At 39.5% G+C, this 131,647-nt stretch overlaps 2 protein-coding genes and 1 long non-coding RNA gene across 10 annotated transcripts; 2 read left to right on the top strand and 1 right to left on the bottom strand.

Annotated features, from left to right (window-relative positions):
• Nucleotides 1-13,331: 13,331 nt before the first annotated feature.
• Nucleotides 13,332-118,675, bottom strand: sema3h (sema domain, immunoglobulin domain (Ig), short basic domain, secreted, (semaphorin) 3H). 2 transcript variants are annotated; one of them, XM_047369319.1, is made up of 18 exons: nt 118,158-118,675; nt 81,744-81,898; nt 47,544-47,606; nt 46,915-47,034; nt 44,795-44,888; nt 43,777-43,896; nt 41,908-42,053; nt 40,388-40,502; nt 26,208-26,277; nt 18,015-18,159; nt 17,731-17,820; nt 17,323-17,452; nt 17,140-17,228; nt 15,981-16,022; nt 15,262-15,416; nt 14,719-14,780; nt 14,024-14,166; nt 13,332-13,931 (listed from the first exon to the last, which is right to left on the bottom strand). In XM_047369319.1, exons 1-18 carry the CDS (start codon nt 118,270-118,272, stop codon nt 13,485-13,487), a joined length of 2,301 nt encoding a protein of 766 aa, XP_047225275.1. In that variant the 5' UTR covers nt 118,273-118,675; the 3' UTR covers nt 13,332-13,484. The 2 variants fall into 2 exon arrangements, with proteins under 2 accessions (XP_047225275.1, XP_047225281.1); XM_047369325.1 differs by lacking the exon at nt 118,158-118,675 and adding an exon at nt 91,043-91,155.
• Nucleotides 50,761-54,592, top strand: LOC124870593. Its single transcript, XR_007038821.1, has 4 exons — nt 50,761-53,598; nt 53,825-53,981; nt 54,276-54,468; nt 54,553-54,592. It is a non-coding gene; the product is annotated as an uncharacterized LOC124870593 (long non-coding RNA).
• LOC124870571 lies at nt 59,629-76,683 on the top strand. Of its 7 annotated transcripts, none has more exons than XM_047369371.1 (8): nt 59,629-59,647; nt 65,546-65,656; nt 65,787-65,906; nt 71,730-71,765; nt 73,305-73,355; nt 75,102-75,182; nt 75,515-75,613; nt 76,241-76,683. In XM_047369371.1, exons 4-8 carry the CDS (start codon nt 71,741-71,743, stop codon nt 76,456-76,458), a joined length of 474 nt encoding a protein of 157 aa, XP_047225327.1. In that variant the 5' UTR covers nt 59,629-59,647; nt 65,546-65,656; nt 65,787-65,906; nt 71,730-71,740; the 3' UTR covers nt 76,459-76,683. The 7 variants fall into 7 exon arrangements, 6 of the variants coding, with proteins under 6 accessions (XP_047225327.1, XP_047225312.1, XP_047225336.1 ...); XM_047369356.1 differs by lacking the exon at nt 59,629-59,647 and adding an exon at nt 63,166-63,227; XM_047369366.1 differs by lacking the exon at nt 59,629-59,647 and adding an exon at nt 63,905-63,943.
• Nucleotides 118,676-131,647: the final 12,972 nt, after the last annotated feature.

The following is a 131,647-nucleotide window of genomic DNA, read 5'->3' as shown; positions in this document are numbered from 1 at the left end:
CACCATTCCATTCTACACAGTAGGCATGGCTCAAGAATACAAGTGCGGTCAGCAGCTGTATGGATACGGACACTGCACTGCTCCTCCCTTGTCAAACTCCAGGACTACCCACAGTTCCAAGCACAGTTCTTTAATCAATGCCCCTTGGAAACCTAAAGTCGCCATCTCGGGCTAGAAAATTGTATTAAACAGATGCTCTGTTCACACATGGCCATTTTTAAGTGTCCTGTTAGGATTCTCTTTACCACATTGAACTTATTAATGACTATCTACTCATGTAACTGCATACATAGAGATGTATTAATTGTTCTTCATACGGCTCTGGTGTGTAAAATAAGTGTTTTCACATCAATATGAGTTTCCCAGTATATGCTGTACATGTTGCCAATGGTCCAATAACTGAAGAAATGCATGAACACCAGCTATAATGTTGACGTTGGGCAGCACACATTTTCATTTTAGCTCATTGTTAAAATATCTGACGTTTGCCTGGAAATAGGTGAATGCTATGTTTTTGTGCCCCTGGCGATGATAAAATAAGGAAAAAGAAAAAAAACAAGTAGGTGACAGTGCTGCAAAATGTAGCTTGTTCAGTACTTATGTGGTAGCATTGAGTAAATCTTACACCCTTCATCCAAAAATGCATGCACTATAGAAAACAGCTATCTTTGGACAGTCAAGAGAAAACTTTCACAGTTCTTCAGAAAACCATTAAATGTTTCGAAAAACGTCTAGGTTCCTGGGAGCAAAATGTTAAACAGTCCATCCATCCATCCATCCATTGTCTATACTATTCTCTGCTCCCTATTGCCAGCAGTCATTGGGCGATAGGCGGCATACACCTTGGACATTTGCCAACATAGAGACATGGGAGAAGGAACTAGGTACACACACATTCACTCCCAAGGGCAATTTAGAATAACTAATTAACCTATCATGTTTTTGGACAGCTGGAGTAACCAGAGAAAACCCACACATGCACAGGGAAAACATGCAAAAGGATGCAGAAGGACCCCACTTCATCTTGGAGATGTCGGCACATTTTTGTGTTGTCTTGCAAACTAGTAGCATTTGTCATCGAATAATAAATGTCTGCAAACCTATTCCAATTTTTCATGTTTTTGTCGAGATTGTAAGTATAAACTAAAATGTAACAGGAGAATACTTTGGCTTGTCTTTAATATTAGACATAACAGGGTGAGAACCAATGAACTATAGCTGTGCCAGTATTTGTCAATCTTAGAGCCCATAAGAGGAAGGCTCTGGATATATGGAATGACTGGAACGTATTATTTACACACATGATTGCTCAGCAATCCATTTGTTAAACACTGCGTGATAAAATACTGTTGAGGTCAATCTGCTGGTTTAGACAGATAGGGGTTTGGAGTGAACACAGTGATGTAGAGACTGAAAACAGCATGACTGCAAAGGAATGAATCCCGCTGCAGTGTGCCCATACAGGACAACTTCCAACAAAGAAATGTTTCTTGAACATGCTGGTTAGGAGAAAAACAGCTATGGGAGCTGAATTCACACTGGAATCAGGTTAAAATTAGTTCAAATCTGGTTAAATGAAATGATCATTCTTTATCAGTCAAAAGTTCACTCTCCCCTCTGAGTTTGAGAAAGATGACAAAAACGTTATGAGTATGCTTTGTTTGCCACTGAAAATGGGTTTCATGGAGGTTTTATGGCAGTGTTGGATGTTGTATCCACTCCATAAAGTGTGAAATTTAGACATGTTTTTGAAAGGAAAGCCAGTTGCTATGGCTGCTTTGTTGTTGTACTGTTACAAGATGAATCTCTGTCCAAGTTTCATCTTTTGAAGCCACTTACAGATTTTCTTCCAGGATGCATGAATTAAGCTCCATACCTGTTAAAATCTACTGTAAGCACATTACCTGTCACTGCTGTAGAAAAGCATCACTACAGTATAATGCTGCCATGTGTTCAGTATGATGTGCAGTGTTAATTTTTCACCATACGCAGCATGTTGCAAGTTCAATTTTGCTCTCAACTGACCAGAGCACCTTTTTCCACTCGTTGTTGTGTCCTCTGTAACAAAATACTAACTTCTAATGGCATTCTTATTGCCACTATTCCATAAAGATCAGGAGGACTGGAGTGCAGAACTAGTAGTTGTCCTGTCAACAGATTCCCCTAAGCTGTGGATTTCTGCACCTACTCCAGAGTTCATGGGCCTCATGGACCTCTTGGTTCCTCTGATTAATGGTCTCCTTGTCCAGCCTGTCAGTTTAGATCAGGGTTGTCCAAAGTGTGGCCTGGGGGCTATTTGCGACCCTTGGAATAATTTTATGCATCCCCAATCCCAATTCAAGAATGGTACTAAATTGCCAGCACAAGCGACTGATGGAAAAGGACATACATTTTCCATTTTTCAGGGTGAGGTTTTGCCTGACAAATTAATATCTTCTTAAAATGGAATATGTTAGTTAAATATTAAGTGTCTGTCTTTTACTAACTACGTTGTTTTCCTTTTATTCTAATTTCATAGTAAATAGAAGGACCTCAAGTGGAGGAGTTTAAGTATCTCGGGGTCTTGTTCACGAGTGAGGGAAGAATGGAGCGGGAGATCGACAGACGGATCGGTGCGGCTGCTGCAGTAATGGGGGCGCTGTGCCGGTCCGTTGTGGTGAAGAGAGAGCTGAGCCGAAAAGCAAACTTCTCAATTTACCGGTCGGTCTACGTTCCTACCCTCACCTATGGCCATGAACTTTGGGTCATGACCGAAAGAACGAGATCCCAGATACAAGCGGCTGAAATGAGCTTCCTCCGTAGGGTGGCCGGGCACTCCCTTAGAGATAGGGTGAGGAGCTCGGCCATCCGGGAGGGGCTCGGAGTAGAGCCGCTGCTCCTCCACATCGAGAGGAGCCAGTTGAGGTGGCTCGGGCATCTATATTGGATGCCTCCTGGACCACTTTCTCGGGAGGTGTTCCAGGCACGTCCCACCGGGAGGAGGCCCAGGGGACGGCCCAGGACACGCTGGAGGGACTATGTCTCTCGGCTGGCCTGGGAACGCCTTGGGCTCCCCCTGGAGGAGCTGGAGGAGGTGTCTGGAGAGAGGGACGTCTGGGCGTCTCTGCTGAGTCTGCTGCCCCCGCGACCCGGTCCCGGATAAGCGGAAGACGACGAGTACGAGTACGAGTAGAAGGGCAAACATCTAGTAATTTTAACTCATAAGCCAACTTTCATCCCTGTCCCCCATTCATTAAAAGTGGCTAAATACAGCAAGTGTGTTTAAAAAGAAACCCACATTTCATTCTTGTTAAAGTTTTTCCTTTTTATGTTTTGTATGTACAGTACATTCATTTATAGATCCATTTTCTTCAAAGGTCTGGCTACACCGTTTATTCTATTAAAATATTGCTTATTGTTACTTATTGTTGAGGAGGTAATGAAACACACAATAAAATTATGTTTACATTTTTAATTAAAACACAAATTTAGAATTTTTGTGGCCAGTGTGTACGTTCAACTTGTTGATTCTGGCAACTGTTGTAAAACAAATCTCTGAGGCCTTCACAGAACAACTGAATTTACGCTGAGGTTAAATTATATACAGGTTAACTCTTTTTAGAAATCAGGTGGTGTCTGAAATTAGTTGGTTCCCCTGGAATGCATAACAGCATAAAGGAGGCTGAACAAATCAAGCTTAAATCTTTTAACTTATTGTTTTTGGAAAGATTTTGCTAAATTTTAAAAATAATTTCTTTCTATGTTACAAGTATGAGTTGCTTTGTGTTGTTCTATCACATAAAGTCTCAAAAAAAAGATGGAAGATTGTGACTGTAACTTGACAAAATGTGTAAAAGTTCAAAGGAAATTAGTACTTTTGCAAATATCGGAGGAGATGGGTCTGTTTCAGCTGCAGAGAAGCAGTCCTGGAAAATCATATGAGACAAGTACTGGCATGGAGATGTAAATAGACCATAACAGAGTGAAACACACAAGGTCCTTGTGATGATTGAGGACCAGCACTGCAGCATGTCTTCAACAGAAACATTGAATATTTAAAATGAGTGAACATGGGAATGTCATGGAAGCTCCGTGTCTTACTTGAGTGCTGTTTGGATCAGACAAACATTCCCACTACAAGCTAAGACACAGTATTTACAGACCAAGGTCAAGCACAAACGTGTTCATACTTTTAGATTGTTGGATCCGATGCATGTTCCCTTAAGCTGTGTGATGGAGATTAGGGGCTCCATCCCCATAAGTGATTATTGATGTTATTTATTGATACTATTTATTGATATTATATGTGTGTATAGACTAAATGCTGTTTGTTTAGTTCATTTCATTTATAGGGACATTTAGTTAAAACATTCTTTCAACACGCATCAACACCACATTTGAGCTGGCGGAGGCAGGCTTGGGGTCTTTTCACACCCCCGTTCGCTATTTCCCATCTGTGGTCGGAGGCCGGGAGAGGGAATGGGCCCTCTAGTCGGGTTTGAGCTGGGTTCCCTTGGATCTCGGCCCCTGGCTTTGGGCCCTGGTCTGCCGGCTGGGGGGGTGCCGGGCTCCGGCAGGGGGGTCTTAGGCCGGCGTTTATTGGGATGTGGCCCCACTTTGATGGAGGTGCTGGCCAGCTGGACTGCTTCGTGGCCATGCGGGGGTGCCACCCGCACCCCCGCATGGCCGTGGTGCACCATGCGGGGGTGCGAGTGGCCGGCGGGCTGGGGCGCCCCCGGGTTTGGGGGTGGGGTTGGCGGGGTGCCCGGTAACTGGGGCCGCCGTGGCCTTCTTTCCACGGCTTCCTTCTGTGGTCCTGGCCCGGGGTCGGGCGCTGGGCTGCGGTTGGCGGTCGGGTGGGTGGGGCGGCAGAGCATGTCTTGTGACTGCACCGGGACGGCTGGCGGGGTGTGCTTGTGCTGGAGCGGTTGGCCTGCATGGCCCAGGTCCCCGGCCGGTGCTTGTATCCCTCTCGTGGACTGGTGGGCTGGGGCTGCTGGCACTGTCTGGGGGGGTTGGGCGGGCTTGGAGGTGTGCTGCTCTGCTGGCTGTCTTGTCCGAGGGGGGATCGGGGCGGTGGACTGGGGGGTGGCGTGGAGGGACTGCAGCCTGTGGGGTGGAGGGGTTGTGTCCACTTCTAGGGCGTGGGGTCACTGGCGTTTGGATCGGCTGGGCAGCGATGGTGGAGCTGAGCTGGATAGTGTTTCTCCCTGGACGGTCGTTGCAGTGGCAGTGATGTAGTGTTTTTTGTTGCTGAGGGGGGCGTGGTGGGGTCACTGGCCCTGGGTGCCTGCCGCTGGCTGGGGACCTCTTGGTGGTTGAGTTTGTCCCATCATAGTGTGGGGTTGGGGGTCCGGTTGTGGGTGCGGTGCTGGGTGGGGTCTTGTTGGGGTTCACTGGGGGTGGGAGACTCATGGGGTTGGGATCGGAGCTCGTTGGGGGGTCGGGACTGCTCCGTCCTGGGGCGGCTCCGGTTGGCAGGTTGCTTTGGGCCATGTGGACCCCTCTTTTGTACATAGCCCCCTCTCCGGCGGTGGATGGGGGTTGTTGGGGACTGGGTTCGGGGTAGAGGGGCGGGAGCTGGGCCGGGATCACCCGGGTCGGGGCAGTACCGGCGCTGTCTGCCTGCCTCTGCCCCAGGAGGGAACGGGTCCGGGGGCTGGTTGCCCCGAGGGGGTACCGGCGCCTGGACCTGGGAGTATAGAGTATGCATGGGGAGTGTGAGTGAGTGTATGACGTCCATTGTTGTTTATCCTTACGTTGGGTGTGAGTGATTTTATGTGTATGCATGAGGGTGGGAGTGGGTGATTGTGACTGTGTGTGCCTGTTTTTTTTGTTGGTTTTTTTTACCGTGTCCTGTCCGGCAGAGTATCGCTCAGAATTGTTGTCTGAGAGCCAAGAAATTGCCCAACAGATTTACTTTCACAAGCAGAGCATCACAGCTAATACTTTAAAGCTCTGCTTGATATTTAGAGAAGAAACTTTATTATAAACTTCTTTGGGAATATTTCAATTGTTACGGACTGAAATGAAAAATAGAATTTTAAAACATTTACATTACATTTTGTTTCTGAACGTGTGCTGAAATCAGATCTGGGAATGATGCCGCAGATAAAATAGCCATGACACAGTTACAAGTCGGAAAAACGATGGGATTTGTTGATTGTTTGTTGTCAAAAGGACAAAGAAAATCTAAACACATTAGTTACCCCCATCAACAATGAGAAAAAGGCCACCAATTTTCATCTCAATAGAAACAGGTTTTATTTGTGAAAACCTGTACCAGGTTGTTACACAGCCTGCCAAAACATTGTCAATGGTGCACCAGATTGAGTTAGTTAACATTCTAGGGTCAATGATGAACCTCCTTGGTTCCCACACGAATTTTACTAACTCAGTTCCTTACTGATGTTGAACCCTTAAAATCTGATGCAACTATCCTCTCTGCAGCCTCTTGTGGTCCACAACAAGCTCAATGATGTCAGGGCCTTCTTTTAAACTCTTCTCTGTTGAGGACATCTGATATGCAGAAGATGGTTTTTAACTTATGATTTGCTGTACAGTAAATGATGAACTTGTTGTACAGCAGGGACTAAACACACACCCTTGATGGATACCAGTGTTGAGGTGCAGTGTAGATTAGGTGTCATGTATGATCCGTACCGTATGAGGTCTGTCTGTCTAGAAGTCAGAATTCAGTTGGATAAAGAAACATTAATGTGCAAATCTCAGAGAGAAAAAATTGATTTATGGTATTAAAAATGAAGTTATAGTCAATGAACAAAATTCACAAAATTTTCTGGCCCAAGTGTGAGAGGGCAGCCTGTGAGACAAAAGCTTTCTGTGATTCTGTTTGACATGAAAACCATAGAAAGGCAAAAGTCTTAGATAGAGAACATGTTATAAGGGCTTGGACTATGTCCTAAAACACTAGAGGTGAAAACAAAAGGGTGATATTCATTTAAGCACTCTTTGTTTTTCAGTTTTGACTTTATGCCATTTGACCAATTTACTGCTACTAACAACATAGTGTGAAGTTCGTGGATTTCATTTGGATCAAAGTGTCAGATCCACACTCCCAAACACACAGTTTCGTACTTGTGTTTCTATGACTTGGTTTCTTTTCCCTTCTCAAATGTGTTTGTGAGTAACTCACTGCTGGTAGGCTCTTTAATGTAGGTGTAGCTGAGAAGGTTCAAACCAGGAAGCCATAAGCCAAGCCCACATTAGGTTTCTGCCTTGATTTATTTTTCCTAAAGCAACAGAAGTGTCCCCAGTCCTTTGCTAAGTTCCCAATTTGGCAAATTTACTGACTTAGCCTGTGAACTGTTGCTTGAGCTGCTTTCACTCAGAACCCACAAATGTCAAACAGACGCTAAAGCCCACACAGAGACATTCTGTGCAGAAATGCTTCCAGTGGAAAATCGTAAAGGAGTTTTGCATCATTTAAACTGAGATATAATACAGGTTGAGCTCCATGCTTGGTATCATCATGAAGAATAACTTTCAACATGTATACAGTGCTGCTATGTTTGGACTCCATCATGTACAATACCTTGCATAAATATTCCTTTAACTTTTCCACATAGTGTCATGTTACAATTACAATTCTTATAAAATGTCATTGTGGAGAACTTTAAAGCAGCAATATACAACGTTTTGGTCATCTTATGGAGAACAATCTATTATCCAAAAATGGAAAGAGAACAGTACCACTGCAAACCTAGCAACACATGGTTGGATACCTAAACACACTGCTTTTAGTAATTATTGAGGAGCTGCAGAGATCCAGAGCCCAGGTAGGAGAGTCTTTTGACAGGACAACTATTGCATGTGCATGCAACTAATCTGGCCTTTATGGAAGAGTGGCAAGATGAAAGCAATTGTAATAGTTTGCCACAAGCCATGTAGGGGACATAGAAAACATGTTTTAAGAAGGCACTCTGGTCAGAAAAGACTCAACTAATATATCTTTTTACCTACAGGGGTTGGACAATGAAACTGAAACACCTGGTTTTAGACCACAATAATTTATTAGTATGGTATGCCCTATACCATACTCCTTTTGCGGCCAATACAGCATCAATTCATCTTGGGAATGACATATACAAGTCCTGCACAGTGGTCAGAGGGATTTTAAGCCATTCTTCTTGCAGGATAGTGGCCAGGTCACTACGTGATACTGGTGGAGGAAAACGTTTCCTGACTCGCTCCTCCAAAACATCCCAAAGTGGCTCAATAATATTTAGATCTGGTGACTGTGCAGGCCATGGGAGATGTTCAACTTCACTTTCATGTTCATCAAACCAATCTTTCACCAGTCTTGCTGTGTGTATTGGTGCATTGTCATCCTGATACACGGCACCGCCTTCAGGATACAATGTTTGAACCATTGGATGCACATGGTCCTCAAGAATGGTTCAGTAGTCCTTGGCAGTGACGCGCCCATCTAGCACAAGTATTGGGCCAAGGGAATGCCATGATATGGCAGCCCAAACCATCACTGATCCTCCCCCATGCTTCACTCTGGGCATGCAACAGTCTGGGTGGTACGCTTCTTTGGGGCTTCTCCGCACCGTAACTCTCCCGGATGTGGGGAAAACAGTAAAGGTGGACTCATCAGAGAACAATACATGTTTCACATTGTCCACAGCCCAAGATTTGCGCTCCGTGCACCATTGAAACCGATGTTTGGCATTGGCATGAGTGACCAAAGGTTTGGCTATAGCAGCCCGGCCGTGTATATTGACCCTGTGGAGCTCCCGACGGACAGTTCTGGTGGAAACAGGAGAGTTGAGGTGTACATTTAATTCTGCCGTGATTTGGGCAGCCGTGGTTTTATGTTTTTTGGATACAATCCGGGTTAGCACCCGAACATCCCTTTCAGACATCTTCCTCTTGCATCCACAGTTAATCCTGTTGGATGTGGTTTGTCCTTCTTGGTGGTATGCTGCCATTACCCTGGATATTGGGGCTCTTGATACATCACAAAGACTTGCTGTCTTGGTCACAGATGCGCCAGCAAGACGTGCACCAACAATTTGTCCTCTTTTGAACTCTGGTATTTCACCCATAATGTTGTGTGCATTTCAATATTTTGAGCAAAAATTGCTCTTACCCTGCTAGTTGAACCTTCACACTCTGGTCTTACTGGTGCAATGTGCAATCAATGAAAACTGGCTACCAGGCTGGTCCGGTTTAGCCATGAAATCTCCCACACTAAAATGACAGCTGTTTCAGTTTCATTGTCCAACCCCTGTATGTGCAAAATGCTATGTTTGGACAGACTATCCCCACACTGAAACATGGTGATGGTAGCATCATGCTGTGGGGATGCTTTTCTTCAGCAGGGACAGGGAAGCTAGTCAGAGGTGGGGGGAAGATGAATGGAGCTATCAGGAAGAAAACACTGAGGCTGAAAAAAACTGGAAATTGGGGCAGAAGAGCTCCTTCCAGAAGGATAACAACCCTCATCATACAGATCATACTGTGATAGCAACAACTCATTGATTTAGATCAAAGCATATGGATGTATTAAACCGGCCTAGTCAAAGTCCAGTCCTGAAACAATTGAGAGTCTGTTGCAAGACTTGACTGAGTTTGAGCAATTTTGTAAAGAATAATATGTAAAACGTCCATCTTGTAAATGTGCAAAGTTGCAATATGACAAAAAATGGTTCTGAAAAATCTTCAAAGCCATGTATCATTTTATTTTCACCTAACAAATATGCAGTGCTTTGCGTTGGTCAGTCACAAAATCCAATTTAAACACGCTACAGCTTGCAGTTGACAAAATGTGAAAAGTCACTAAAATTAAGGTTTAATGTGATTTTGATCCTGTAGCAACCAATAATGCAATAATGGCGAATAACGTCATACCTGCCCATAATATGGTAATTTTGGCCATTTTAAATGTAATAAAGCCAAGAACCTAACATTTTGCCACTAGTGTAAAAACATTATATTACATTGTGGATGACCGAATGCCATCTGCTACATCTAATTCTGATGAGCAACAAAACCAAAACAGCAGAAAATATTTACATATTATATAAAACTTATGTATTATTATTTTGTCTGTGGTGTTATTGAAGATTTACTGTAATACTACACCAAAAATGTACCAACCGGCTATTAATATAAAAACATATTACATTATTGGCAAATTATGTTGTTGGCCCAAAAGCATTACTGACAAAGTACTACGTCATTGGTCTTTATTACATTATTGATTCCACAGACCTAGTATGTAATAGGTGATTTTTATAGTTACTTCTAACAGAATATTTTTATTTCTGATGCACTTTTTAAATTATGTACATATTAATGAAACAAAGTGTGTTTTAAATACTTCTTTAGTTCTTGCTGCCTCAAAGTGAAACTGAATAACTTTTAAATACCAAGAGGATAGGAATGTTCACCTAAGACGTTATCAAAATAATACAAATAAGGTTCCACAAGAGGGAGTGGGAAGGTGTATTAACAGCAGTAAACTGTAACAACTGGACATTAGATATACATACAGACAAAAGACAGGCAGACAAAGAATCTCACATATAAAACAAGTGTGGACTTTATGACAAGCTTTTACTAACCAAGATGCTTTACTTCAAGTTAGACTGATAAATACCAGGAAGAAAATCAAACAGATGATGGAAGAAGCTGTGTTTAGCATATGCACATTTAAAACAAATCACATTTCACTGTTTTGTAAAGCCACTGAAGTTGCTCCTGTCTGACAAACCAAAGTCCAGCAGACACCATTCCTGCTGTACACTGCCCCCCTCCTTCCAGGTTGCACAACAGAAGCTTATTTATCACACACTGGTCCTTTTCATCACTTGCAGTTAGAAGATTACAAGCAGGAGCTTCAGAACCAGCTGTAGATTTCTCAAACAAAGTCATCTGCAGTCTGTTGTTCGAGAAACATGCATGTTATGTACAAAGTTATCAGCCTGTTGAGGCCTCATCAGCTTGTGTTGTCTTGGGTATTTTTATCAAACACAAGTGGAAAGTCTTTTGAAAGCATATTTTAAGTTCAACATACTGAGTTCAAATTACAGAAAGATTTAATTTGATCTTAAAAAGATATGGAGCTTAAAACAATGTATGTTTCATGTAATCATTTAGACATTATTTTAATAACAAGCGATAAAAATTCTCCAAAAAGTAGGTAGTGAACATTCTAATTGTGACCGATGTTGCATTCATGTCTGAATGGAAAACCTTTCATTTCTTGATTTCTTTGTGACATTTTTTTAAACACACCTTATCATGTTTTCCAGATCTATGGAATATGTGGTCTCCAAACGAACTAAACCAGCCCCCAAAATAGAATTGAACATGTTTTGTTTCGTTCACTTTGTCCCCACATGGCATAAAATTAGCAGCAGCACTGCGCCTGAACCTCCTGAGTTAATGTTACAGTGCCAGACACTGAGGCAAACACAATGGGAACCTCTTTTTGTAGTGGTTGGTACAGCTGCAGCACTCAGCACTGATATCCTGGGAAAGTCAATCATCAAAGGAAATGTTGCACTTTTTCTCTGCTTTTCATCTCCGTGGTCACAAGCAGTAATTTTATGGTGGAACCGCACCTTTCTGAAGAAACTAAAGTTCGAACAGTTCTTGAACGGTTTGTGAGTCTATTGTGGGATATGGTAGTATCTATCCGTGTTTTCTTTTTTTAGAATTAGAAGTCTTATGTTTTGCTACTCACGATCTAATGAAGTTTATTTTGTTTATGGAAGTTATTGTTGTGTAAAGGTTCTGTCTGGATAGGTAACTTTGTATCCTAATTAGCAATCCCTGGTAATTCAACAATTGTTGGTCCGGCATCAAGATTTCACTTTTAACAATTACTCATACACCTAGTGTAATTCAGAGATACTCCTCCCCCACCTGCTGCTGCACATTGCCTGTCAAAGTTGACTGTAAATATTTCAGGTTTTGAAAAATAAAGAGTCTGTGTGGAAACTAAAGCAGCGCCACCTATCATTCTTTTTAAGGTAACACTGTTTCAGAACTACAGTTACTTTTAAGATTAGAACTTTCAAAAATATTGCTTAGTTTAGCATGTGTTTATTCCATATCTTTAAGTCTGTGCATCAAAATCAAAGTAACAATAAATACATTTTATCAATTATATTAGAACCGTAAGAATTATTGCGTAGTATTATTTTAGCAGCAGAAAGAATAGCCGTGGCTTTTCTCTTGTAATTTTATCATGTCATTTTAGTTTGAATGTTTGGTGAACATACAGTGAATCTGTGGTATTTGTAATTATAGGCAGAATGCCGTAACACTGTCACAACGGCCCAATCACCAACCCGCCGCTGATCATTCCTCCTAGCACTTCATACTATGTTTTATGTATTGGTAACTGTTGAACAACATCCAAGTTCTTTTCAGCTCAGTCTGCATATTTGTTTCTTGGTCTTGCTCTGACTCTTTCCGTCAGTAGAGAATAAGTTGCTTTATTCCAAATGATCCCTAATTCTCAAACATCAGAAGAGGGAGAGGCTTCAAACATAAACACAACACATACCAAGGATTAGAAAATTCTTCTTCCCCCCCAATTACTTTCCACTCAGCTGCACTTTTTGCTCTTATAAAAGGTCAGTCAGTCAGTCATTTTCTACCACTTATTCCATAGTGGGTCGCAGGGGAGCTGGTGCCTATCTCCAGCAGTATGGGCGAGAGGCAGGGTACACCCTGGACAGGTCGCCAGTCCATCGCAGGGCAACACACATACAACCATGCACACACTCATTCATACACCTAAGGGAAATTTTAGAGTTACCAATTAACCTAACAGGCATGTCTTTGGACTGTGGGAGGAAGCCGGAGTACCCAGTGAGAACCCACGCATGCACGTGGAGAACATGCAAACTCCATGCAGAAAGTCCCCAGGCCGGGAATTGAACCCAGGACCTTCTTGCTGCAAGGCAACAGTGCTACCAACTGCGCCACTGTGCAGCCCAGGTCTTATAAAAGGCTTTAGGTTAATTACTGCAAATGCAATTGGTAATTAAGAAGGAAAACATATACAGCTCAAAGGTCTTCCCTTAGGATCAACATCATTTCAGTAGGGTTACATGTTTTTAAAATGTTGAATTTTAGCTTGTGGAAAAATACTTTCTCCACTTTTAAAATATCCACTTAAATGTCCTTGTCACAACACACATTGGTCTGGCTGTGCTGTTCGTCCTTCATTAGACATGCTAAGCAACCTAAGCTATTCAACTTTTGGAAGTTTATTCACAAAGTCATTTGTCCAAGCAAACACTGCTTTGCTGTCCAAGCCGTCCTGTACAAAGTCCAAATGATTATGTGGAGTTTGACTTGACTGCTAAAATGAGAGGATGCGGTTTTTATTTTAGATTCGTGCATGCACATGATGTAGTCTCTGTACATATAGTATTGTGTGGGTCCTAAAGTATAAGTTAAGTGTGTGCATGTGTAGGTTACACACAGTGTGTGTTTCTGTCAATGAAGATCTGCGTTCAAGCACTCCTCGGTGCCCTCTGTTGAGGCTTGCTCCTGCTCTTCCTCCCCACAGCACGCCCTCCTCCTCCTCCTCCACCATGCTTGTGCTTCTCAGCCTTGGCTTTCTCCTTGTGTGGTGCAATTATAAAGTCCCCGCGATGACGCTGGTTGCGTGGTGGACGGTATCCCAGGGCCTTGCAGTGTTCGCCCAGGTTTCCAGGGTGAATCAGGGCCATCACATCTTCATACCAGGGCTGGGTTCCTGTGCTCTGATAGGACGAACCAGCCAAGGACGCGAGGACACGATTGGCAGAAGGGCTCCACACTGCAAGACGGACGGAGACTGCGGTCCAGTGATAGCCATGCTCCTCCACCTGACAGTGGTAGACGCCCCCGTGAGAAAGCTCAGCTCGCCGGATCAGGACACCCCGCTCTATCACAACCAGTTGGTCACCTGTCAAAACCTGGAAGGATATTAATTTCATTAGTTAATTAGGTAATTTACACAGCTTTAACTCACAACACATTGACAAGTAGTAAAATGTGTCACATTTACCTGGTTTAGTTCAGCACTATTTTCTCCAGCTTGTTTATACCAGGTAACGGCAGCATGTCTGGATCGAGGCAGACACTCCAGGTAGGTGCTGTTACCCTCTGCAACCATCATGACCCTCTGCTCCGCCTCCACCTGCAGCCCAGCTGAATCAAATGAAGAAAGCAAAGTCACATGTTAAACAGGTCTTTTCTGCTAGTAAATTCAGCTATGCTCTGTTTTTGTGTTTTATTTGCCCTCTTGAAATTAACTAATTTTTTAAACTAATTTACTGGTGGCACGGTCCTTTGTACCTCCTTCATATCAAATTTATCTTTGGAATCTGAGAAATCAAAGAACAATTTTTTATTTATACTTTTTATTGAACTTTTCAAAGCTAATGGGTAGATCTAATTAGAAATCAGTCATCTTGAATCTGGCAATATGGCACCGTCCTGGGGGGAGCCTGTCATAGAAGCTCCGAGTAATACTATACTACCCACTACTACATCCTGCCCCATTAGTTAAGAATAGCAGGTGTCATAGGTCGAGAAATTTTAATAAAACTTGAATTTTGTTACTTTTTCTTAGCCTACATACATTCTGTTGTTACTATTTATTTAGTGCAGAAAAATGTTTCCTGCACAATGTTTCCTGCACAATGATATCTGAACAGCTGGACATTTAAACTTGGTGAAATTATTGGATTTGGTCCTCACCTCCTTGTCGGACACACTGAGTTAGTGGGTCCTCCTCCTCCCCCAAATGACGAGCATTTCTCCTGCAGACAAAACAGAGATAACTGTTAGCTGATGTTCCCAGAAGCTTACCACAGAAAATGATCAGAACGATGATATTGCTTTGCAAATACAGGTCAGTATGTAAATTCCATCCTGATGGTGGCACTAGAGAAAAGGTCATCTAGTGCTTAAATCATCTGGCAGAAGTAAATCAATCTGCTCACAAAATCACTGCAGGAAAAGGTTAGATTAGAATGTCACCACAAACATAAAAACCTGGAAAACACTTTGTAAAATGGGCCACAGTGTTATTCATGTGGAAAAAATGCCTCCAGTTTAAAAAGAGAGACTGGAGTTTAGATGTGATCAACTTTCAAACCATCAACAGATGTGTTCCTAATTTAATTCTAGATGACTGATTATAGATTGCATCTCATGCATTTCAGTTTAGAGGAAAGACATTTGACAACTGTAATCATGTTAGTGTTGTTTAGATTTAAAAATGTGCTTTTTCTTCCCTACCGGCGCACGGTGGGCATATATGGACTGCAGGCATGTCCATCCCAGGTGCAGTAGGGATCCCTGGCCAAGCAGCACTCTGCACAGACCTGACCGTACAGCTCACACTGGTACAGGGCCAGCTGGGACACACCCTCCCTGGAGCCCACAAACAACCACTATGGGGGATGGGTTGGGTCAAAGAAAGAAACAGATTGAGGAGAAAACAAAAGAATGAAGAATTGTTAAGGAAAATGGAGCAAGGGACAAGCATTGAAATTAGACATAAAATCTAATTCAAATGATGACCAACAAAACCATATTCATCTTATTTTAGGATAAGCAACACTTAACTCACATTACTTGTGTACGGGAGCAAGAAACGTGTCACAGCTTTTTTTTAAATCTAGACATCCATATCTGTTGTTGAGAAAACCGTGGGTTTGCCTTTTTGAAGGATCCCAGAGTATTTCAATAATGCAAGGTGAAAATATGTCTGTCTGTGTGTGTGTGTGTGTGTGTGTGTGTGTGTGTTTGTATGGTGTGGTATCAATTCATTATGGCACTCAGTGAGGTGAGGTAACCATAGCAACTGGTGATGAAGATGTCCTTGGAGACACAAGGTGGAGAGATGAGTGATAAGTGTGACACTGTGCATGCAGGGGTGTGTGTATGTGTGTATGTGTGTGAGTCAGGGAGTTTGGAAGTTTGGCAGCGAGTTTCTGTCTCGTTTATTTTGTTACCTTTTTCTTTGACAATGCCATCGTTGTAACGGGTGATTTATGCTGTGAGGAAGGGAGAAAAGAAAAAGGAGAAACATACTTAGTTTTTAAAGAAACAAATAGCAGCATAATGACAGACAGAAATAAATACCACTAATATAACTACCCTTGTCCTTAATTATACCCTTAATGATAGCAATATTCCGCCTATATTGCATAATTCAACTGAATCTTACAATATTTCCTGAAGATCTCTGATTACATCCTATTTTCTCTGCTTGCGGTTCTGACCCAAGTTTGAACCAGTTCACTCCTATGGAATATGACCACTTATGACCCTTGATCAATATAACTATGAGTAGCCTCGAGTAGGGAGATAATATTTAATGTAGCAACACAACAACACTGCATGGCAGGATATAGAAAATTACTTTAAATAATCAGTTGGGTTCGAAATAGTCCCACTAGAGGAGGATTAATTGAGGCATGGTTGGAATGAAATGTCCCTGTGTCCTTTTTGTACCCAAAATCTGGGGTACAAAACAACAAATGGGCGAAGGGTAAAAATTACCGGCACCTTTCTATAAATGATAATTAGTCCGTATTTTTCTTAGACCTCCATGTTGTACATCTGTGTAAAAACAATAACTTTTTTAAAGGTCTGCTGGTTTTCTGGTGTTCAAAGAAAACTGGCTTTTAACCTAACATTAAAATGGGGTTTCAACTTGGATCGTTGAATTATAATTGGCAGACTTTAGTTTAATCCATTGACATTATTAAATGAAATCGCTCATTATGTGAATTTGCATATAAAAATCTAAATAAACTAATATATATTATTATATATATTATAATATTAAAATAAACATTATGAATACTACAATTAGATCTAGGATATTAATTAATATGTGATATTAATAGCAGCAGTAGTACAATCAGTATATTGGTGGTCTTAAATAACAGCTTGGTCATGTTAAACATTTTTAGTTTTTTTTTTCCGTACTGTATTTTATTTGTATTATAGCAGAACATTATCATTTTATCATATTCTCCTATTGACCCATGCCAGGTAGTTGCATTTTGTTTCCTTGGCAATTAACTTCTTGCCCTTTCACCTGGAGACTCTTCTGATAGGCTCCCATTCCTATCAGAAGGGAATGTTTGAAATAGTTTGTTGTACCTGAAAAACCTGTAGCTGCTCCAAAGTGACCTCCTGACTCTGACCGTGCTCTCTGGGCAGATGGATGGCCTTTAGCACAAGCCCTGAATCTGAAGAATTAAAGAACAGTTGATAAACTTCAACATAGAAAGGACAACAGGGTGTAACGTTTAAAATGCTCCAGCTGCTTCCTCTGCTCTCTACCTGTGCCGATGAACAGGACATCATATGTGCCGTCCACAGCCTCCACCCGGTCCACCAGCAGTTTGCTAAACTTATAGTGAACACCCACTCTCACCAAAAGTGGGCGCTCTCCCAGAGGCAGCACATGTTCCTAAAACAAAGTTAATTACATTTTAAAAAACTGGTAACATTAAATGTAAAGTGTTATATTGCCATTTGTTAGCCAACCTTGTAAATCACCCCTAATATGATGGAAAAGTAATGTCAATGATGAGGTGGCGAGAGCCACTCTAATTGAATTTCTTAATGTAATTTAAGGCTTTGGACTAAAATAGAGAGAAAAAAACCATAGTTGACTCTCTGTAAAACAGGGCAGAGTCTAATTACATTAAACGGGAATAATTTAATAACATGATAAAGAGATTGAACCTGGAGCAGCGGATGAGTCCTGCTAAAGAAAATCACGTCGTCAGGATACTCTCTGGTTGAGCTGTAGCTTCCATACGTGCTGCTAGGACACTGAGTAAGGCACAGCAAAAATGCATAATTACTTAAGCACTATATTAGCTTCAAAGCAACTTTTAGATGTCATTTTAAAATGTGACATTTTATTAGTGCAATAAGCAAATGTGTCTTAACTTGTCTTGTATGCTTTCTAAATCAATTTCAAATAAAACCATGCATGAAGAAAACAATTGTGAGTAGTAACTTACGGTTCCTGGCCGTGGATAAGGCACCTTTCCTGTGAACTCGGCCCATTTGTACTGAGGCCCCTCTTTATGCAGAAAGTTGCCCTTAAAAGCTCGGACCACGTCCTCCATTCGATAAACACACACTGCCGAACCATTCAAGATGTCACTGAGGATCAAGCAAGAGGGCAATGTCAGATAATATTTCCACCTATTATTCTCCCACCAGCCGCATGAATGACAGACAGCATCACTTCAGCTGCTGCAGTCAGAAAGTGATGCAATACAGTGCTGCTCCAGTGTACAGGTCCTTCTCAAAATATTAGCATATTGTGATAAAGTTCATTATTTTCCATAATGTAATGATGAAAATTTAACATTCATATATTTTAGATTAATTGCACACTAACTGAAATATTTCAGGTCTTTTATTGTCTTAATACGGATGATTTTGGCATACAGCTCATGAAAACCCAAAATTCCTATCTCACAAAATTAGCATATCATTAAAAGGGTCTCTAAACGAGCTATGAACCTAATCATCTGAATCAACGAGTTAACTCTAAACACCTGCAAAAGATTCCTGAGGCCTTTAAAACTCCCAGCCTGGTTCATCACTCAAAACCCCAATCATGGGTAAGACTGCCGACCTGACTGCTGTCCAGAAGGCCACTATTGACACCCTCATGCAAGAGGGTAAGACACAGAAAGAAATTTCTGAACCAATAGGCTGTTCCCAGAGTGCTGTATCAAGGCACCTCAGTGGGAAGTCTGTGGGAAGGAAAAAGTGTGGCAGAAAACGCTGCACAACGAGAAGAGGTGACCGGACCCCGAGGAAGATTGTAGAGAAGGGCCGATTCCAGACCTTGGGGGACCTGCGGAAGCAGTGGACTGAGTCTGGAGTAGAAACATCCAGAGCCACCATGTACAGGCGTGTGCAGGAAATGGGCTACAGGTGCCGCATTCCCCAGACATGGGCTACAGAGAAGCAGCACTGGACTGTTGCTCAGTGGTCCAAAGTACTTTTTTCGGATGAAAACAAATTCTGCATGTCATTCAGAAATCAAGGTGCCAGAGTCTGGAGGAAGACTGGGGAGAAGGAAATGCCAAAATGCCAGAAGTCCAGTGTCAAGTACCCACAGTCAGTGATGGTCTGGGGTGCCGTGTCAGCTGCTGGTGTTGGTCCACTGTGTTTTATCAAGGGCAGGGTCAATGCAGCTAGCTAGCAGGAGATTTTGGAGCACTTCATGCTTCCATCTGCTGAAAAGCTTTTTGGAGATGAAGATTTCATTTTTCAGCACGACCTGGCACCTGCTCACAGTGCCAAAACCACTGGTAAATGGTTTACTGACCATGGTATCACTGTGCTCAATTGGCCTGCCAACTCTCCTGACCTGAACCCCATAGAGAATCTGTGGGATATTGTGAAGAGAACGTTGAGAGACTCAAGACCCAACACTCTGGATGAGCTAAAGGCCGCTATCGAAGCATCCTGGGCCTCCATAAGACCTCAGCAGTGCCACAGGCTGATTGCCTCCATGCCACGCCGCATTGAAGCAGTCATTTCTGCAAAAGGAATCCCGACCAAGTATTGAGTGCATAACTGTACATGATTATTTGAAGGTTGACGTTTTTTGTATTAAAAACACTTTTTTTTTATTGGTCGGATGAAATATGCTAATTTTGTGAGATAGGAATTTTGGGTTTTCATGAGCTGTATGCCAAAATCATCCATATTAAGACAATAAAAGACCTGAAATATTTCAGTTAGTGTGCAATGAATCTAAAATATATGAATGTTAAATTTTCATCATTACATTATGGAAAATAATGAACTTTATCACAATATGCTAATATTTTGAGAAGGACCTGTACATACATCCCAATAAATATTTGCATAAATGCTCATTTATGTAATTGCGCCTCCACCACCTGCTGACTATCATTTTCAAACTTTCATCACACATCTGGCTAATTTATCATGAAATTTTCTTAATTAAGCTTAATGCTAGCCTGATAACTCCATTCTGGAACCAGATTTTATGCGTGTTTAGGATCACTGCGCTGTTGTGTGATGTGTCCCAGTTTCAACCATCTACTACAGGGGTAGTGTGTTTACTTGTGCTGGGCCACGGATCAATGAATAAATACGCTAATACTTTCTGAAGCACTGACGAGCGTAGCGTGTGAGTTGTTACGCAAAGATATCTGGGAAGAGTCCAGTCAGGGGGTGAGCAATAGCTTGGGACCAATGGGTTATAGGATTATTTTGAGGGGGAGTGGAAAAAAGGTGAAAGTAGTCTTACTTCTTCATTATTTCATATGTGTAATAGGCCGTACCACTGGCAGCAAAACAAACCCTCAGCATTATGCTTTCTCCACCATGTTTACCAATGAAAACAGTACTCTTAAGGCCTCTTTCAAGTATACTTCTTTTCACTGGGGGCAAAATGTTATTTTTTGGTCGGAACCATCTCAGTCTGTGGAGATGTGAAACCCGCTTCACTGAGAAAAATGTTACTAGTTTTCAGCAGGTTTGAACCTTGTTGATTCTTGGATTGTTCTCTTTTCATTTGATGGTGACAGTTTAAGCCAGACGGTTAAAATTTAGACACAACAGGGTGTTCCTTAAACGCATATCAGAACTGGTTTTGGAACGGATAATGTAGACTGGCATCAAGCTTTGGAAAAGCCCTGGCCTCAGTTATTTTCAAAATGTGTGCCCAGTGCTTAAAAGCTGGGTTTGCGCCAGGAAACCAACCAAGTTAAAATAGCTTTACCATTTCTATGAAGATAAATGGGCAAATATCAAACCAGAAGCATGTCATAAGTTTCTTGTTAGCCACAAAATGCGGTTGAACAGCAACTTGCTAGGGATATTTATTGTATAATTTTGACCCTGCAAGGATTAGATGAAAATCAAAATAGATGTAAACTTTTGCATCAAAGTCTTGTTTTTTTAATTAATTGCAGATGTTTGTTTTATGCTTATTCCACCATGAAAAAGAACTGTTCAATAAATCAGTCCTAAATCCCTATGAGATTCATGTCCATAATGAGTGTGAATAAACATCTGTCTGGCACTGGATATGAAAAGAAGTGACTCATTGTGGCTTTCTTTTTACTTTCAATGACCTCTTCAAGACGGCAGTCAAAATATTTAAATGTGGTGCCTTGAGAAGACCTGTACCACAAAACATACCAACAACTACAGCCAACATCTTCAGTTCGGGAAAAGGTTTCCGACAAAAGCTTATTTAAGGAAAAAAATTCACTAAAGTAGAAACAGGCCAGAGCGGAGAGCCACGTTGTGATGACTTAGAATGGTTTCCCTAGGGTCATTTGGGTGACACATATGCAGCACGTATGCTCTGACGCTCCTCTGGAGGAATCTTTCTTTCATTCCTCCCCACTGCCAACCAGTTGGTCAGAGTCTGACACATCGCTGAGTCTGAAGAATAATAACGACAAAGCCACAAAAAACTATATTAAACCTACATTCACTATTTAGACATATAAAGTTAGAGAAAGCATTGTTTAGCAGTAGGGTAGCTTCCAAAATAAAATAAAAAAACCTAGAAGCTTAATAAAAAAAATGAAAATAAATAATAACAGGGAAAAACAGATGGCAGATTCACAGTTTTTATTATAAAGTCAGAAGGTGAGAGTAATCATGACTTTGTCACAGGGACAAGTTTCCATTCAGAAGGAGTGACCCCTCTTCACCCGAGACCTCTGTGGTTGGGACCCCACCCTGTGCGATGCTTTGGATTTCTGTCCATTCCCTGCTAAGATTCCAGACACTTTCCAAATCCCCCAAAACAGGCCAACACCCTACTCAGCCATGCCAAATGCAGTCATGCTACTGTGGCGCTCTGGGGTCTAGTTTAGAAACGCTGTTAACTCTAAGAGTGTTTGATGCCAGCAGCAATGTGGAGAAAATGAGGAAATCCAGGCTGCCTTAGTTAGCCACGAGGGTGCTCATGTTTTCCCTCTTTTACTAACTTTTTCCTAAACCATTATTTCAGACACTGCCTACTCTTTGGTGTATGACATCTGACCAAGTCTCCATGAGCCTGTTTTTTTTCTTACATCAGCCACTTTCATTTCTTTCTTCCTGCAATTACAGCTGCAAGTGTTTGGGGGTATGCCTACCAGCTTTGAACATCCAAGGACAAAAATCTTGCCAGTTCTTTGCAAAATACCTAAAGCTCAGTCAGATTAGAGATTCAAGCTTTAACTGTTGCCATAAATTCTCAAATGGATTTAGATCTGGACTTTAATTGGGTCTTTCTAACATGTTAATATACTTTCTTTTAAACCATGCAGCTCTGGCTGTGAGCTTAGGGTCATTGCCAGTCTCCCAGTCCATCTCAGTATCATGTTAATTGCAACCTCAAAACATTTTCAGTATTTGTCTGCATTTAGCTCCATCCAGCTTCCTTGTCTGTGTTGAATAAAGGCATCGCCAAAACATGATGCTCCCACCTCCATGTTTAATCAAAGGGATGATGTGTTCAGGGTTATGTGCAGTGTTAGCTAGAGGCACCTTCCTCCACATGCTTGCTGTGTCCCATACATGCTACTTGCAAAACATTGGTTTGCTTCTTCAAACAAAGTTCAGATTTGTGGAGGTCACAACTAAAAGTTGACCTGTTGAGAAATCCACCACCTGAGCTTTGAATCTTTGCAACTCCTCCTGCTTCTCTCCCTGCCCAGTTTTGAGTATTATGTATTGGTAGGTTCGTGGCTGCCATATTTTTTTAGTTTTCAAATTGTAGATTGAACAGTGCTCTGTAAGATATTCAAACCTTAGGAGATTGTTTTATAAGCTAAACCTGCTTTAAATGTCTTCCTAACTTTATCCCTGAACTTTCTGCTGTGCTCCTTGGTCTTCACGGTGGTGTTTGTTCACCAATGTTTTCTAACAACAGCTGAAAGGCAGATTATATTTACCATCTAAGTAACCAACATGCACTTAGTAGCATTGAATTTTAACTAGGTGTATCAGAGTAAAGGGGGCTGAATACAAATGTACACATACTTTTACAAGGCACTGTGTCTGTTTATATGAATCCAGTTGTGGACTTTGTTCCATCTCTGCCCTGCATGTTTGTTTATGTGTGAAAAATGCTAATTTGGGACAGACTGGTCCCCAAAGTCAATTCACACATGATGATGATGTGATGAGAGCTCCTTGTTAACACAAATGAATGAACAATTGTTTCATTCATGACAGAGTGACATGAGAAAGAGCAAGTAGTGTGTAACCGACAACACGTGACACCAATATCTGTGTGTCATGCACCACAGTGTGTTATGAGGCCTTCGCATCCTGTCACAGACACACTCTTCGTGGAGAAGCATCATGTCACATTGACTAAAATGCAGAACAATCCAAATGTTGTTTTTGCTAAAGGATCTAAAAATGATACAGAACTGAAGATGATCACATCATCTTGTTTCTTCAAGTTAAAGAAGAAAAACATTTACAATCCTGAAAAATGCATTAAAGATCTTATCATGCAGACACATAAGGAAGACTTTTACATGTGCAGTTGTTAGGATCAAAATGTTGTTATTGAATGGGAATTTCAGGAACCACAGGAATTTCTGCTTTTGGTTGTCAGTGATATTTAAAGTGCCATCTGGTCAGTGCAGGAATGCTCACTGATTTAAACCACATAGTTTCCTTCACTGTAACCAGTGGTTTAATTTAAAACATGAATATTGTTATTAGCTTCTAAAATTGTATTTATTTTTTGTCTAAACAGTTTACAAATACAAATTCCATAATGGTTACAAACAATTTTAAAATGAACCCAAAGAGCATGGGGAGATCCTGAGACCGCTGACTTAGAAAACTGTAATATGTTAATTATTTATGTACATTATTTATTGATCTGTCCTGGAGTCAAACAACATAAACACATATAAACTTCTATGATCACCTCAGCCTTATTGGCGCAGTAGTACCTGAGAGAACATTCCCCATCAACAGTTTGTGGCTGTATCCAAAAATGAAACCAAAATTATGTGAAGCATGAATTAAACCTTATGACAATTCTGTACAGAATCACAAAAACAGAAAGTATAGATGTTCTGTGGTCAGATGAGACAATATGGGGATTCATCATCACACTGTGCGCATGACAGGCATGGCTAGCATGGCTAGCATGGCTAACATGGTAAAAGGGGAGGTACCATCAATGCAGGAGCCAGTATTAAAGTGTTGGTAAAAATTATGCTGCTCTCAGGATGAAAGGATCTGTGATTATTTCAGCAGGAAAATCCCACATGTTATTCTGCATGGCTGTGCAGCATATGCTTGACTGGTCTCCCTGCAATTCACACCTGTTTTCCACTGAGAATATGATGAAGTGAATCAGGAGGAAACTGACCACAGCAGCTGAAATCTTCTCAAAAGCAGAAACAGCTTACTCCTGTAAAAGTGCAGCATATCTAATCCTAATTACCAAATGACTGAAAAGTTAAATCCAAAGAAAGAGAGTCAAACTAAAACTAAATATGCATCTCTCCAATCTGCTTTTCACTGTGTTGCCAGCTGCCCATTTAAAACTGTTTAAAGCTGTTTCTCCATACTGTTTCTCCAGACTGGCAAATCTTTTTTGTCAAATAAAAGAACAAGCTAATTAACGTAAAGGCTTTGATTTAGGATTCATTTTTGGAAGATTAGATAATATTTTAATTATTTCCTAATATGTCCTTTTTTACGCAAAGGCACAAAGTTGAGCTTGTTCCCAATTTGAAGTAAACATGGCTGTCCCTCGTTGCCGATCATGTTTATGGTGTTCATGAGCAGGATCTTAGGGCTATTTATGGGCAGGCAGGGATCTGGTTCGGGAACGTCAGGGGCTCATCTGCTTTTTGCAGATGATGGAGGTTCTGTTGGTGTCTTCCGGCCAAGAGCGGTTTGCAGGGGAGTGCTATGCCATCAGGGAGAGAAACCTCTAAAGCTGCAGGTATACCTTACTACACCAGATGTCTTGAGGGAATTCAGACGCCAAGACCTTCTTTGACCTTTGACTTTTATAAACATAAAAGTAAATAAAAAATAATAATAATACAGAGAATAATAAATATTCTCATTGTGTTAATATTAAACCATGCATTGTTAAGTACAAATGGACATGCTTTCACACTCTAATTTGGTGGTGTAAAAAAATAACTTGATGCTCTTCTTGACAGAATATGCCCCCAACAAGCAGTGTGTGGGCTTCTGTCATATGACGCAAATCATGAGGACAGAAACGATGAGAAGAATCCACATGTAGGTGCAAGCGATGGTTATCATCCAGAAAAAGGTGAGCATTACGTCAGAACCAGTGACACAAGGTCTTTTCTTTACTTGCAGCTCTTTATATTCATTGCTGTTCCTCCGTGAACTCTCGACTTCCCATGTGAACTTGCTAGTCTCCTGTGAACTTGAGATCTCGCGAGTGCATTTGCCTGTGCTGTTGTTGTATACATGAATGGATACTAAAAAGGCATCCAGTGTGGATTGCTGCACAGCACAATTTGTGACGGATGATGGAGCAGACACGGAACGTAGTCAGTGTGAAAGGGGTTATTCCTGAGTGATGACGGAAGGATGAAGGAACCTGGAGGTGGACAGACAGATCGGGACCACATTCAGTCACGCGGTGCAGCTCTGATCTGTTTCTACAGAAAGACATGAGCTGAATAGTAGGTCGGCTAGACTCAGTATAAGAGCTACGGTTAGGAGCTCTGATAACTGGGGGATCCTCAGAGTAGAAACACTGCTCCTTCTTATTGAAAGTAGTCAGTTGAGGTGGTCTGGGCATGTGACTTGGTGCCTCCCTTTGGATGCTTTCCAGGCCTTCAAAGGGAGTGATGTTTGTAGTTTCATGGTTTTACGTCTCTTACAGTTTTTTAATACTCCATATTTTTTCTTCCCTTTGACAGTCAAGCTTTACTCCCATAAACTGTTGCAGCAAGGCATGGATTTCAATGCCCTGGTATCTGCAAAAAGAGCTAATGAATATCTTTAACTCAAAGTTCCCAACTGCCTGTGTAGGAGGACAAACTGCTCATCCACTGTAAATTTCTTTGAATTTCCAACACACACACACTCTCTCTCTCTCACACACACACACAGCACATGTGTGAGGATGTTCATAAATTAGAATTAAATAGTACTCCACTCCTATTGTTTCTATAATATGGAGGAAATACCTTGAAGTTGTGAACAGGCCATAGATGAGAGGATTCTTCTTGTCTTTCCCATGTAGAATAAAGATGTCCTCTGAATGGAGAAGAGTCAAGAAAGGAGGATTCAGGCAACCATAAGAAAAGGAGAAACAAAATAAAACATTAGTAAAATTGCACTGTATGTGTCTGAGCAATATTTATGGCCTGTGTGAAGACTTATGTTTTGTGTGTTTAAGTTAGACACTTTGTATTCATCCTGTGTTCTCCTGCATAGACATCTATCATGCGGACTCTGTGACTAATAGCGTTGGGCGTACAGGCAGCATGGCTGACTGGCTGCTTGTAATGAATCTGTAGCCATTAATAACAGGCCGCAGTGGGAGAGCTGAGGGCTGAGTCCACTGCAGGAGAACAACACCTGCTGTTACACACACCAACGCCGTGCCTCAGTCTTCGCTCCTCATTTTTAAAAACAGCAGTTCACAACATTATCCGGGTTTTTCTCGCTCTGGTGTTGCTCAAGCTGTGTTCTCTCAAGCAGTGAAGTCAGGTGGAGATTGTTGCTCTCTCCATCTGTCTGTCTTAGCAAGATCATCCTTTGAAACCAGAGCAATTTAAATTCATCTCACAACAGGTAGAATTAGATATATTTCTATGTGCAGTAAATGAATTCAAACTAGATTGTTGGAAACTATAGGTTAGATGTATAAAATGTCCACTGTTTAAAAACATACACATATCCGGTCCCGGATAAGCGGAAGACGACGAACGAACGAACGTTTTTATTTAAATGCAATTGAAAAATGACATTCCTTGATCAGAATAAGCAGGCTCAGGATCATAATGTCTCTGTCTTGGCTGTTTTGGAAGAGGAGAAACTGTCAACAACCCAGACCATTAAAATGGTCCAGACTGAAGTCTCACTTATTTTAAAGACCTTTTGGGGAAGGATTTATGTTCATAAAAAAAGAGATAGTTCGCTAACAAGCTCTCTTATGCATAACTTGATGTAGATACCAACAGATACCAAGTCATTTATTTATCATTTCATAAATATAAAACAATAAAAATAAAATGTTTTTCTCAGTCCGAGGACTCTGATGAAGTAGAATGTTCCTTTAGAACAAACAGCATTTAGGAGATGAGGATCACCTGTCGCATCTCATTAAGACCAAGTAACAGGAGAATTGTGTATAAAAATCTGTGCGACTCCTTTCCCCCAGTCAGCGGTCAAAGCCTACATGGGTTTGAACTGGTATATTGGCCAATTGTTGTGCCCATCTTTTATTGTTGCAGAGGCTATCCTGCCCATCAAGTCTAGCAGACTGGTGCAATTTGCATCATCAGCTCACCAGTGTTGTGCATGAACGAGTTCAAATAAACACGTTCATGAGTGGAGGTCACATTTTTGAGAACTTTGAACTGACTGATGTTTTTAAGCGCAGAATGTGAAGTTAACAGCTTATTTTGATGTTAATCACAGGCTTTCTGATTTGGGTGCATGTAAGATTTACTCTTACATGACAATCATTTTTTTGAAATCTGATCATGCTGACAATTAAGAATAAAAAAGTTACTTTGGAGTTGTTTTGATATTTAGATAATCATGTGAACAAGATGCACTTGAATGCACCATGAAAGTGCAGCTGTTTAGAAGTTCCCTCAGGTCAGAAGGATTCTTCATGACTGTACAAATACCAGTGTGTTGTCGCATATGAAATGCTGTGTGGATTTGAACCTTAGCTGATTTTTCTCCGGTACCAGTTTACATTCAACTTGATGTTGTTCCAGGTGAATAAATTAGGTAAGTGCCAAGCTAGCTACGTACCTTGTGGCTTCTGAAAAATGCGTATGCTGACACAGTTTTGGTTCGGTCCACAATTCTTCTCCACTGTGGCTGCAAAAAATACTTTGTGTTCCCAAATAGAAGGTTGGTGATAGTTGGGAGTCTTCTCTGTTTTTCTTTGGTGCCACTTTTAAAACTACACAACAGAACATTGCATTGTGCATGTTGTTCCACACATTGATGTTCTTCATATGTTCAGGTATAAAACAATGGCGTATTGGTTTGGTACAGTGTGTGCGTACCAAACCAACAGGGCTGTGCCGGATATTTTCAGTACTAATGCATCTATCGTTTCCTTCCTAAATTTTAATGTACTTTTGTCCAACCACCTAACTAAATTTGGTTTGCATAAACCTAACTTCCTTTTCCAAAATAGTGGCTTTCTCCTCACAGAGGAGTTATGTTGGTGAGGGAAAAATCTGCAAACTGTACAAAAAAAGATGTGCACATGTGTTTCTTCAAATCTAACAATTTAATGAGGAACGACAACTCCATGTCTAACTTTGGCAAATATTCAAAATTTCATTTCATCTTTGGAAACAATATTTTAACTATGCATTTTTGCCTTTTTCAACAAACAAATTTCTATTTTGCACCTCCTTGTAGCATTCAGTTATTTCCTGTCTTGGATCAGACAAGGCCTTGGCTTTCATAGTTTTTTAAATCACAATAAATCAAAACGTTTCTGATTCGGCACTTTTGTCTGAGATAAGAGCGAGGGAATGTTTTATCGTCCTATCACAACAGTAGAGAACAGAGTGCTTTGTTTTCTGGGAGGCATGCTGTGATAATCTATAAATACATGACTTGATTCGGCTTCTGGGGTGTGTTTGCCAAACAGCTTTGAGAGTCTTAGAAACTCTCAGAGCCCCGGCTGATGTTGAGACAGTCTGCAGCGCAGCACAAGATTGCCTGTATGAATAACTGGCTTTGAGGTAATAGGGAAAAGTATATTTATTTAACAAGAAGAACTAAATGGAAAGAAGTTGGGTCTACTAAACTTTTGTTTGAGAGTGTTGATATTCACATATTATGTAGCAAATAGAGAGAATGACAGGTGAGGATTATTAACAAGTTTTGTGTTTGATTGCAGTAATATTTATTTCTAATGGTGAAGGGCATAAATACAGGTCACAATGCCTCTTTTCCCACTTTGAAGTAGTGTGTTGATGAAGACAGTATTAGAGTTCCCACATTCCTGTCGTTCCTGCAGCTTCAGGTGGCCTCCATGAAAAGATGACTAATCTCGAATCATCACAACAACGCATGCATCGACATAATCTCACCGCGCACAGACAAATTTAGGATGTAGCACTTATACATGATGAGTAGCCTCCAGCCTGTAGCTTGTACATTGCTACTTTAAATCCTATAACAAATGTTGATTTGTTTTCTATATTTATCCATATTTTAAAGTGTAAATGAGATCTTTCTTCTTCTTTTGACTTTTTCTGTCTTTGCTTACGATGTGGTTTTACCCCGATGTGGTTCTCTTTTCAGGGTCACATCTTTCAAAGAACCAACTCTTCAGCTCCTATAATTAATGATTACCATTATCTTCTCTTTTCACTCCCTTTCTATTTAACTTAAAGGCTTTTTTATGACAGGCTTGCTTTATAACTGTAGATAACTCTGTATGATGTATATGCTCCATGTTCTATTATTTTTTTCTAAAGCTATGCCATATTTTCAAAGTAGGAATGATAGCCAGACTAAAAACAGAAGTAGTGGGAGATTTAAACAGCAAGATTTAGAGCTATTCAACCAACGGTGGATCCCATTTAAGTGTTTTTCTATCTCTCCAAGCCTAAAAAAAGAGTGGAAGAAGCGAATTTGAAAGTGTACCCCAATGGACACCAGACCACCAACCCTCCACAGCACTTCTATGGTTGAAAAGAAACATATTTGTCCATAACAGAGATCAAGCGTAGTGGTAGAGGTATGCTTGCTGGAAACAAGCCTGAGCTTTGGCATGATAAATAAGACTTTACAGTGGTTGGTAAACATATTCACACCATTTAATGTTTTTTCACATTTTGTCACATTAACAAACACAAAAAGGTAAATAATGGTAAAGTGGGTGAGATGGTATTTATGGATTTCACAATTTGAAAAAAATTAAAATAAAATCTGAAAAGTCAATAAAGCATTTTTTGGGGTCGGGACACAGATTCTCAATTGAATTCTCAATCTACATAAATTTTCCCATCAATTCTGACCAGCTTTGCTGTTCCTGCTGAAGAAAAACATTCCCATGATGCAGCCACCACTGTGTTTCAATATGTAGTTGGTACACACACATAGCGTTTTGCACGAAAGCCGGACAGTTCAGTTTTGGCCTCATCTGATCAAACGACATTCTTCGTGTTTTCTGTGTGCTTTACATAACATGTAGCAGACTTTGAATAGAACATCTTCTGTCTGCCTTTCTTCTTGCTACTCTTCAATTAAAGCCAGATTTGTTGAGTGTACAACTAATACACTGTAATAAATGTTATATATCTTAACTTAGAAACAAAAGCTTAAAAGCTGCCTTACAACTATGAGGAAAATCAACTTTCAGATTTGCATGGTCTCAACTCTTACAGGCTTAAGAACAGTCAGGGTACACATAAACATAAAAAACTCATTGTAACAAGTGAAGTTTAAGAGATTAAATAGGTGCATTTAACCAGAGAGGACTGCCAGTTTTTGAAGTGCAGTTGTCCGGTTAACAAGTTTTCCCACCTGAGCTGTGGATCTCTGCAGCTCCTCCAGAGGTACCAGCCTATTGGCTGCTTTTCTCCTTATTGCCCAGCGTTCCCATAAAGCTTGTGCCCTACTCTTTTCTTTTTTGTTTTTACAATCTATTCAACAAAGCTTAATGAGGTGTTAAAAGATTGGCATATTGTTTTATAATATAACACAGGAGCACAATTTATCTAAGTACTAGCTGGTTTCCAACTCAAAGGTCATTTGGGTAAATCTTCTGAAGTCAGTGTGTGTGGTTAAAAAAAGGCGAGCTACAGTAAATGATAAAATTAGCATGCATAAACACATTTTATTATTAGGTCTACCTCATTTATGTTAACAGCAAATCTGTTTTTTTTAATCTACTCACAGAATTCAAAAGAAAGAAAACTTTATGCAGGTTCTGCCAGATTCAATGTTCTTTACATAATTTGGACCATCCGCACCGAAAGAGTTAACGCAGTACAAAATATATTCAGTGAAAAAGTGCCAGGAATGACAGAAACAAGATCTAAAGATTTAGAAATATCAACTTTCTGTGTTTAATAAAGTGCAGTGTTCAAAGCTGGGGAAAAGAAGACCTCACAGCACGTAAAAGTAAATAAACTGAGCTCAGTATTGAAGAAGTACTGTGTAAAGTTAATAAAAACTTTGGTTTATCCCTGTAGGGAAAATCTGAATCCTTGCCTTGAGCTTCAAAGATACTTTCCTGCTTTTCCGCACTCATTGTGCATTCATCTCCACTTGAAAACATTGCTGAAGGTTGGAAGACACAGCTCAACAATTTTCTTTTAACAGACCTTTATAGAAGCAACCTCAGTTATTTATGGCTCATTCATGAGTATAAATCACGAGTTTAAATCATAACTGATATAGAGAGTCTATCAATCTTCCATGTCTTTGCCTGCTGGATTAAACTGTACTGGCTTTCTTGTCATAAATTGTTAATGGGGGTGAACAAAACACACCCTTGTCCATCTCAGCACACATGAGATCAGCAAGCATCTGCCTGTTCATTCTGACCTGTCTTTTGAAGACCAAATGAGTTTAATAAATCAAGGAGGATGCAGCGCTGATCTAACCACACCCTTCCCTCAGTTTAAAGTGCTTTTATTTGTCTCCCTCTGAATCTTCCTTGTCGCTTTCTGTTTCTAAACGTTTCATCAGGTGATTACTCTAAGTCTCTTTCCACACCATTCCACCTCAACTTCCCACATTCCATTAAGGAGTCACTTGCTTTCATTGTTTCTTACTTTCACTGCCCCTCCCAGTCTTTATCCGTCCATCATGCGATCTTCCTTTCCGTTTATTTTCTCATCCATCTGTCTGTCTGTCCTATTTTCTCCAGAGGATTATTATTGTGTCTTCTTCTCTAAACAAAACACAGCCCCTTCCCCCCTGAAGGAAGATAGTCTTGTCTAGCCCGCAGACCTGCAGTCTCAGCCCCCATCTTCCTCCGCCTTGTGCTCATCCTAATTGTCTGGTCAGAGCCCCCCAGGCAAATACCCCTATTCTCCTCATGTCTCCACTGTTGTTCCCTCCCTCTCAGTCCAGCCACCCCGAATACCAACATCTTGTCAACTCTTCCTCCTCTCATCTTGAGTGCGCCATCTTACAGTAATTTACCAGTAATAGTCCATCTTGTCTGGTTCTTTAACCCCCTCGGTCCGTGGTCCTAATCTATCCGCTCCTCTGTCTCCATCCTTCGTTACTGACCCAGTACTGCAAAATACGTTTTTACAAACAAAAATCTGAAAAGTGTTGAAACTCAGCTTCCCTGAGTCAATATGTTTAGAACCACTTTACGCTGCATCTGTTTCTACCAGTTTTCAGATGTAGAATCAGGTGGGGTTTTTTTATGCTCATTTGTCATGACAAAAACTCAAGCTTAGTCAGATTGGGTGGTAAATGGCTCTGGACAACAGCTTATAAATTTTGATATAGATTCTCAATTGGATTTAGGTTCAGGCTCAGACTGATCCATTCTAACCCATAATATTTGATCTATCATTCCAATGTGGCTCTGGCTGTATATTTAAGGGTGTAATTCAGCTGGAAGGGTAATCCAAGTCTTTTGTAATCTTTATAAGTTTTTCTTGTACTATATTTAGCCTTATCCATCTCTTTCCAGCATCTTACCAACTTCCTTGTTTCTGCTGAATTAAAAGCAACCCCACCACTTTCATTTTTGGGGATGATGTGTTTTTAAACGTTTTCTTTAACATCATAACACATATAGTACTTGTGTATAGTCTATAAAATGCAATACAAGTTGCACTTTATACACTGATAGACATTAACAAAACACATTGGAGATTGCGTTTGTGACATGATAAAATGTGTAGAATACAGGAGGTATGGACACGCTTACAATGATATATTTTATCTCACCTCTGTTTTCCAGTCAGGTGCATCTCTAAACATTCCCATGGGTTGCTCCTTTCTAATCACTTTTAAACATCTCAGCATAGTTATCTTTAAAAGAATCTGTGAAAAGCTATTTAACTAGCTGGATTTGTTTGGATAAGATGACAAACAAAGGCTTGAATTTATGAGTTTTGAAACTCCTGTGAAATTAATCTACAACTGACACTTAAAGCAGAGACGTACCAATCAGGAATTTTTCCTGGCAGATCCAATTTGCAGATTTCTGTTTGGTCTGACATGCTGATTTCTGTTTTGATTTATTTTTCCATGACAAAAATACTGGCTGGTTCTTTGATAGAGCTACCAGTTTTAATTAAATTTTTTTTTTAAATCAAGGATTCAGCAGATTATCCCATGTATGCATCGAATTATACAGTAGGTCGCTAATTTCTAGCTGATTTTTATTAATCAATAAAAAAAGATAATCAAAGTACATGTTAGTTGGTGCATTTATAGATCAAAAATTATGAGAACCTTTTGTTTTGATGCATTAATGAAAGGGCGACAGAAGAGACAGTGGTAAAGGTTTTGTCCTGTAATCAGTGGATTCGAACCCCCACGCTTTCTGTCTCAGTCGTTGTGTCCTTGGGCAAGACACTTCACCCGCCTTGCCTGCTGATGGTGGTCAGAGGGCTCGGTGGTGCAGACTGTATGGCAGCATCACTTCTGTTAGTCTGCCCCAGAGCAGCTGTGGCTACAATGTAGCTCACCACTGTCAGTGTGTGAATGTGTGTGTATGAATGGGTGGATGACTGATTGTAGTGTAAAACTCTTTGGGGTCTTTGGCTTTGATAAAGCTCTATGTAAGTACAGGCAATTTACCATTAATAGAAATATAAATCTTTTGTTACATAACGTTTTTCACAGTTTTGCTGTAGTTGTGACAATGGCAATAAAGGATATTCTGTTTCTCATTCTGTTATGTGCTGAAATGTCCATAGGATCATGTAAATTGATGTTAGAAAATCTAGAAAACTGAGTCTGAAAAATATGGAAGTTGTAAATGGAAATTTGTAAGAACCCTTTATGAAGTCTTCATTAAATCAGATAAAAATCCTCTCCAGTGAGAGACCATTTGTGCATTTGTTACTTTTTTTTCTATTTCTACATTTACACTCACTTTTTCTTATTTGCAACTCTAAAATATAAATCAAAACACAAGTCAAAGGTCAGTTTGTGCCAGTCAACTTCAGTTTAGATTAAATAGAAACTGATGGCAGAGAACAGGCTGCACAAGACACTTGCACACAAGAAGAAGAGCCTTGCTTTTGCAATTTCCAATTTTAAAGTCTTACGCAACCTTGAAATACCTGCCACATTGGAAATATTCCCATGATTTCATTCTTTAAGTCATTCTCAAAAATAACTTTGTTCTCTCTCATTTTATTTTTGCTCTCCTGAAGCCATGTCTATTTCTAGTGCTCCTTCTAATATTCTTTCTCCTGCTCCTTCTATTCCCTCAACCTTTCGTCAACAGCATAAAAGCAATAACACACCAATAACAGAGTTTACACCCCTCATCATCACCTTTCCTCATCCCTGCCTCCATCCTTGCTCTTCTCTTGTCAGGTCAAAGCCCACTTGTTCCCTCCCTGCCCCTGCAGCTAATCTGACTGATGGCTCCACCTCTCTCCCCATCTATTCTTTCCATTTTTCTTTCTTTCTCTGACAAACTGGGGCTCCTTTCAAGCACAAACAAGCAGTGATGGATTAGACAGCCTCACTGGAGGGAGTAAAAAAATGATTTTCCTACTCTCCCACTTTCGAAACCTGTTTTCATACCACTTGTAGCAAACTGTAATTACTAATGAGGTAATTAGGTCAATAAATAGTGGAAACAAATCATATCTCAGATTCATCTGAAAGGCTCGGGAGTCTTGATGGTTCAGCAATTTATATTAAATGTTCAAACAAGAAGTGAACTGGATCTCCCTTTTATCATTTCTTTTGAGGTTTTTTTTCTTATCGCATTATGCATTATATGCTACAAAGAAGATACAACAATCCTAAAACATGAATAAGAGCTGAAGGAAACAGTATCCAAACAACATATCAAAAACACAACACACACTGTTACAGACATTTGGCAGCCAGAAATCACAGATACGGGTTTAAAAGTTCATGCAAATAAATTCTACAAACTATATTTTTCTTTTTGTCTAACAAGCCTTTCTGACCAAAACATAATGTCCATCTACAATTATATCTTCTTACTTTTAAGGAACTTCTAGAAATTAAAGCTGATAAACCGGGTACAACTAAATCTGCTGTGCTGCCGGGAATATATCAATCAGACCGTGAAGAATACATGTAAGAAATAGGACGACTAAAGCTAAGTTTACAAATAAAAATGTCTTGCATGTCTAGTCTGAAACTTGTGCATTCCTAACAGATAAAGTGACATAACCCATTCAGTTGATGGGTCTGTGCAGAGGCTGGTAGCTCACTGTGACTACACCAATTCAGACAACAATAATGATTTATTTTACTCTCTCTAAATAGCTTTGTAGATACTGTGGTCCAGCGGCTATCTTCCGGCCTCTTTAAGAGATCAATAATAATAATCCCAGTGGGGTTCACAGCATTGCTTCAAGCAATATGTTTGGAGTCAATCTTTTTTTTTTGTTAATTGATATACCTCAGACCTATTTGAAACTATATTGAAGCATACGGATTAAATCACGGAATAATCCGGATATTGATTTAAACAATAAGCTCTAAAAAGAGACATTACATGTTTTAGGTCGAGGATGGTTGTCATTAATTTGGGGCATTACATGTTATGAAAACTAAACAGCCATCAGTATTTTGTTGGACTGATTATTTAGGAGGTTTTTTTCATTACCACTTCCACCCATTTTTCATTACCACTTCCACCCATCAGTGGTGTATAAATATCTCTTAATTTTGGCTTTATTTAAAAATATATATATAGTTATACATAGAACACATTATTTATTCAAATAAACTTTGTCAGAATCAGACAAGTTTGGTCAGACAACCAAGGAATTTGACTCCGGTACACTTTGCTCTCAATAATAAAGAATATCTTTTTAAATATACAGATATATACAATTTACTTTACAATGCAATATAATATGAAATCAGTCCAAGTATGCATGGTGTTGTTCTGGAACTCTGACAAGAGTCGGTCAAGTGTTCATCAGAGAAACAGCCTGGGGGAAGAAACTGTCTTTGTGGCGGCTTGTTTTTAGCAGACAGCGCTCTGTAGCGCCGACCTAAAGGTAAAAGCCTAAATAGATTGTGTGCAGGGTGTTTGGGGTCTGCTGAGATTTCAGCTGACTTTTCGTGACCCTAGACCTGTCCTGGATGGAGGGAAGGTCAGCCCTGATGATTCTCTCTGCAAACCTGATTGTTTGTTGCAGTCTGGACGTGTCCTGTTTTGTGGGTGAGACAAACCATACTGAGATGGACGAAGACAAGACAGACTGAATTATGGCAGTGTAGAAGAAGTTCTCTGAAAGTCCACCATCATCTCCACAGTCTTGAGTGGGTTAAGTTTCAGGTGGTTCTGACCACAACAGAGTACCTGTCGATCCACCTCCTGTCTGTATGCAGACTCATCACTGTCCTGGATCAGTCCAATAACATTGGTGTCATCTGCAAATTTCAGGGGTTTCACAGACGGGTCCACTGAGGTTGTCTATAAATATATTGATCTTTTTATTATTTGACTTTCTTTTACTTTTTCAAACTTTACTTTGAAATCAAATTGTAACAGTGTTTCAAGTTTTCAAATAATGACTTGAACTCCAGCCTAAGAATTTATAGGCAGTCATCACCTTACACAATGTGCCAGTAACACTGAACGTGAACCAGCCACACAGTGTGATGCAGCCACCACCATGCTAGACAGTTGGTACAGTGTTCCTTGGTTTAAAAGCTTTGCCTTAATTCTGCCCAACATTCTCCTTGTTACTGTGGACAGTTCAGTCTTTGTCTTATTTGACCATAACACTTTTCTCCAAAAGTAATTTGGCTTGTCCATGTTGGTAGCTACAAATTTCGGTTGACCTTGGAAGTGTAGGTTTTCAAACAATGACTACTTTTAGTGCCATTTTAGTCCAGAGAAATGTAAAACTAGTTTCAATGTGAACAACAACATCTTAACTAATGTCATTTCCTCTTACGGTGACATTTTGAGTCAGATGGCTGAAGGTCAGACACAGTTTGCTGTCCCAACCCAAACAATAGCAAACGCTGGCCTTTTCTGTATATAAAGCTTTTGGCACGTCTCTGACTTAACCCAAATTTAATATTTTTGGCACTGGGATGTATGTACTGCATGTATTTATGCCTGTCTGTATGATTGTGATTCTTTGTGTTCAAATAAATCATTAAAAGTTCTTATGATTAATTTATGCAAATTTCTGAGCAAATATGTGCTTTTACTGTATAAAGAAACACTAAGGAAATCAAATTTTTTAAGGTTAAGGATGTTGTTTGCTGTTCCTTTTTGTGTATTTTTGGCATAATTTCTCAAAAACATTTAATTATAAAAGGTTATATATACTTTGTTATTTTTAACAAAGAAAAAGCAATTTTTTTATAAGATTTTGATTTTTCATGCTAATTTTAGAACCTTAATAAAAGAATAAGCAGATATAGTCTGTTTGTTACCCTCCCAAACAGGAACATCCCAAACTGTTACAGACATGTTTGTCTTTCCAGTTTAGGAAGCGGTTACTTGTGCTGTCTTTTGTTTGGAACATAACTAAAGCTTTTACACGCAAACAAAAACAGATGAGAAAACAGTAACTGGAAATATTTTATTGTCTCTACTGGCAGGCCACAGAGGCTTGTCTGTCTCCAGTGCTAAACCCTCCTCGCATTATTCTGCTCAATAGCATCAACCACAACAAGGACAGCAGCAGTTACCCTCTGAGAATCTCTTTCCTGTGAGATAGACTCACGCCTGAACTGCCTGACCTTCAACTTCACCAGTGTTTGAATCACTTTGGTTCAGTGAGGCTTGACTTGTCGGCGGCATCCTCAACCACAAGAATGATTGAAAGTGAGACATATAAACGGGAACAAAGCCACTCCAACAGCAGAAGCGAAAACAACAGAACAATGAACTGCAGGCAACCCTGCCTAGTGAATCAAGCCATGAGGTGATTGCAGACCAGATACTTTGCTCAAAAACAAACTAAGAGGGAAGGTGTTAAAAAATATCAACTATGTGAGTCAACAATCTCAGACAAATGGTAATCAATTAAAGGCAAATAACTAAACTAAAAAAGGCCTGGAAAAAAAATCTGCTCATATCTGCCACAAAAAGGAGTCCCAACAAAAGATTTTTGATCTTATAAGAAGAGTATTGCATAGCTGTAAACCTTCCAAGACCTAAAATGACTGGCTGGGTAAGGACAGCATTAATTAGAGAAGCAGACAAGAGTCCCATGATGACTGGGGGAGCTGCAGAGATCCAGGCTCAGGTGCTAGAATCTGTTGACAGAAGAGCTATTTCTTATGCACTGCTCAAATCTGTTTTTTATGAAAGAATGGTGAGAAGAAAGACATTGTTTAAAAAAAAAAACTACGAGTAGCCCCTTTGAAAATTTGCCACGTCTCATGTGGGGACACAGTGTTAAAAAAGCACAGGTAAAATGCGACCAGATTGAACTTTTTGGGCCAAATACAAAACACTGGGTGTGGGAAAACTAACACTGCAAAGCACACTGAACACACAATCTCAATGGTGAAACATGGTGGTGGCAGCATCATGCTTTGGAAGGGACAAGAGAAAATTAACAGTTACTATATAAAAGAAGGGATGAATAAACGGCAATACTAGAAAAAAAACAGTTAATGTGGCAAACGATAAGAGTAGGTCAGAGGTCAACCTTCCAGCAGGACAGCGGTCTCAAACATACTGCCAGAGCTACAACTGCTGCATCAAAAAATTTTAATGGGTTTAATGAGAATCTGTGGAAAAATTCTGATAGATATTGGTGGTTGTAATACAGCAAAAATGTGATAAAGTTGAAGGGGTATTAATACTTTCGAATATGGGGCCCACAGAGCATCGAAGGCTTATGGGACTCATAGTGTCTCCGTTCGGCAGAGCATGATGTAAACAAAACACGGGCAGCGTTCCTAACCCAGTGTGTAAATTACCTGTTTGTGGGATTTGTGGTTTATGTGTTTGTGTTGCTGAAGTGTATTCATAAACAATTTCTATAGAGTCTTATCAGATGTGTAAAACATGGCCACAGGTCCGCTGGGTGGAAATGTTTATGTTTCTGACAAGTCCAAACGGTTTTGTATATACAGACAAGCTGAGGCCTGCACATGTGTGCAACCAACTAAAAACATGCATTACTCACTATTTGTGTGCTTTCAAGTCCTTCTTAGTTTTGCATGTGTGTTTGTTTAAGAACCACATGAAAGAGCATGTGATTTACTGTTTATGAGTTAAGGTAGTTCATAAACAAGCTAATGTACAGTACAAGTCTCTCTGTTTACTCTAAAGGTCCTTTGTTTACATGAGCAGCTAAGATAAGACTAGCTTCATGCCAGTCTATTTTTTTCAACAGACTTGGTTCTCCAAGAGCTGAGAAGAAAAGGTAATGTGAGGGCTGAATATCTGCAGATTGGTGGAGGAGATGCATGCTGGTCCATAACCTGAAGGTCAACGCAAGCATTCACGCTACATTTAACTCTCTATTTTATGTCCCTAATCTTTTACACTGCTGTAAACGGTCATGTTTATGCCTTGTTGCACATGTTTCTTTCAGTGTTGGTGTTTTTGTCCACCCACTTATTAACGACAAAGCCCCAGCAGCCCAATGGATATGGCAGTGGCCTCCTAAGCCAGAGATCTGTCTATTAAGGGAATCCTTAATAATGAATAAACTCTGAGAATCTCTATGTTGAGGCCAGTTACCATGACAACCAGAGGTGAAGCACAACCTGAAGCGGAAGGTGACCAGCCATTCTGTGGTAACAGTCTAGCTATGCAGACGTACAGTAGACTAAGGCGGCAGTCCAGCCCTTTTAGGTTTCCTCAGTGTGTGAAAACTCTTTTAAAACCCCAACAGTATGAACACAAACACACAGACTGGCTGAGCTCAATTCCTGGTTTATGAAGCATTCAGTGGCAGAGGTCCAGCTGTTGTAACTCTAGTAGCTAAGGTCTGATTGTGTGTGTAGTGTGTTTGCCATTTGTTTTACTCACGCAGCTGGTCGAAATGTGTCTGCAGGCCGTCTGGTCCTGGAACTGAACACACCATACGGGCCTTCTGGAAGGTGCTCCACTTATTCACTAAACTCCTCTGACCACCGATGTCATTCTTCACAAGGATTCAGAAGACTCAAATTAAAATATGTTCATGTAAACCTCAAGCTGACATTAAAACACGATTTTAGGTCAACGTGGTAAGTAAAAGTGTTAAATAAAGAAAAAAAAGTTTTTACCTCTGCTAAGGAGGTAATGTTTTCAGTTCTGTCTATGTGTGTGTGTGTTAGGGACTTTACGGAAAATGTTACAAACGAATTCTTATTAATTTTGTACCAGAGGTGTGTCTTAGCATTGAGTGTCTTGGTATACAAATAAGATAATAAAATAATACATAATAACTCTCCTCTACTTCTTCATTTTTCATTTCAAAGGAGCTACATATTGTTGCCATCTTTCAAAGTTATCTTGATCAGCTGCTTTCCAGGCCTTTTGAAGTCTTTTTTAACTGCTTTTGGTACTTTTTCTCACCTTTAACTCATTTATAGTCCACTATCTAAGGATTTTTAGATATTGTTTTATTCAAGAATAAAATATCTCCTAAACAATTTATTAGATTTGCTTCAATCCTACAGGCTCTCCTGACCCCTCAGATCTATGTCCTAATATGAGAACTAAAATGTATGGCTCTTATGGCTCTTATTCCAACCCTCACCTTCTCAAAGGCTTGAGGGCAGCTGAGAGTGCTGAAGTTTTTAAAAGCAAACTTAAAACTTTTCTTTTTAATCTGGATTTTAGTAAAACTATGTATTTTTATTTATTTATTTATGGAAACCCGACTTCTCTCCTTGGTGTTTAACTAAAGCAGAACATGAGATCTAAATAGATCTGATGATTCTGGGTGGTATTTGGCTTTTTATCAACTTTATTTTGGTTGTTGACTCTGTTGTTTTATTGTTTAAGTGTTTAACTGTGTGTTTGACTGAATTTTCAAACCCTTTGGGCAATGTCTATTGTTTAAATGTTGTATATAAATAAATTCACACATACATCAACAAAAAAATTACTTTGAATTTTATTTTTTAGGTTTCTTGATTTTTAATGAGCTTTTAGCAGCAAATTATTAAATGAATTATAAAGACTATTAAAATTATATTTATTTTAACATCGTTTCTGTAGAAGTCCCAGATAACAAATGCAGTATAAAAATACAGGCGACTGAAGATAAAATCTCTGTCAACCAACTTACTCATGATTTATTTCTGTTGAAACAGTGAACGTTTTGAGGCCAAATTAGTTTCGATATCAAAACAATGAAAAACAGTGTTTGTTGTACACAGACTTTTCTAAGAACAATCACAGTTTTATTGGGAAGCAAGCACAGTGTTGATGACTTCAGCACACCGGTGCAGACACACTAACCCGCACGTATCAACTGGCAGGAAAACACGTTTGCAGAAACTTCATGCAGACAACTCCTGATCCGTTTACTATCTGTGCTTAACAGACACACATAGTACCTTGCAAACGCGTGCCACTCTGGAGTACAGAACCTTCCCAGCCGCCCCCTCTGCCTCCTGGGCACGCTCAGTGAAGAACACGTAAACTTTATCATCTTCTGGGTTATCAGTTTCAGACAGTGGCGCTACCCGCACAAACTGGGCATCTGGAGACACACAGACACAAAGACAGTTAAATTAAAGCAAATCAACTGTGGAGGAGTACAACTACAGCGACGTACAGGAAAGACACACAGAGTAAAGGGACAATAAAGGTCGAGGTGAGTTTACAGAGAGCAGAGGTGATTGGTGGTATCAGCAGCAGACATCAGTGTACTAGTGTACTGGTCTGATAAAACACCAACCGGGTGAAACTAATGATGGTAGAGATGCTGATTTAGATCATGTGATATTACACTTACCTTTTAGTTTACCTTAAAATACTTCTTTTTCAAAATGAGAATTAATGATGAAGTTGTGTTGATTGTTAGTGGGAGCTAATTCAATAAATCTTTAGTTAGTTCAAACAGGTTGATGGAGAACTATCTACCTTATTCCTAGCGGTGTTGCTGTAGATTGGGTTGCATCGTCTCGTAAAACAGCTGAAGTTAAAATAAATCAGTTTCTTTTGACAAAAAGAACAGACAGATGCTGGCTGATCTCATGTGTGCTATAAACTCTTTTTGTAGGGAACTGCAATTTTTAAGTTTGCAGTTTAACTACATTTCTCATTTTTTGTCTGCTTCGATAATCATACATTAACAGTCATGTACCTGCAAAGCTCCGATATGTTCAAACATGACTGCTAGCTGCACTGTTTGTCACCTGCATCTATAATCAGATCAAGCTTAATTTGTGGCTTCAGCAGGTGTAAGTTGAACATGCACATGAAGTGAAACAGGACTCTTCCTGTAATTACTTGCACAGTTTCCATTTGTTGCCAACAGACAAGCCATCTAGACCAATGTGAACAAAAAAAAAATCTAAACTTGAACAACCACCATAAACCCAGCAATCTGTTCCTTTAACTGTGCCAATAAAAAGCTCACTGAGGACAATCACAAACTCAAGTTTTGGTTAGGATGCAACCAACTCCAAGAAATAAATATTGGGTCTGCAGAAAAGGCTCAACAGTGCTGCTGAGCGTCGTTGACTTGCACAATCTCAGGTTTAAGAAATAATGAGCAATGCAGTTACATGATAGGGAACAACTCTTCATTATCAGTTCACATTATTGCAATCTTTCCATCACTGATCGCATTCTCAAACTATAAGAAGGACCTCTTAAAAAAGTGTACAACTAATGTGCTGTCAGCTGATTAAGAAGCACAGAAAAGACCAGACTAGTATTTCATGAAATTATATTTCTGCCTTCATAATGCTGCAGTTGCAAGGCAGGAAGATTGCCCTGGTCCTAAAGGCTCTATCTTTGGATTTGTGTTGTTAAGACAAAGGTGCAGCTATGATTATATTATTCTGTTGAAGGGGTAAAAGTTGATGTTCCCACTTGTTCTTGTCTGTCTGTTTAAATGTAACAATGCAGGTTTGTAGGTTGCACGTGTAATTCAAACAAAGCATCAAGGGTGTAGGAATAAGTGGATGGGCTTGAGCAGGCTCTGTTTAACAGAACTTCTACAGATTTTCAGTAGGGGTCCACACACTATCTAACATGTTTTTCCGAGGCCATTTGTCTAAACAGTATTATCAGAGGGTAAACCTCACAAGATCACTGTAATGTGTCAAATTGCCTTTCAAATATATCACACTTTTAATGGTTGTTGCATTCACAGTAAAACTGAATCAGTTTTTACCTTGCAAAGGTTTTTTACAATTGTTTTAGGTTGTCAAAAATGTTTTCAAATCTTTTTTTGTTTTGTTTTTAGCACTCACCCTGCAGCCAGGTGGAATCGTACTGCTCTGTACGGATGACATGCCGTCTGCCAAGGCTCCGGAAGAAAGCGGAGTCTCGGCTCATGAAGTCTGAAGTGATCCCGGCATACAACTCTCCATCTACACCGTTAAACCATCAATTACAATCAAACAGTTTTTCAACACAGTGTGATAAAAAAAATAAAAATGTTCACAGAGTATATCATGGTCTTTTTGTCGCAAAATATTATTCAATCACACTTTCAAGCTCTTCTTTAGTTGTAGAAAAATACATCTAACAGTCTAAAACACTTTAGAAAAGTTAAGTGGCTGCCACACTATGGGGAATATTTAAAAACAATATCCAAAACACAGTCATTGACTTGCTTCTGTAAAGAACATTGCAGAGACCCATCCACATACTATCTGTATTTGCCCTGATTGAATGACCAATTCTACATTTGAATGTTTTTTAGCAGGTTTTGTTTTAGCCTTCAAACAAAAGAAATACTAACACCTATCCAAAACCTTCAGTCGTGTTGTAGTCTTGTAGTTATTCAAAGTTTATGCTGTGAAGTAGGAATAGGTCAATATGTGGTTCTCACAGTACGCTGATCTTCAGTAACTATTCCAAGGTTTGACTGTGTCTCAACGTTTTCACAAAATAAAAAATAAAAAATAATATTCATAGAACAACTTCTTTCTTTTTTCAGTCCGTTTCATCGTATTTCAAACAGACCAGGTGTTTTGCAACCAACAATATTTCCAAAAAAGCCAAAATTGCCATTCTTCTATGTGAGGGAGAAGGGTAGTAGCTTTCTTTCTGCCAGCTTCCTGGTAGTGTGCAGCAACAGGTGAAGGAGGGTTGGTGTTGCTACTCTATTCTCCTCACACATGGAAAAAACTCAAATCACCCCAACACTGTCCCTGACATATAAAGGACTTCCAACCGTGGCAACCGTATGATGGATTTAAGCAGTACCTTGTTTTAGACTGATACTACATAACCATAACTACTTTGAAGAAACAGTGATATTACCGACAACAGCAGAAGCTGTTTTTTGGAATGGATCATATGGGCATTTTCCCTTCCCACACTCTGTCTGGCCGTAGGAGAGAGTTTGGTACTCTGCCTTAAAAAGAAAAGCCAAACAGACGTGATTAAAAGGAGCAAATCCGCTGAATAAACCAGAGACAGATAACAGTATATCAAAATAAGTCAATTTTAAAATTTCTAAATAATCCTATTCATTGAGGTGATGACATGAGCTGCAAGAGCATTGGAGGCACCTCAACATGCTTGACTGACACACACTAAGAACCTTGTCTACTCTGATCTCACATGGCCTTGCATGGCATTAACTGCTCTCTGACACATATCTACTGCAAGACACACGTGCAACATCAAACACACAAATGAAGGAATACTCTCCAACATTTAAAACCTTAACATCATATTTCAAGTCAATGTCTAAAACAAAACAAAACAAAAAAGTGTCCTACAAGAGAATTTTAAAACCAGTATTATGTATGTATATTGGAAAGCGAAGCAGAAGGACACAGTTTTGTCCTCTAGACATACTTTACTTTGTATTTGACATTTAAATGTCAACTAAATCTCAGGTGTCTGGTTGGCCACACAGTGCTGCCACCTATCATGGACAGATGACATAAGGTAAACCCTGATAGGTAATGTGGGCATAGGGGAAGACACCACATATGATATTTCAGCAGTTCATAGGCCTCCATATCGGGGTTGGGAGCCCGATCACACAGGTAGTATGGTGGCAAGTAAGAGCAGCAACTTACTATGAGAACATCTGCAGTTTGCAGTCTTTTCAATTCTTAGATATAAATGAATAAGCTTTGGTTTTTAAAAGGTATTCTGACCCCATGAACCTTTTTTTGCAGTTTGTCATGTTACAGGTAAAAACTTTTTTTTCAGATTTTATGTAATAGACCAACACAAAGTAGAACATAAATAGAAGTAATGAAAGTAAACACTGTGGTTTTCAAATTTTTTTTTAAACTCTTAAGAATAACGTCTACTTTTCTTTTCTCAGTTGGATTAAGGTCTAGACTTTGGCTGGATCATTTTAACTCCAGAAAAATGTTGAATCTAAATCTACTGGCTGCATGCTTAAGGTTATTGTCCTGCTAGAAGCCCAGTCTCAAGTCTTCTGCAGCCTCTAACAGTTTTCTTTTTCTAGTATTGCTCTGTACAGCTCTGTCCATCATAGCATCAGCTCTGACCAGCTTCCCTTTCCCTGCTAAATAAAAACATCCCCGCAGCTTGAATGTCATTAAGTTGTGTTCAAGGTGAAGAGCAGTGTCGTTTTTTTCACCACACATAGGGTTGTGGATGTGAACCAAACAGTTCAGTGTTGATCTCTACTGACCAACTGGGTGACTTCTGAAGGGGATTGGATAACAGAATATAGATGCTCGCCACACTTTTCAGATTTCTGTTTGTAAAAGGTTTGGAAAATCACATATGCTTTTTTGTCTACTACACAACTATGGACATCTTTATGTTGATCTATCAAATAAAATGTTTTAAAAAAATACATTCGATAGGTACTAATAATTAACAATTTTGCAAAGCACTGCCAAACTTCACCAAGAGGCGGCAGCTCAATAAATGTGATGCAGAAGAAAGCCCAGTTACACTGACTGGAAAATGCTTAGAAAGTAATTAAAAACTAAAAAGATAAATGATTAAAATATAACAACCCTAAAAGCCAAAGAGGTCTTGTTTTGTCTTTATATTTCCAGATCGACTTTAATTGTACAACTGCTTTTGAAGGCTTTGATTGTCTTGCACATTTTATCACCAGAAATGTTTTTTTTCAGCTGCAGTAATATTAAGCGTTCTATTTACTCCTTACTTTAAAAAAATGAGATCACATATGTAGGCCATAAATAAGTGCATGTACAATTACTTACATAGGTATGCTGTAAAAATGTGTGAATGTCAATGTATGGTATTGAAAAAACATACTAGACACAGGTATACCCTAGTCATTTTAACACAAAGGCTACTTTCTAAGAGACATATTGACAGCTAAAAGTATAATTTTGAGTTTATGTATAGTTTTTTGTGGGTGTGTGATTGTGAGTGTGTGTGTGTGTGTGTGTCGGTGTGTGTGTCTGCCTCACCTGGTGGAAGATGCTGGTAGCTATGAAAGCACAGCGAGGATTGAAGGCTCCGGTGCCACACACATACAGGTGAGTCTGATTAAAAGGCTGCAGAACTCGCAGGAAGTTAGCACATTCCAGCTGTTCAGAGACACACATGCACACAACACCTTACCATAATGTAAAAGCCTGCAGTGTTTTGTCTTCAGTAACATCTAAATTTGCGTTTTGTTTGAATTATGACCTGTTATACTAAATGTATCGATTTGTACTTCCCTGAATCTTGATTGCCCTACCAGTATCAGAGTTCTGTTTGTTTACACTTCCTAAATGAATCGGATATAATCAGCTTTAGTTCCGCAGTAGATTGTAATCTATTATGCAACCGTTTTGGGTTATTGTTGCAGAACATTTCAAGCAGGGCTTGTTTGGTAGCATCACATCGCAGCAGGCATTGAAAAAAAAAAAAAAACAAAGATGATAGGGCCTAATCTGTCAGTCATAGATTTTTTTAATCTGTGCAGCATTCTGACTGAAAGCACGTTGGCTACCTGCATTGATGGCAAAATAGAGGTTCCTGTTTTATATGTTGCTGTTCGTATTTAATCACATGTGTTTGTGCTTGCATCTGTGAGTGTGCCTTAAATCACCTCTGAATCCTTTCCAGCCATGAGACATTCTTGGACACGGTCTGGACTGGCTGGCCAGAAAAGCTGCAGAGAAAGAGGGAGAGGGGGGGGAAAACAAGAACAAACAGTGAAAGAAAGACATTTAAAAAATGTGTCTTTCCTGCTCACGTTTGCGTTCTCTTCATTTCTGATAAACAGCTATTGGAAGCAGCAGGTGCTCCGACAGGCAGCCAGTAGGAGAGAGCCAATAGCACATGACTAATCTGGATGAAGTCTAAGCAGAGCAACAGCTTAAGGGAAGAGAAAAATAAAAACCAACTGGCAGCATTGATGAGTCCTGATAATGGGCCAAACTGTCAGGGCAGCAAGGATGGTGACAGCATGACTAATCTACAATTTGACTGCACCTGGAAAACTGGACTGTTTATATTGACCAGCATAGACCGAGAAGTGCCCAGAAGGAAGGAAACATACCTGCACCTAATGATCATTTTATTTATTTATTTATTTTTTTTACACACAAACTTAAAATACAGCAGGATTTTGCATCGATCTCAATTTAGCATTTATGGAAAAGCTCTTGGACTTCTGGAAAATATATTTTAGGCAAGAATAAAAAAAACTATGGAAGCTATAGTGCCTTGCAAAAGTATTAATGCCCATTCAAATTGTCACATTTTTTTGTGTTGCAATCACAAAAATTAATCTGTTTGATTAGGATTTTGATATCATAGATGTAAGAAAAGTAGAACATTGTGTCCTGCATTTGTATTCAGCCCCCCTGTCTCAATAGTTTGTAGAAGCAACTAAAGCTGGGATACACACGTGGACAAAATAGTTGGTACCCATCGGTTATTAAAAGAAAAACCCACAATGGTCACAGAAATAACTTGAATCTGACAAAGGTAATAATGAATACAAATTCCATGAAAATGAACAAATGAAAGTCAGATATTGCTTTTCAAACATGCTTCAACAGAATTATTTACAAAAATAAACTCATGAAACAGGCCAGGACAAAAATGATGGTACCCTTAACTTAATATTTTGTTGCACAGCCTTTTTACGGCAATCACTGCAATCAAACGATTCCTTTAACTGTCAATGAGATTTCTGCACCTCTCAACAGGTATTTTGGACCCACTCCTCATGAGCAAAATGCTCCAGTTGTCTCAGGTTTGAAGGGTGCCTTTTCCAGACGGCATGTTTCAGCTCCTTCCAAAGATGCTCAATAGGATTTAGGTCAGGGTTCATAGAAGGCCACTTCAGAAAGGTCCAATGTTTTCCTCTTAGCCATTCTTGGGTGTTTTTATCTGTGTGTTTTGGGTCATTATCCTGTTGCAAGATCTATGACCTGCAACTGAGACCAAGCTTTCTGACACTGGGCAGCACATTTCTCTCCAGAATCCCTTGATAGTCTTGAGATTTCATTATACCTTCACAGATTCAAGACACCCTGTGCCAGATACAGCAAAGCAGCCCCAGAACATAACAGAGCCTCCTCCATGTTTCACAGTAGGGACAGTGTTCTTTTCTTCATATGCGAACATAGAGCTGATGTGCCTTGCCAAAAAGTTCAATTTTTGTCTCATCTGTCCGTAGGACATTCTCCCAGCAGCTTTGTGGCTTGTCAACATGTAGTTTGGCAAATTCCAGTCTGGCTTTTTTATGATTTGTTTTCAACAATGGTCTCCTTGGTCGTCTCCCATTAAGTCCACTTTGCCTCAAACAACATCGGATGGTGCGATCTGACACTGATGTTCCTTGAGCTTGAAGTTCACCTTTAATCTCTTAAGAAGTTTTTCTGGGGTCTTTTGTTACCGTTCGTATTATCCATCTCTTTGTTTTGTCATCAATTTTCCTCCTGCGGCCACGTCCAGGGAGGTTGGCTACAGTCCCATGGATCTTAAATTTCTGAATAATATGTGCAACTGTAGTCACAGGAACATGGAGCTGCTTGGAGATGGTCTTATAACCTTTACCTTTAACATGCTTGTCTATAATCTTTCCTTCGCTTCCTTTGGTCCATGTTGAGTGTGGTACAAACCATGTCACCAAACAGCACAGTGACTACCTGTAGCCCTATATATAGGCCCACTGACTGATTACAAGAATGTAGACACCTGTGATGCTAATTAATGGACACACCTTTGTCACATTCAAGTTATTTCTGTGACCATTGTGGGTTTTTCTTTCATTAACCGAGGGGTACCAACAATTTTGTCCACGTGTGTATGTCTGTCCCACCTTTGCACATCTAGAAACAGCAATTTTTTTTCCATTCTTGTTTGCAAAAATAGCTAAAAGCCAGTCAGAGTGGACGGAGGGCGTCTTGTCACAAATTCTCCATTGGATTGATTGACTGGGGAACTGTAGAACATGGATATGCTTTCATATTTCAACTGACTGTTTTTAGCATTGTGGTCCTGCTGAAAGGACAAGATCCCAGTCTAATGTCTTTTGCAGGTTCATTTCCCAGATTTACCTGTATTTGGCTCCTTCCATCATTCCATCTTCTCATCAGCTCTGACTAGCTACCATACCCACAGTTGTGTCCACTACTTGTAAAGGCTTTCTTTTAACAATTGTTTTCTTCTTGCCAGTCTTCTATATAGGCCAGACTGGACAAGTGATAGTTGTCCTGTGAACAGATTCTCCCAACTAAACTGTGGATCTCTGCAACTCCACGGGATTTACCATTGAACTCTCGGATGCTCCTTTGTTTAATGCTAACCAGCTTGAACAGTGTGTAAGTCAATGTGTCCTGATAGATTAGCTGTTGTGTTTGGGAAAATCCAGTTGAACTTTTCCACAACTTTCCCCCAGACCTGTCTGTTCGTCTATATAATATTGTTTGTTCACTGTTGTTTGCCAACGAACCTCTGAGGCCTTTGGAGGTACAACAGTTAAGGGGGAATAATACAAAATAGTTTTCTACAAGACCCTTTAACATGAAGTATTGTTTTCTTCCACTTCACAGCTATGCACTACTTTGTGTTGGTCTATCATACAATTCTAATAAAATGCAATGAAGTGTGCAGTTGTAATGTAATAATGTTTCATAAGGTTCGATGGCTGTTCAAGGCTCTGTCAGTGTTACAAATCTAATGAAGGTGATTCGTTTTCAGGGTTCAGGTTTCGGGTGATGAGGGATAATAAAAGGTCCCTGTGGATGAATGAAAAATAACTGATTGCTTGCTGTGACTCTGCTCTAAAGTGTGCGCATGCGCACGTGTGTGTGTGTGTGTGTGTGTGTGTGCACTTGTTTTTGTTACCATGGAAGGCCCAAACGCAGGGAGCCCACCAACAAAGTGGGGCTCTGTGTCTTTGTGGGTTCCAAAATCCTGGACCCCACATGGGAAACCACTCTAAAGCAGCTTGGGATGCTCTCCTAACATGCCTCATGCTTTTTTTTCACTTACCCCACTTGGTAGCAATGATTGGAAAAGTGTGTGCACAGTGTGTTTGCTCAGTAGAGACCCCTTGTCTGTGGGAAGTGGTACTGCAAGTATACACACTACAGGAAGTGTGTATCATTGAGCCCGCCTGGTCCAACTTTTGACCAATAAGAGTGGCCGATATCCCAAGAAAATATGTAATTTCCTGAAGTTTCAGAAAGTGGTTTTTGTATAATTCCTGTTATAAAATATTATAACAGCACTAGGTATTACAACCAAATTAAAGATTTAAAGCAGGTAATTATTATTTTAGTAAGCATAGCAACTAAAACAATAGTGTAAACATTTGCATAAGCCCCTGTGATAATTCATTGTCATTTTCTTTATTAAAATTCCTATATTACAATTGTAATTAATCTACATGCTATTTAATGTTCATTACACTTTTGTGCTTTATAAAAAATACACTCATTCTTTAGACTTATTTAGAAAAAAAATATCTTGTGCATTTTTTATATTCTGGACATAAGAAAAATGAAGGTATAAATAAATAGTTATTTAATATTTTCAATCAGTTTACTTATTAGTTTAATCTGCAGGTTTGTTAGCTACAGGTATGTTAGCTTCAAGCGGCTAACAACGCCAGCTTTACGGCACTTTATACGTTTACAACATTTTTACGGCACTTCATAACGTGTGACGGCGCCAGGCTGAAACTGCTCTATGTGAGGAGGAAACGCTGCAAAGGAAGACGAGACGCTACTCAGAACCAAACACAACATACGTGGTGAGTAAATTTACAGCATGTAAATACTAAATACAAGAAACTGATGTGGAAATGCTTTTAATCCAGACTCCGAGGGGGTTGTACGCAATGATTTAGGCTTCCCATTCGGTATTTTGTCACTTCGGTGGCGTAAGGATTTCCCCTAAAAGTCCGGCGTTTTAACTTGTCATTCATTTTAGCTTACAGTGATTTTAAACACAGTGGTGTAAAAGGAAACAACAGAATGTATAGTTGCTCCGTGTTATATTCGGGGTGAATTCCATGTTTTAATATTCCATAACAGCCGATCCCAGAACCGGACTCTGGCCGTAGTTGCTCGCCGAAACTTCTTAAAAACTCGCCAAACACTTGTTAAAGCTCAGTGTTATGTCTGTGTGTCTCTGTATGTTTCGAGAGGTTTTTTTTACGTGAAAGAATGCTGCAGTTTAATAAAATAAGCATTTTGACGCGAATAAAACTATCAAGAACGCTAGCACTGTATGCTAAGAACGTTAGCATATGTTCACTTTTAAAACAGACTCATAATAAAAATGAGTTGGTAGCTCCTTGAAATTAAAATGAGTTATATTGGTAAAGCTATTGAAATAACTTCACTTAGGCTGTTGATATTGACATAACTATCATTTAATTCAGCAGCCACGTGACGTCATACGTTAGCGTAATAATAATACATATTTACAGGTGCCATTCAAAAGACAAAATGTCACCTTACAAATAAAGTAAACCATCAATAACAACAAACCAGACACAAACATCAAATGTAATGTCTGGATTTACAAAGAGTAAGCAGTCTTGATTAGATTGGTTGTAAGTCTGGATATAAACAGGGAGAGTCTCAGTGTTGCTGATGTTTGTGGCCCTGTCCACATGAAAACAGGTTTGGAACTATTTGTATTCTTGGTTGGGTATACATTTCTATCATCTATGACTTAATGTAGACATAGCCAGAAGGATTCAGAGTTTGGGAGCAGAGGTGGAGAAACCTCTGCTCCCCATGGTGCTGAAGTGAGAAGAGCTTGCACTGAGGTGCATAGAATAGGAGGATATGAGGAGGTGGCAACGTGAATCAGATCGGACTTTGTTTGCAAACAGAAGAATTCTGAATTCCACTCTGAATATGTATAAAGCTGCAGTAGAACTGGTGTGATGAAATAAAGATGTTCCAGTGATGATCTGAGCTGTGGAGCAAGCTACATCTTAGGTATACAGTTATGGTGGAGCTCGTAGCTGCCCCTTCACCCCTGGTGCTTCAAGTTTGGATGCAGCACTATGGCTTTGCTGGTCTGTGTTGGACATGTTACTTTTTAAAAACGCTAGTTATAGTTGCAAGTTATTCTCATATAATTGTCTCTTTGGTTGGGTTGGAGCACCCCTATTGGATAATGGTAGGGGAAATGCCACTTTTGAACTATTTAGAGTTTCTCCATCTAGTTTTCAGTCTGTGCATCCTAAACACCTACCCACTTAATTAAAGGGCTGTTTCAGGCCTTTTTTGGATTTGATAGGAACTGTGACTGGTTAAAAGTACCAAAGCTCAGCTTCCTTCTGGCAAACATTTTCATTAATATAGGCAGATTTTTTGAAAGAGATTATAGAAAAATATTCTGTGTTTTTTTTATTCACTCTTGTTCTCTTAGTTCTCCATCTGGCCAGTTTTATTCCTTCAGACTCCATACAGTGCATGATTACAAATCTTTTTAAATTAATATAGAGTGCTTATATATATTATAATGCTTATTAGTTGTCTGTGTCATGTTTAAAATTTTTTTTTTAGCGCCAAAAATGTCTAAAAGGAAGGCAAGAAAAAAGCCTGCTGATGAAGCAACCTTTTACATTCAATTTTCAAAGGACAAACCAGGATTAATGGAAAGATTTATTGATGATCACAAAGGTAAGAAACTCATTTTTGGACCATTTACCCAAGGATTGATTTATGTTTTTATAAAATGACATATAAAAAACAACCAAATTCATATTGGGTGTTGTATTTTTGATTTCTAAGGAAGAATTTAACATCATAAGATATTACCACATTTATATGGTTAATGGTTTATGTAAAAATTAAAAAATAATTCAATTTTTCCTAACCATTGTGTTTATTTAAAATGCCCTTGCAGGAAGGGGTGTGTTTGCTACCCAGCCCATTGAACAAGGAGATTTCGTCTTAGAATACAGGGGTCAACTTCTATCAGCAGATAAATGCCAAACAAGAAAGTACTCTGAAAAGGAGAGTACATTTCTCTTTGAGTTTGAATGGCAGAATCGTCACTGGTGGTATGTCCAAATATCTTCTATAGAGGAGTTATGAACTCTAAAACGAGACTGGAATTCAAGACCCTTAATCAGTGATAGTCACTTAGAAGCAATATCTCAACAACACATCATACATGTACTATTGAAAAATTATTTGTTTTGTGTGGCTGTCAAAAAGACATTCAATCTGCCTCACAACTTTGTCTTTTGAAATAGGTTTTTATATAGGTTTTTATTTCTGTAAGCATACTTTTATTTTACTGAAAGACTAGTTATATTATGCAAAATGTTTGATGTCTTTTATTTCTCTCCTAGCATTGATGCTTCAATAGAGGATGGCTCTCTGGGAAGATTAGTGAACGACAACCACAAGTCTCCAAACTGCAACATGAAAAAAATAATAGTAAATGATCAACCCCATTTGTGCCTGTTTGCCATCAAAAAAATAGAAATAGGAACTGAAATTGATTACAACTATGGTGATTCTAAATGGCCATGGCGTGAAAAAGTAAGTTAATAAAATCAAGTATGCAAGTTGCAATATTAATTAGGTATACAAAATCTTAATTTTTGTCTCTTGAATGACTCTCAGGCTCCTACTGCTGTAGCTGAGCCAGCCAGAACCTCGTGGGACGCTTTCCCTGATGACAGCATCACACAGGATGCCAGCCTACAGGTAACATTCAGTTAGACTTTGTTGTGAGAAATAAACTTTGGAGACCTGCTCTCATTCCCTTAGTTAACATGCTTGTTAGTTTAGCTTGTGTTGGGAAGCTATATTTTTTAGTCAGAAGGTACCATAAACAGCATTCAGCCAGTCAACTGATCACATGTTTTTAATGGTTCTCCTCATGGAGCCCAAACAAGCCAGTGGCATACACACCTTCAGATGGATTGTTGAAACGTGCTTCCATGAGGGGTCCAACCAGGCCAGTCACTAACACACGCATAACAGTAATGGATTTCTGAAATGTGCCTCCTTGTGGGGCCCTCCCGTGTGGATCTAAGCTTTTGTTATATTTCTAGATCATAGTTGTAGTACCTGACATTATGGAAGCACATTATATTACAGCTATAATTCTGCACATCTTCAACAGCTAAACTGTCAGGCTGAAGGATGCTCCACTACATCCATAAAGATGCTTTTATAGGACCTGATTAGAAATCCAGAACTGGCTGGAACACTTGTAGTTAGAAGTGCTCTTTTGGTTTTGGGGACTATCTTTACAGGTCTTGAGTCTGTCATTTATGTTATCTGTATGATGTTAGTAAGTTATTTGTGGTTTTAATTCCAGGTGACAGGCTCGCAGTCATCTACTGCTGTAGCTGAGCCAGCCAGAACCTCGTGGGACTCTTTCCCTGATGACAGCATCACACAGGATGCCAGCCTACAGGTAACATTCAGTTAGACTTTGTTGTGAGAAATAAACTTTGGAGACCTGCTCTCATTCCCTTAGTTTACATGCTTGTTAGTTTAGCTTGTGTTGGGAAACTATTTTTTAGTCAGAAGGTACCATAAACAGCATTCAGCCAGTCATCTGATCACATGTTTTTAATGGTTCTCCTCATGGAGCCCAAACAAGCCAGTGGCATACACACCTTCAGATGGATTGTTGAAACGTGCTTCCATGTGGGGTCCAACCAGGCCAGTCACTTACACACGCATAACAGTAATGGATTTCTGAAATGTGCCTCCTTGTGGGGCCCTCCCGTGTGGATCTAAGCTTTTGTTATATTTCTAGATCATAGTTGTAGTACCTGACATTATGGAAGCACATTATATTACAGCTATAATTCTGCACATCTTCAACAGCTAAACTGTCAGGCTGAAGGATGCTCCACTACATCCATAAAGATGCTGTTATAGGACCTGATTAGAAATCCAGAACTGGCTGGAACACTTGTAGTTAGAAGTGCTCTTTTGGTTTTGGGGACTATCTTTACAGGTCTTGAGTCTGTCATTTATGTTATCTGTATGATGTTAGTAAGTTATTTGTGGTTTTAATTCCAGGTGACAGGCTCGCAGTCATCTACTGCTGTAGCTGAGCCAGCCAGAACCTCGTGGGACTCTTTCCCTGATGACAGCATCACACAGGATGCCAGCCTACAGGTAACATTCAGTTAGACTTTGTTGTGAGAAATAAACTTTGGAGACCTGCTCTCATTCCCTTAGTTTACATGCTTGTTAGTTTAGCTTGTGTTGGGAAACTATTTTTTAGTCAGAAGGTACCATAAACAGCATTCAGCCAGTCATCTGATCACATGTTTTTAATGGTTCTCCTCATGGAGCCCAAACAAGCCAGTGGCATACACACCTTCAGATGGATTGTTGAAACGTGCTTCCATGTGGGGTCCAACCAGGCCAGTCACTTACACACGCATAACAGTAATGGATTTCTGAAATGTGCCTCCTTGTGGGGCCCTCCCGTGTGGATCTAAGCTTTTGTTATATTTCTAGATCATAGTTGTAGTACCTGACATTATGGAAGCACATTATATTACAGCTATAATTCTGCACATCTTCAACAGCTAAACTGTCAGGCTGAAGGATGCTCCACTACATCCATAAAGATGCTGTTATAGGACCTGATTAGAAATCCAGAACTGGCTGGAACACTTGTAGTTAGAAGTGCTCTTTTGGTTTTGGGGACTATCTTTACAGGTCTTGAGTCTGTCATTTATGTTATCTGTATGATGTTAGTAAGTTATTTGTGGTTTTAATTCCAGGTGACAGGCTCGCAGTCATCTACTGCTGTAGCTGAGCCAGCCAGAAACTCGTGGGACTCTTTCCCTGATGACAGCATCACACAGGATGCCAGCCTACAGGTAACATTCAGTTAGACTTTGTTGTGAGACATAAACTTTGGAGACCTGCTCTCATTCCCTTAGTTTACATGCTTGTTAGTTTAGCTTGTGTTGGGAAACTATTTTTTAGTCAGAAGGTACCATAAACAGCATTCAGCCAGTCATCTGATCACATGTTTTTAATGGTTTCCTCATGGAGCCCAAACAAGCCAGTGGCATACACACCTTCAGATGGATTGTTGAAATGTGCTTCCATGTGGGGTCCAACCAGGCCAGTCACTTACACACGCATAACAGTAATGGATTTCTGAAATGTGCCTCCTTGTGGGGCCCTCCCGTGTGGATCTAAGCTTTTGTTATATTTCTAGATCATAGTTGTAGTACCTGACATTATAGAAGCACATTATATTACAGCTATAATTCTGCACATCTTCAACAGCTAAACTGTCAGGCTGAAGGATGCTCCACTACATCCATAAAGATGCTTTTATAGGACCTGATTAGAAATCCAGAACTGACTGGAACACTTGTAGTTAGAAGTGCTCTTTTGGTTTTGGGGACTATCTTTACAGGTCTTGAGTCTGTCATTTATGTTATCTGTATGATGTTAGTAAGTTATTTGTGGTTTTAATTCCAGGTGACAGGCTCGCAGTCATCTACTGCTGTAGCTGAGCCAGCCAGAACCTCGTGGGACTCTTTCCCTGATGACAGCATCACACAGGATGCCAGCCTACAGGTAACATTCAGTTAGACTTTGTTGTGAGAAATAAACTTTGGAGACCTGCTCTCATTCCCTTAGTTTACATGCTTGTTAGTTTAGCTTGTGTTGGGAAACTATTTTTTAGTCAGAAGGTACCATAAACAGCATTCAGCCAGTCATCTGATCACATGTTTTTAATGGTTTCCTCATGGAGCCCAAACAAGCCAGTGGCATACACACCTTCAGATGGATTGTTGAAATGTGCTTCCATGTGGGGTCCAACCAGGCCAGTCACTTACACACGCATAACAGTAATGGATTTCTGAAATGTGCCTCCTTGTGGGGCCCTCCCGTGTGGATCTAAGCTTTTGTTATATTTCTAGATCATAGTTGTAGTACCTGACATTATAGAAGCACATTATATTACAGCTATAATTCTGCACATCTTCAACAGCTAAACTGTCAGGCTGAAGGATGCTCCACTACATCCATAAAGATGCTTTTATAGGACCTGATTAGAAATCCAGAACTGACTGGAACACTTGTAGTTAGAAGTGCTCTTTTGGTTTTGGGGACTATCTTTACAGGTCTTGAGTCTGTCATTTATGTTATCTGTATGATGTTAGTAAGTTATTTGTGGTTTTAATTCCAGGTGACAGGCTCGCAGTCATCTACTGCTGTAGCTGAGCCAGCCAGAAACTCGTGGGACTCTTTCCCTGATGACAGCATCACACAGGATGCCAGCCTACAGGTAACATTCAGTTAGACTTTGTTGTGAGAAATAAATTTTGGAGACCTGCTCTCATTCCCTTAGTTTACATGCTTGTTAGTTTAGCTTGTGTTGGGAAACTATTTTTTAGTCAGAAGGTACAATAAACAGCATTCAGCCAGTCATCTGATCACATGTTTTTAATGGTTTCCTCATGGAGCCCAAACAAGCCAGTGGCATACACACCTTCAGATGGATTGTTGAAACGTGCTTCCATGTGGGGTCCAACCAGGCCAGTCACTTACACACGCATAACAGTAGTGGATTTCTGAAATGTGCCTCCTTGTGGGGCCCTCCCGTGTGGATCTAAGCTTTTGTTATATTTCTAGATCATAGTTGTAGTACCTGACATTATGGAAGCACATTATATTACAGCTATAATTCTGCACATCTTCAACAGCTAAACTGTCAGGCTGAAGGATGCTCCACTACATCCATAAAGATGCTTTTATAGGACCTGATTAGAAATCCAGAACTGACTGGAACACTTGTAGTTAGAAGTGCTCTTTTGGTTTTGGGGACTATCTTTACAGGTCTTGAGTCTGTCATTTATGTTATCTGTATGATGTTAGTAAGTTATTTGTGGTTTTAATTCCAGGTGACAGGCTCGCAGTCATCTACTGCTGTAGCTGAGCCAGCCAGAACCTCGTGGGACTCTTTCCCTGATGACAGCATCACACAGGATGCCAGCCTACAGGTAACATTCAGTTAGACTTTGTTGTGAGAAATAAATTTTGGAGTCCCGCTCTCATTCCCTTAGTTTACATGCTTGTTAGTTTAGCTTGTGTTGGGAAGCTATTTTTTAGTCTGAAGGTACCATAAACAGCATTCAGCCAGTCATCTGATCACATGTTTTTAATGGTTCTCCTCATGGAGCCCAAACATGCCAGTGGCATACACACCTTCAGATGGATTGTTGAAACGTGCTTCCATGTGGGGTCCAACCAGGCCAGTCACTTACACACGCATAACAGTAATGGATTTCTGAAATGTGCCTCCTTGTGGGGCCCTCCCGTGTGGATCTAAGCTTTTGTTATATTTCTAGATCATAGTTGTAGTACCTGACATTATGGAAGCACATTATATTACAGCTATAATTCTGCACATCTTCAACAGCTAAACTGTCAGGCTGAAGGATGCTCCACTACATCCATAAAGATGCTTTTATAGGACCTGATTAGAAATCCAGAACTGACTGGAACACTTGTAGTTAGAAGTGCTCTTTTGGTTTTGGGGACTATCTTTACAGGTCTTGAGTCTGTCATTTATGTTATCTGTATGATGTTAGTAAGTTATTTGTGGTTTTAATTCCAGGTGACAGGCTCGCAGTCATCTACTGCTGTAGCTGAGCCAGCCAGAACATCGTGGGACTCTTTCCCTGATGACAGCATCACACAGGATGCCAGCCTACAGGTAACATTCAGTTAGACTTTGTTGTGAGACATAAACTTTGGAGACCTGCTCTCATTCCCTTAGTTTACATGCTTGTTAGTTTAGCTTGTGTTGGGAAGCTATTTTTTAGTCAGAAGGTACCATAAACAGCATTCAGCCAGTCATCTGATCACATGTTTTTAATGGTTCTCCTCATGGAGCCCAAACAAGCCAGTGGCATACACACCTTCAGATGGATTGTTGAAACGTGCTTCCATGTGGGGTCCAACCAGGCCAGTCACTTACACACGCATAACAGTAATGGATTTCTGAAATGTGCCTCCTTGTGGGGCCCTCCCGTGTGGATCTAAGCTTTTGTTATATTTCTAGATCATAGTTGTAGTACCTGACATTATGGAAGCACATTATATTACAGCTATAATTCTGCACATCTTCAACAGCTAAACTGTCAGGCTGAAGGATGCTCCACTACATCCATAAAGATGCTGTTATAGGACCTGATTAGAAATCCAGAACTGGCTGGAACACTTGTAGTTAGAAGTGCTCTTTTGGTTTTGGGGACTATCTTTACAGGTCTTGAGTCTGTCATTTATGTTATCTGTATGATGTTAGTAAGTTATTTGTGGTTTTAATTCCAGGTGACAGGCTCGCAGTCATCTACTGCTGTAGCTGAGCCAGCCAGAAACTCGTGGGACTCTTTCCCTGATGACAGCATCACACAGGATGCCAGCCTACAGGTAACATTCAGTTAGACTTTGTTGTGAGACATAAACTTTGGAGACCTGCTCTCATTCCCTTAGTTTACATGCTTGTTAGTTTAGCTTGTGTTGGGAAACTATTTTTTAGTCAGAAGGTACCATAAAAAGCATTCAGCCAGTCATCTGATCACATGTTTTTAATGGTTCTCCTCATGGAGCCCAAACAAGCCAGTGGCATACACACCTTCAGATGGATTGTTGAAACGTGCTTCCATGTGGGGTCCAACCAGGCCAGTCACTTACACACGCATAACAGTAATGGATTTCTGAAATGTGCCTCCTTGTGGGGCCCTCCCGTGTGGATCTAAGCTTTTGTTATATTTCTAGATCATAGTTGTAGTACCTGACATTATGGAAGCACATTATATTACAGCTATAATTCTGCACATCTTCAACAGCTAAACTGTCAGGCTGAAGGATGCTCCACTACATCCATAAAGATGCTTTTATAGGACCTGATTAGAAATCCAGAACTGACTGGAACACTTGTAGTTAGAAGTGCTCTTTTGGTTTTGGGGACTATCTTTACAGGTCTTGAGTCTGTCATTTATGTTATCTGTATGATGTTAGTAAGTTATTTGTGGTTTTAATTCCAGGTGACAGGCTCGCAGTCATCTACTGCTGTAGCTGAGCCAGCCAGAACCTCGTGGGACTCTTTCCCTGATGACAGCATCACACAGGATGCCAGCCTACAGGTAACATTCAGTTAGACTTTGTTGTGAGAAATAAATTTTGGAGTCCTGCTCTCATTCCCTTAGTTTACATGCTTGTTAGTTTAGCTTGTGTTGGGAAGCTATTTTTTAGTCTGAAGGTACCATAAACAGCATTCAGCCAGTCATCTGATCACATGTTTTTAATGGTTCTCCTCATGGAGCCCAAACAAGCCAGTGGCATACACACCTTCAGATGGATTGTTGAAACGTGCTTCCATGTGGGGTCCAACCAGGCCAGTCACTTACACACGCATAACAGTAGTGGATTTCTGAAATGTGCCTCCTTGTGGGGCCCTCCCGTGTGGATCTAAGCTTTTGTTATATTTCTAGATCATAGTTGTAGTACCTGACATTATGGAAGCACATTATATTACAGCTATAATTCTGCACATCTTCAACAGCTAAACTGTCAGGCTGAAGGATGCTCCACTACATCCATAAAGATGCTTTTATAGGACCTGATTAGAAATCCAGAACTGACTGGAACACTTGTAGTTAGAAGTGCTCTTTTGGTTTTGGGGACTATCTTTACAGGTCTTGAGTCTGTCATTTATGTTATCTGTATGATGTTAGTAAGTTATTTGTGGTTTTAATTCCAGGTGACAGGCTCGCAGTCATCTACTGCTGTAGCTGAGCCAGCCAGAACCTCGTGGGACTCTTTCCCTGATGACAGCATCACACAGGATGCCAGCCTACAGGTAACATTCAGTTAGACTTTGTTGTGAGAAATAAATTTTGGAGTCCCGCTCTCATTCCCTTAGTTTACATGCTTGTTAGTTTAGCTTGTGTTGGGAAGCTATTTTTTAGTCTGAAGGTACCATAAACAGCATTCAGCCAGTCATCTGATCACATGTTTTTAATGGTTCTCCTCATGGAGCCCAAACAAGCCAGTGGCATACACACCTTCAGATGGATTGTTGAAACGTGCTTCCATGTGGGGTCCAACCAGGCCAGTCACTTACACACGCATAACAGTAGTGGATTTCTGAAATGTGCCTCCTTGTGGGGCCCTCCCGTGTGGATCTAAGCTTTTGTTATATTTCTAGATCATAGTTGTAGTACCTGACATTATGGAAGCACATTATATTACAGCTATAATTCTGCACATCTTCAACAGCTAAACTGTCAGGCTGAAGGATGCTCCACTACATCCATAAAGATGCTTTTATAGGACCTGATTAGAAATCCAGAACTGACTGGAACACTTGTAGTTAGAAGTGCTCTTTTGGTTTTGGGGACTATCTTTACAGGTCTTGAGTCTGTCATTTATGTTATCTGTATGATGTTAGTAAGTTATTTGTGGTTTTAATTCCAGGTGACAGGCTCGCAGTCATCTACTGCTGTAGCTGAGCCAGCCAGAACCTCGTGGGACTCTTTCCCTGATGACAGCATCACTCAGGATGCCAGCCTACAGGTAACATTCAGTTAGACTTTGTTGTGAGAAATAAATTTTGGAGTCCCGCTCTCATTCCCTTAGTTTACATGCTTGTTAGTTTAGCTTGTGTTGGGAAGCTATTTTTTAGTCTGAAGGTACCATAAACAGCATTCAGCCAGTCATCTGATCACATGTTTTTAATGGTTCTCCTCATGGAGCCCAAACAAGCCAGTGGCATACACACCTTCAGATGGATTGTTGAAACGTGCTTCCATGTGGGGTCCAACCAGGCCAGTCACTTACACACGCATAACAGTAATGGATTTCTGAAATGTGCCTCCTTGTGGGGCCCTCCCGTGTGGATCTAAGCTTTTGTTATATTTCTAGATCATAGTTGTAGTACCTGACATTATGGAAGCACATTATATTACAGCTATAATTCTGCACATCTTCAACAGCTAAACTGTCAGGCTGAAGGATGCTCCACTACATCCATAAAGATGCTGTTATAGGACCTGATTAGAAATCCAGAACTGGCTGGAACACTTGTAGTTAGAAGTGCTCTTTTGGTTTTGGGGACTATCTTTACAGGTCTTGAGTCTGTCATTTATGTTATCTGTATGATGTTAGTAAGTTATTTGTGGTTTTAATTCCAGGTGACAGGCTCGCAGTCATCTACTGCTGTAGCTGAGCCAGCCAGAAACTCGTGGGACTCTTTCCCTGATGACAGCATCACACAGGATGCCAGCCTACAGGTAACATTCAGTTAGACTTTGTTGTGAGACATAAACTTTGGAGACCTGCTCTCATTCCCTTAGTTTACATGCTTGTTAGTTTAGCTTGTGTTGGGAAACTATTTTTTAGTCAGAAGGTACCATAAACAGCATTCAGCCAGTCATCTGATCACATGTTTTTAATGGTTCTCCTCATGGAGCCCAAACAAGCCAGTGGCATACACACCTTCAGATGGATTGTTGAAACGTGCTTCCATGTGGGGTCCAACCAGGCCAGTCACTTACACACGCATAACAGTAATGGATTTCTGAAATGTGCCTCCTTGTGGGGCCCTCCCGTGTGGATCTAAGCTTTTGTTATATTTCTAGATCATAGTTGTAGTACCTGACATTATGGAAGCACATTATATTACAGCTATAATTCTGCACATCTTCAACAGCTAAACTGTCAGGCTGAAGGATGCTCCACTACATCCATAAAGATGCTGTTATAGGACCTGATTAGAAATCCAGAACTGACTGGAACACTTGTAGTTAGAAGTGCTCTTTTGGTTTTGGGGACTATCTTTACAGGTCTTGAGTCTGTCATTTATGTTATCTGTATGATGTTAGTAAGTTATTTGTGGTTTTAATTCCAGGTGACAGGCTCGCAGTCATCTACTGCTGTAGCTGAGCCAGCCAGAACCTCGTGGGACTCTTTCCCTGATGACAGCATCACACAGGATGCCAGCCTACAGGTAACATTCAGTTAGACTTTGTTGTGAGAAATAAACTTTGGAGACCTGCTCTCATTCCCTTAGTTTACATGCTTGTTAGTTTAGCTTGTGTTGGGAAACTATTTTTTAGTCAGAAGGTACCATAAACAGCATTCAGCCAGTCATCTGATCACATGTTTTTAATGGTTCTCCTCATGGAGCCCAAACAAGCCAGTGGCATACACACCTTCAGATGGATTGTTGAAACGTGCTTCCATGTGGGGTCCAACCAGGCCAGTCACTTACACACGCATAACAGTAACGGATTTCTGAAATGTGCCTCCTTGTGGGGCCCTCCCGTGTGGATCTAAGCTTTTGTTATATTTCTAGATCATAGTTGTAGTACCTGACATTATAGAAGCACATTATATTACAGCTATAATTCTGCACATCTTCAACAGCTAAACTGTCAGGCTGAAGGATGCTCCACTACATCCATAAAGATGCTTTTATAGGACCTGATTAGAAATCCAGAACTGACTGGAACACTTGTAGTTAGAAGTGCACTTTTGGTTTTGGGGACTATCTTTACAGGTCTTGAGTCTGTCATTTATGTTATCTGTATGATGTTAGTAAGTTATTTGTGGTTTTAATTCCAGGTGACAGGCTCGCAGTCATCTACTGCTGTAGCTGAGCCAGCCAGAAACTCGTGGGACTCTTTCCCTGATGACAGCATCACACAGGATGCCAGCCTACAGGTAACATTCAGTTAGACTTTGTTGTGAGAAATAAATTTTGGAGACCTGCTCTCATTCCCTTAGTTTACATGCTTGTTAGTTTAGCTTGTGTTGGGAAACTATTTTTTAGTCAGAAGGTACCATAAACAGCATTCAGCCAGTCATCTGATCACATGTTTTTAATGGTTCTCCTCATGGAGCCCAAACAAGCCAGTGGCATACACACCTTCAGATGGATTGTTGAAACGTGCTTCCATGTGGGGTCCAACCAGGCCAGTCACTTACACACGCATAACAGTAATGGATTTCTGAAATGTGCCTCCTTGTGGGGCCCTCCCGTGTGGATCTAAGCTTTTGTTATATTTCTAGATCATAGTTGTAGTACCTGACATTATGGAAGCACATTATATTAACATTCATTTAGACTTGTGAGAAATAAACTTTGGAGACCTATTTTTGTTCACTTAGTTTACATGCTTGTCCCCGTAGATTGCTTTTAGTTGAGAAGCTGTTATTTAGTCAGAATTTGGTTTTATTTAATTTGTTAAGCTGATGTGTAAGGAAGGAATCCATGATTGGTGTGTACCCTTTTGCTGATTGTAAAGTAGGATACCTTAAACAGCGTTCAACCCATTTGTTTTTGTTGTAAGAAGTAATCTTTGGAGCCTTTTACTTGTTCTCTCGGTAACAATTTCTTTGCATTGTATGTGTCCTTGTGGGGACCATTGATCCAAGGTTTTGACATATTTTCGATCATATTTGCAGCACCGGTCATTTATCAGTTAAGGCAGTCAATAGAAACTTCAGTTATTTACAGCAAATAAATTCCAGTGTTTTACAGTCATGCACTACATCATTAGCTTACATATACTGTAACCACACATTTCTTTTCATCATCCCCATATAGCTATCAATCATCAAAGGAGTGTCTCTAGTGGACTACTCAGACAGTGATGATGATTCCCAAAAAGACGTCTCTGCACCTCTACAAAAGCAAATAAAAAGAACAACAATAATGGTAAAGACATACAATTATTTTTAAAATCTAAAAAGTCACAAGAAACTAATTTATTTTTTTTAATAACTGTGTGTCTGCACGTACAATCACAGGAATTGAATAATTATAGCTTGATATAATCTTTTAACAGATGAATAAAGTTCCAAGTTTTTCTGATGCTATCTACAATTCAAGTAATGACTGTATGGAAGGCCCTTCAACCTCATTCGCAATGGATTCACAAAGGCCTATAAGAGGAACTTACTTCTCTGTAAGCCTCATGAATTAATGTCATTTAAAGAGTAATACCAGAGTAGACTTTTGATATGATTGCTTAAAATGAAAGGCGTTCATTGCTATAGCATGTTTTACTAATTTTCTTGTTCTTGTTGCTTGTTCATCTTGTTCAGTTGACAACTTTTTTTTTTAAATTGCCCAAATCTTTGCATATATGTCTTTTATTTTCTTAAAATTTGATATTTTCCTTAACATTGCATTTTACTTTATCTGTTTGGATCTAAATTTACTCAAAACAAGAGTATATTAAACTTGACCAAGCACTCTCATACAGGTGCATTTATAAAAATTAGAATATTGCTCAAAAGTGCAACATTTCTTGCCAGTCATTTCAAAAAGTGAAACAATTGTTTTATAGATTTATTGCACATTGAGTAGAATATTTCAAGCTTTTATTTCTTGTAATTTAGACAATTATGGCTTTCAGGTAAAGAGAGCTCAGAATTTTGTGTCTCAGAATATTAGAATATCACATTAGACCAACCAAAAAGGATGTTTTAAGCTCTACTGTCAAGTTTCTCAACAGTATGTCCATTTCCATGCACTAAGAATCTGGTTGGGCTCCTCTTGCATGAATGATTGCATCAATGCACCGTGACATAGAGTCCATCAGCCTGTGGTTTTGCATAGCTGTAATGGAAGCCCAGATTGCTTTGATAGTTGCCTTTAGGTCATCTGCCTTTTTAGGTCTGATGTCTCTCATCTTGCGCTTGACAACATCCCATAGATTTTCTATGGGGTTAAAGGTCAGGGGAGTTTGCTGGCCAATCAAGAACAGGAATACCATAGTCATTGGACTAGGTTCTGGTACTTTTGGCAGTGTGGGCAGGTGCCAAGTCCTCCTGGAAAACAAACCCAGCATCTCCATACAGCTTGTCAGCAGAGAGAACTTTGTCAGAGAACAAACTCTAGAACTCCCTGCTAGATGGCTGCATTGGCTATGAACTTCAGACCCAGTGGACCAGAACCAGCAGATAACATGGCACCCCAAACCATCACTGACTATGGAAACTTCACATTGGACTTAAAACAACTTGGATTATGTGCCTCTTCATTCTTCCTCCAGTGTCTGCAACCTTGATTTCCAAATGAAATGCAGAATTTACTTTCAGCTGAAAACAGGACTCTGGACCATTGAGCAACAGTCGAGTTCCTGTGCCTAGGTGAGATGATTTGGATGTTGTCTCTGGTTCTGGAGTGGCTTGACACCAGGAATGCGACGTTTATAGCCCATGTCTAGTATTCATTTGTGTGCTGGCTCTTGATGCTCCAGCCTCAGCCCACTCATTGTCAACCTTGACAACCCCCTCAAGGCTGCTGTTCTCGCTGTTGTTTTTGCATCTTTTACCAAACTTCTTTTTTCACACTCAATTTTCTGTTACTGTGCTTTGATCCAGAACTCTGTGCGCAAATTGCTTTTAGCAATGAACTTTTGTGGCTTCCCCTCCTTGTAAAGGGTGTAGATGACTGTCTTCTGGCCATCTGTGAAGTTAGCAGTCTTCCCCGTGATTGTATCTCTACTGACCCAGAGTGAAAGACGGTTTGAAGGATCAGAACACCTTTGTAGACGTTTGGAATTAATTAGCTGATTAAGGTGTGAAACAATGAGTTTCCAATAATTAACTTCCTCACAGTATTCTGAATTTGGGGTTTACTAGTAAGCCATAATCATCAAAATTATGGGAAACAAGGACGTGGAATATATCACTCTGTGATAATTCTATATGAGATATGAGTTCCATTTTCTGAGATGACTGGCAAAAAATACACTGCTCAAACAAATAAAGGGAACACTTAAACAACACAATATAACTCCAAATGAATCAAACATATGTAAAATCATACTGTCCACCTAGGAAGCAACACTGATGTTGTTGTGCTCTTGTGCAAATGAAATAGACAACAGGGGGAAATCTTTGGCGATTAGCAAGACACACTCAATAAAGGAGTGGTTCTGCAGGTGGGGACCACAGGCCACTTCTCAGTATCTACGCTTTCAGGCTGATGTTTTGGTCACTTTTGAATGTTGGTGGTGCTTTCACACTCGTGGTAGCATGAGACGGACTCTACAACCCACACAAGTGGCTCAGGTAGTGCAGCTCATCCAGGATGGCTCATCAATGCCAGCTGTGGCAAGGTTTGCTGTGTCTGTCAGCGTAGTGTCCAGAGCCTGGAGGCGCTACCAGGAGACAGGTCAGTACACCAGGAGACGTGGAGGAGGCCGTAGGAGGGCAACAACCCAGCAGCAGGACCGCTACCTACGCCTTTGTGCAAGGAGGAACAGGAGAAGCACTGCCAGAGCCCTGCAAAATGACCTCCAGCAGGCCACCAATGTGCATGTGTCTGCACAAACGGTTAGAAACCGACTCCATGAGGATGGTATGAGGGCCCGACGTCCACAAATTGGGGTTGTGCTCACAGCCCAACACCGTGCAGGACACTTGGCATTTGTCAGAGAACACCAGGATTGGCAAATTTGCCACTGGTGCCCTGTGGTCTTCACAGATGAAAGCAGGTTCCCACTGAGCACATGTGACAGACGTCACATGTCTGGAGACACCGTGGAGAGCAATCTGCTGCCTGCAACATCCTTCAGCATGACCGGTTTGGCAGTGCATCAGTAATGGTGTGGGGTGGGATTTCTTTGGAGGGTGGCATGGCCCTCCATGGGCTCGCCAGAGGTAGCCTGATTGCCTTTAGGTACCGAGATGAGATCCTCAGACCCCTTGCGAGACCATATGCTGGTGCGGTTGGCCCTGGGTTCCTCCTAATGCAGGACAATGCTAGACCTCATGTGGCTGGAGTGTGTCAGCAGTTCCTGCAAGATTAAGACATTGAAGCTATGGACTGGCCCGCCAGTTCCCCAGACCTGAATTCGATTGAGCACATCTGGGACATCATGTCTCGCTCCATCCACCAACGTTGTACCACAGACTGTACAGGAGTTGGCGGATGCTTTAGTCCAGGTCAGGGAGGAGATCCCTCAGGAGACCATCCACCGTCTCATCAGGAGCATGCCCAGGCGTTGTAGGGAGGTCATACAGGCACGTGGAGGTCACACACAATACTGAGCCTCATTTTGACTTGTTTTAAGGACATTACATCAAAGTTGGATCAGCCTGTAGTGTGTTTTTCCACTTTAATTTTGTGTGTGACTCCAAATCCAGGCCTCCATTGATTAATAAATTTGATTTCCACTGAAGATTTTTGTGTGATTTTGTTGTCAGCACATTCAACTTTCTACAGAACAAAGTATTAAATGAGAATATTTCATTCATTCAGATATAGGATGTTAGTTGAGTGTTCCCTTTATTTTTTTGAGCAGTGTATTTCACTTCAATGCAATTTTCTTGTTTTTTGAGATGTATCTGTAGAGTTAACATCTGTGTTTTCAAGGTGGATTTTAAATCAAGGCCTGATTTTCTTTTTAATTAATTCTAATAGAGGAAGAAATACTAACTTCTTCCTTCTCCTCTTTCTCTAAATGATTCAGAGGAGCTTTGCAGGGTTAGATGAGGCAAGTGAAGACAGTGAAGATGAATATATTCCAGAAACCACTGGAGAAAGCACAGACAGTGAAGCCAGTGTGGAATTAAGTCTGGAAAAAGGTCCGAAGGATAAAACTATGTCATTTAGTCAAAATAGAAGCAAGTTTTGCAGGCAGAGTAAGAGTGAGTCCAGTCAGACTAGAAACTTTGAAAGTCATGATTCCAGAGCCACTACATATAAAGATGAAAGGGCCCCCCTGGAGGAAGAATCTGTTTATGTTGCTCCTGTTTTGAAGAAGGAAGATGGATCCAGGACCTATAATAAGAAACACCACTGTGTGTATTGTGGAGTATTTGTTCAAAAAATGTCAAGACATCTATTGCGCAGACACATGGATAAAATAGAGGTTGCAAAAGCCTACAGTTTGCCAAAAAACTCAAAACAAAGACGACTCCAGTTGGATTATTTGCGAAATAAGGGAAACTTTGAGCACAACACTGAAGTTATGGAAAGTAACCAAGGCAAGCTCATTGCGTGGAAACAACCAAAGAAGAAAACAGAAGGGGAAATATTCAAACATTGTTTGTACTGCTATGGACTGTTCAAAAAAAAGGCAATGTGGCGACATTTCCAGTCCTGCAAATTCAAGCCTCAAGATAAGTCTTTGAAAAAGGGGAAAACAAGAGTTCAAGCATTGTGTGCATTTGCTGAACCAGTTCCACCAGAGTTCAGTGATTCATACTGGAGGTTTCTAAGTGAGATGCATCAAGATGAGATTACAGTTGCATGTAAGAAGGATCAATGCATACTAGATTTTGGATACAGATTGTTCCACAAGAATGAGAGGGTAGTCAGCCAGCACCAATACATCCGTCAAAAGCTAAGAGAGCTTGGCAGACTGCTACTTGAGGCAAGAAATATTGCTTCTGTGAAGAGTATTAAAGATCTCATAAAGCCTGAAAAATATGTTACAGTTGTCGCTGCTGCAAGACGTCTAGCTGGATTCAGTGAAGAAAGTGGCAACTATCAACGACCATCTCTCGCTCGAAAAGTTGGTCACGACATGCATTCTTTAGCCATGTTCATTAAGACGGAAGGACTGAAGATGAAGGATAAGGAAGCTGTGCAAAACGCAGAGGAGTTTGCACAACTGTATCAAGAAAGTTGGAAATATGATATTGCAAGCCAAGCTTTAACCCAGCTTGAACAGAAAAAGTGGAATGCACCTCTACTGTTACCTTTCACACACGATGTCCAGATTCTTCACAACCATTTGTTAGAAAGACAGCAGGAATGTTTACATGCCTTGAAAGAAGAGGCCTCACAGTCCAGCTGGAAGGATCTTGCCAAAGTGACTCTGGCACAAGTAATCCTTTTCAACCGTCGACGAGCTGGGGAGGTTTCCAGGATGCATTTGTCAGTTTACTTATCAAAGGACACATCAGAAACACACGAGGATGTTAACCTGGCCCTCACAGCACTTGAACAAAAGCTCTGCAACTATTTTGTCCGGATAACCATTGTGGGAAAAAGAGGAAGAAAAGTTCCTGTTCTGCTGGGTCCAATGATGAAGGAATCCCTTGATGCTCTTACTGGAAGGCGGGAAGAATGTGGAGTCCTGGAAGAAAATCAATACCTGTTTGCGTTGCCGAATTCTGTCCATTACCTCAGAGGTTCAGACTGTATAAGGCAGTTTGTGAGTGAGTGCAGTGGCCTCAAAAACCCTACAGCACTCACCTCAACAAAGCTCAGGAAACACATTGCAACATTGTCAACAGTTTTGAACCTGAAGACTACAGAACTTGACCAGTTGGCAGATTTCCTTGGGCATAATGTTGCTGTTCACAGGAAGCACTATCGCCTTCCAGAGGGTACCATACAGTTAGCAAAAATAAGCAAAGTTCTCCTTGCAATGGAACAAGGACGGCTAGGAGAGTATAAAGGGAAGAGTCTGGATGAAATCCACCTTGATGTCAACGGTATTAACATTTAACACTTTAATGCAAGGGAAATTGAAGTTGCTAACCTTGGTATTTAAGAATAGATTAATGAAATGAGATATTTATGGAGGAGGGCATGTTTTATTGTTAAGGATGAATAAACATCATATTAGTTGAAAATGGTATCATTTAGGCTTTACATAAAAATGTTGGCTTATTCTGATTTGATTTGAGGCAAAAAAAAAAAAAATTAAAAGGTGCTATTTAGGTACTTTTTATGGTTTCCTATCTTTTGTGGAATTGGTTCTTGAGTGTTTTATTAGTTCTATTAAACAAATCTCTTCAAATTTATCTCATTACCATATTAGAAACTCTTGACATGGATGGTTCTTCACAAGAGAAAGGTATGAATTTGTTTATTTTTTCTATACCGCAATAATCTCTGTAGTTTTAAATACACTAGATGACTGCATGTTAATGTTGTTTTAATTAAAATTTCATTAAATTGAAAACATCCAAGATAGGACTGATGTAGGGAAATTTCATGCCATAATTTTATTTAAGCTCTGTCATAAAAAAAGTACAAATATTAATTTTTGTATCTACAGGTACATTCAAAACTTTCAGATATAATGAAATGTATTGATATGATGCATTCAAAAAGTTCAATATTTTTGGCGATTCATTACAAAAATTGAAACTGATATTGGGTATTCATTACACAGTGAAATATTTCAACCCTGTGTTTTTGTAATTTCATAGTTATGGCTAACATAATAAAAAAGCTAAAATTCAGTGTTTCAGAAAATTTTTATATTAAATTACAACAATTATAAACAATATTTTGTAATGTATAATGGGAGCCCAGGTGTCTTTTAGAGCCACTTTCAGGTCATCTGCATGGTTACTTCTGGTGTCCCTCATCTTTCTCTTGACAAAACAACTTAGATTTTTAGGCTTAGGTGGGGCCAGTTTTCTGGCCAATCAAGCACAGCAACACTGTGGTCAATGGACCAACTTTTGGCAGTGAGAGCTGGTGCCAAGTCCTGTGGGAAAGTGACATCAGTATCTAAATAAAGCTTGTCAACAAGGGGATGTGTGAAGTGGTCTAAATATCATACTAGATTGCTGACTGGACTTCAGAAAACACATTGGACCAGAATCAGCAGATGTCACTAATAGGGATTCCACTCTTCCTCCAGACTCTGGAAGCTTGAAAGGAAATGCTAATTTAATGTTTTTATGAAAAGATGATTTTAGACAGTGGTCCAGTTCATATTCTCATGCATAGTTGGTAAACTGTTGTTTTGGCACTAGCGCTGGTGTTTAGTTGTATTATAAAAGGAATTACTTTTTTTACCAGTTAAGGTTGAAAACCTGTCTAATTACTTCTTTGTAAACCTCATATTAAGAAGAGCATATTAAAATCAACATTAAATGAAATTACCTTTTACTTTGGATTATCAAAAAAGTGGCCTGGTTTGGTAAAACTCTTAATTTATGGCCTCTTACTGTTGAATTTGGTCAGTCACAATAAGTCATTAACTAAATAATTAATGAACAATAAAGAGTTAGTAGTCCAAAAATATGTAGCCTACAAATTGACAGCTACGGGTTAGTTTGTTTTATAAAATAAAATGTTACTGAAAACATTTATAGGAAAATACAATTTCTTAGCACTACTGCCAGCTAACATTTTTCAATTATATCATAATGTCTTATTCAGCTTTGTGGCAAGTGGCTCATTCACACAAGTCTCTTTGCCATATACATTATGAAGAGCACTGATATCCCTGGAAACCTATATTACTCCTGATTTCCTGTCAATTAGGATGACCTAAGATATGGATTAAAGCAATAGTTAATTTTACTTTTTTTTTTTTTGCTTGTTGGTGTATTGTTAATTCTGACTTTTGAAAACAATTCTTCTTTCATGTACATAGTTGATATGCCTGACGGAACTGAGAATGGCACCAATTTATCCTCACAAGAAGGTAAAATGTTCACATAATAAAGAAAGCGGTTAAACAAAAAAGGGCCACTTTTCTCTGAATTAAACACATTTTACAACCTGAGTTCTATATACAAACGTGGACAAAATTGTTGGTACCCCTCGGTTAATGAAAGAAAAACCAACAAAGGTCACAGAAATAACTTAAATCTGACAAAGGTAATAATGAATAAATATTCTATGAAAATGAGCACATGAAAGTCAGACACTGCTTTCAAACATCCTTCAACAGAATTATTTAAAAAAATAAACTCATGAAACAGGCCTGGACCAAAACGATGGAACCCTTAACTTAATATTTTGTTGCTCAACCTTTTGAAGCAATCACTGCAATCAAAGGATTCCTATAACTGTCAGTGAGACTTCTGTCCCTCTCAGAAGGTATTTTAGCCCACTCCTCATGAGCAAACTGCTCCAGTTGTCTCATTTTTGAAGGGTACCTTTTCCAGACGGCATGTTTCAGCACCTTCCAAATATGCTTAATAGGATTTAGGTAAGGGCTCATAGAAGGCCACTTCAGAATAGTCCAATGTTTTCCTCTATCTGTGTTTTTTGGGTTATTATCCTGTTGCAAGACCCATGACCTGCGACTGAGACCAAGCTTTCTGACACTGGCCAGCACATTTATCTCTAGAATCCCCTGATAGTCTTGAGATTTCATTATACCTGCACAGATTCAAGATATCCTGTGCCAGATGCAGCAAAGTAGCCCCAGAACATAACAGACTCCTCCATGTTTCACAGTAGGGACAGTGTTCTTTTCTTCATATGCTTAAATTTTTCCATCTGCAAACATAGAGCTGATGTGCCTTGCCAGAAAGTATAGTTTTTGTCTCATCTGTCCATAGGACATTGTCCCACAAGCTTTGTGGCTTGTCAACATGTAGTTTGGCAAATTCCAGTCTGGCTTTTTTATGATTTTTCAAAGATGGTGTTCTCCTTGGTCGTCTCCCATTAAGTCCACTTTGCCTCAAACAACGTTGGATGGTGCAATCTGACACTGATGTTCCTTGAGCTTTAAGTTCACCTTTAATCTCTTTAGAAGTTTTTCTGGGCTCTTTTGTTACCATTTGTATTATCAGTCTCTTTGTTTTGTCATAAATTTTCCTCCTGTGGCCATGTCCAGGGAGGTTGGCTACAGTCCCATGGATCTTAAATTTCTGAATATGTGCAACTGTAGTCATAACATGAAGCTGCTTGGAGATGGTCTTATAACCTTTACCTTTACCATGCTTGTCTATAATTTTCTTCCTAATCTCCTGAGACAACGCTTTCCTTCGCTTCCTCTGATCCATGTTGAGTGTGGTACACACCATGTCACCAAATAGCACAGTGACTACCTGTAACCCTATATATAGGCCCACTGACTGATTACAAGAATGTAGACACCTGTGATGTTAATTAATGGACACACCTCGATTTAACACGTCCCTTTGGTCACATTATTTTCAGGGGTACCGTCATTTTTGTCCAGGCCTGTTTCATGACTTTATTTGTTTAAATAATTCTGTTGAAGCATGTTTGAAAAGCATTGTCTGACTTTAATTTGTTCATTTTCATATAATTTTTTATTTATGATTAACTTTGTCAGATTCAAGTTATTTTTGTGACCATTGTGGGTTTTTCTTTCATTAACTGAGGCGTCCACGTGCGTACATGAACTGTTAAAGTACTGTAGATCATTGAAAGTTTAAACAGTTTTTTTATGTTCCTAAAATTAATATTTCAGAAGATCCAGAAGCTTCTGAAGAGACACCTTGTATCCCCACATCCAGTGGCTTAAGTCAGGAAAACTTGACCAAAAAGAAAGGTGAGCTTGTAAAACTGCAGTTTGGGGTTAGTACTCTTCTTCAACATTGATTTTTATTCATTTTTTTTTAATACCACCACTTTTAACTAATATTACAAGTCCATTACATTTATATCTGATCCTGCCTAGTATTTACTAACATCCAAATTTGATTCAAACAAGATTGGTTCTACAGGACTTGATTGTAATAAATAACTCTTTATGAACACAAGTGTAAATAGAAGGTTTTTTGGTTTTTTTTCTTTAGTTCGCTGTTGATATCTATGCCCTTGATCAGCGTGTTTGCTGTTCTAATAAGATGAGTTTAACCTGTTCTTTTCTGTACTTCAAAGTCACAAATTCAGATGGGCTGATGCCAGAAGTCAACGAAGTGACCTCTTGTACCCCCACCTCTAGCAGCCAAAGTAACGAAAGGTCTGCCAAAAAGAGTGGTGAGTTTGGAGTAATCCTCTTCAATACATAACTTCATCATGATTGCTTTTAAATGGTCCAATTATTACTACAGTATCAATATTCTAATTATCCTCACATTTACTGCTTACTAAGATTTAAATGACCGAAGCAAAATGTATTAACCACTTGACTTTTTTTACTTAGACATGTCAGGTCTAAACTTTTGAATTTTGTCGTAAAATGCAAATTAATGCGCCCCTTCTCAGGTGGGTTTCACGTCATTGTTAAATTGGATTATTTGTGAGATGTTCGTTTCCATCTATTATTAAATAGGGGTAATGTACATGACACATCTACCTCAAGACAGAAAAAAATCTTTGCATCAAATTTACCTGTTGGCAAATTTGCATATCGATGATGTGCTCTCCTGGTGGAGTTTGACTGCCTGTACCAGCAGTGACACTGACTGATTAATATCCCAGAAATAAACTGATTTACTTGTTTTTTTACTGTAGGCTCATTACTATTGACAAAGATAGTTGAATTATTAAAATATCTCATTTAAATGATATTGTGGGATTATTGTACATAAAGTGAATGTATCCTCTGTGCAGTTTTGTTCTAATGAAGTTGTAAACTAAATTGTGCTCTTTTTATGCCCTTAGGTAAAGAAAAAGTTGTGAAAAGAAGCTGGACCCCAGAGGAATGTGCTGCTGTAAATAAACATTTAAGGAAGTACATATTGACAAATCAGGTTCCTGGTAAGCTTGACTGTGAGAGATGCATTGCTGCAGAACCACAAGCACTGAGTAAAAGAGACTGGAGAGCAGTTAAGTACTTTGTCAAAAACAGAATAACCACCATGAGGAGAAAATATGAGTGACAGAGCTTCCCTGAACAGAGGTAGAAACACATGGCTGGTCCTGTTTCACCAGTTCTTTACTATTTGTTTGTAATTTTTATGGACAAAGTTCAAACAAAGTATATTTCAGTTTATTGATACATGTTCTGAGGAAGAAATATGGGAAATGTTTAAATGGCACATTCAGTGCTAAAATGTTGAAATAAAACATGTGCAGCTCAAAATAAAGTTCCTTTATTCAGTGGCTACATTTGTAATGTGTCCATTTTAAATTTTGACTCAAGCAGTTCATGATTAATAGTAAATCATGTGTATTTTATAGTTGGCTAAAATGAAGATTGTAAATATATAAAAAATTGACCTGTATGCCTAAACAAATGGAAGAATATTAAGGCTGTGACTAGGAAAAATGCACCACAATCGAATAATGACAGATGTACTTAAGAATGCACATTTCAATATATATCTAGTCTATTAAGCCAGATGAAAGGATTAATAACACTAACAAAATTTTAAGGTTTTTTCCCATTAAACAATCAAGTCTTGACAAATGCATGTTTGGGTTAGATTAGGGTTGGGATTGAATTTGATAGATCCTAATTTAAAGATAAAGCAAATCTTTATGAAGGCCTAACAAGAGTTAAATGTTAAAAGCAAGCCCCATAACTGGCTAAAAAAATTATGTGTGTAAAGATGGACCTCTTAACGTTCGAACATTAAAAGCAAGCCCCATAACTGACTAAAAATCAAATGTGTGTGAAGGTGGGTCCTGCAAAGTATGAATGTTAGAAACTGGCCCCACATGTGATTGAAAAACAGACATGTAAAATAAAGTTTGAAATTTTGCATATTGAACGTGACTTTTAATATGTAGATTTTTTTTGGGATCTGCCTGATTTTTTTCATAGTTCTAGGACCACTAGAATGGGTGGACCCCACAACCCAGTCAACTACTTGCGGTCCTGCAGTGGGAGTTTAACAAGGATGTGTGTGTGTGTGTGTGTGTGTGTGTGTGTGTGTAGATGAGGGTTAGAAGGATGAGCTCACTCTGTGTTCAGGTAAGATTATCATCCATGAAAAATGTACTCATAGCAATGAAAATTTCTGACTTCGCCAATAACGCAATCAGAACAGCAGACGTCTCACAACCTGATCACATAAACATCACAATTTTATTTACATGTAAACTTAATCAGTGTAAAACAAATCCAAAATGTTTTTTTTTCCCACTCTCTTTGCTGAAATCAAAACAGGGAGGAAATAACTGAGCTCTAGATAACGTGTGGGAGAAAGAGGTGAGACTCCAATGGCAGCTACATAACTAATCTAACAATTTCCCTGGCTCAGTCATTCCCTTAGAGACCAGAGTCGTGAGGCTAAGATGGAAGTGATATGGGAGAATATTTACATGTATCACTACATACTACAGACTTTGCTAAAGCTGCTCTGAAAACAAGAAGCACACAATTTATCCTCGAAGAAAATAAAAACAATTACAATTCGTAAAACTCCCAAATCCGTTTATGGTATTTAATCATTAAAGGCCGTGATCTGGCTATTAATGATTGGTGGTTTGAACTCAAAGCAACAGAAAGTCACTTCTCTATGTTGAAAATGTGACACACACTTGAGTAAAGTCATTAGTGACAAATACTGGTGGTTTTAGGAAACAATTTAAGAACGTCCCGTAATCGTTCCCCGATGCTGTCATCCCCGCAGAGCCCGCTGCAGGACCAAGATCATCAGATTAGATTAGTGACCGCACTCAGCCTAATCTACAGTACCACACACTGACAGGAACATGGACCACCGCTGGAAGAGTACCACCAGGTGAAGGCTGTGGTTAATGGGAATTTATCCCACTGTGGAAAGCATGCTGGCTGTCATCTAACACAACATGCAGGAGGACTGAAGGCTAATAAATCAACAGCAAAAAACTGAAAAGTGTTGACAATGTTCAAAGTTCTGCTGCAAAACCAGAGATGGGGCAACAATGAAAGGAGAAATTTGAAAACAAAAAGCCAGAAAAACATTATCAAATCTGCACAATGCCTTGAGGGTTTTTGTAGTATTTGTTTTTTTATTGCAGCCTCATCAAAGTAAAATGTGACTAAAGGCGACACCTAATGTTCGCCACACTGCCCTGGGCTAGGACAAACTGGAGGCACTGTTTAAGGGTCAGTTTGTTTGCCAAAATCCGTTTTTTTTTCTTTACATAGCAAACAGAGTATTTAAAAGTTTTGGTTAATTAAGCTCTGGATGCCAGCGAAGAACATTAACAAAAAATAGAAAATACAGCCCTATAAATGATATCAACAGCACAAGGGGGAAAATATCTGGACATAAGATAAAATGCTATGAACAGACTATAAATACTGTATGTGGAAATGTAAAACTTAGAACCCCGCACAAAGCTAAGTCAGGAGTGAAATCTATCTCTCCTTTCACTGACTGAGTGCCTGGTATGGTGGGTGGGTGGCTGGAATAACCGGTGTCTGTTTGTCTGTTTCAGAAGCTGTTTGTCTGCTTGCCTACCTGTTTGGCCCTCTGACAGCTTGCGTGCGCATCTGACTGATGAGGATATTGATTTGATCCGACAGGTCACGGTTATGAAAAGGCAGCACTGTCGCTGTCCTTGCTGTGACCCTTAACCCAGTCAAGCTTTAACTTGTCTGTCTGGCTGTTTGGAAGTGGTGGTAAACATAAAGTGTGAAACAAGATACTGTACACCTAAAATCTTCAACTGCTTTTTTCCTATAGACAGTTTCCTCCCATATGTACATTTATATGCATATGGGATTTGCTCAACCGATTTTGAATATGATGTTGTGTGAGAGTATCATAATATTCGCATCAATGCTTGATGGGTTTTGTTGCAGCAGTGCCTCCAGCATGGGAACTAGATCAGCTGGTTTTTAAAGAGTACACTTCTTGGAGCTCTGTCCACACCAACACAGATACATTGCCTTGCGAAAGTACTCGGCCCCTTTGAACTGGTCAACGTCTTGCCACATTTCAGGCTTCAAACATAAAGATATAATATTCAACTTTTTTGTGAAGAATCAACAACTAGTGGGACACAATCATGAAGTAGAATGAAATTTATTGGATGTGTCAAACTTTTTTAACAAATAAAAAACTGAAAAGTGGGGCGTGTAATATTATTCGGCCCCTTTACTTTCAGTGCAGCAAACTCACTCCAGAAGTTCAGTGAGGATCTCTGAATGATCCAATGTTGTCCCAAATGACTGATGATGATAAATAGAATCCACCTGTGTGTAATCAAGTCTCCGTATAAATTCACCTGCTCTGTGATAGTCTCAGGGTTCTGTTCAAAGCGCGGAGAGCATCATGAAGACCAAGGAACACACCAGGCAGGTCCGAGATACTGTTGTGGAGAAGTTTAAAGCCGGATTTGGATACAAAAAGATTTCCCAAGCTTTAAAGATCCCAAGGAGCACTGTGCAAGCAATCATATTGACATGGAAGGAGTATCAGACCACTGCATATCTACCAAGACCCGGCCGTCCCTCTAAACTCTCATCTCGAACAAGGAGAAGACTGATCAGAGATGCAGCCAAGAGGTCCATGATCACTCTGGATGAACTGCAGAGATCTACAGCTGAGGTGGGAGAGTCTGTCCATAGGACAACAATCAGTCGTACACTGCACAAATCTGGCCTTTATGGAAGAGTGGCAAGAAGAAAGCCATTTCTCAAAGATATCCATAAAAAGTCTCGTTTAAAGTTTGCCACAAGCCACCTGGGAGACACACCAAACATATGAAAGAAGGTGCTCTGGTCAGATGAAACCAAAATTGAACGTTTGGCCACAATGCAAAACGATATGTTTAGTGTAAAAGCAACACAGCTCATCACCCTGAACACACCATCCCCACTGTCAAACATGGTGGTGGCAGCATCATGGTTTGGGCCTGGTTTTCGTGAGCAGGGACAGGAAAGATGGTCAAAATTGATGGGAAGATGGATGGGGCCAAATACAGGACCATTCTGGAAGAAAACCTGTTGGAGTCTGCAAGAGACCTGAGACTGGGACGGAGATTTATCTTCCAACAAGACAATGATCCAAAACATAAAACCAAATCTACAATGGAATGGTTCACAAATAAACGTATCCAGGTGTTGGAATGGCCAAGTCAAAGTCCAGACCTGAATCCAATCGAGAATCTGTGGAAAGAGCTGAAGACTGCTGTTCATGAACGCTCTCCATCCAACCTCACTGAGCTCCAGCTGTTTTGCAAGGAAGTAAATTTCATTCCACTGAACGATTGTGTCCCACTTGTTGTTGATTCTTCACAAAAAATTTGAATTTTATATCTTTATGTTTGAAGCCTGAAATGTGGCAAGAGGTTGAAAAGTTCAAGGGGGCCAAATACTTTCGCAAGGCACTATATCTTACAAAACTGATGCATTTGTATATTTTGTCCACGTGCAAATTGAGTTGGGTTTTTTTGTATAACAAAAGCTGCTGCAGGCACAGAGGAAACACAAGGTATTTAGAATTTTTTATTTTTACAGTTCAAAACAAAAGTTACACATAAAATACTAGGAATCAAAAGATCATACTTTGATGGAGTTGCTGAAAGATGTGGAAATATGATCCAGAGGTTTGAAAAGATGAAAAAAAATGAAAAACAATTTTAGGAGTCAGTCTTCAAGGAATATGAGCAATATGTTGTTTATCAGTGGATTGGGGTGATCACACTGGGCATCAAAGTGTCCTTAGCAAAAAAATAAAGCAGTCATCTTTCTTGTGATTACTTGCAAATCTTTTTCAGAGAAGCAACAACACATTGGATGCTTCCATTTTCTTTTTCAAAAGAGGTAAAACAAAGAAGAGTTTTGTAAAATCACCAATCATTTCTTTTATAATTTTTCCAGTTCTCAGCAATGTTTTCCACTGCTCACCACAAACGGTTGAAAACACAGTAACTGTCATTCTGCTGTTAAGATCGTCTTTATATTACTAAGGAAAACACATTTCAATAATGATGGTCCAAAGAACGATATGCATTCCCGTAAATGAATTACAGGCTTCAGGAGAGATGAGGATGTATGATGGGACATTAGTAAGAAGGTTGTGACTTTCCTGTCACACTGTCAACGATTACCTCCATGAAGTTAGAGGGACATCAGATTCCTAAATCTGACGTTATTTGACCAGGTTTTTGATGAGCATATTTTGTATTTACACTTGTACACGTGTACCTCAACAAGCACACACTTTGGCTGAATGGTTGTCTTCCTTTGCATGGTATATTAACATGTTTGTATTCCACTTCCTACCTTCCGTGGGTTCTGTGTTATATCATCCAGACTAGTAGAGAGAAGATTATCTTTCATGGCCACATATAGATGCCTCCTGTCTTCATCAGGCAGCAGGGAGTGAAGGTCTCCTGCTTCCAAGGGCAGAGTTAGCAGCCGGCCATTTTGAATGAGCTCTGATGTGGAGAAGAAAAGGAAAATATAAACATGAAACATGAAAACTTTAGCAATTGCAACAATGTATGTTAAGCCAGTGCAAAACATTCCAAACTATGGAAGTCCATGGATGTCTTATTTTAAAAAGGTCCAAGGCCCAAAACAAATTAAAATTGGATACTTTTTCGGGGCTTTTGAAGCTATTATGTCCAGTCCAAGTTTATCATAAACTGTTTTTTTATCCCTCATAACTTTTCAATCACATTTAAACATAAGGAAATGTATCCTAGGCTAAGAAATCATTACTTTAGCTTAGCGTAAAGATTGGCAAAGTTAAAATTAAGCTAAGGCAGGATTTTCCAACTCCAGTAATTGAGAGCTACTGTCCTGCAGCTTTTACATGCAACCCTGCTCCAATAAACCTGAATCAAATGAATTAACAAGCCTTTGCCAAACTTGATGGGATGCTGAAGAGGTAATTTAACCATTTGATTGAGCTGTGTCAGAGCACGAATGTATCTAAACGCTGCAGCTTGATCTGTCCTGACCAGTTACTGGCCAATCAGACATTCACAAATCTGATGTTTTTTCTTGTCAGGAAATGCACCATACCAAAGTATTAACTGGCCCCATCAACTACAACCTACTTCAGTATAGAAGCTGTTACAAAAGGAAGGGTCAATGTTAGTTATTTCCTGTATAAGTGGGATGTTTTACATGCTGGATTTGGAAAGTTGCCTGCCTTTTGGAAATCTCACAGTCAAGAGAAGATTTTACATTCTCTGTGGATTTACATACAGACTGCTGTTTACAGTTACTAATGGTAACTGTGCTAATTGTGCTAATCCCTTACATAATGCTAAATACTCATTCATGTTCTCCTTAAAATAATTAATAAACCGTGTATTACAACAATTTTCTATCGCACACATTTTGTGATTGCCTCTGCTCAGCATAAAGATTATGAATGACTGTTCACAGCAGGAAGACTAGAAAACAATATTTTGCTAATTAATCCTCTTCATTACTCTTCTTGAAAAGAAATCGTTATTGTCATGTCAAAGGGTTAAAAATACAAACATCAGAAATCTTCCACAAAGCCCCTTATCAGTGCATCTCTTTTCTTAAAAAATAAAAATACCTTAATGTTTTTATTACTTTAGTTTAAACACTAGTGTGAATGAAACAAAACATAAAAGCAAAAATAAGATTTAAAAAATACAATTAAAAATAGGAAAATAAATTATGCCAAACAACCAGCTATTATGCAAAATATTGTTTCCTAAATGATCAGATAAACAGAGACACAAACTTTCCCACACCTGCAGTTTCTATGAGATTCTCATCTCTTGGTTGTTTTTTTCTGCTTCATCTCTCTCTGTCAACCTGGACTGTCTTACTAAACAAAAAAAGCTATAATGGATCTTTTATGAACACACATTCACACACACTTACATAGTGGCATGGTGTACATGTGCCACATCTCCAGACAGGGTGTGTGATAACAAGAGATTCTGAAATCGCAAAATGATAAATGCACCGATTACATTAAAAAAGAATGATTACTCTGTCGCGCTATGTAAATTATGAGAACTATGGTGCAGAAGATTGTTCGATATCTGAGCAAGGACACAAATGGCACGTCCGCCTGTTTTGTGTTAAACCTCGAATTCTAACTGCCAAGTTTCCTTAACTGCAATAAAGTTGGCATCAAAAATCAAAAGGTATGGGCTTAATAACAGTAGCAGACATGGCTTCACACATTGGCAGCTCCATATAGCACACAGAAGTACAGAGAGCTTATGAAACATGTTTGTCTAAAAAATAAATGATGATATTGGGGTGCTAAGTTGGTAAATTACACTGAACATGCTCCCTTTTTGTCAACCTGGCTCCTTGAATCTAAAGAGACAAAATAGGAAAAATTCTCAGTCTAAGTTTTAAAACCAGGCTAAAATGACCATTTACTCTTTTTAGGCTGCTAAATTTAGGCTCCAGGAACTAATTTACATACATTGTTGCTCAGAGCGCATAACTGTTCAACCTTATGATTTATCACCTTCCACAGCAGCAGCAAACTCAGCTCATTTTTATTTTAAAAATTAGTTTTGGTTTTGGCCTCTCCTACTGTGTCATGTGGCGTCTCTTTCTCTGCAGAGATGGATAACACCTCTGAAACACATCGTTTGTTTCATCATCCTGGTAAATCTGAGCTGACACTGTGCTCTGAAGTGTATCGTACATAATATAATTGAGTTAAGCTCCTTTACCATATCACAACAGTCTGAATTCTTGGCATGAGTAGTTTCTGTAGAGCATTAAAATCTGGCATCTACCTAGCTGAATTATACAAAAGGTACTTTCAAAATTTGATATAGGATAAAACTCAAGGTTACAAAGAATTTAGTTTTTATGTTTCTACAGAGCAGAATGCTGAAGACTATGAGTTTTATTCCAACAGTAAAGCCTCTGAAAACAAATAACAGATAAGTGTGTTTAAGGAGGAAGTGCAGTTTTTAATTAACGTCCTCAGTGATTCTAAATACCTCAGCCACTGTATCTGTTCTTATTGTTTGGCACTTTATCATACTGTGCTACAGTGTATAGTGTTAATGAAAAAAAAACCCTGAGAAGATCAGGAAACAGAAAGAGGGGAAAAACATCTGAAAAAAGACATAGCTGACAGAGAGAAGTGGGAAGCTGGTGGAAGTGATGACACACTGAGAATAACATGCAGGGAGAGATATAGACGTGCCAAGCTGCAGATTGGGGTGACAGAGAGGTCAGAGTCAACTGGAGCACATCTGCAGCATTCAGGCTGAAATATTGTTTCTTCAGGTGGCCACAAGAACATTTTAATTATTCTGACACCAAACAGCCATAATGGCAAATGTAAAAAGCATGTCTTAGGTTTCCCATTATGTCTTTGTTAAAATGAAGACTATTAAAACTGCAGGAATAAATATCTGTATATTCTAACAATTTGAAAGTGCTTCTGTTATTGCTTTTTTGTCACACCTAAGTGTTTTAGATCAAACTAATTTTAATATCACACAGATATTTAAATGTGACAAAAACAGTAATTTAACATTCATAATGTTTACACATAATATTTAAATATATTTTTTTAAATGTTGAAAGAAAAAGTCTGAGAATCTTTTACAAAAAAGATCTGAAAAAATATTTTTGCAACAACAAGTAACATTTTGAACAGATGTAACCCTGTTTAACAAAGTCTAAGGAGCAAAATCCAAACTTTGTAGCAGCTAAACTGCATCCTAAGGCAGAACCAGAACATACTTTATGGTAGTATAGAAGCACAGACTTGAAAGAAGTGGGGACACATGGCCTAGTGGTTAGAGAGCAGGACATTTGCATCCCGGAGAGGCCACAAGTACCCTGGTCCAAATCCCACAGCCTGCCACTGGCTCCATCAGCAAGACCCTCAGCCCCTGAATGCTCCCTGCGTGCCACACAATGGCAGCCCACTGATCCCTAAGGGATGGGTTTATTGAAGAGGACAATTTCTCCACTGTGAGATCAATAAAGTCTGTAATATTATTAAATTATGCTTATCTGGAAATGTCTGATGCTTTGATGAAAATATGGTAAATAAAACCAGTGCTTTATTGCATATGCTTAATTTGCAGCAGTTGTGCCCGATTTGGTGTTTTCACTCTATTTTAGGTGTTTTTCACCACAAATAAGAGAATAGCTCACTTTGTTCTGAACACAACATGCAGAATTGAACTAAACAAAACTTCCTAATCTGTAAAGAAAACTTAAGTTTCTAGCTTTTGTAATAAGGATTTCTAATGCATTTAGCTAAAGCTGTTGTTAATCACCTATGGGGACCTTCTCAGCACCTTTTGCTACAGTCATAAATGACTTAACAGCATCAAACATTCATTTAAAGCTGTTAAGTTCATTACAATGCATTTCTTCCTGTGCTTGTTTCTAGCAACAGATAAAAGAATAAAACTAAGAAGATTAGCTAATTTTTTAACAACCTGGGTGTGACTCAAAACTAATCAAAATGACACGTTTTCACAACTGGGTCCAATTAAGAGGCTTCATGCTGAGAGCTCATGTGATTTTCTTTACAGTTCCTGGGTGGCATCATCTTCAGGCACGAAAATGTAAGCACACTAAGTGCACATTTTTGACATATTTGAACAGGCAAGATTTAAACCTCTGTGCCTTGACATGTAGGTGACATAGACCCAAAGAAATGGCACTTAAAATGATCCCTTTTCTGTCATTTTTGCCAATCCAGAGTATAGTGTGTTCCAACTATAGGGGCGTCACACTCTTAAGCCTCCCTGATAAGGTCTATTCGGGGGTTCTGGAGAGGAGGGTCCATCGGATAGTCGAACCTCGGATTCAGGAAGAGCAGTGTGGTTTTTGTCCTGGCCGTGGAACACTGGACCAGCTCTTCACCCTCAGCAGGGTCCTGGAGGGTGCATGGGAGTTCGCCCAACCAGTATACATGTGCATTGTGGACTTGGAGAAGGAGTTTGACCATATCCCTCGGGGAGTCCTGTAGGGGTACTCCGGGCGTATGATGTACCAGGCTCTTTGATACGGCGGTTGGGTCCCTGTATGACCAGTGTCAGAGCTTGTTCTGCATTACCGGCAGTAAGTCTGACTCATTTCCGGTGAGGGTTGGACTCTGCCAAGGTTGCCCTTTGTCACCGATTCTGTTCATAACTTTTAAGGACATAATTTCTAGGCGCAGCCAAGGTGTTGAGGGGATCCGTTTTGGTGGCCGTAGGATTGTGTCTGCTTTTTGCGGATGATGTGGTCCTATTGGCTTCATCAGCTTGTGATCTACAGTTCTCACTGCAGCAGTTAGCAGCCGAGTGTGAAGCGGCCAGGATGAGAATCAGTGCCTCCAAGTCCGAGGCCACAGTCTTGAGCCGGAAAAGGGTAGAACGCCTTCCCCAGGTCGGGGGGGAGGTCCTGTCTCAAGTGGAGGAGTTCAAGTATCTTGGGGTCTTGTTCACAAATGAGGGGAAAATGGAGCGGGAGATCGATAGAGATTGGTGCTGCATCAGCAGTGATGCGGGTGCTGTACCGGTGTGTCGTGGTGAAGAGAGAGCTGAGTCAAAAAGCAAAGCTCTCAATTTATCGGTCCCTTTTATTGGGCCTCGTCCCACTGGGAGGAGGCCCAGAGGAAAACCCAGGACACGCTGGAGGGACTATGTTTCTCGGCTGGCCTGGGAACGCCTTGTGATTCCCCTGGACGAGCTTGCCCAAATGGCTGGGGAGAGGGAATTCTGGGTCTCTCTGCTTAGGCTGCTGCCCCCGCGACCCGACCCCGGATAAGCGGAAGATAATAGATGTCATTTTTGATAAGTAAAAAAAAGAGGACACACACAAAACAATTTAGAACTTCACATTATTACACCTTGAAGTCCTGAATAAAATAAAAATGTCAATCTTGTTAAAATGTTCCTGTATGGCTGAGTGAAATAGGAATTACATGCAAGAATCTTTGAAGATTTGTAACTTGCAAAAAGCCTTTGATGATTTTTACCCTGATAACGTATTATCATGTTATGAACCTTTAATTTTTCAGCTGATGCAATGAAGTGAATAAAATCATATGAGGGATTAAAAAACTGTTTGCAAGGATGACACATTTTTATGAAATGGTTGGTGTACCTCAAGTTTGTCAACCTTGTGTTGCTGTTTATACTGTATGTATTCAAATGACACCGTTACATATTTCATGCAAAAACAAGGAACATGTTGCAGAAGAACTAGCTGTTGGTTAAGATCTTCAACTGGATTATGTAATTCATACTTGCATCTCCATGCTGAGAATGTGAATTTTTTTTCAAAATCTGTAGAGATTCATATGTTAATAGTTACAGGGAATGACTCTTACTGTTACAGGATTATAAATATTTAGATTTAATGATAGATTCACACCTTACATTTAAAACATGTTAAAAAGCTACAAGTAGTATTGTTTTCATCTAAAATATGATACATTTAGATCTGTTTTCCCTGTTTAATCTCATTCCTGTTTTGTTTAAGGAGACTCATTGAAGGAGCGACTACGGTCATTGGCTATATGTTCTCTCTTTTTTTTTTTTTAGATATTACAGCTGTCTCATCTTTTATTTGTTTAGCTGTGTTTCTATCCTAGACAAAGCCACTGAGAGAGCTATCTAATCAAAATTACCAGTGTCTTAGATTTATTATTTTATATATTTTCATGTTTCTGAATATGAATTGGCCCCATTTGTCTCAAAGTACCTTGAGATGACATTTGTTGTTATGTGGAACAAAATAAACGAATTACATTCATAAATTACTATATGATCATAATTATTTATCCTTGGAAAATGAGAATAAATCTTCGAATATTTTAATAGTGTACACAATAATGTATGTTCTGGACCCTTCCCCACTGAATAATTTCATTAATATCTAATAGGGCAGCTCATACCTGGAGTACAGCATTCACAGAACTACGGACATAACATAATATCTTACAAACAGTTCTCCAAATCTATAAAACACTGAGTGTTTCCTTTCTCCACCAAAAGCTTGAAAATATTAAAAGAGGTCAAATTTAATTAAAAAGCATAGAGGAAAGAAAGACCTCAATAGTTTTGTTGCATTGTAAACTATATAGATGACAAAATAAAATTATAAGGGGGGAAAGCCAAGTGGATAACACTAAAGAGAGGGGGAGAAGGTCAATGGGGAGATGAACAGCTTGAGGGAAAGATGAGAAAAATGGAATGGCAGAGTGACAATGAGATGAAAACAGGCTGATGGGTGAAGACAGCTACGAGATGAGAATGGGAAAAATGTCAAAACAAGGGATGATGATGGACAGATGAGAGAGCGAAGGAGAGGGGGGGGGACAGCAGGAGGCGAACAGGCAGAAAGTAATCCTGATGGACGAAATTAATAAATAATGATGGATAATGATGAGGGTGAGGGGAAGAAGAGGGGTGAGTAGAAAAAATGGGGATTGGGCGAGATAGTTTCATAAAGGGTGGAGGAGGAAATCGTGTTTTGACGACACTGAGGGACAAATGATGGACATAAGGGTGGACTGAGGAGTAAGTGGAGTCAAACGAGTAAGCAGGTTTGAGAAGAAAGAAAATATACATTGCTCAAAAAAATAAAGGGAACCCTCAAAAAACACATACTAGATCTGAATGAATGAAATATTCTCATTGAATACTTTGTTCTGTACAACGATGAATGTGCTGACAACAAAATCACACAAAAATCATCAATGGAAATCAAATTTATTAACCAATGGAGGCCTGGATTTGGAGTCACACACAAAATTAAAGTGGAAAAACACACTACAGGCTGATCCAACGTTGATGTCATGTCCTTAAAACAAGTCAAAATGAGGCTCAGTATTGTGTGTGGCCTCCACGTGTCTGTGTGACCTCCCTACAACGCCTGGTCATGCTCCTGATGAGACGGTGGATGGTCTCCTGAGGGATCTCCTCCCAGATCTGGACTAAAGCATCCATCAACTCCTGGACAGTCTGTGGTCCAACGTTGGTGGATGGAGCGAGACATGATGTCCCAGATGTGCTCAATCAGATTCAGGTCTGGGGAACAGGCGGGCCAGTCCATAGCTTCAATGTCTTCATCTTGCAGGAACTGCTGACACACTCCAGCCACGTGAGGTCTAGCATTGTCCTGCATTAGGAGGAACCCAGGGCCAACCGCACCAGCATATGGTCTCACAAGCGGTGTGAGGATCTCATCTCGGTACCTAATGGCAGTCAAGCTACCTCTGGCGAGCACATGGAGGCCATGCGGCACTCCAAAGAAATGCCACCCCACACCATTACTGACCCCCTGCCAAACCGGTCATGTTGAAGGATGTTGCAGGCAGCAGATCGCTCTCCACGGTGTCTCCAAACTCTGTCACGTCTGTCACATGTGCTCAGTGTGAACCTGCTTTCATCTGTGAAGAGCACAGGGCGCCAGTGGCGAATTTGCCAATCCTCATGTTCTCTGGCAAATGCCAAGCGTCCTGCATGTTGTTGGGCCTTGAGCACAACCCCCATTTGTGGACATCGGGCCCTCATACCATCCTCATGGAGTCAGTTTCTAATCATTTGTGCAGACGCATGCACATTTGTGCCCTGCCGGAGGACATTTGCAGGGCTCTGGCAGTGCTCCTCCTGTTCCTCCTTGCACAAAGGCGGAGGTAGCGGCCCTGCTGCTGGGTTGTTGCCCTCCTACGGCCTCCTCCACGTCTCCTGGTGTACTGGCCTATCTCCTGGTAGTGCCTCCAGGCTCTGGACACTACGCTAACAGACACAGCAAACCTTGCCAGAGCTCGCATTGATGTGCCATCCTGGATGAGCTGCACTACCTGAGCCACTTGTGTGGGTTGTAGAGTCCGTCTCATGCTACCGCGAGTGTGAAAGCACCACCAACATTCAAAAGTGACCAAAACATCAGCCAGAAAGCAAAGGTACTGAGAAGTGGTCTGTGGTCCCCACCTGCAGAACCACTCCTTTATTGAGTGTGTCTTGATAATCACCAAAGATTTCCCCCTGTTGTCTTTTCCATTTGAACAACATGTGAAATTGATTGTCAATCAGTGTTGCTTCCTAAGTGGACAGTTTGATTTCACAGAAGTTTGATTTACTTGGAGTTATATTGTGTTGTTTAAGTGTTCCCTTTATATTTTTGAGCAGTGTAGTACAAAAACCAAGCGAAAAACAGCAGGTGAGCAGATGGAGGAAGAAGAGAAGATTGGTTAAAGGTAGATTAAAAATAGGCAAAAAGGGAGCTGACATATGGGCAAAATTCTTTGATGACAAGGTGAAATGTGATGACTGAGAAAACAGTGTAGCAAAATGAGAAAAGAAGAAAAAGAAATAAAACGAGGAAAAAAAGGTTGATAAAACAAGATGAGAAGCAAGGGAAAAAGATCAATGCTGTAGAAAATATTAGAAGAACTTCAGCATGCTGGCAGTTGGGCAAAATATACAAGAGATGGATGAGCAGGACAAGAAATCAGTTTAAAAAAGGGGCGAGAAAAACATGAATCAGTGGAAAAGGAGAAATAATCAACAACAGAGAAGCAGCAAGAAATAAATGGTCTTTCAGCCTAAAAGAAAATAACAGAAACTTAGGTTTAACTCAGCATGAAATCTCACCAGGCACTTTGTTGTTATTCAACTAAGCGTCAGGAAGGTAAATTGTTTTGTTTCACACCGATCTGGGTTTCATGAATCCCAGAGGGAGCATCAGCAACACAATAACTTCAACAGATTCTTGGCTTTTTTTCTTTTATTTTGTTTAGATTTAAATGACCTCAGACAAAAGAAAATGGAACATTCTTCCAAAGAATTCATAAAACAAAATGAGAACTGAGTTTCCAAATGGAGCTTTCGTTCAAATTATAAAGTTCAGAATTGCTGAAAAGAAAACAAATGTTAAAAGAAAATATACAGTTAAGGAAAGACAAGCTATTCAGACCATTTCTGTAAAGCTTTGATTATATTTAAAGTGAGTTTCTTTAAGGTCTGATCTGCTGATTTCAACTTTTAAGGACTTCAACTATGGATGTGCTGATAAAGATTTATTTTCCACTAGTAACCGGTCATTTAAGATTTGATATCTGAAGATGCTGAGTTTTAATCTAATACCTGCTATTTTGACAGAAAAGATGTGCAAACTACCTGCCATATGTAGAGTGAAGGTATTAAAATCGTATTTAATCAACACTCACAATCCTTGGCCAATATATTAGGTACCTGCTCAACTACAGGCATTCATATTGAGCAACAGGTACAGATAACTGAGGCTCCAATTAGCACAGGCTCTTGAAAATAACATAACACAATAAAAAATGTTGCCTGTGCCCCAATTTTATTGTACAACTTAGACCCCCTTACTTTTAACATTTCATGACATTAACATGCTTGGGTCTGGGCGAGCTCAATGGGCGCGCTCAACAGTGTGTGGGGTGGGGAGTTGTGTAGTAGTGTCCTCTTCTTGGATGTGGGGTCACTGGCATTTGGATCGTCTGAGCAGCGGTGGTAGAGCTGAGCTGGATAATGTTTCTCCCTGGGCTATCGTTGAAGTGGCAGTGATGTGGTGTGTTTGTGTGGTTGCGGTGGCATGGTGGGGGACGGCGGCCCCGAGTCCTTGCCACTGGCCGGGGATCTCTTGCCAGGTGAGTTTGTCCCATCTTGGTGTGGGGTCGGGGGTTCCGCTGTGGGCACGGCGCTTGATGGTGTCTGCCCTGTTGCACCTGTGGGCGGGGGCTGGGGTAGCGCTGCGTAGGGCCCTTGCCTTGACATTGCAGCGGTGGGGGCAGGATGCGTGGTGGTGCTTGGAGCAGGGTGTGTGGAGCTTGCGCTGTGTGGGTGTGGCTCTGTCAACTTTTCAGGGATGAAGCTCACCTGTGGGGGTGTTCCCTTGTGCTGTGGGGAGGGGATTCATGGCATTTAGGTTATGGGGCATGTGTTCGATATCTGTGTCCTGGTTGGAGGTGGTCCTGTGGGGAAATTCATGTTAGGGTTCATTGTGGGTGGGGGGCTCATGGGGTTAGGATCATAATTAATTTGGGGGTTGGGACTATTTCATTCTGTGGCGGCTCTGGTTGGCGGGCTAGTTTGGACCATGCAGACCCTTCTTTTGTTCATGGCCACCTCTTCGGATGAGGAGGGGGGTTGTTGGGGACTGGGGTCACTCAGATTCGAGCACCAGCCCGGGTTTAGGTGCTTTGGCGGTCTGCCTGTCTCCACCCCTGGAAGGACGGGGACCACCTCCTGGGTCCAGAGGCTGGTTGCCCATATGGGGCATGGGAACCTGGACCTGGGAGTATAGAGTATGTATAATGGGTGTGAGTGAGTGTACGACGTCCATTGTTGTTTGTCTTTGCGTTGGGTGAATGGGTGTTTTCATGTGTAGGCATGAGGGTGGGAATGTGTGATTGCTACAGTGTGTGCCTGTTTTTGTGTCAGGTTGGGTCTTGGACTGCTCCCTCTCCTGGATCAGTTTAGGATCCCTGCCACACTACCTGCTGGTGGTGGGTGTTTCTGCCTGCTGGTCTACTTGTGCTTCTCTGTGTCTGGGGCTGGGTGCTATGGTGTGTGCTGGCTCACTCCCAGTAGCTGGATCCATTCTACCTTGTATCAAATGTTGGCTGGTGGTGGTGGTGTAATGGTCTGGGGGATATTTTATTCACACATTTAGAACCAAGTAAGTATCGGTTAAACACCACAGCCTACATGAGTATTGTTGCTGACCATGTCCGTCTCTTTCTGACCACTGTACTACCAATGTTCTGATGGCTACATCTAACAGTATAATACATAATGAAACCTCAAATCATCTCATATTGGTTTCTTGAATACGAGTTTACTGCACTCCAAAGGCCTCCACTGTCACAGATGTCAATCCAATCGAGCACCTTTAGAATCTATTGGATGGGCAGCCAACAAATTGGTATCAATTGTGTGATGCTGCGCTGTTAGAGGAGTCCCTTGTGCACAGCCAACTGAAGTGTGTAACTAAGCAGCCAAAGTTTATAATTCCTGTCACTTTTTTTTATTCTGTGATTTATCATGTAAAATGACATGGCCATGCTTTTTCTGATCTCCCATCTGTTCACCATCTTGTTGTTTGCTTGGTTGCATTTCTTGCAGAATAAAATTCACAAAATCCTTGGGCATAAGGCACAGCCTTGAGGCTAAGCACTGACATTGGGCAAACCTCTAAATGTTAAATATCTGTAGTGGCAGTCAAACCGGATTATATAAACAGCAGGTAATTGTTTTCTTCTTGTATCCAGCTCAAGTAGCATCTAAAAAACATGTTTTTCACCCAGCAGTAGGTTGGTCATCCAGAGCACTAAATTCAGTCATCTGCTCTGTAATAGTTGTTACCTAATTTCTGTTACTTGAAAACTTATCTCCCTTTTTGAAAGATATTTCTCTACAGTGTGTTGCTTCACCTTACTGGCTTTCAGAGTTAGAAAGGTGAAGTCTTTGTATTGGGCCTGGGGTTTAAATGTTGAACCCTTAAACAAAAGTGGTGGTACTGAATGCAGCTCTTTCATAAGCATCTCGAGAAAAGCCCAAAACGTTCACAAGTAGCACCTGAATTGCTTTTTAACCCACACTCATGTTAGCGACACATGCTGGCATGACAATCACAGCATTTTCAACTGAGAAGAGAGTTGGGGAGTGGAGCCAGCTACTCCAATACCAATTATTCAAAAATGCCCTGATTGTGTTCCTGGGCCCAAACCTGGGAATGGATAAGAGCATCTGTAAGTGTTGACTATGCAAATGAATTTGATTATTTTCCTATTCAAAAATTACACGCAATCATGAAATCTGACTGTAAAAATGTTTCTGCAGTTGATTTGATATAGGCAGATTTCAAGAAAGATTTCAGAAAATGAAAATGACTAAAAGATTATCTAATTTGCATTAAAACAGTTGTCCCTAACCTCTATCTGATTTTGAATAAACAAAGCAACAGGCATCCTGGAAAAGCATACGGATGAATGCTAATTGATGCATTTATAGACTAAAAAATGTAGGAGGCTTTAGTTTTGATGCATTTAATGAACAGAAAAAAAAAAGGAATACTGATTTTTCCAATGTGCCTTGATGGTCACCAGGTCAGTGCTGACCAAGGAAAGAGTGGATGAAATTTAATCAGTGGTCAGTTGCTAGGTGAATCAATAATGTTCAATCAATCCAGCAAAAAGCACATTTTTCCAGTAGGCAAGTTCATATTTGACAATAAATAAAACAATTACCCACATTAAACATGCTTTAACACATTCTCTACGATTATAAAAAGACCTAAAAAAATTACATATGAAAAAAACCCAAACATTAGTGTTGACCTTTTTCCAGACTAGCAATACTAGAAATAAGCAAGCGTGGCAGTTATCACTATGTGCTGAAGGAAACTAAGGAGAAACTCGTTCAATGTCAGCACATCATTATATATAGAGCAGAGCACCTTACTGCAGTGAAACAGTCATCATTAGTAGTATTTGTAAGGAGCTTGGGTTCAAGAGGTTTTGAGGTCCTAGATTTCAGTAAACATTTGATTATGGCACATTGCACCCACTCTTTGTGCTTTCTGTCTCTTCTCCTAATGAATTTTTTAGCAAAAGAAAAAAATCTAATTTCTGGAAAAACAAATCTACTTACCTGCCTTGTCACCAACTGTGTTTCACCAATTAACGTCTTGAATTTCAAACACACCCTCATATCAGCAGCCTACTACTGAAGGAAGGAAGTTTCTAAGAGGCTCTTACTTTACAGGAAATCAAACCCTGGTGGAATTCATGCCTTCCTGTGCCTACTCAAGCATCCAGCTCTTCACCAAAATTACTGAGTGCACCTCAGGAGCAGTATGACCTTGTTTAATGTAATACGAGGGGAAGAAACTCTGCTTAACTGAATGTGAAACCACTGCTGCGGTGAAAATGCCAACAAGATTCAGCATCTATTACCCGTTACCCAAAAAATATACGGATAGATCCTTATGTACTACTAGAAATCAGATAACTTTTGAGTCAGGATCACATGTTTTATGTTGAGCCAACTCTTTATGAGATTACAGCCCTGGCTTTTTTTTCTTTATTCTGCAGACACCTCTGCACGAGCGCAGACGTTCTCCGAATATTTGAGCCCATAAGAATGAGTCACCCTTATTCAGTATGAACAAAATAAACAAAACATCCACAGCAAACACAGACCGTTTCTCAGTCATGAAACACCAGCTGCACCTACTCCACCCTAACTCTTGGGACAGTTGTCTTGGATACAGCAACCATGCCAACGTAATTTAGGAGGGAGCTTGGAGGGGTGTCTCTTGGCCCTCCACCCGCTGCCACCCTGTCTCACACACACATGATTGATTTGGCCAACACCTCTTCACAACACTTTTCCTAACAGGGTCGATTGGAGTAATGGAGTGTTTCTAAGATATCAAAGCCATTTGTTAGTGTTTGTGTGTGTGGGGGGTGGGGTGGGGGGGTGGGGGGGTGGGGGAGAGACACACACTTATTTCCTGATACAAAAAAAAAAACAACTGCTCAGCTGCCCCTCCCAAGCTTCTCACTCACATGCAGTGTCTGTAAAATACCTTACACTTATTGCACATTTTGCCAGTTTATGACCACAAACTGCAATGTATGCAATGATATAGAAAAGGGTTTGGTAAAACCGTAAACCTACTAAAAACATGACAGTCCACCTACAGTGCCTTGAAAATGTATTCACCCTCCTTGGCATTTTTTATGTTTTGTTGCCTCACAACTGGGAATTAAAATGGATTGTAAGAATTTTCACCATTTAATTTACAGAACATGCCTACAACTTTCAAGATGTGTTGTTTTTGTTATTGTGAAGCAATGGATGGTGTTCTTGGGATGATGGAATGTGTTGGGTTTGCATCAAACATAGCTTTTCCTTGGTGGTCGAAAATTTCAATTTCATCTGACCAGAACACCTTCCCACATACATTTTGGGAGTTACCTACATACCTTTTGGCAAACTCAAAATGTGCCTTTTTATTTTTAACACTGAATAATGCCATTTTTCTGGCCACTCTTCCATAAAGCCTAGCTCTATGGAGTGTACGGCTTGTTGTGGTATTGTGGACAGATGCTCCAGTCTTGGAACTGCAGCTCCTTCAGGGTTACCTTTGTTCTCTGTGCTGCCACTCTGATTAATGCCCTCCTTGCCTGGTTTTGGTGGGCATCCCTCTCTTGGCAGGCCAGTTGTGGTACCATGTGCTTTCCATTTGAAGATGATGGATTTGATGGTGCTCAGGGGGAACATCAAAGATTTAGATAATTTTTTAAAAAGTCACTCTGAATTTTGTTCCTGACAATAGCGTATTGGTGTTCATGATGTGACCCCTCTTGCGTAGAGGTGTTGCAGCCACTGGGGTCTTTCAGAATAGGTGTGTCTATACTGAAAGTTCATGTGACACTTAGATTACACATAAGTGGACTTAATTTAACTAATCATGTGACATTTGAAGGTAATTGGTTGCACCATAACATTTTAGGGGCTTCATGGCAAAGGGGGTGAATACATATGCAGGTTGTGCTTTATTCAAAGACTCAGCCAAGAGGCCCATTGCTGCTCTGGAGGAGCTGCAGAGATCCACCGCTCAAGTGGGGGAATCTGATGACATAACTATTAGTTGTGCACTTCACAAATCTGGCCTATATCGAGGAATTTAAAAAGAAAGCTATCTCTAAATGAAAGCCAGAAGAAGTCCAAGTTTAAATTATGCCACATCTTATGTATTAGACACAGCAAGCACATGTAAGAAGGTGCTCTGGTAAAATGAGAACAAAATTGAACTTTCTGACATACATGAAAACATTCTAGGTTAGGGTTGGAAAACCAGCACTGCACCATTAACCTGAACCTTAATGGTGAAAAAAATAAGTTATGGTGATTTTTTTCCTTAGCAGGGACAGAGAGGCAGGTCAGAGTTGCTGGAAGATGGATAGATAATTACAAGGCAATCATTGAAAAGAAACTATTAGATGCTGCATATTAGACTTGAGGCTAAGGGTCGCCTTCCAGCAGAACAACCACCCTAAACATGCAGCCACAGCTATAACAGAATGGCGTATATCAAAGCATATTCATGAATTAGAATGGCCCACTCAAAGTCCAACCCTAAATCAAGATGAGAATCTGTGGCAAGACTTGAAAATCGATATTCACAGATGTTCTCCATCCAACCTGACTGAGTCAGAGCTATTTTGCAAACAAGAATGGACAATAAACAGCTGACAATCTTTGCTGAATACAAATGTCCTGAAAACTTTTCAGATTTTTATTTGTAACAAAATTTGAAACCTTTTTTTGAAAACTGTCTCCTTTTACTTTACATTTATGTGCTACTTTTGTTGGTCACATAAAATCCAAATTAAAGACATTGACATTTGTGGTGGAAAGATGACAAAATGTGAAAAACTTCAAAGATAATAACTACTTTTACAGGACAATGTTGCTGCCAAGACTGGAATCTTCTGACCTATAAATAACCAAACACAGATACAAAAGATAAACCTGCTCTCGTCACAGCCTGCAATAACTTTCTGAATGGTAGTTTTGAGAAAGTGTTCTTAACGTTTTGAGAGCAAAATCTTCAAAGACAATTTGATGATTTGATTCGCCTACGGGAAATTCATTTCGCAACTCTGCAGCCCTTTCAAAAACCCTGGAATGAAATTGATTTTTTTCAAAACAACTTGCAGCTCCCAAAATGTCTTCAAAACACACAGAGAGCTGGAGGAACAATCTGGCGCCCAAGTAGCACATTGCTATACAGCATACAGAGTAGTTCATTAAAAAAAGCATATTAGAAAACCATCAAATTGCGCTTTTTACAGTGAAAAAATGCTTTTAAGTGTAAATAGTGTCTAATTGCCACTGGTATAAAGTTATTCTTCATCTGGTTCTTTTAAATAGATTATTTGAAACTACCTTGCAGACTGCAATCTTATCGAGTGGTACTGTAATGACTTCTGAAATGTTCACCAACTTTAGTGTAGCCAGAATACAGACGTCAAATTTTTAAGAGAAATAACACATTTAACGTATCAGACCCTTTAAACCTCCCAACTATTTTATGATGATAAAGGTGTGACCTATCCTTGTTAGAGCTTTGCTACTAATGAGGATTTGCTTCTTTCCATCAATTCAGTTAATTTTCTATAAACATGCTACACTTGATTTTTTTTAATCAGTCTTGGGTATGTGAAAGATTAGTAATATTGACTTTAATGCATTATTAGTTTATTGTAGCATCATACTTAAGTCATTTAAAGACAAAAATGTCCCATTAATCTTCATTAAAACGACAATTTATTATCTTACAGCTATTGAAAACATAATCCTGTAGTATTAGATGTTAGGGTTTCATTTTGATGAAAATATAGATAAAAGTCAAATTTGTTTTATGGTTCACCCTATAAAATCCATCATTTCCTCATCTTAGGACTGTACAATAGTCATCATTTTATTAGTTGTTATGCTATTGAGCTTAATAGGTTTATGGCCATAAGGCACAACAGGGCAGCACAATGTATCACAAAGTAATGGCCATTGAATCAGTGTGTACAATATTAATATGGCAAAGGACTGCTTGAAATAATAAGTGTTAGCTCTTCCAAATAAAAAGTTTTAAGATGAAATAATGTAGAGCTAAAGAATGTAATAGGTGGTTACAACAGGGAAAGTAGTGGTCAGTTGTGGTCAGCAAAAGCAGCTGTTCATACACTTACAAGTACTCACACACACATCCACACACCTATACACAATAGCCCAGTGCAACAGCCCTTATCAGCATCAAGTTGACAGCAGGGTAGAAAAGTTCTTGACCTCTGATCAGAGCCAATTGGCCTCTGACTCCTGTCACTGGGAATCAAAGACAGAAAAGGTTACGGTGTAAAGGAACAGACGTGCTGCACCGTAATCCTACGAGTCTGTGCCCACATACTAAAACCTGTACATGAATGGTTCTTTCTTTTAGTGCATGTGTCTGCCTTTCCACATCTGCCTCTGTAAGTGTGTTGTTTATTCCATGTTCATATGTGTGTGTGTGTTTATGTGAATGTGTGTTTGTTAGAGGGTACATATTTTTATCCATGGTGAAGATTAGGTCAAAGGCTGCTGGTCATGGGAGCACTGATGGACCTCAATGTGATTAGAGCAAATGTGTGGCGTGTGATGCAGCTAAGGACATTCTTGCACTACAAATCATTCCCTCTCTCACACACAGACACAAGTGTATGCATCTGTGTGCTGCCAAATTAACGAGGCCAAATAAGAAAAAGACTCATTTATACAGTGGAGGTAATTCTCAATAAAGAATTAAAGGGATTTTTTGTTTTTGCCTTCCAAGTAGGCGTTAAATTATATTGGATGTTCTAAGATGCTCTAAGATTAAAGTTCTGATGTACAAAATCAAAACAACAGAGCAAGTCTCCCCGTAAAAATCACTTCTGTTAGATTCAGTTTTATTAATTTCTTTCCATAACAACAGGTATCCTGGGGTGTTTTGCGTTAAGAGATCTGACAATTTCCTATGAGCAAGCACTTGGCGCCAGTTTATCATGATATAATCATCGGCTTTGTCTGCTGTCTTCAATTTGCCACATGGTGTTCAGTGCAGATAACAACCGTATGATACAAAATGGAGAAATTTGAATCAGTGAATTCATCTCCAATTTGATTTATTTGGCTAGGGTCATGATGAAAACTCATAAAAATATAAGGGAACTGATCAGAAAACAAAGTACAAGTAGATTGAAAACAGTGGGCATGTTGTCTGCTGGATCTGTTTAAGATGCCTGAAGCATATAGTAGCTCTGCTCTAAGCTACAACTTCACTTCTCATCTTCTTCCTAGGCCAGTGCCCTACTTCCAATTTTAAAAAGATAACTGTCAGGGAGTTTCAACATGTCTTCCTTCCTCTGATCCACCTTTTCATACTATTACTTCCTTTTCTTGTCACTTTGAAGGACGAATCAATGCCCAGCCTGATCCAAGTTTCAATTAATCAAAATCTGAAAAAGAGGTCTGCTGGATTTTTAAAATGCAAAAAACTTACTTCATAAAAATACAGCACAGTCTTGCAGAGCAAATTCCAAACTGTTATTACTATTTTAGGCAAGATAAGCCAGGCTGTCTCTGCCAGCTAATTAAGAGACATCCCTGCTACCCTGTTTTGGGTGTCTTTGCCTTTTTGGATCAAAATTATACAAAAGAAAAACAATCAAGTTTTTTTTTTTTTTTACATTTTGCCAGATTACAACCAAATCCTAGTTATCGTGTTAAGGAAATCTACCACTGCACATCACAGTGAAAACACCATTCTTATGGTGCAACATAATGAGGACAGCATGATGCCCTGGGGATGTTCTTCAGGGGAGACAGGAAAGCTGGTCAGAGTTGATGGGAAGATGGATGGAGCTAAGCACAGGGCACTCTGGGAGAAAAACCTTTTGGAGACTGCAAAAGTGTGAGACACAAATGTTTACCGTCTAGCGTGACAACCAGCCAGAGTCACAGTGGAATGGTTTAGATCAAAGCATATTTATGTGTTAGAATGGCCCAGTCAAAGTAAGACTTAAAATTTGCTGTGCAGCCACGGGAAAACTTTACAGCTTTCAGGCTGGGCATGTAAAGCTGTTAGTAAAGCTGTTAGAAACATACACTATGTTGCAGCTGTAATTGCAGCAACATAGTGGTTCTACAAGCTGAATACAAATACACAAATCTTTTGAGATTTCTATTTGTATAAAAAATGTCCTTTTCCTTCCACTTCTCAATCATGTGCTACTTATGCACCTTTTCCACTGGCTCGTTTTAACCAGCACGGCTCCACTCCACACGGTTTTACTCAACTCGGTACAGTACCAGTTGTGTTTCCACTCACCCACTGACGGCTGAAGCTATGGCGGCTGAAGCCCCGCCTCCATCAGTGTAGTGCGCTGTGCTGTTATTAATGTTACTGTGTTACATTGTCATACTAAAGTAATCTGCGTTGGGACCCCAGCCATGGATTACAACATAGATGAATATGGACTCCAAACTGTACATAAACAGAGGCCAGTATGAACCTTTCTACACCTTCCAGTATCACACTAACTTGCGCCTAACCCAGCCCATGAAGAGTCATAGCTGACTCCCCGTGACGTCACTGTTTGAACAAAAACATCCAATTTTACTAAATGTGACAGCTAATTAAGCACTATTAAGACTCATTTATCCAGAAAGTTTTTGCTGTTCAGTAATGCTAGTGCTTTTTTATGTATAAAATGATCCACTGGGATAATTATCTGGAACTCAGCCAGAACTTATAAAATAAGGCTCAGAGGTTTGTGAAGTTAGTTTTAGGTTGGATATTTGATATTGGTGCTCTGCAAATTGGCCGGGATCTTCCTCCCTTTGATCTGATCTAGGCAGTCTGAATACGGGCAGCTGCTCTCTGTCTGCTCCCTCCTCCTGCAGATACTGGTTCACTTAAGGACCGTCAATAAATTTCCAAGTCAAACACGTTGTTTCATGGTGGTGTTGTTTTGTGTGTTTTGGGGGAAATGTTTGTGAGTCTTAACAGCTGATTTTATGTGTGATCAACTGATTTAGGATGTTATTAAATACAGCACCCTGTTTGCATGTATTTCAGAAAGCTGATGTGTTCTTTTATTTTCTCTTAGCTTTCAGACATCGTTTATGATTTGTAAATAGTAAAATTATATTTCGGTTTGACCCGCTCCAGCCACTGTGACTCCTGGTCCCATGGCCAATCAGTGAACAGCAGTGTGTTCATGTTACACGTAGTCCCAATTTAGGAGAAAACTGTAATGGAAGCCGAGTGGAGTGGAGTAGGGCCAAATCGAGCCAGTGGACAAAGGACATTTGTGTTGGTCTACTACATATATTATAACACCACTAAAACACATAGTTTGTGGTTGAAATATGAAAAACCTTTAAGGGATTTGAATACCTTTGCATGGCACTGTGTGTGTGGCTTTGTCCAGCTTTAGGCTGACAGTCATAATGAAGCAGATCTGAGCACAGCTGTTGTTGTTAAGGTAAGGTACTCAGCCAGTATGCGCGGTTGTCATAAGATGTGTATGACGGGAAAAATCCTTTTGGCATACGGTGCGGAGAATGTCAGCGCAGCTTTTTCATCTTGGCATCACGGCAGCATATTAGGACAGAGTTGACGTCCTGGTCTCAAAGGACTGTGATGATGGGACGCTGGATAATTTAAAAGTTTATGAATAGTTAGGAGTTGTCAGATGGAAACTAACTGAATCCACAAACATATATCAATAAAAACAAAAAGTATATGGGATGAAATAAAAAAAGAACGATTTCAAACATTTTCTCTCTCTTTAGACTCCAACTGTATTGCATTTCTTATTGTAAACTTAAGATAAAACCTTTTAACACCCACAGACACAAGGTTCCTTTATCATTAATCTGCCCAATAATTCTCTCAGCCTACAGCATTGTCCATCTGAAAGCATTAAGGAACTACACGTGTGTACCTTTGTTTCTGTGTCTTTGTGAGCATCTGTCTTTGTCAGTCTGTTTGTCTGCTCACTGAGCCCCAGGGAACTTTAGCTGTCTGGTGCAGTGTTCCCAAAAGGAGGACTTTGTTGGCTGCGCCACAAGGAGGGTGTCAGAGGAGGAGGGGGGGATGGGCGGTGAGGAAACCAGGGCACATTTCCTGTGGAAATGGGGTTATCACTTCACAATTACTGGCGCAATTACAGGGGGAGGCCTGCAAAAGCTTGGGAACAAAGCCTATAGGCACACAGATGGGCCCTCGAATGGAGACATCAGCATACATGGAATCTTATCTAACACTTATGTCTACATGGTGTGAAAAAAAGAAATCGCACCGTTTTGTCAAAGACAAGTAACCCCATGTTCTGTCTTTCACAGAGTGCCTGAATGTGTCGGAGAAGGTCATCTTGGTGTCTTAACCTCCTGCTGTGACAGAGTGGCTGAATCTATAATAGACAATCATGATGTTTGAGATTATGAAGTAGTTATCTTTCCACTGGGACACTGTAAATCTTCCCACATGCAGGATTAACTGTCTGCTTCACCCCTCACAGGATGCAACTTAAATTTGGAAATCCAGCCCTCATTACTACTCAAGCACCCCAATTCTCTATATGGGACCACTTTTGCTCTGGTTTCTACAGACTAGCACTGGGACTGGGACTCATTTAACATTTTTTCTCTTTTATTTTTCTAAAAGATGAGAATCATCTTTTAACCTGTCAGATTCATCACTTTTCTGATGACTCCTGACCCCAATTTTTGCTCTACAATTACAGGCAGTATACAAAAAATATACACACAAACAAGCTCTACTTAATGCTTCTTGCTGCTCCGTTTTAGTTCAAATCCTCTAACACAGACATACCAGAGCAGAATTATGGCCAAACACAGACCCACCAGGTCTGGACTGCATCACACAAAGAGCAGACCCACGTGGACAGCTTGACCCTCGACCTTTTGACGAATGAGTATTTATCATCATCAAACTGTTAGGATTGGGTCGCCATGATGCAGCATTCACACAATACAGCCTGTTCTCTGTTTACATTTAATCCCAGTTTCTTTTTATTGCCATCTGTCTGAGAGAAGGTTTGTGGTTATGTGAACTCTTCAAGTCAGCCCTGCTCAATGCAGAATAATGCTGTTGGTCACATAGATCAATTTTAATCTCTTTACTTATTTATTTGGTCTGGGGACATGGACTCCCAGCTTCCTTTTAACAGCCCAAACAAAACTGTATGCATGTATTTTCACTGTGGGGTAACATCTTAAAAATAATCAAAAGGTCAGACCAAAAATTTGGCAAAATCTTAATTATATATAAATCGAAATGTTCGGTTGTTGGGTGTTTTAATCCACATAATTCATCACACCATCCCCTAGCAACTGCATCAAAGTGCTTGGTAAACTTTACTTTTCATGGAAATGTTCCCAAAGCAGTTGGAGAATGAACTCCCCTTTAAGGCAACAGCAGCATCTTCTGGCTTGAAGTACCACACCATTTTACATCAGTTTGTTTCACAGAAATGTGAAGATGTGAGTCATTTAGAGGTAAAATAGTCCTATTTAGTATTTTTGCAGTTTTGGTCTTCTCACACCTGACTTGTTCTGGCATTAGAAGCAACCGTCTGCCACGGGACGTTTTGTACCGACCACATGTCGATATCGAACCTTGGAAAGGTTTCATCCAACTTTGGCAACAGATGATTTTAAGTGATTTACTTATATCTACTCCTAGTCTACTGTAAGCAACAGTACCTTCAACAACTTTGACATTCTAAAAATAATATTTACCAGCAGGAGGTCGCTCATGGTTAATTTGGTTTAATCAGGAGTCATAATCTGTCATCATTCACACAAATCAACTGGCCACAACAGTTAATGCAAACAGGATGTATTTAAAATCTAAAAAATATATAATATAAATGCAACCAAATAGCGTTGATATTGACCAGATAGTGAGATTCAAGCATCTGCTGTAAATTTTCAAATTCCTTTGTGGAGTTATTCTGGTTGAGTCTGTCAGCTGTATCATTCTGCTAGTCCTCTCTATCTCTGCCAAGAATAAACTCAGCCTGTCAGACGTTCATCAGCATCAAAGATAGCGTATTTCTGTGCTTTCCAGGTCCCATAGTTGTTTAAAATTGATCCCACGTCAGCTGATGAGACGGATTGATACAACTGTTAGTTTGCATCATTTTGAGCATTATTTTTATTTTCCAACAAGCTCACATTGCTATGATGCCTTTCTGCTACAGGTAAAGTAACTATTACAGATAAAGACTTCACAGAACCTCACTCCAATACAATCCTAATTGTCCAAATCTTTAAAGCAAAGAATAGGTGGCTGATTCCTGTTAAATGTCCACAAAACGCAGCAAAAAAAACAATCTTTAACATCTTGCTTCAGAAACATTTCTATCTTTATAATGGAGGTAAGGTGGTAGGATTTCCAACGCTGTCATAATCTGCCATTGAGCAGGACCAAAGTAGCAACACGACATCAGCAGACGCATGGTGAGGATGGATGTTTTAATGAAGCCAATGATAAATTTACAGAACCATGGAGACACAGGAACTGGGAGATGGCAACAGATGACCCGACAGATGACTGGGCCACACAATACAGACCTAAATACAACCAAGACAAAACGAACTACATAGAAAACAGGTGGGTGCAATTAGCAGACACACACAAACGGGTCCGGGTCATGAGAAACATGTTTCCATTTTAAATACTAATAACTTGACTGAAATTAATTGGATTGTGTGTAACTGATATGACTTTATGAATTGACTGTACTGATCTGATTTAAATTGGAACAAATTTTGATTCTGCATAAGTTGATATGAACTGGATCTGCCCTAGGATAACGTTTGTTGTGAACTGGTCCTATATAAATAAACTGAAAAAAAGTATATTGGACTGAATAGCATGTCCAATTCGTTCTGTTGCAACTCTGTGGGTAAATGAGTCGGGAATGGGTTGTAGTAGCAGTGCTTTAGATTTTGATTCATTGTGGCAATGTCTCTTTGCTCCTACTGAGCCTGATACTTTATGACTCTGTGGACTCATTGCAAGTGGAAACGATTTGTGGCCTAGGCTGGCGACTCGCAGAAAAATCACTGCAGTGTTCCCTCACAGAATAATTACTGCAACACACTTTCCTGGAGTTTACAAATGTCTGCACTAAAGTGAAAAATCTCTGCTACCTTTAAGCTGTCTGTAGCCTCTACAGCCTGACTCAACGTTAAGGCGTTTTAGATGTAAAGTATTAGTTAGAAAATGGGACAATAAAATACCCCAACATTTTACAAATAGGCACTTTCTGAAAATAGTAGCCCCTCTGTGAAGGTTAGGGGTAGTTGTGATGTCTGCACTGATTTACAGTCAGCTTTGAGGGCCAGTTGCATGACAAATTTATGCTTTAAAGCGAAGCTATAGATGATAAAGCTCCCTATCTGCCACACTACATCCTCTCATTTTTAAACAGGAAAAGGAAGTCCGACTTTCTGTCCGACTGTGGCACATGTCTGATCTCTCCATCACTGACAAAACAGAGAGGATCAGATTCTTGTGGTTTCTCTTTTTTAGCATGCAGCCATGGGAACATCAGCATGGAAGCATCAAAGGTTAAAAACTCTGGCAGACATGTAGCACTAATCTGAAACCTCACTTTATGCTATTCTTTTATGCATGTGATCCATTCAATATATTTTATTGTTATGATTTTATTGTACAGGGAAAAGGAAAAAGATATTTATTTACATTTTTAATCTGCAGCATACAAAACTCTTCAGTTCTCACATCAAGTCCTGCCTGCTTTGGACTGTATAGACAGATGCTTCTCCCCTCTCCCCCCCTAATAGTTCACGCTGTGAAAGCGCAACTTCAGCAGAAAACCGACCTGCTATGAGGCACATATGTGAACAGAAATATTGGACATTGTAAAAACTTTATATTCTCATAATTTCCAATCTTCTTAAGTAAATCCTAAATCTATTTAGCAAAAATACAAAAACAAAAGTTAAATAATACACATTACTACAGACACTTTAAAATGTATTCACTCCATCTCTGAACACACCCTCATATCCTGTGTCTCAATCTCGATTTAATCTACAGCTAATGAGGTAAACTAATGGTCGGAGTGAGTCCGACGCTGCTGATACCATCTGGCTCTGGTTTCTAGCTGGCCATAAAGTCAAGTGTGCCTTTGTGGATTAAAACTCTCTAATGCTGCTGAGGAGAAAGGAATGCTGTGAGAAATATATGTCTGCAGGATGCTGAAAAGAGAGGGAATAAAAGATACTTAGATTGTGTTACATTGTGCCCTTGTTTACTTAGTTTTAATTCAGTCTTACTTTACTGTACCAGTAGCATATCTCAATATTCCTTTGTAAATTCTAAACAGCACTTGGATTTCATCAGAAAAAATTATTTTCAAATTTCCTTGGAGCAAATTTATACTTGGGGGAAATGGAAGAAATTCAAAGCCTGTGAAATTTTCTTTAATTACAGGCCCTCGGCTAAAGATAACTTCAGATATTAGCATCGGAATTGTCTCAAGGGTGAATTTACAGCATGCCCACTGTTTTTAAAGCTTGTTGCCAAAACAAGGTTTTAATTAGACTCCATTAACTGTCTCTGTCCAGAAAGAGGAGAAACCCACAAGCATCAAGCTTCTCATGAGCATTTTTAAAAGTTTCATAACTACATTAAGTTGGGCTGCTGGGATGTTTAAACAAGTCCTCCAACTATCTCAGAAAGCTAAGTTTCAGCTGCAGAGGAGCTAAAAGCTTTACCCTACAAACAAGGCTTAAAGATGCACACCTCTTTATATTTTTGCCAATTTGCTGCGCAAGCTACCAGCAAATTGGGACTTCTTCCAAAGGAAAAGGCTGTCTTGGTTTAAAAATATTGTGAAATGCGGGGTAAACAATCAGCTCTCGTTTCACTTTAACAGTAACAAGCAATCTTACTGTCACCACTAGGGTTCCATTAAAATTAATAACGAATATCCGGAGTGTGTGCGAGATGAATGTCCCAGTGAATTCTACATTTCAGCTACATCCCCAGCCCACAGCATGGAAAGTACTGGCCTAGATAGGAACAGATCTGAAAGAATGCATGAATAATAGAGTATTTCTTTATTTTAATACCGCTTTGAAAGCTTTTGTGCTTTATTACTGAACTGCACAAAGAAAAAAAAAACAGAAAGGTAAAGTTGGGGAAAGTTAGGGAAGATGTGTTGTGTGCACCGGACTCGAGAATCTAATTCATTTCAGGGAAATGTCATCATTTAAACTGAGGAAACATTTAAATAACCCTTGGACAGTCAATGGGTTTATGCATTATCCTAAATACTTCATGGTTACAAGTATACTGTCTTGTTTATGTATTCGCACCCGTTGAAACTTTTTTTCTGTTTTGCCATTCTACAACATGGACTGCACGGTGACGCAGTTGGTAGCACTGTTGCCTTGCAGCAAGAAGGTCCTGGGTTCGGTTCCTGGCGGGGGGTCTTTCTGCATGGAGTTTGCATGTTCTCCCCGTGCATGCGTGGGTTCTCACCGGGTACTCTGGCTTCCTCCCACAGTCCAAAGACATACTTGTTAGGTTAATTGGTCAATCTAAATTGCCCTTAGGTGTATGAATGAGTGTGTGCATGGTTGTTTGTGTGTTGCCCTGCGATGGACTGGTGACCTGTCTAGGGTGTACCCTGCCTCTCACCCGTAGACTGCTGGAGATAGGCACCAGCTTCCCCGCGACCCACTATGGAATAAGTGGTAGAAAATGACTGACTGACATTCTACAACAAACATTGCTATATTTTTATGGGATTTTATGATTTTATGTGAAAAACAAACACAAAGTAGCACATAATTGTAAAATGGAAGAAAATGATACATTGTATTCTTTTACAGATTAAAATCTGAAATGTGATGTGCATTTGTATTCAGTCTGAGCTAATACTTTGTAGAGGCATCATTCACTGCAAGTCTTTTGGGGGATGATTCTACCACCTTTACACATCAAGAGTAATTGCTTTTTATTCTTCTTCGTCTGTGAATTTACATTGTTAAAGTCTTTCAACAGACACTCATATGGATTTAGGTCTAGACTTTGACTAGACCATTCTTACATGCTAATATGCCTTGAGCTAAATCAAGCTGCTCTAGCTATTGCTGTATGCTTAGGGTTGTTGTCCTGCTGTGGAGTCCCAGTTTCAAAAGTATTGGGCTGCCTCAATGTTTGAGTTAGGCTTTGATTTATTTTAAGGATCTATTTGCTGCTGCTTAAAACTAATGGTAGTCAGATCAGCTGGAGCTGCTAAATGTCTTCAGGACAACAGACTTCCATAATGTTGTTCTACTGTTATAAAAGCCAACAGGTAATTTGGGTTGAGTAATGAGGGAGCTGCTTATGTTTCAATGTTAACTCTGCTGGCTTGGGACTGATTAGATTTTTTTATTCATAAAGAAAAACATTTACATGAAAAACCCAAGATGTTTGGAAACATAATAGAAGTCTAGCTAATATTTGTGTGCACCTTATGTATCTCTAATGAAAAGAACACTAAAACAAACATCCACATGAGCAAATATGCATCTTGACAGCTATGAATTAATGCACTCTGTCTTAAATACCTAAACAATCTACATGCTAATGCCATTCCCCACATTTACATTAAAATGTGGATATTTGCCTACAAAGAGACAGTTCGGCAGCTTTATGTAACCATTATAATCATGCAGCATCATGCAGGTAAAATCTCTATTCATACCAAAAATTACTCATATGTACTGCCAGTAATCTCCTGTGACTGATAAACATAAACGTCTCTAGCAAACCAATTCATGAAGTGAATGCTGCATGAATAAAACATGACTTTGTTGCCATGGGAATTAATAGATTCAAACTGACTTAATAAAGCAGGAACAGTTTTATTTTTTGACAGTGCAGAGGGTTCTATTGTCAAGAATTTAAAAGGTGGTGCTGGTGATTTGTATGCATTCGCTGACGAAAGGCACATGTAAGACCACTGCTTGATGGCACTCTGGCTGCATACAAATAAAAACATATTTAAGTACACTTGCTAGTGTTTAAAAAGTGTTTTTCTTCTGTGTGCAACTGCAGTCTCTTGCATGGACAAAGGACAGGTTTCACCAAACAATTTGCATGAAAATGCCTCATCTGTCAGGGTGTATGTGTGTGTGGCAGAGATGCCATCTCTAACTGCCACCAACCACTGACTGGGATAATGGTCTTATTACACTGGAGCTAGTGTGTGTGTGTCAGCCTACAAGTTTGATTTAGCCATTAAAAGATAGGTGGAGACTTAGAGTAGGAGGTAATCAGGCATTTTTTGGAGTATTTTGAGCTTTATTTATTTCCAATTTCATGAAGCTCTCTGTTTGTACTGAAGACAATAAATCATAATTAAACTTATAGTGAAACTTGCTCTTTGTCAGAGACTTATATCCATTTTAGATTTTTTTTTTATAGTTCCTTTGTATCCACAAAGTGCTCTAATAAACACAAATAATAATATAGCATACAATCTAAAACTAGCTAAACTTTATTCAGAGTTTCAGTTCGTGAAAGAACAACCACAACACAATTTTACTGCATAGATTGATGTTGCTCGAAAGGAGCTTTAAAGCCAAATCATCCTACTTACAGTACTGTGCAAAGGTTTTAGGCAGGTGTGAAAAAATGCTGTAAACCAAGAATGGTTTCAAAAATGGATGTGTTAATCATTTATTTTCATCAATCAACAAAATGCAGTGAATGAACAAAATAGAAATCTAAATCAAATCAATATTTGGTGTGACCACCCTTTGCCTTCAAAACATCATCAATTCTTCTAGATACACAAGCACAGTTTTTGAAGGAACTTGGCTGGTAGGTTGTTCCAAACATGGAGAATTAACCAGAGATGTGGATGTAGGCTTTCTCATATCCTTCTGTCTCTTTATGTAATCCCAGACACACTCAATGATGTTGAGATCAAGGCTCTGTGGGGGCCATACCATCACTTCCAGTAAGTCTTGTTCTTTCTCATGATGAAAATAGTTTTTACACACATCCTGCCTAAAACTTTTGCACAGAACTGTATGTATAAATGTATCCTGAATTCTCAGGATTCTTGCCTTTAAAAGCATATGCTATGCTTCTGATTATGTTCAGGCATGGGTATTCGCAGACTGAAGGGTCTTAAACCCAGCACATGACAAGTGAATGGTTTAGTCACGTTTATGGCTTTAGCAGATCAATATTCTTCTGGTTAGTCTCTAACTGAAGGAAAGCAAGTGTTAGACCCTCCTAACAGAAAAACACAAAATACTCTTTTTGGACATTAAATCAACAAAATTATACTCTGTGTAGATCCACCTTATCCAGGGTCTATGGAGCCCTATACAAGGAGAAAACAATGACTGTTTTGAAGACATGCATCCAAGCCCCTAGCATGTCAGGCTCAGTGGCATAGTAGACACGGCACTGGCTTCTTAAGCTAAAAATTGTGGGTCTGTGTCCCAACTGGTGTGTTTAAAGGTTTTCTTAAGCTAGCTATGCCAACTGATAATTTAATCATTTACCACAATAGTAGAAGTAGAGAAAAGACATATACCGAGGTGGAACCGGCTCATAGAAATCACATTACAATCATGCCAACCTGTCCCAGCTGTAGACTGTGTAGTTCTACCTGGTATCTTTTCACAAAGTGAGAAAAAAAAATTGTGTAGTTTGTGTGTATCTATCAAAATTAATATAGAGGCAGACAGACTGAAGATGGTTAGTCGCTCAGTGTTTCTTCTTTGCTTCAGCACAAACAAGATGTTTGCTTTGCTAAAAAAATGCTTTAACTTACTGCCCCCCTCTCTCATCTTTCCCTCTAACGGTTGCTAACCATGATTTTGCTTTAGGAGATTCATAGGTTGTTGATTTAGATTGCTATATGGAAATCACACAAGGTTGGAATATAGATCCATACTCCTTTGTATCAAAAATAAATCACTTTTTAAACACCACAAACGAGAACAAAATGACACATTAGCCACATTATTGACAGTGGTTTGAACTGAGGATCAGTAGTGCACGGTGGTGACCCAAGTGCTGATTCTGAATTGTGAATAGACGGTTAGTAGACCTCTGTTGGCAACCGATTGTTCTTGCAGTTTATAAGGCTTAGCATTGTTGCTGGTTGGTGGCATGCTTTTGTCCGAGCATCCCAGTAATGTCAGTGCTCTGTTTAATCATTGATGATGCTACTGTTGTGATCTACTAGGCCTTGGGCTCGTAAACCATGACTGTGGTTCAATTCCCATCTGGGGTAACAAATAGAATGTAGTAAAATATTCATTTGGCTAAAGGTCAATTGACTTAATGTGCTTCCTGTTTAATAAACATAACAATGGTTGGTAAAATCATCTATACACCCTTTTTTGTTAGATCCTCTGGCCTGAAACAACTGACGTAGGTCATGAAAAGCCATTTAATTTGACAGGTCCTACAGAGACAAAGTGTACCCCCCACACAGACTATAACTAAATTTTAGGCCCTGGCAGTAGAAACACTGGATAAAGTAATTATAAGCTTATAATGATACATTTGAAAAAGGTGAGATTATTACATAGCACATGTAATGTATCAAATTCAGTCAAGACAAAGATTAAGCTAATAAAAACGAAGAGAATGAAGGAGGATTACCCCCAAATTCTTCATCTTCAACTCAAATCCACAGCTTGATAGTTTCAATATATTTGGCTTCAACTTTAACTCAACTGAAAATTTGTGGACTATGCTATAAAGAGGTCTGTGCCAGAAATCAACATTTTTAAAAGAGCTTCACAATTTCTGAAAAGAAGAACAGGGATCAAAGACTCGAGTTTTATGCTAGAAGCTTCAAGGTGACCACAGAAAGCAGGTGAATTCTCTGCAACTTGCTTAATGGACCTTAAAGAAAATTCTGATTAAACTCAATTCAATTTATGTTTTTAAATTCACTTGTTTTTCTTTTTTTATTCATCATTATTATACAGCTGCCGCACTCATTCAAATCACTGGGCTTTGCCTACTCTCTGCTTCATGAATCTTTGTAGGACACAATTTGTTTCACCAATGAAATGAAATCATTCATTTAACATCAGACTCCACTGTTGTTTTCTCAATTGGTCTCCTACTATGAGTCCCAGTGAAAACGAAAAATCACACCGTGCAGGGTGTCTGAGCTGCCAAACAATGTCAGAGTCAAAGTGTTTGAGTGGAGCTCAAATCCTTCTCTAATTACAGTAATTCCCTTCCAAAAAATCTCTGCCCTCTGTCTGGGTAAAAGCTACATTGTGGAAATTACCACAGTGTAGAGCTCCCGTGGAGAGAAAGAAAGAGCACATACGGAAACACATATACACACACAGGAAGATGGACATCACAGTCCTTTCATTCATCACACTTTTTTTGCTCTCTCTTCAAAGCCAGGCATATTGGCCATTGTAGATACAGAACACACACAAATCTGTGCTGTTCAAAGACAGAAGGATTTGCCTCAGTGGAACACAAAACAAAAAGAGCAGTGCGCATTCAGCCTGACAGTGAAGCAGATTTGTTTATAGATGCATACAGAAGCTTTTACTTTAACATATCTATACATGTGCATAAATACAAGCATACCCACATCGAACAGACTCAGGGATATGTGATTTACAGCCATCACACCTACACACAGAAACAGTGCAGAGAGAAAAGGATTTGCAACCTTACAGATTTCTTTCTCTTGTAGCTTTATCGTGAACAGGTAAATAATTCAGATAATCAAACACATTTTTATATAACAAAGATAACCTGAATAAATACAAAAAGCTGTTTTCAAATGATTTCCTTCATTAATTGGGAAAAGGCTATCCAAATCAACCCTATGTAAAAAAGTAATTGCCCCACTTGTTAAATAATGGATTAACTGTGATTAAACACATTTTTGGAAAGTGATTTCAATTTGGGCTGCACAGTTGTTATGCTGCGTCCCATTAACCTCAGAAGTCGGAAATGTGAAGTCCGAGTTCACGTCATCTCCACGTTGTAGTGTTCCAGTTTCCTGCTAGTTTTCACAGCAACTGTACCAGCAGTCTTACAACAATAACAATGACAAGAACACTGTTCTACGTGGTATTTTGTGCATGCAGCATTGAAACAGCGTTGAAACATCTCATCTTATAAACACTAAAAAGTAGCACATGTACAACTGACTAAATGTTACATAGATAATGAAAAACTGCTATAAACTGTGAAAGGAAGAAGGCTATACTATTATTGATGGAGAAGCAGCCATCTTGAACGTAGAAGTTGTTGCCCCAGCTTTCGGACTCACAATTCCGACTTTCGGGGATGTTCCAGTTGAAATTTCCAACTAGGAAGTAGGAAATTCCAACTGCTGGAGAAAGGCACCAGAACCCCCTGCAACACCGCAAGGACAATTGGGCACAGAAAATGGTTGGGAGGATGAGCTCAGTTTTAAAAGCATGCTAGACCTACAGCATCACATTAATAAACCCTCTCTTAAAACATGAAGTAAAAAAAATGTTCGCAATCTAAAGAAATTTAAGAACAGGTTAAAAACAAAGTTGGTGACATCTGTTAGTCTGGAAAGGAAAGGTGGGCCTTTTGGATGTCGAGTGACCCATTACAGTGAAACTGGAACAGCATTTCAGATAAAGAACATACACTCAAACCTGGTGATGGTGGTGTGGTCGTCTGGGGCTGTTTGCTCATTTGGGACCCGGAAGCTTACCATAATTGATAGTACCTTCTAAAGCATACTGGCATGTCCACCTCTGAATGAATCAAAAAACTAAATTAAGATTTTGTAGTGGCTTACCCAAAGTCGGGACTTTGATTACCTCCCTCTACAGTAAGGTAAAAGACTCATTTACAGTTGGTGCTGCCTAAGGTGGCACAACCATTCATCCATTTCTATACCCCTTCTTCCATAGCTGGTGCCTATCTCCAGCAGTCTATGGGCGGGAGGCGGGGTACACCCTGGACAGGTCGCCAGACCATCACAGTGCAACACAGAGACACACAAACATTTACACCTAAGGTGGAATTAAACTCGCCAGGAGTTGAATAGGACCTTCTTGCTGCAAGGCAACAGTACTCCCAACTGAACCACTGTTCAGCCAGTGGCACAACCAGTTACTAGGATTTTTCTTTACGTAGAGCCAGGTTGCTTTTTTTCCCCTCAGTAAGTTAAATTACCATTTGAAAACTGCATATTGTGTTTGCTTGGGTTATCTTTGTCTACTAATAAAATTAGTTTGAGGATCTAAAACACTGTGCCACAGTGTAATGGTACATGTAAATTTTTCAACCCTTTAGCAGTTGTTACAATTTTCCCACTTAAGTCCCATTGGACACAGATTCCCACGTGTGAAAAATCAAACAAGTCTTTTCATCTTCCTTTTTTTTTATCGATTCCAAGGTACAATTGTTCAGTGTCAACTTATTTATAACACAAACAGTTGGAGTTTCAACTTATGCAAGAAAATGTAATCAGCTGCTTTCTCCTGCCACATGATTAGAGGATGCTGAGTTTACCTTGCCGGAACTAAGGGCTTGGATGCTCCAACAATCCTTTCAATTTGTAGGAGATTCATTGTAACTAGAACTAAGAGGACAAACCCTAAATCCTGTTTTAATTACAAGCAGATCTTTGCCTTCTCATGACTAGCAACCGTCAGGATTGTTACCAGCAAACAACAAAACACCCCGAATGGGTCACAGTGTTAAGCTCCACCCTGTTTGGTGAAACAGAATGCATCAAGACAATTCCAGAAGCATCAAATCCTCCCCCTGTCACACAGACATGTTAAAATCCTTCTATTCTCCAGTGAGACAAACCCAATCCCACTGCTGCTCCCACAAGGTTAACACATACAGTTTAACAACTGACAGTTGATGCAGCACTACAGGAAATCTATGTTTAAAATCCATCAAACGTCACATTTTTATTGTTACGTCTACGGTTTGGTCCAGTATTCAACAGTGTGTTTATTCTGCCTATTGCAAAGTGAATCGAGAGTAGAAATGAAAAAAACTAACACACTGTAGTTCTTGACCAACAAGATACAAGATACCTAAAATTTCAACAACTTGGGGCCATATTTTCTCATTTATTACAAGGTTCTGTTGAATCCATCAACAAGATTTTCCACCATCCATCCCATGGATCTCACTATGGTTAACAGATCCACCCAGGGCCAGGGAATACCTAGGTTGGTTGGGATCTGGATCTGGGATTTCTGCCATCTGACAACCACAGGCACTTCCAAACCATGCAGGAGCAGTTGATGCTGACAATGAGTCAATTTATGACAGGGAGGATATTCATGCTTGTGAAAGTTGTGTGCCAAATAAGGTTTCCAAGATGTTGGCAAAAGACCAAGAGGAAATAAATTTAAAGGCAATAAAATGATACCCCATCTAAAACCTCGCATCTTTGATTTTGGTTCAGGAAAACGTTGCTGTACTGATGAAACTAAAAATGTATTCTCTGAAAATTTCTGCAACCAAAGGCAGAATGTCCTTGATTGTTTTTGTAATATTTGTTGACATGCAGCAGAAACAGAGTGTTGATCTGGGAACACAAAGACATAAAGTGTCCCTCCCCGTTTTCTGTAACTGGGGTTTCAGTGGTTTCATACCCAACTTTTCCAGGTATGAAATAGTCCCGTGGGACATCAGTTCAAACCTCACAGCCTGATGTTTTGACAACTCATGGTTTGAGGTAATTTTCTATAATCGTCTTATTGTCTGTGGCAAGAAAGTGTGACTTTTATGACTTCGACAAGGTAAATATACCAGCAAAAGGCAGCTTAAAGCTAATAGGTTACACCAGGGGTCCATTTCTGCCATATTTGAGAGGAGTCAACCAGCACAAATAGGGATCAGAACCAAAATAAATGGAAATATGGTGTAATACCAAGATTTTAGAAAAGTATATGCAATACTTGAGACTTGTTAAGACTCCTTAATTCATGAAAATACTTAACTACAAAATATATTAACAGATATCTATGTTTTCCAGACAAAGTAGGTATAGGTACAACATTAATAAATTTTTAATTGTGATAACATTGCTGAGAATTGTTGTGGAAATATCGAATACGTTTAATTCACATTTTCCTGACACTTTTCTTTCTTTAACAATGCAGAATGTTCTCACCACTCTTTTAGCTTTATCATCTCAGCCTTTAAAGATTTACATCTTGTGTTAACATTAGGGGCAAGGTCAAAATGCAGAGAGTGAATGCCTACAAACAGAAATATAACATCTTACCAAATATCGCATTTTCAGGAATCACAATATTTCATACAATTATATTGCAATGGCGATTATGATTCAATATATTGTGCAGCTCCAGTATATAGGTAGGTAATGGTTTGTTTACAGGTATGAAATGGATGGAGGGACAAAATGGCAACTCAAGGGATGTAATGGAGCTACTAATTGGCGAATTAACACAAAGCTAAAGACACTTAATCTGATTTTTTTTTTTACGAACTTAGGTTAGCAAAGCAAACCCAAAGATGAGAAATAAAATCATTAGTAAGCCTCCAATAATAAGAAGTGGTCACAGAATCCAAGGTTTTCACTGGTTGACCTCAAACTAATGCACCTGCTTGCAGTAAGATTCAAGTTTATTCAGCTTAACTCATTTTCTGGAATTTTTTTCTTCTACAAAATGGTTTAATTGCTGTTTGTAGCTCTGGTTCTCCTCTATATCTATAGGTTTTCTAACTTTAATGAGTACAATTTCATTCAGTACAAAAAAAACAAAAAAACAAGAAGCATGTATGTAAAGACAAAGGATTTTCATTCATTGTATTTCAAAGCTCTTAATATGAAATCAACTTTTTAAACAGTCATTATGTGATGACAATTCACAAGTTTAAAGAGACTTCATGCTGAGAAAAGGTGTGGTGGTGAGGGACACAGACAGTGAAACTAGATATTAGCATAACAGTTCATTCAATAATGGTGTCTTCAGAGATGCAAAACAGAAGATAGAGGAACACAAAACTATGCAATTTCTCTACTAGTAAAGCAATGTGTTGGTATCAAGAGCGGAATAAATAAAAACAGTCTGATCCAAAAAAATTCAGCACATTGTCTCTTACCGGAGTGTGTAAACTGTAGCCTTGGTTGAGCTGCTCTCCATGCTCCCGTCAGAGGGACTCCAAGGTGGGCTACCAGAACCGCTATCAGCAGCCAACACATCTTCCTCCTCATCATGCACACTGAGCTGTAACCTGGCAGAATGAGACAACTCACTCAGCTCCAGAGTCTCCTTCCTGAACCAAGTTCTAAAGTCTTAACCTCTAAAAAGCGTCACAAAAACGACAAAGTTTGAATCCTTGAAGAGTTTATGTCTTTAAGATAATGAATCCAAACACTTTTAACAGTCGAAGTGTGTCCGCCTCGCCTTCATCCAGATCCATAAAATAATTCCCTGCTTCTTCTACGAGCGGCACCCACACACGTCTGTGTGTTTGTGAGTTTACATGTGCGTGCGGACTTCAGAGATGAAAAGTAGAATGTATTCCAAGAAAAGACTGAGGCGTCTCTCCACTGCCTCCTCGCAGCTTGACAGCTCTCTGCTGTTCATGTGTTGCCCCAGCTCCCCTCTGCATGTGCTTTTTCTTTCTCTCTGTGGAAGGCGGAGAATGAAGAGATCCCAGATCTTCGTGACCACCCAGCATACACACACACGCACACACACGAATGTGGACAAGCTTGGCTATTCAATGTTCTGGGAAAACCTAGTTAAAGTGGAAATGAGACAGACAAATCAGCTTTCATCTTTATTCACGTCTCCCTCACTGCTTTTTTTCTCCTTTTCTTTTTTATAACCTCTCTCTTGTAATAAATATTTTCTTCCTATGTGTGTCATTTATTATAGAGTGTGTGTCAATCTAAAACCTTGAAATACGGGATTAAGATTAATTTTGAAAAATAAAACAAGACAAATTCAGTTCACTGTAAATACTTGATTTGTTATAAGTTGCTGTATGTTTAAAATGTTTACACTGATTTAGGAAAACTAAGCAATTTAGGCCACTGGATTTATGGATATGGCTTCATCAGACACACCAGAGCCGTGTGCATGAGATAACGTCTGCACCATACATGCTTTTATGTGAAATGGAAGATAATGCTGCCCCAAAATCTCTCTCAGTTTGCAGGTTTCTAAAAACAAAAACAAAAAAAACTCAGCAGTTGCTTTATAATTACAGCAAAATCTTAGGATATTTTCTTAAGCAACCCTCCTCTTTCTTCTTTTCAGCTAAACACCATGTTTCTAATTATTTGCCTTCCACTCATAACCCACATGCATTCATTAAAACTTCTCTCCGATTCTCTTGTTTTCTTTAGATACCAGCTCACTGGGGTACTTGTGCACAGACTGAATTTTTCACTAGCTGAAGTTCAATTACAGTCTAGTAGAGACAATTATTCGTTCTCTGGAATAAATAATGGATTTGGGTTGTGTGCAAACAAAAAAGATGCTCCCTGAGGATTTTGGGATTTGTAAATTATTTATTTTGCAGATTTGTTTTTTATTGGGTAATTAGATCCGATTTTTTTATAACAACGAAGCCATTTTTTTTACGCAATTAATGAAATTACTGTCATCTAACTTTATTTTTTCAGAACTTTATTGCGATTGCAGTTCACATTGGATAACTGTGGGTAAACCTACTTGTTAATGAAGTAATCAAATTGGTATACAAAGGAATAGGTTTCCACATGGTCATACAGAATGACTAACGCTCCCCCTGGGAAGGTGCTTGCTGCTTTAAAAGTGACCTTTAGGATGTTACTGCAGCTGCTTGCCTTGGTAATTAAGATTAAATGATTCTGTTTGCAGTAATGAGGGGAAAATTCAATTGCAGTTCAGTTAGAGTCAACTGTTTAGTGTAGTTTTGTATAATTCACAGAGTTGTAATCTGCGCAACACCAGCTAATGATTTTAGGATTTCTTACCTGCCACTACTGCTGTCTCTGTTGCTGCTTAAATCAGAACAGTCACCTGCTGGGTTACACTTGAAAACAAAAAATCCCATACTTTTCAAAACTTGAATTTTCCATTGGTCAGTTAAAATAAAACACAAACATTTGGGATGAATCGTTCGAAGTTTTGTTGCCAGTTTCTGATGTTTTTATAAAGCTTTGAACTGCCGACACTAATTTAAGGCAATTCTGTTTTCTCTATATAAAACAACAATATTAGAGGATATAAAAACTGCATCCAAAATGTTTTTTTAGCCTTTCTGCCATTATAATAGGAGCATATGTGACACTGCACGGTGTGTGTCATTTCCAACAGAGCGGTTCCAGACCAGTACTGAACCAAGGCTGGTGCTGCAGCTAGTTATTAACTGGTTTTATAAAAGAGCTGGTTTGGTTTCCCACAACCAGAGAGCCAACTCAGCCATGTCACGGTAAAACCATACACATCTCATACAGTATGTGTTTGATCCAGTGCAGGAAGACAGTAACTACACAAAACATCGTATGCATCTCACTATCCCTGCAAACAGATGCCCATTACTCCTAATATCACTGCCTTGACTTGTTAACACAGTTAAATCACCTTATCCTGGTTCTGATCGGTACCAGCAGCAGGGGAAAACAGTTTTAAACACTTTGTTAACAGCAAGATTTATGAACAACACCTAGTGAAAAAACTGAGTTGGAAATGCCATTTTTAGATTTATTGGAATATATTGGCTGTAAGCTCCTTGTAGTAAATTGACCAACTGAAACTCCATGATGGGTGATTTATGAATTAACAGCTCAAATGCTAAGATTTGTTGTAATGCCTCAGATTTTTTACAGTTTTTTTGTCTTATGATTGGCGGATCAAGAAACAACTGTTAAAATTTTAAATTCAAAATGTTACATAACAGAGACTGAAAGCCAAAAAGATCAAACAAATCAGCTTTGCTGTAATTCTTTTAGCCTTTCTGTTTTCTGTTGAAAGTTACAGTCTCTCTTGCTCTCGCACAGCCTGAATGAACAGCAGGCATGTCTTCTTTAAAACTAGCTTCCCAAGTCACGCTGACCTCATTTCAAACACTCTCACTGATACTATAAATAGCTAACGTTAAATCTTCTTCCCTCAGTAACAGCATCCACACCGAAGAGTGTTGTTATTACAGGAATCGTGAGTTCACTGATCAGGAAAAAAAAATTCACTGGTCACAGTTCAGGAACATTCAAGATGAAATTGGCTGATTCTGGTCTTCAGCTAATTTATATTTGTGCATCTTTAATTTATGGAGGATATTTCGACAGAGGACAGAAAAAAATTTTGGATGGATGGATGGATGGATGGATGTATGGATGGATGGATGGATGGATGGATGGATGGTCAGCCTTTAAATCAAACTCCATACATTTCCTAACCTTTCTAGATCACGTAGGAACTCTGCACCTGTTAATAAAAGCCTGGAACAACCTGTCAGTCACTGTGGGTCACACATTGTTGAAAGACTTATTTAGTTTGTTACTGTTGTCTAAACTTTTGTTCCCACTCTGTTGAGAGTTAAGCGCGATAGTTGTGGTCAGACCTGACACTGCAATAATGCAAGTGGTATAACAATGCAAGAAGCATTGAATGCTGGAGTGATTGCTTTAAAATGTGAGTCAATGAGTTATTTTATGCTGATTCTTGAAAGTCTGTTTTACAATCCTCTGGTTGCCTGTCACTATGAACTGTTATTGTATAAGAACCCTATAAGCTTAGTGTTTTAAAATCAGACCCGTAATAACAATGTTCACCATTCACTTAACAGCAGCAACTAAGCTGTAGACTGTTCTCAATCAAATCTCAATCAAAACACAAATGGTGTTGGGAGATAAAAACACATTCAGTATGACGTCCTCCTTTGTGTGACGGCCCTATAGACAGACAGATCTCCTAAACTTGCAGGCCGTTAGGGGGATCATTTGAAGCTCATTGCCAACCTCATCAGTCGGCTTGTTAATTACAACAAATGGATGCCCAGTGAACACGGACAAAAAGCCTCTGCTCTTGGTCAAACGAGTGACCTAAATTAGTCAATTAGCATTTGGGCTGTAGCTGTTGCTCTCGCTGTGGCAAGTCTCAGATCCCACCGCTGCTTTTCTCTTAGAACCACATAAACACACGCACTCACTCCCATTAGCTCATCTACATTCCCTGTGTTTCCATCATAAAAGGAGAATGGAGCAGTTAATGAGTACTCAATGCCATCTTGTTGTTCTGTTTGTTTTCTGACCTGACATGACCAATTCACAGCTGTCAATTAGTGGCACTATGGTTCTTGAGGGTAAATATTTCTATAGCAATGATTTGATGTATATCCAATTGCCAAATCCAATTAAATTTAAAGGTTTTCTAAATAAAACAAAATTACATGATTTAGCTGTTTTTGTAACTTTGGATGCTAATTACTGAATAAGCAAGAAAAACATTAACATTTACAATTTCAGCAGCTGAACAGGCCACTGCTGTCCTCTAAATATCTTCTTTGTGCTGTGACATATATTTACATCGGAGGCCAAATATAGACATAGGCAGGCCAATCAACCGCAGACAGACAGAGTGGGTCTATGACACAGTGCTTTTCTGAGTTATGCATCATTGAACCTGACTATAACTACAAAAAGATGAAAAGATGTCCCCTTTATAGTAGCATTTTTTGCTCCACAGCTTAACAATTATGCTAAAATCAAATGTGGATATGGGATGAGCTGTTCCCTCATACATTTGCAAGTTTCCCATGGTAACTGATGCACCCCCATAACAACACAGATGCTCGTTTTAGCACCTTTTACTAATCGAAGCCTGGATGGTCTTTCTTATCCTTGCTATATACATTCAAATGTTAATTCTTCTCACAAACTGAAACAAAACTGAAATATGGACTTGCTTTACCACTTAAACGGTTCCACTGTCTTATTTACACCTCAGTTGAGCTCGTTCACAATCGACAGAAAGACATCTCTCCAGTTTCTGTGTAGAGATTGATGGCTTTTGGGGGCACACACATTAAACCTGGGATTGTTCAGTAAAACAGTGAACTATTTTTCTTTTCTGCTGGTGTCAGTTCAATTAAGGTTCACACAAATGAACATGTTTCAGATTAAAGTTGTTTTGCAGTACTTACAAAGTTTGTTTAAATAAAATTGTGCATATAAGTCCCCTTCCTCCAAACCAAAGGCTTCACAACCCATTTTCTACATCACTACCTCATTATTTTCCAAGTTTTCTGAGTTTCTCTGTCTCTTTAAAGTCAATTTTTAAAGCATAAATACAACGATTTGTACAAGTCAAGAGCAGATATTTCTACAGCGGTCAGGATTTAAATATGAAACCTCTGAAACCACACAGAGTAAGAAAGGAGGTATTGGGAGATGTATGGATACCTCTATAGAGGATATTTCTACAGAGGACAGAAAAAAGATGGATGGATGGATGGATGGATGGATGGATGGATGGATGGATGATGGATGGATGGATGGATGGATGGATGGATGGATGGATGGATGGATGATGGATGGGACTTTTACATAATAAGATGGGAAATAACGTATGGAAACACAACTGTTGTTTTCCATATTTTAATTTTCATTTCCATTCCTTACATTGGAACCTTGTTATAGGATAGCAAGTTTTATCATTTGAAACTACCAATAAAAACAGTATACATTCTCTTATTAGTGGCTATTATTTTTTACTGTTTCATTTGGAGGGAACCTAGCAAAATACTGGCTCACTGAATGAAAATAACAGTTAACAGCAAAATAAAACGTATCTTACTGGGTTATTATGTGTAACAACCGGGTCATTTGTTAATCTGTGACACTGTGTTAGACGGGCTTTGTTTACAAAAATTGTCACCTTAAAGTTTTAGTAAATGATATAAAAATAATAACTTACCAAATTTGTCCTCAATTTGAGGCTCTACCATGTGAAACTGTTCTGCCATCTAGCGCTAATTATAACCGCTCCAGTCGCGGCTCCGTTAACTGAGATCTCGCGATACTGACGACATGAAACCTTTTTGAGTTTTGGAATTTTAAAAAACGACAAAAATTAAATTAATAATTGTATTCTGAGATAAAAATGCTTGCCAAGTTAAAAAAAAAAAAGACGAGCAGCAGCTGTTATTTTTAAATACCTAAAAAAATGAAAAACATTTCTGATAGCAGGCTTTACTTGCATTGTAATGACATATCTCCACCCCTAGAGGTCAGTGTGACATAGTTTTTAACTTCACTCGCAAGGACACGTGTTGATTATGTTTTGCAAATAATTTTTTCCTTCTGAGTTACGGTTTTTGCCCCAATACCTTTGGTCTTTTCATGATACTTTTAATATTCCTTGTGGGTTTTTTACATATCTAGAACAGTATAAGGGCCCATTTAAAGTAAATATTTAACGCAATTTCTTTAGTTATTGTAATACATACTGTGATAGAAATAGAAAAAACTTTATCATCCCTCTGTGGGGAATTTCAGGTGTACCACCAGAAAAGTGGCTGGCAAATTGAAGCATGCAGATTCACACAAAGATGAAAATACAAAAACAGAAAGTAAGAATAAGAGACTATAAGGTAAGATTTACAGCATAAAAACAAAATGCTGAGAAGATATTAATAGGATACTCAGAATCTAAGAAATATACAACTGAGGAAGATCAAAATATTGATGATATATCCTATTTTATTTATTTTTTTCTCAGAATTAATTTTAAGAATTATTTTTAATGTCATCCGATCATTTTTATTGTATAAAAAAAAAAAGTATCATCTAACAGATTAGGTTAGGAGAGAGTGGAGCGCGTATTTTTGAAGGATTCGATTTTTTGAACGTCTTCCGCGCTCCCGCCGTGATGTGTTGGAACCTTTTGTTCGGGAGCGCAGCTAACGGGAGCGCGCTTCTAAGGTTAACCGGTAGTTGATGGTTTAGAAGATAAGCGAATGTGAAAAAAATCACACTGTAGTTTGGATAAAATGGAGATTGAAGTTGTATTTTGTTTATTTATTTTTGTTTCGATCATTAAGAAAATATATGATGCAGATAAACTTGTCCATCCACCAGGAACTGAGACAGATGAGTCACTACGTGTTCGAGTTTCCATGCGGGATACCTAAAAATAAAGCTTTTGAAAACAACAGAATAGGTGGGTGTGCCGATGACTCAGCCGCTGGGCAATCCCTGTCACAGTCTCTGTCCGAAACCATAACAAAAAATACATGCCGGACAGACAGAGGACAGAGAAGCCAGTCCTGGAAAGTCGAAAATCAGAATCAGAGATCCACTACTGTAGAGAGGACTAGTTTCCGACTTGAAGCTTTAAACTCAGCTTTCTGCCATATTTGCCAAATTCTCCGAATTTTAAAATAAATACATGGAAATACAGATCCAACAAAAGGCTAAATATTTTTTTTCTTGAGTGTTAATTTACCAGAATCAAATTAAATGTTGCTAACAGAAAAATGTGTCAGGTTGCCATGTCTCCTATCGTTCACACAGTTCAGAGGTATACAGTTTTTAAGAACATAATGGAGAGCCGTACAGCACAGGTGTTACTATCGACAAGGCTTACAATAGCGCTCTACATACAGGTCCTTCTCAAAATATTAGCATATTGTGATAAAGTTCATTATTTTCCATAATGTCATGATGAAAATTTAACATTCATATATTTTAGATTCATTGCACACTAACTGAAATATTTCAGGTCTTTTATTGTCTTAATACAGATGATTTTGGCATACAGCTCATGAAAACCCAAAATTCCTATCTCACAAAATTAGCATATTTCATCCGACCAATAAAAGAAAAGTGTTTTTAATACAAAAAACGTCAACCTTCAAATAATCATGTACAGTTATGCACTCAATACTTTATTTGAAGGTTGACGTTTTTGATATTAAAAACACTTTTCTTTTATTGGTCAGATGAAATATGCTAATTTTGTGAGATAGGAATTTTGGGTTTTCATGAGCTGTATGCCAAAATCATCTGTATTAAGACAATAAAAGACCTGAAATATTTCAGTTAGTGTGCAATGAATCTAAAATATATGAATGTTAAATTTTCATCATGACATTATGGAAAATAATGAACTTTATCACAATATGCTAATATTTTGAGAAGGACCTGTACTGGTCCGGCATTTTTGAGATTCTTTGTGTGACTAATAAAAGCCATCCATATCTCTCCTTGATACTGAGAAGTTAAAATACACGCTGCCCTAAGTCTATTATGAAATATCTTTAAAAAACAAAAGTGCACATCAGTTTATTTAACATTTATTTTTGTCCAAATAACGACCTAAGTCGCATTAAGTGTAAGGCTAAAACAAATTATTTAGACTGTAATTCGCAAACTAAATTTTTTGTGGTATTTTAGAAAAGTATCAGAGTGATACGTGTCTTTTTTTTCTTGTGGCCTCTTTGGCTGGATGTATCACTTCAGTTAATAGGCTCTTATGTAACCCGCCCCCTCACTCCTTCTAGCTCCTCGCATTGGTCAATAGCTTCTTCCATCTTCAATGCTATTGGACGAGGTGTCCGAGGAATGAGCTCATATTGGTTAAAAATAGTTGGGCTCGTGAGTGGCTAAAAATAGAGCAGTATATAAAGACGGCAGCTGAACGCCGTTGTGCGCTAGTTTTCTCCGGCTGGCTGCTGGAGGAGCAGGGTGAAGAGCTTTGAGTCATGGGAGGTACGAAGTGGAAAAATATAGAAAAGGATCGCTCATCATCCGCAGCAGCATTCCCCCTCCTTCTCTGTTGCTCATTTCTTCAAAAGTGTTGCACCAGAAGCAGCTTTATGTCTTACGTTGAGTTCTGCCACCAGCTCTGGGTGGAGTAGGCAGTGACGGACTTCCTTCCCTATGCAAGAAAAACCCAAGAGTGAAAGGGTTTGCATCTTAGTGTCTTTGTAGAGACGACCAGTCTTTCCCCCACACAGATTATTTGCTGAATGTTACAGATTTTTTCTGTTTTCATTTTTTTTTGTCACTCTTAAGTGTTGCAAGTCATCAATTTTAATATCAGACAAAGACAACCTAAGAAAATAAAAAGAACATTATTTCAATTATTAGCGATAAAAAGCTCTTCAATTTTGGTCTATGAAAAGGCAATTTCCCCTTAGATTCTTTAATGTACAGGTTGAGGATTTGTGGCCCACTTTTCTAAAAATAGTTTTTTTAATCATGCCTGTTTAAGGTCATGTCACAGCATTTTTATTGGATTGTAGTGTATGTTTTAAAGAGGCCTCTCCAAAACCTTAATTTTCTTGTTTTTTTTTTTCGTTTTTTTTTTTTACCCATTTAGAGGTGGATTCGCTGCTGTCCTTTGGATCAATATCATGCTGCATAACCCAAGTGTGCTTGAGTTTAAGGTCACAAACTGTTGGCCAGATATACTCCTTTAGGATAGAGAGCCTAATTTATGGTCCTATCAATTATGTCAAAGCGCCAAGATCTAGAAGCAACAAAGCAGTCCCAGACCATCATAGTACCACTGTTTGACTGTATGATATTCTTTTTCTGACCTGCAGTGTTGATTTTACACCGGACGCACACATTTCACAGAGTTCCAGTTTTGTCCACAAATAACTTACCCAAAAGCTTTGGGGATTATTAAGATGCTTTTAGGCAGTTTTGAGACATGCCATTTTGTTCTTTTTGGTCAGCAATGGTTTTGTCCAGTCTCTATTTGAATCAGGAACACTGTGACCTTAACTGAGGCCTGTGGTGCTTTAGATGTTGTTCTGGGTTCTTTTGTGATCTACTGGAAGAGTGGAAAGAGCAATGCGCCCTTGGAGTAATTTAGGTGGGCCGGCAACCTCCGGGAAGGTTCACCACTTTTCCATTTTGTTTTTTCTTTTGTGAAAATTGGCTCTTACTGTGGGCTTCCCTTAAGTCTGAAAGCCTTAGAACTCTTTTCATAACCCTTCCAGTCCAACAGATGTCAATGAATGTTTCTTGTCATTTCATAGATTTTATTAGATTGGTCATGTTTTGATGCTTTTCAGACTTTTTTTTTTGCCTACTTCATATTGTCAGGCAAGTTCTATTTAAGTGATTTCTTCAATTTTACAGGTCGGCAGTGATCAGATTTGGATGTCTGGTGAAATTGAACTCATATTTCAAAAAATGTAGTTAATCACAGGTGATAATTTAGAAGAGGGGTAACTTTTTGTCAAATGAAGCTACCAGGGTTTTTGGCAACAAAACTCAGTGGGCTCTGGCTCAAAACAAAAGAATCCATATGTGGAAAAGCACCTCATGTCTATTGTTTGGCATGGGTGAGCATTCACTGAGCATTGCAGCATTCACTCCTCCTGGATGAGCATGTAGAGATAGTGGACAGTTGCTTTCATTGACTTTGCAGCAATCCCTGATACTGAGCATGCATGTAGCGACAGTGGAGAGGAAAAACTCCCTTTTAACAGGAAAAAACCTCCAGCAGAACCAGGCTCAGTGTGAGCGGCCATCTGCCATGACCGACTGGGGGTTTGTGAGAACAGAGCAGAGAAGGAAAAAGAACACAAACGCACTGATCCAGTAGTACTTTCTATAGGAAAGAAAAGTGAAATATTAATGGTTATAGCTCATTTAGAGGTTTCATCTAGGCGAGGAATACAGCTAAGCAGATGAACTCTGAGGCAGTTGTCAAGTCTAGAGTATGAAAGAGAGCACATACACTTAGTCACAGTAGAAGCTCAGCCAGTAGCTCTGTCTAGGGGAGACAAGGTTAGACGCTAAAAGACAGGGCCAAGTGTATCATTTGTAGAAGGTGAGCATTAAGTTGTTGGCAGCAGAAGCTTGGTCGATTTCCCCATCCAGGAAGGTGCCACAGCTAAACACAGACCAAGGCCAAATGGAGCTTCTGGGAAGAGAAAAAACAGAGAGAGAACATAAAGTTAAAAGCTGAAATAACAGTAAATATCGCAAAATTGGAGAGTAGTATGAGAATGTAGCAGAGAGAGTGAAAGTTATCATTATGTCCTCCAGCAATCTAAGCCTATAGCAGCATAAATACAGAGATAGCTCAGGATAACCTAAGTCACATTAACTATAAGCTTGATCAAAAAGGAAAGTTTTAAGCCTAGCCTTAAAAGTAGACAGGGTGTCTGCCTCACGGACTAAAACTGGGAGCTGGTTCCACAGGAGAGGAGCCTGATAACTAAAGGATCTGCCTCCCATTCTACTTCTAGAGACTCTAGGAACCACCAGGAAACCATAAGACAGAAATCCGAACTCTGAAGGATCTAAAGATACTGTGTAACGAGAAGAATAGAAGAGATAAACATATTTGCCCAACTGAATAAAAGAGTTTTGATTAAAGGTTTATTATCTTAAAAATGTGTGTTATATCTTTTGAACAGAAGTTCTTATAATGAGATATTCAGTGCAAAATACAGAGAAAAGAAATGAAAAGACTGTTCATATTATGCAAAACCAAATATAAAGGGACATCTCTGTAAATTAGAATATTATCAGAAAGTTAATTTATTCTAATAATTACATTTGAAACTCATTACACACAGAGTGAGTAAATCTGTTTTATTGCTCATATGCAATATTCTCATTTTCAGCATTTTTTCAGCAGCTTTAGTCCCATATTTATCTAAATGACCAGAAATAAACACTTCTCTGTGTAATAAATCTATGTAAAGTGAGTTACGCTTATTAATTTGAAATAAATTAAGTTTTCAGTTATATTATGTTTTTGGAGATGCACCTGTATAGAATAGAATAGAATAGTCTTCATCGTCATACAACAAAATTGAGGACAAGGACAAGAACAGCAGAAGGGACAGAAACAACACAAGGTATTAAGAAGGTTTCCTCTTATAACAGAGAGATGAAAGATGAAGTGTAATATACAATGCAAAAGGCATGATATATACAACTGAAACTATATACTATCTAATATGCTGCAAAACAGTGGAAGTAGTGCAAGGAGGTATATGTATGTAAACATGTAAATATGTTACTTGGCTATGAGAGGATATGTGAATAAACAGTTTTAGAGTGAATAAAATACAGTTGAAGGATGAATAAATTAGAAATTGCAATACTACAATTTAAAGCAGCTGTAAAGATTAATTAAGGCAAAGTGAACCAGATAAAGAGAAAGCTAAAGAAAATATACAGGGGTTGGACAATGAAACTGAAACACCTGGTTTTAGACCACAATAATTTATTATTATGGTGTAGGGCCTCCTTTTGTGGCCAATACAGTGTCAATTCGTCTTGGGAATGACATATACAAGTCCTGCACAGTGGTCAGAGGGATTTTAAGCCATTCTTCTTGCAGGATAGTGGCCAGGTCACTACGTGATACTGGTGGAGGAAAACGTTTCCTGACTCGCTCCTCCAAAACACCCCAAAGTGGCTCAATAATATTTAGATCTGGTAACTGTGCAGGCCATGGGAGATGTTCAACTTCACTTTCATGTTCATCAAACCAATCTTTCACCAGTCTTGCTGTGTGTATTGGTGCATTGTCATCCTGATACACGGCACGGCTTCAGGATACAATGTTTGAACCATTGGATGCACATGGTCCTCAAGAATGGTTCGGTAGTCCTTGGCAGTGACTCGCCCATCTAGCACAAGTATTGGGCCAAGCATCACAGATCCACCCCCATGCTTCACTCTGGGCATGCAACAGTCTGGGTGGTACGCTTCTTTGGGGTTTCTCCACATCGTAACTCTCCTGGATGTGGGGAAAACAGTAAAGGTGGACTCATCAGAGAACAATACATGTTTCACATTGTCCACAGCCCAAGATTTGCGCTCCTTGCACCATTGAAACCGACGTTTGGCATTGGCATGAGTGACCAAAGGTTTGGCTATAGCAGCCCGGCCGTGTATATTGACCCTGTGGAGCTCCCGACGGACAGTTCTGGTGGAAACAGGAGAGTTGAGGTGTACATTTAATTCTGCCGTGATTTGGGCAGCCGTGGTTTTATGTTTTTTGGATACAATCCGGGTTAGCACCCGAACATCCCTTTCAGACAGCTTCCTCTTGCGTCCACAGTTAATCCTGTTGGATGTGGTTCGTCCTTCTTGGTGGTATGCTGACATTATCCTGGATACTGTGGCTCTTAATACATCACAAAGACTTGCTGTCTTGGTCACAGATGCGCCAGCAAGACGTGCACCAACAATTTGTCCTCTTTTGAACTCTGGTATGTCACCCATAATGTTGTGTGCATTTCAATATTTTGAGCAAAAATTGCTCTTACCCTGCTAATTGAACCTTCACACTCTGCTCTTACTGGTGCAATGTGCAATCAATGAGGACTGGCTACCAGGCTGGTCCAATTTAGCCATGAAACCTCCCACACTAAAATGACAGGTGTTTCAGTTTCATTGTCCAACCCCTGTATAATATATGCAAAAGCATACTCAAACTTGTTAATTACTTTTTGTGCATCAATATAAAGATGCAAGTAACAGTCAAGGTGTGCAAAGTTGTTTTCAAGTAAAAAAAAAAGATCAGAAGGAGATAGAACAAATACAGAAACATACAGTGGTTTGTAAAAGTATCCCTACCCCTTGAACCTTTCCTCATATTGTCACATTACAA

The sequence above is a fragment of the Girardinichthys multiradiatus genome, chromosome 1 (genome assembly GCF_021462225.1).
Source record: "Girardinichthys multiradiatus isolate DD_20200921_A chromosome 1, DD_fGirMul_XY1, whole genome shotgun sequence".
NCBI classification, from domain to species: Eukaryota; Metazoa; Chordata; class Actinopteri; order Cyprinodontiformes; family Goodeidae; genus Girardinichthys; species Girardinichthys multiradiatus.
The sequence above is the reverse complement of the archived record's forward strand: the minus strand, read 5'-3'. Positions and strand labels throughout refer to the sequence as shown.

Bases quoted from the DNA above. Each gene is read 5' to 3' on its own strand.
- sema3h (XM_047369319.1), bottom strand. From the start codon at position 118,272: ATGATGAGGAGGAAGATGTGTTGGCTGCTGATAGCGGTTCTGGTAGCC. The intron at 47,607-81,743 runs GTAGGAAGTGGA...CTTTCTCTGCAG, and splicing joins TAACACAGAACCCACGGAAG to CTTTTCTGGCCAGCCAGTCC. The intron at 17,229-17,322 runs GTAGAGAGCAGA...TTAATTCTTCAG, and splicing joins TGTCCTGTTCATCGGCACAG to ATTCAGGGCTTGTGCTAAAG.
- LOC124870571 (XM_047369341.1), top strand. From the start codon at position 69,417: ATGATTCAGAGGAGCTTTGCAGGGTTAGATGAGGCAAGTGAAGACAGT. The intron at 70,602-75,101 runs GCAAGCCAAGCT...TTAATATTTCAG, and splicing joins AAAGTTGGAAATATGATATT to AAGATCCAGAAGCTTCTGAA.